This window comes from Pieris napi, chromosome 22, assembly GCF_905475465.1.
Source record: "Pieris napi chromosome 22, ilPieNapi1.2, whole genome shotgun sequence".
NCBI lineage: Eukaryota > Metazoa > Arthropoda > Insecta > Lepidoptera > Pieridae > Pieris > Pieris napi.
The window spans coordinates 9,593,126-9,715,021 of record NC_062255.1 but is presented as its reverse complement, the minus strand read 5'-3'; the positions used below and the strand labels follow the sequence as shown (position 1 = coordinate 9,715,021).

Below are 121,896 nucleotides of genomic sequence, written 5' to 3'. Positions count from 1 at the left end.
CCAGTACAATATAATAACACTTATTTAAGTTACATAAAAAACTTAATTCTAATACATGAATCAAACTTAATCTAATACGTCACTTGACCCGTTTTAGGTAGTCAGCGTGTCCTGTGACACATAGGCCTCCTCCAGCTGTTTCTATTATTTTCTGATATTAGCTCTTCTTGTCCAAGTTGTGCCTTCTATTCTCTTTATATCGTCTGCGCATCTCTTGCTCTGTCTTCCTCTTTTCCTTTTTCCATCGCGTGGTTGCCATTCAGTAATTATTTTTGTCCATTTCAACCTGCTATCTCTTGTCATGTGCCCGGTCTAGCATATCAATCGTAATCACATAGACCCAACTCGAACCAACGTCTCATCACCACAATGTTCCACTGCATACTCATCAGAACTACCCTGCGTTCCCTGAACGGACTGTCCAAAGTCAAGATGGCGTCTGGATGGCGGCTCTGATTGGTGGTTACAATATTCGTACTTTTATTCTTTTAATAATGATTCTTAATTATGAAACAATTAAATAATAACAAAACAAATTAAATTATGATTCTTAAAATAAATAAAAGGATCTCAATTATTAGCCAAAGCAACAATAAAAATGATCGGTCAATTATTTCGAACATTTCCTGATAATCGGAGCATTCCCTGACAAAATATATATTTTAAATATATACAAGTTTATCAATTACATTACATTAACTAGTTCTTTAATATACCTTTTGAATATAGACTACAGTTGACGCTAAAAGCGTGGTAATAGCGTTTACACAAGTAGCTGTTTAAATACATCAGAGTTGTTGTTTCTTCGCAAACAACCAACGCGAAACTTGTGCATAAATGTATGAGGATTTTCGAAATCTCTGAAATACGGATAATTTACGTAATATAACACGTTAGGTACTTGTGAATGAATAAAACAAATCGATATTTTGATTTCAGAACGCATTAATTTGGTAAATATTGTTTGTTTTATAAAATTAATAATAATTTTATTTTACATAAACGATTCGTAGAACATTTTTGAACGATGATAAAGGCGGGATATAAATTGGTATTTTTATAAAATTGCTTCTCAAAAGTGTAGGTACGAGCCAGATCCGTTATTTTGTCTGAGGAGTGTAATGGAATAAATTTACGAATAAAACAAATCAAAAAGTCAGGGTTTTTTATTTTAAGATAATTACCATTCTTGGGCAAACAATGGCTGAGGCTAGAAAATATACAAATATATAAAATACTAAATAAAGTACTAGAATTAAGTTGGGATAAATATATTGTGTGGAGTTGAAAACAATAGAATTTGTGTGTAAACAAAAAATTAAAAGGCCGGCAATGAACTAGCGAAACTTCTGGCACTGCGAGTGTCCATGGGCTATCACATGCGGTATCACTTAATATCAGGTGAGCCTCTTACCCGTTAGAATCCTGTTTTCTGACACAAGTGTATGGGTTCGCTATACAGGTTTTTCTATTTCTCTAGTTCAGTCATTCATCGTTCATATAGACAGAAGAACGTGACCGGAAGCTGAAGCAAGGTAGTTATTAAATTGTAAAACCTTATTTACCCATGCAAACAAATTGAGGTAAAACTAGTCGATAAATTGCAAATTCTTTCACAATTAAACTCAAAGTTCAAAACGGCAACGTAGCGCATTGGCGTGCTAGTTCGCGGTTCGGGGAGATTAAACGGATACCTACAACCTGGACATACAGTTTTCTCCCTTGTGGTACCTCCGAATTGAAGATCGGCAATCAGTCTCCAAAATTTCTCATTATTCATAACCTACCTAAACAGTTGTTCTATGAACTTGGCCCACCTCTCTCCAGTAAGGTTTTATCAATGCTGATGAATGCATCATGCAGCTCGTGTCCCCAGTCCCACCAGGGACAAGCAAGTGTTTGACTTTGGCAGATGATAGTACCACTCATCAGACATAAGACAGTTATTTTTATTGATTTTCTCAATTTGTGACAGTTGACACTTGACAGTTAGTTTAGTTGTTAAGCCCCATCCACACGCTTGACAAACAATGGCAAACAGCCAACAGCAAACAGCAAACACGGACGTGTGGATGGGTGTTTGTCGTTGTTTGCCTGTTTGTGTTTGTGTTGGGCAGTGTTCGGCATCGGTGTCGGTTTTAGTTGCCAGATCAAAGGATGTTTGGCAAACAGTTTGCTACGTATCCACACGTTTGGCAGCGATCAGTATGCGCGCGAGCTTGCGGGAGGCGGACGTATTTACTTGCTACACTTTTTCAATTAAAGCCCAAATAATAAAGTCTAAAGCAGTACCTTGTACGATTTCTATGTATTTTAATCATCCACCATCGTCTTTGCTTTCTTCTTTTTTTTCTTTCTCTTGCTTTAATTTATAATAAAAAGATGTCAACCCGAACGTAATAGCTGCCACAAGCTCGTCGTCCGCCATGTTTGCCGATTCGGAATGTTATGAACGTTCGCCAAGCATGTGGATGGCTGTTTGTGTTGGGTGATTGTGGTTGGTGTTTGGGACTTCGTTTGCTGTTTGCGGTGTTTGTGACAAACAGCCAGCGTGTGGATGCCCCATTACAAATTGAAATAAAAATAAAAATAACGAAAGGAGCGAAAATGTTTTATTAATTTAAAAGAAGTAGATAAGTCTGCGATAGCACAATGCGTTGGAGTGAAAAAACTACCCAGGACTTCGTAAGAATGTATTTAAAAAATGAGTGTTTGTGGAATACCAATCATGCCGATTATAAATTAAAACAACGTAGGGAAAAAGCCTACGCCTCTCTGTCTGAAGAATTCAATGCATACACAAAAATTTATTTATCGACAACAGAAATTAAGATAAAAATCAAGAATCTAAGATCTACATACATGCAGGAAGTAAATAAAGTCTTACAGAAATCGAGTCCAGAATACATTTATAAACCTTCGCTGGTCTGGTTTGATGAGATGGATCGATGTTTAAAACATACTTACGTGAAACGTAATTCAAGCGTGAGTAGCTTGAACAATTTTTTTCAATTTTCAAATCGTAGTAGGAATAACTTTTAAAATAAACTTTTTATTTTTAGATACAACAAGCTCAGGAAGTGGATTCTTCAAGTCAGATCTGGGTTAACCAAGTACAAGAAAATCTGAAAGAGGAAATAGACCCAGATCCTTTAATACCAGACACTGATAATTATTGTGACTCTCCTAGACCAGAGGATTCTAACAGAGAAGAATCAGAAACATCCAATCCGCCTAAGAAAACCAAAAAGAAAAAATACAAACATACTAAATCAATTTCAGAAAGTCAAACTGACTGCACAAAAGAGGATGAGTTTGATATTTTTGGTAAATATATTGCAACACAACTAAGAACTATTGACTTGCACAAAGCTCTAAGATTGCAGCTAGAAATACATAGTTTAGTTAATGAGGCAAGGGTATCTGATATAAATGACTAGTCAGATAATTTAGAATTAACTGGATTAATATTTAACAATGGTAAAATAAGCTATGGGATTATAGCCTTTTTACTGAAAATCTAGTTAGATCTGTAAAGAAGATATCTCTTGTAGGCTGAATGGTGAAAAGCACTCTGGAATTAAATTATCTTATTGCCATGTAGTGCAATTTTAAAAATGAATTTAAGAAAATTATTGTTTTCTGTTATAATTAAAATTCTATATTTAAGATAAATGATAATCAAAATCTCTTTAGTGTGAGGCATCCCACAGTGGGGTTTGTTATTTTAAGGACAATTTTTATAATTACACAAAATATAACTACTGGCTAGAATATTTTTTAATGTTACATTTTTAGTACATTTTATCTTTTCTTCCCTGATTTCTTAAATACTAGAAGACCATGCTTATACTGAAATGTTATTTATGATTAACAATATGTGCCAATTAGTACTTAAATTGAAATGTTCCGAATAACTTGGAAGAATGTAGCTTAATTTAACTATGAACTTATTTGGCAGCTGTTCTGTGCCTGATTTATGCTTACATTAGTAGCACATATTTTAATTTTCAATAAGTGCATGATTTAATTACAAATAATGATTATATTGACTAATTATATGTTTTCAATATGTTTCAACTTTGTTGTATAGATAAATTCTTTTTTGATTTGGTTGTTTGTACAAGAAATATTCTGGAAATGAAGATTTATAGATTTCAGTTTTTATTAAGCTAATTTAGTTTTTTCAGTTTTGTAAAATGTGTTGGCTCAGTAAATAAAACAAAATATGCAGGTCTGATTTTTTATTGCTGTTACATACAACAAACATACCGCTTACTTCACAGTGAAGATCTAATCACTATGTATTCCTTTTTCCGCGCTCAGGTCAATTCATGAAAAAATATAGTGTCTATGCTGGCTTCGATTCCGCTTTCGAAACAAACTTAAAAACTAATTTAAGTACTTAAAATAAAATCAAAATGATTGTTTTGGGAGGGCAGTGCACTGATGTAAAAAATATTTCTAAACTTATATTAAAGCCAATTTATGACACAATCTGTCGTTATATGTAATTGGCGAGAGTCAAGACTAGAGCAGAAGTCACAATTTCTCGGGGCTACTTTAGAGTATAGGGGGCATACAATAGTCTGTTTAACTTATTAAAGAACTTAACATAAGAAGTTAATCTTTGCCAATTTACTGCAGTCTACCAAACACCTTATTTATACATATTGTGGACAATTCATACAATACAAAAATAAATTCGGCCTTTTATAGAATTTTTATATTATACATTCAAAGTTAAGAATTCAGCGAACATGGCTTTATATAAATCCTGTTACTAGCTTAACCGACTAGTAACCGCATGAGTTATACATTAGTTAAAAACAACATCATTAAAATTTATGAACAAATACAATTTGGAAGATGCTAAACAAATACTAATTTCCTAAAACTCACAACACAGACACAAGTCTACTTTATAAATGCAAAACACAACTGGAAGATAATTTTGGAAGCTTAAACTATGACTTGGGGTTCAGGTAGACTTCTGGAGTATTTTACATATATATGGCCACAGTAAACCTTATTCATAAAGACTACTTTAACTCATCTATCTCTTTCTATCATTAGGTACAGACAATTTGACAGAAAGAGACAAAGATATGGTTAGGATTTTGTAACGCTATTCGATTTTGTGAATATGATGGATAGTATTATGGTGGATTTCTACTACAATCTCAATCTTCAATGAAGTTCTTGCGAAGTTTGTAAGTGCCATAGAAACACAAAGTTCCAAATACATACATTCACTGCAGTCAATAATAAATGAAACAAAAATGCAGAAAACCAATTTTTAGTCTTAAAACAGTATTCATTTATATTGGATGCAACTAAAAATAGTATTCAATGTTAGAACATTATAATCCTACATTTGAAGTAGTTCACAGTTTTACAAATATTATATTTGTTTATTTATTTAAATAATATAATTGTAAAATTGTGTGTTAAAATCCGACAAAAATGTAATTTACTTAAATTTGTGTTAAGAATTCACCAATACTTTTTTTTAAATTCACATACAATTAAAAGACACTGCTTTAAGACATTAGGCTTGACACATTTTGTCAAAAAACTAAAATTGTGTCGACATTAAAACTACGCAATTGGCAAAAATATAACTTAAACAACCAATCGAAACTTAAAAACTAAACGTTCGAGTCATGTGTAAAATTTTCAAGGCGTCATGAAATATCAGGTACTTTTAATTTTAAAAACGCCACTAGATGGCGCTATAACAATCCGTTACACACCAGAGTCCTGACAAATCAAAAATCAAATAATCCCCAAAAATATTTACCTTGATTAATAAAAAAAACTCTGTCATGCTGTGCTAATACTTAAATTTAGCGTAGCGTCCCATCAAGATAAATTTTTAAATTTAAAAGAAATATATATGTATTCTTAATTACTTTCAATTTAGTCTTTATTTCTTGATTTTAAGGTGCATTTTACAATGTAGACATATGTTGCAGTACCCGGCCATTATAAGTAGCATCGTGCGTGAAAGAGATACTCGGCTAGCTTCGGCTTCGTATAGCGCCGTCTCTGTCTCCTAATAGCTACCGGACTGTTAGTGTTCATGTGACAGAGATGACGCTCTACAAAGCGAGTATCTCTTTCTAAAGCACGATGCGACATATAAATGGCCTGGTACTGTATACAAGTAGACATTTCTGTAAAATGAACCTTAAGTTAAAGAAATAAAGGCCACTGAAGATTCAGGGCAATTACCATTTATCTATTACTATCGTTTAATGTATATAAATATAGAGCAATATTTGTTTTTCCAATGAACTCAATGGAACGAACAGGACAAATTTTAAGTCAGCTGGCAACACTGAGTAAATTTAATAATCAAGCCCATTAAACAACGTATGTAGATTTCTTCTAAGGATCTAGGTTTACAAAAATGCCTATCAAAAATTTATATTATCTTGAAGGAGAAGCTCGTTTTAACGATTCGGTTACGAACGCGTACGTACGTACGTGCTGACGGTTTAGCATCTCAAACCTAGATAAGTAAATGTACAACGAGAGATACAATTAAAATACAAATTTAAAACAATTGAAAATCGATTTGCAGACGAAAAACAATTTTTGAAGTTATACTTCTTTAGGCGCGTTATGAAAAATTGATGAGAGTGAAATTTTACGATGCGCGCGCACCGTGACACAAAACTATCAGCGTGCGCGAGCGAGATGGGAATAAGACAATCTTCAAGTAAAAAGAAATAGAATATGCGTGAAGTTAGCTATGCCAAGAATTTTGAATGAACATTTACCTTTTAAACAAGTAAAGGAGTTTTTATTATTTTTTCAAAGAAATTTAGCAATGCTTTTTCACAGAGACCTATTGTTACTTAGTTAAAAGGTTATGAGGTTATGAAACATACGTAGTTATTAAATTGAATGAATAATATAATAAAATAATTATTATTAGTAATTTTAATTAATAATTTAATAATATACTAAATATGAAATATTATTAAATTATTAACCTTAAATATTTGTTATTAATTATTTAATATTTAAAAAAAATAAAGAAAGCCAAAGAAGTATAACTTCTTACGCGCGATAAGTACACGCACCCTTTTTTAATCTAATGTAAAATCTCTTTTCTCTCGGGTTTTAAAGCAAATTTGTGCCGATCTAGTTTCCATTGCTAGGTTTTATCCGCTAAGCCGTCAGCTACCAGCTTCAGTTACGTCTATAAACGTCAACGAACACAAAACAATCTCAAATATGAAAATTTCATACTCTAAAGAGTTAAACAAATTTGTACTATACTATGACTTATACGAAACATTGCTCGCTGCCTTCTATTTGTGATGTTTATGTCGCAGCCAACTAGCTTAATCAGCCGTTCAATCAACAGCCTCTTAACTAAACATCGCCGTTTAACTAGCGGCCTGAAAGTTATACAGCCAGTTGATCTAACAGCTAGACAAATGACTTGGATCGATGACGTTTCATTACTTGCCTAGACTGTTAATTGAAATTTAGTGCCACTGTCATTATGGCGTCTGCAAACCACAACTTTGATGGTGTTTCCCAAAGTTTCATGAAAAACAGCTAGTACAATAATAATGTGAATTTGACTTAAGCAATTTAATTTTAAAAGAAATATTTTTTTATGTCATATGTTTCATCTTTTCTATGTCTGCCAAATAATGACTCTATCGTACGAATGCTACGGCTGTAAATCTTTCAGGCCGCTAGTTAAACGGCGCTATTTAGTTAAAAGGCTAGGCTATTAATTAACTAAAAGTCATCTATAAAGTACCAGTTAGCCAGATTTCGCGTTGACGTGATATGACCGTTCGACCAATCACAATCATACGCACGTGTTTATAAATGTACATTCTATCAATTTAGCGTTAAAAAATTGGCAGAAAAAGGAAAAACAGCATCAGTTAAAACAGTGTAAGAAGACTTGACGTAAGATTTAGTTTGAGGAAATGAAATAGAAATGGAAAGAGTTAAATGAAATATCGCTATGTTGAAATGATTGCTTTCAGGAAGAGAAAAAGCATGAAATAATGAAGAGTATCTAGTTGTTGAATGAACATTGGAGCGTTTCGTTTAATTGTGATTAGTCAAAAAATATGACGTCACCAAATGATACACCAACAATAATTGAATTACATTTAAACTGTAAAGAAACGAGATATTGGCGCATTCATCTTTTTTATAATTCAAATTGTCTCTCAAATCTCTAAATGTATATCTCAAAAACAACTAAACCGATTACGATACTTGGACAATTCCCAGTTGGAATATACTACATACATATAAATTATGTCGAATATAGATTCCGAGAATGTTAGACAAACACACATGAAACATAGCAAATAGAAGTCAACGAGTGCTTGACTGACGCTACGCCGCTTAACACACAAATCAGATCATTTTGTACTATCACATTCGAAGCGAATGAAAGGACTGAATAAAAAAAGGTGACTAGCGCACATTAATACGTACATGTACTTAAATTTAATGCCAGATATTCGGACCATATCTGAAACCAGCTCTGTTATTATGAATTAAAGTATTCGAATTAGCCCATAATCTCATAGGTGAAAATATGATGGATATAAATAAAACAGAAAACCTCAGCGATGTATGGAAGTGAAAAAAATTGAGATCAATGAACCCATACAAGTTTCTGAGGCGGTCGAAGCTCGAACGGGTCGCATCGAAGCCAAGGAACTTCAAATAAAAAGTATTTTTAAAATTAGAAAAGTGTTCGATATTCAAAATTATAAAATAAACACGTCATTCAGGTTCGATATTCAAATTTCATTAGGTGTTCAAAAATTTGAAATTCAATTTTCCGTAAAGTTTCAAATATAGAATGAGTAATTCGGGTTCCAAATTCAAATCTACGGATCCGACCTTGACATTGACACATTGATGTAATGTAACATTTATGACAGTTTTAGAAAGAATAATTGTCAACGGTTAATAGACAAAACAACTCTTTGAAAAGATTCTGTATTTATTTTTAACTTCCTTGTCCACAAATTTTTTAACGACTTAATTGCGAATAAATATGAGTTATTAAGACTTTTGAATTCTTTACCTAATTTATTCTCAAAATGGGAAATCTTAAAAAATACATTTTAAAAGAATTTCTTCTTGGCTTCGGTGTCTAACCCTTTAAACGTCAATTCTGAGCAACTTTCAATAGTTTTATCAATTTAAGAAGATCTATTATATGTAATTAAACTGATATAACTATATGATTAAAATTAATCATTGGAATCACATTCACAAAAATATGTTCAAGCCAATCCAATGACCAATTCCATATTAAAGGTCATTTAGCAAGATTTAATTTTACATGTCTGTCTGTTTTTACACGCAATAAAAATCTTATTTAAGACAAATTTTTAAAAAGACCTGTCAAAATATATGGCGACGCCTGCATCTAAAAATTACAAAAAAATATTGCTTTTTACGAAATTTCAATGAACTCACCAAAATTAATACACTTAGCAACAAATTTGTATGAATATTTTGAACTTCCATAGTCTTTGGAGCCAAACAAAAGCAGGAACGTAGTTAGACGAACGAAAAGAATTACTGAAGTAGACTATACAAGGGTGCGTTTGAGCTGTCAAAATCGTTTTGGCGTATAGGAATACCCGTATTGTACCTCGATATAAGAGTGTTTTCAGATACGAGCGATATTTTGCTTTGAGATGAGAGCAAGCTTTGAGGTACGAGGGACCGCACACTTCACAATAAACTAAGGACATTATCACAATTATTTTTATAACCATGGGTCCGAAGATGATGTCTATTGAATTAAAGCGTGAAATAATTTTCTTATTCAAAAACAAATGAGGTAGTGTTTTGGGTGCTGGAACAGATTAATGGCATTTCATTTCATTAATGGAATTGAGATACGATGTTACGGAACGAATTAAACTCGAGGTACCACCACCACCACTTGGACGAATCTAGTTTAAAGAGCTGTCAATCCCTTTTTTTCTATACGAAGTTTGACACTTGACACATGACATTGTGTCTTGAGATGCGACTTTTAGTACCTTAAAGATCGGTGCTAAGACATTTATGGATCAAAATTATCAACAGAAATGTATGAAAAGTTATTGCGCATAAAAACAAACACAGAAATATGTCTGACATTTAAGCATCGGAGCATAATTGTTTGGGCGTGTACACACAGGCGTTGGGGTCCAACGGTGACCCGTCCGAGAGCCGCAACTTCGAAACTGACCCGGCTGACACTGGTGTGACGAACTCCGTGGGCATCACTGCCAACATTTGGGCTTTCAGCTCCTCTATCTCTTTCTCTTGTCGCGATATGTGACCTGAAAGAGAATTTGGGGCGATGTAAATGTTTGATACTTGCCATATAGGAAATAGCTAGAAGGTCGCTAGAGTGCTAAATTACGTATTTTTTTTTGACAATTACGTCATTATAGTTCGTAGTAAACAGGATAGTTCCAATACGCTATATATATAACACTTAAAAAAAAGAAACTCGAGTAATTTTTTGAAACACAAGATTATAGCAGAAAAGCAAAATGAGCTACATGAAAAACCGACTAACAGAAATATCAAATATAATCTGTGTCTATATGAACGTCAATAAAGAAATACATATTAATTATGCTAAATTCTTCTAATTTTACATTTACTGCCAGTTCTCAAATCAAAGTCGTAGAACGGAAGAGAAGAACTGGCAATAAACTCTGCGCCACTCTTTTTTTTGCCCATGCCCACGCATGATGCCAATTATGGTTAACAACCAATTTTTATAATATTGTAATGAATGTCGACGCTTCGGTGGACGGAGAAATCAATCATCAAGAGTGATCAATTTGTGTTCCGTTACATTTGTAATTGTGTTTGTATTAAATTTATTTAAATAAATAAATTACCAGCAAAAAGAACGTAAATAAATCAGTAGGTTTTGAGTTGATCGCGATCAGACCCACTCACCTTCCTGTATGTGCATATGCCTCTTGGCGTCACCCAGGGCGGACAAGAGGTCCAACTTGACCCGGGTCTCGGCAGACAGAGACCTCTCCAGATGTGCCGCCCTCTCCTGTAAGGCCTGCCACGCACTAGCGGCGTTTGCGTTCGTTCGCGAGCACGCGCTCGCGTTCGCTTCGGCTTCCTCTTGACGCACTTCTAGTGTTCGGACCTTAGTAAAAAAATAATTTGTTTCTGAACATTATTAAAGTTTTACATTTACTGTCAGTACTGAAATCAAGAGACTTAAGCGGGCAAGAAGAAGGTCCGGCACTCTCTTTAATCTCCAAGTTTTATTTCATCTTCAAACGCTTAGCCATTTTAGGATGAAAAGTTCAAGGAATTCCAAAGTGTGATAGATTAGGTTAGGTTATAATAGAACACGATGTAATTTGTTTTATTACAATGGCAACACCACGCAATATCATAGACATCTTACAGGTTGTAAAATGTCAATGTGTCAATTGTCAGTAGTGCGTAGGTCGTGAAGTGCTTCAGTTGCTTTCAGATCGGCGCCTGCGCCGGACGTGCGCACTGACTGTGTTTAAATATTAAGTAATAATGTCGGACGACGGTAGTGACACCAATTTTGTAATTATTAATCGCGGAGAATCTGCGACATATATGTGTATATATGCGACGATATTTTCTACCAACCTGTTCAGTGGCGAGGGCCAAATCCCTCTGAAGTCGGTCGGCCCTCTCTCTCGCCCTCTGCAGCTCACGCCGTAGAGACGCAGTCTCCGCTTCTTGTGAGCTTAGTCGAGATTTACACCACTCGTCGTCGCATTCGCCACTGCAATATTTCATTCAAGTATTGGTCCTTCGAGCCGGAAATTTATTTTAAAACGCGTATAATTCGTTATTTCATACACACAAACATACAATTTATTCTTAACCTACATAGTAATAATAATAATAAAAAAAATCTGTGAACCTTAATATTAATTTTATTCATTACCTTACCTTACCTTTCACTCATTAACTACTTGGTTGGTAGTTAATGAGTCTATGGCATACACAAAGTATGTTTAAAAAAATATTTTTTGTGACACAATTATTGTACCTATTTGTGTTTGCCTGTAAGGGTGTATAATTATTTTTTATTGTTTAACGCTAAACGTAGAGTTTACCTCGAGTGTTTGCAATGAGTCTGTGCGCGTCGTTCTTCGCTGAGTCGTCGCTCCTGCGCCGCTCGTTCGTTGTTACGCCACGTTGACATTCTGAAATGTATTTTATCTAAATTAGAATTAGATTTTAATTTATGCCGGTAAAATTCTGACCTAAGTGTGTCAAGTATAATTTTGGATGTTTTATGAATTATAGTACCAGCCAAGGCTGCACATTTTGGTCACTCAGATTTTCTTAGTTTTACAAGCGTAGCCATTACCTAATCGTAAGAGTTACGCTCCGAGAGTAAAGCCAGATGCGGGCACTCTCTTTAGAATTATAAACATAGCGCAGGATTATTTTATATTTTTTCATATAGAAAATAAAATCCTCTATTATTTAAAGCACCCAGGTGAGGGAGCGTTCAAGTATTACGTCACGCAATTTTTAGAGATCATTGACTCTCCCCCTGTAACGCACCGTAACGTTTTTCAGTACTCAAGTATAGAAAAACGTTTCGTGACCACCTAGTGACTCTTGATGTAAAGTACTGGATAGTCTAAAATAATATTAACAATCCCCGCCTTGCATCGTAACGTTTTACAAAAGGACCCCCCCCCTCCAAAGTTCGTTACGTAATACTTGAAAGCTCCCAAAGGACTGACACAGTTCTTGGATATCTGCGGACCCTAGCCACAGATACCCAGGCCGAAGCTCATTAAGGATAAATAATTTGTATTAAAAAAGCTATATTTAACAAGACTAGCCATTATGATTGCTAAACTTCTAGCGGTATAAGATTTACGTTCATGCTGAAAAAGGACAAAGTTTAAACTAACTTGTGCTGCAGCGCCGCATGCGCATGTTTAAGCTGCGTGTGCTCAGTCCGTCTCTGCCGTTCGTTGGCTGCGGCCGCGGTTAACGCTCTCCGCGCTTCCGCTTCGCTGGAGCGCGCCGCTGACAGCTCCGCTTTCACGCGCTTCAACTCTTCTGTGTGTTCGCGGGTTAGTCGCTGGAAAAAAGAGATCAAAATGTTTTATGTTTAATCAAAATATCATTAATTCTTATTTAAAAGAACCAGAACTGGCAATACACTCTAGTGAAATCGTAAATTTTTGAATCTTTAGAAAATATAGATTAATTTGACTTAATCACATTATCTACATCTATGTGTGAGTGTTGAGTACACACAGCCAATCTGGATTTAAGAAAAATAAAATTAATTCTTGATCAAAAATATAACTTAACTTTAAAATGTTTTTTTTTTAGGTTCTATAATAGACATGTAGAATTTTACAAAAAAAAAATACTCACATCTTCTTTGTCCCGTCTCTCCTTTTCTTTTTCTCTTTCTCTGTGCTCCCTCTCCTTCTCCTTTTCCCTGATTTCTCTATTCTCCCTTTCTCGTTCCCGTTCTCTGTTCTCTCGTTCTTTATCTTTATTACTACTACTATCTCTAATAGTTTTCCCACATTCTTTTGTATTTATTTCTAATTCTTTATCTTTTACTATGTTATTTTGTTCTTTTGCTGAAAAAAATAAACACATAATAATTTATTAATTTCAACAATAATAGACAAAGAGGAATTGCAATTCATCGAAAGTTTTGGTATTTGAAACTATTAAATTCTTATAAATCATTAGTTCTAATAAACACAAAATTTGTATTTAATACAATATCATAATTACCAAGAGAAACAGTAAGTCTTGGAGAAAAAAGAAAATTTGGTTCTTATACATTAGATATAACATATAATATTATATTGATTAACTCTTAATGTTTTAAAAGTATATATCTTTATACATATACAGAAAACATTCATACATACAGCAAGTGTTGCCAGAAAAATGTCCAACCAAAAATTTTAAATATTTTTTTTAAAATGTTTTTGAGCAAGCCATTTTTAAAAAGCTATAAAAACTGTCGGAAATTAGTAAGTTATTAGCAGCATTAATTTTGTAAAGAAGCCTATTTTACTTATGAATAAAGAATTCTAGAGAATGAATGAAGAATTCTAAAGAATGAATTCGGCGCAATATTTTTGAGTTTATTATAGAAAAAATAAAAATCTTTCCCCTTAAGTATTAGCTATTGAATGATAATGTATACTTACAGTGTTCTGTACTCTTATGACTATCAATGCTATCCTTATCTCTATTTTTGTGTTTCTTCTTCTCTTCTCTGGAGTAAGCCTCTTTCTTTTCACTCTTTTTCGAATTTGTACCACCTGCGAAAATGTAACGGGAATATTAAAAATGGTTTACACAACATTATAATACGAACGAAATCATTAAAAAGTCTGGTTCTGGGTGGACTTTGAAAGGTCTGAAAAGGTCCTTGCAAAAAGGATTAAGAATGCCTTCGTCTGTCGAACCTTGTAGTTTAATTTCGTCGGAGAATGTTTATGATTCGAATATATGTGTAGTTTTAAATTGACAATTAACATGAAAAAATAACGTTTCTTTACATTTCACAGGCATGGTATAAGTATAGGTGCGACGCCATCTTGGATAGAGAATCTTGGCGGCATCATGAAATTATGGATCTAAATTTTTTAAAGCTTACTTACAGAATTAAACATAACAATTTATACGGGTTCTATACTCACTAAGAAATAATAATCCCAGAAATGTATTTTAATCTTGTCAAATAGCTCATTAGTTAGTACTGAACTTTATAATTACTATTGAATAGAAAACATGGCGATTAAGGGATAGAGCTAATATCCTCTAATCTATATACAAAATAAGATATAATAATAGCTAAAAATAATACTTGTATTTAACTATCACTATCAAAAATTATTTGAACGTCAATATTAAATTTACATTTACTACCAATTAACAAATTAAGAGATATATTTTGTTATATTTAGTAGCACAAAATTAGTACTATTCTAATTCATTATTTAAATACTGATAAATGTTAATTTAGAATTCTTTTTTACCTTTCGGCTCTTGCCTGTCGTCTGGGGGCGCACCGGGCCCCTTCGCGCATCCATTGGTGTGCGTGTGTACACCGTTGAGACCTTGCTTGTCTTTGTGCGCTGTTGGCTTCTCTATCTGTTAATAAAGTCATTGGTCAACAGCTTTAAATATTTAAAAAGTTTAATTTAACAATAAATACTGTGTTACAATAAATAATCGTCTGGTTGAAATGGACAAAAATAATTACAGAATGGCAACCACGCGATGGAAAAAGGAATAGAGGGAGACAGAGCAAGAGATGGCCAGACGATATAAAGAGAATAGGAGGCACGACTTGGACAACAAGAGCTAACATCGGAAAAGAGCCTATGTGTCACAAGACACGCTGATTACCAAAACGGGTGTTTATATACTTACTCAGCAATAAAGACTTAATAATAATAATAATAATAAATTTTCATAAATATAGGAAAAAATGGAAATGAATTTTTTTAAATATTCTATCTGCAGCAAAAAAATTTCTGTATTTGCAAATATTGGTTGTTTGTAAAGTAGGTTTACGATCGAGATGTTTACGTGATAACGTCTTATTGGTGATATAAGTTTTTGGGAAGTAAGGAATTAATGAAGATAACAATTTTTTCAAATTTTAAATTACATCTATCGTTTTATTCACACTTTTGATGATAAATTTCTGGTGTAAAATGACAAGTTTACTTATTCGACTATGATATACATTTTTCTTCATACATTCACGGAATGACTGGCAGCGCTCGAGATGAGAAGGGAGATCGGTCCGTCTCTCTCTCGTTATACCTGCGATCGCGCTCGTGAGGTTTTGGTGTGACACAAGTTTCTGAACATGTCACCCGACTAAAACGATTTTAAAGACGTTATCACGTCAAAAAAAATTCAAACTTACTGGATCGCTATGACAAACGCCGTTCTCTTTAAACCGCTTCTTGACCGACCCGTTCATGTGTCTCGTTTCTGGACTGGACACGAACTCTGGACCGTTCACATTACGGTCTTCTTTACTTCCCTGTTGATTCTAGATGAATGAAGGGTTGAATACTAAGTAATTGGAACTAGCCATTATTTTATAAGCATGTTGTAGTATAGGAAGGTTTCTTTTTCGCTGAAAAGGGGCCATCCATAAAGTACGTCACACGTTAATGGGGAGGGAGGGTATCACCGAAGTGTGACATCGTGTGACAAGGGGCATGGGGGGGTCAATACTTTTGTGACGTCACATGTTAAAATTTTAAATACTAAAACCATTGATATACAAAAAACCCAAGATGCAGTCTCGAATAAAAGTAACGCTCGAAAGTGTCCCGAAACACTATTTCTGTCTCTTTCTATAAGTTACAAGCATATATTATTGCAAAATCAACCTTATACGAATTGTTTAAAGTTGTTATTACAACGATTATTTTTAAATACATACATAAATTTTAAAAACGTGTGACGTCACATCAAGAGGGGGGGGGGGGGGGGGTTATAAAAATGTGAGGGGTTCAAAAGTCCTAAAATTCGTGTGACGTACTTTATGGATGGCCCCAAAGAGACAAGAAGGCAGAGCTTATTACCGACTATGACACCAGTGCCAAGTCGATACTACTCTTTGGCCCCGACTACAGGACGTGAGGACCTCCGGACACGACCCCAGGATCGAATTCGAGCATCACTTCTTGTCTACCACACGACCACGAATTCGACTGCGCACAGCGAGTAGAGACCATGTCATCTAACGCTGTAGCCCCCACGGCTGTTAGCTCGCCCCAGTATCGCCCTGTATCAGCAATGTGCTAAAAAATAAACCACCACCAGAGGGGTCACCACCACGGGACCAAGCACACACCTTGCATGGGAGTGTTCCAAGTCCATGAAACTCATTGGTGCAGGTGGTGGAGTCGCACGTTCAAGCCACTAGGAACTCTTTATAGAACATGGAGCAAACGGGCAGGAGGCCACCTGGTGTTAAGTGATGCAGCCCATGGACACTCTCTCTCTCTTCTGTGAGTGTGTATGTCACTGAACTTCTCTCAAACGACTGGACCGATTTTGATGAAATTTATTGTGTGTGTTCAAGGGGATCTGGGAATGGTTTAGATTCACAAATCAGCCCGCCAGATGGCGCTGCAGTCGGTACTTTCATACTTTGCTTTACTAATTGCTTGAAATATCATGCAGGACAACGTCTGTCGGGTCCACTAGTTAATATATAAAATAATAATGTTAATTAATATTATAGTCATAAAAAATCATTTTGATGTTAATTTATCGAGAAAGGCTTAACGGAACTAATTATACACTCACCTGTTCTAGCGCACTCTCCGGGAGTGCGTCCCTAAGTAATTGGAAGTAAAACTCGTTTGCAGCACGTACTTGCCGCTGCCGCCGTAGCCGGAATCTCTGATTGATATATGCCTGAAAGAAAGTATTCAGTCATACCGACTCGGAAATCGATACCAGGCAGAAAGAAACAGACAGCGAATAGAACTCCTTCACAAAATCTTGAATCAGACTATTAATTCATAAGTTTATATATTTGTGGCGAACAATAATACCACTCCACTTTTCCGCTATGTTACGACACGGGCGCAGTGGGTGGAGAAAGTGCGAAATTAACCATCAAACGTGGAAGCTGTACGCGCCAATACGATTTACCCATCTTTTAATCAATTCATTGTTTTCTTCTCTTATTTGCTTTCATCTCATTTCGTTTTTAACGTCGTTTCTTCTGTGCTAATTTCAATAGAAGTGTTTAAAAGCTTAAGAGGTTATTGAAGTTATACTACTTTTGGCGTTTTAGGGAAAAATTATGAGAGTATTTTTTTACGATGCGCGCGGACACAGTCACACAAAACCGACACTCGCACACCGTCACAAAAAACCGACACTCTCATCAAACGTCGGTAAAAAGTCTGGGCCGCTAGTTGGCGGTGGTTCTGTTTTATCGACAAGTTGCATTATCTCATGTCTGTCATGGCGTAGTTTTTCAGAGTCGCGTTTATTTAAACCAAAATAATGATTTCCATACGAGAAAACCCATTCCAATGTGATAAAAAACATAGTGTTTATTGTAAAATATCATGATAAGTACATATTATATCGTTTTGAATGGAAGTGACCATTAAAATGGACAAGAAAAATGCTCGAAGAAAATTATTCCGCCAAAGAAGTATAACTTCTAATGCGTGTACAGAAGTACACACACGTTTTTTTTCTTCCCTTATTTGCTTTCATATCATTTCGTTTTTAACTTTGTTTCTTCTGTGCTAATTTCAATGTTTTTTTACCTCCTAACCTAGCGTAGATTTTTTTTATAATATGGTCCTCGCCTCACGCACACCTATATATTTTTGGCAACCCTATCTAAATATTCAAACAAACCAGCCATTGACCAATAACGCCATACTAATAATTAGTGTTTAAAATGTAAATGAGAAAATCTTCTGCATCAATATGTTTCGCTTGGATTAATGTCTCCTATTTATTTATTGAAATAAATAAGTGTTATTAATCTATAAGATCTTTTAAACTTTTTAAATACAAATACAAAAAAAACACTACCAGATTTTGATAATTATACTATTATTAAACTCAAACTCAAAATATCTTTATTCATATAGGTAAACAAGTACACTTATGAACGTCAAAATAGAAGTTAAATTAATTGTAAATTTACATTTTCTACCAGTTCGCAAGTCAAAGCGTAGAGCAGGTAAGAACTGGCAAGAAACTTTCCGCTACTCTTATAATCATTAATATGATATATAAAAGTATGTTTTTCCAAATATCCGATACTATAATATTAATCAATCAGCATATTTAATTTCAGTTAAGACATTATTAGTTAAAAATACCTTAATTCCAAACCCGAAGGTCATAGCAGGATAACCAATACAATGTGCAGCGAGCGGCCGACACACTTCAGGAAGACTCGTTTTATTTTTTAAACTGCTTTCTGTGTATATCACGAGACAGCATAATGCTACAGTTTGTACACACAGCCCTCTTTCGCCGACTAAAAATAAAATAATAATTAGCAAGCAAAACCAGGCTCGACCCAATGAGTGCCCAAATTGTTTTGAAATATATAAATTTTGAAAAGAACATTGACAAAAGAGATCATTTTATTATGAATAAATGTTAAAGAAAGCTGCCTGCAATCACATTGAATCAGTAGACCGGCCAAGCATTGCTGTGGCTAAGGTTTTTGTTATATAACATAGTGGTAAACTATTTAAGGGAAACGGTAGGAGAACACCAGACATGGGGACCGCCATGCTTTATTGGTGGTGATGCCATATATAATATTCATTATATCTCTTAGGCGTATTTATTGTGGGTGGGTTCGTGGGTCGGTTTGTAGGTTGGGGGTTTGTGCTTATACCACTATTGGGAGAGCGTGACGTAGCAGGTTTTCTTGCACTTAGAGACGAACGCTGTGTTTTTCTGGCTAGAATTTCTTTATATACCTCGCAACATTTATAATTCGCAGGGTGAGGGCCGAGACATAGGGCACATTTTGGGGTACTGCAGTCCACTTTAAGCTGTCTACACACCGAAGCCGCCGCGCCGGCCCGCCGGCACGCACCCGGCGGGCACGGCCGGCGGCCTTGGTTTTAACGATGTTCCGGCGGCTTGCGCCCGCGCGATCTACCTCGAGGCACGCCCCTCTCCGCTCTTCACCACCGGTTGCCCACCGTTTTTTAAGAAATAGTGACGTGTCAGTGATTTTTATCGACTAAACATTATGGAATCCGTTAATGAAGTGGAGAGAAAAATAAAAAAAATTAACAAGTCACTAGCAAGCACTTGGCAATCACTAATTATTGTGTACACTGCATGTCGCGACTGTCGTGCCGCCGGGAAAATTGTCAGGCTCGCAACTTCTAAAGCCGCCGGGTTCACCTGGTGTGTAGACAGCTTTAGGACAATCTTTGGTTAAGTGTGATTCTGCGCATTTGAGGCATCGACCTGGTCTCAAGCAGTAGTTTTTGGTGTGACCATACTGCTGGCATCTTTGACACTGAACTATAGTGGTCCTCTTTTTCGGGTCTTCTATAGTAACAATTTGGTGGAAAATATGTCTGATTTCCTTGGCTGCTTTATATGCTGAGGTTGCAGGTTTAAAAAGAAAGTTGAGGTAGGTTTTTTGTCAGGCCCAAATCTGGCATTGATAATCTCTCCAACTACTATGTTTCCCGTTTTCTCAAATTCAGCTTTTATAACATGAAGTGGAGTAGTGTGGTGCAAGTTTCTTACTACCAGTCTGTAATTTCTGTCTTCTTTTCGGTTGAATGTATGACCAATGAGACCCTTCTCTCTTACAGCTGTAATAAGTTTTTTGTAAACATCTATGTCTTCACTAATAATTCCTATTTGTGTTTTGGTTACTATCTTAAACTTGAATGTGGTTCTTTCAGTTGCAGATTCAAGAAATTCTGTCAGTTTATTGACATCTTGGACTCCATATAGTATGATTGGAGGTGGATTGCTGGGCTTCTTTCCTTTAGTTTGAGTAGGTTCTTCAACGAGAGTTAGACCATCGAACATATTCGAAGTAGCTACACCTTCGGGGGACTGATTTGAGAGTTTCCTTTTTTTATTCGGCTTTCTATTTACTGGAGCCGTTTGCCATTCAGACAAGTTGGTATCGCAGGCTACTTCTTGAGAGCTTTGTGGTTCCTTCTCCTCATTTCTGGTAGGCAGTAAACTCCCAACCGATACGCTTCTCTGTCTTATAAACAGGCTTGGATGGAAGGCTTGTTGTACATATTTCTTACTTTGACCAGTAGCATTCACTGTCACGGGGCCTGGGTACCCACCCTCATGGAGTCTTCGGTAGCCAATTTCACACTTTCAGCTACCTCCATTCTGCATTTTGATGAGTTAAACACGAAAAACCACACACACAAACTGGTTAATATTCATTTTGATTTGCCAGCTATATAGTATGTAAATGATTATGTTATTTGATGAAAACTTTGTCTATATTAAAAACGTATATAGTTATAATATAAAACTGTCTAAACAACATTAAATATCTTAAATAATTGTAATCATACTAACCTGCGCTCCATACATATTGAATCCATACATAAGTACCAGCTACAAAATATAAATACTGCATTGGTATCACGAAAAAAAATATCATATCTGATATCAGAACCATGCATAGGAATATAATAGTGCATACCTGAAACAAAATGATTAATATATTATTATAAGATTGTGGTTTCGGTAATCTCAAGTTGAAAAAAAATTGCCCAATGTTAAGGCAGTAGAACTTACAAGTGTGTAGTTCGACTTTCTTTTTATATACTAATATCCATTTACTTAGAAAAGATCTGTCAATGATTAATTTTATATAAAATATTAATAAATATACTTTGAATGATACTACCAAAACACATTATTATTTTATTTGAAAAACATAAAGAGTTAAAATAAAACCTAGTACTTACAAGGCCCTGAAATTTAAATGAGTCGTACAAAGCCACGATCAATATCCAAAATAGATACAGAAACTCAAATCTAAATTCCACGATGTAGTCGACCACAACAATAAATGCCCATGCCATTATGAACTTTACATATGATACAGAACTGTAAAAAGAATAAATTATTTAAAAAGTTATATTTTATTATAAACAACATACCCATAAATAAGTATTTTTTAATTTATCTTAGATACTGAAAGGATACTCTTTCATTAAATTAAAAAACATCAACATTATCATATAAATCTATGGTTTGTACAGTATTTAAAAATTATTGTTATATATTCTACATATTCAATGCAAAATAAATAATCAAAATGTTGTTTTACTACAAATAAGACTAAAATACTTAGTACAGAAATAGAATAACATTGTAAAAGTCTCCAGTGAATTGAATAAGTAGAAAGGAAAGGTTCCCACGTTTTTGTTTGATCTTTTTTATTTTTTGTCATCATACAAGTAAGAACATGAGCGCCGCGACCACCAGATGGTTTCAACAACCCACACATTTTTAAACCTCCTGCATGATGCTATGGTTTACTTTATGAAATGACAATATTATTCAAGATACAAATATATATTTAAAAAGCTGTTACACTCCATAAACCTGAAAAAACCCAAACACTTACTTTCCATACATTCCTTCGGGTATTTTTGTGCGCTTTATTGGGCGCCGCATTTTGCCAGATTCGGCATTTCGTCTCTTCATATTTTTTCCTCCACTGTGTTAATCACAAATACTGGCTCCGGTTAAACAACACTTATTTAAAATTAAACATTTAAATTACAATGTTTTCTGTGGTTCTTTTTGTTGTCAATAAGCCTACGGTATTTACGAGGGAGTTGAAATAAAATTCGGCAAGCTCTTTTTTTGCGTTCACAAAATAATAATGTTGCTATTTAAGGACTCACAAAAACATTGTCAGCCGCCAAATGATAGCCTAGTACAGAGTAAATAATAAATGTAACCCATAGAGTTAACATAATGATTTTAGTATTTATGCTAAAATCTATTTTAATAGGTGGTTTGAAAATGATGAATCTTGCAGTAACTTAAACGGAGTATTTATTATATAAATTTCTAAATTTACGGAACTGCAAAAGGTTTATGTTTTAATCGTTGTCATTAATCATATAACATATTCGATAATAATTCTTACAGTAATAAGTAAATAATCAATTAGACTTTTGACAATTAACATGTAAACAATTGAATCGACAATCGACATTCGCCATGATTTATAAGATAAATAGAGGGAAAATAATAAAATATGAATTTTTATTTAAGATTAGATAATATATTTAAAACATATAATATTTTTTTTTAGAATTACTGTCACCCGAATAAAATGTCTTTAAACTGTACCATCAACATTGTTAGAGCGTTTTTAGCCTCTAATCATATGTTAGTTGATAATGAATGGCTATCAGGGTAAGCTATTTAGATGATCTAAATATTGTATTAAGTAAAAGTCTAAAACCTATATATAGCTTATATCTATCTTATTCGTTTCAGATGTGTTGAGTTTTTAATTGAAGACAACAGCCATACTGAGACAGAAATCAAGAACTTAGCAAAAGAGCAATGGCTCTTGAATGATTTGAAAGATATATGTCCTGGCTCACTTCCTGGAAATCTTAAAGATCAACACCAAACAACATTGAATGGCAGATTTATATTGCAAATTAATGCAGTTATTGATATAGGTATTATGATTAAAAATAACAAGATTCTATGGATATACCTAATAAACCCATTTAAGTTTTCACTCTATACCCTAAAAATTTCAGGTACACCTGCTTATCAACAATATTTAAAATTACAGAAAGTTAACACTGAAAACATTGATGCAACAACGAAATTTGAAGAAAAAGTTTCTAATCACAGGTAATATTTATGAAGTTGATGAATGTCATCATATACTTGCCAAGAATAATCCTAAAAATCTCTAACTCTATAGAATCTGTTGCAGAAATGTACTAACTTTGACCAAAGTGCTTAATGTAGTGGTGTTTTTTATCCGTTTTGGCAAGTTATTGTTAACAATTAATGCATTATCTCAGGATTTTACTAATTGATAAATAATATGTACTAGTTATCAATAATAATAATTTAAATCATCATTACTATCCATAAAACAACTACATCATAAAGATGATATTGTAATTTAGAAGAAAGAAAAGTGAATATTACATGCAATTCTTTGTTGTTGATATACCTAGGCACATATCAATTGAGGCTTCTATAGGCAATTTTATGCAATTCAAACATCAGCTCGTAATTTTGTATAAAATATTCTTTAAAACTATTTAATTGATTTTCAGAATGATAAAGCTTTACATGACAGATGGAGTTCAGGATGTTACAGGAATAGAGTATAGACCTATGAGAAATTTAAGCTGTGACATAACACCTGGCTGCAAGGTTCTTGTAAAAGGTATGTCCTGGCTAATCCAGCCAGCTTATTTCCTTTCAGAAGCTCGAAGTGAGTGGTCGTGTTTGATACTTTTAGAGTAACTATTTGTGACAACCCTGTGGCAATCATGACAGATAGCTGTCTTGTGCTTTTATAGAGAGGTTGGTTTAATTTGATCAGTTCAGCTCCTGCTTTTGTCCCTTTCACCCTTCCCTGACTCACCAGTCCTTCTATAGATTATTTTCCCAACCAAAGGAAGAGGATTTGACTGAACATTGGAACATGAACGCTGCTTAACTCATCAATATTGGTTGGGTCTAAATTGGGTCCATGATATCACAAGAATTCATATCAAGCTTTTCATTCAAAAGCGTCTATAGTCTTCTTCTCGATCTCTCTTTTAGTCTCAGCGGCGTGAAGAATGATAGGAAATACGATGGCTCAAATTTCGTAGTCGAAAGAAAGTCAAAAGGAAAAGACATTCGGACTATTGTAGTTCGTGTAATGTTCCTGTTGTTTTTATGCTTATCCATTGGCAACCACGCGACAGCCATACCTTGTCTGATCTCATCAATACACCAACGACATCACAGTTTGCAGCAGATGTGATTTCTGGAGTGTTGTTATTTAGGCGATCGACTTTGTTTTTTGTTTTTCCAAAGATGATCTTAAGACCATTCCATTCCGCCATGTTTAGCGCCGCCAATGGATACCATATCCAAGTGCGAAACCGGCCTTTAGGCTGCGGCCTCGAATTTCGCGGGCAGCGGGGCGGCAGCGGCTGCGGCGCGGGAGCGAGGCGGCCAACGCATACCTGTTCTCGAAACCAGCGGGCAGATCGCGCGGCACTATAGCGGTGTAGTGTTGTGTTCGTGGTTGTGTAGTCGAGATATTTGTTTTTATTCGCGAACGAAATGTCTAAAAAACGGCGACAACATCTTTTTGATTCAAATTTATTCCTAACGCTCGATTTATTGTGGGCAAAAATATGTTATATGTAAAAATATAGTTCCATATGGGTCTCCTTTCAAAGATTTCTGAAATAATTTGCTCTTGCACGTCCGAGGTCATTTTGATACGTCACAAAAAATATGTACAGCACTATACTACAATGCATACGCGCAACGCGGGCGGTCACCGCTTGACTGGATTGCGCCGCTCGTTACCCGCGCCCGCGCCGCTGCCGCGCCGCTGTTTTCGAGAACCGGTCCATTTGATTGTACGCATAATATCCTGCCGCTCCCGCGCCGCGGCCGCCGCCGCCCCGCTGCCCGCGAAATTCGAGGCAGCAGCCTTAAGGTAGTGGTGGTACACTACGCCTAAGGGCTTCTTCACACGTACCACGACCACAACCACACTACACTATATTTTGTATTGAAAATGAATAGGACTATTCATACGTACCACATTTTGCAGTCGGTATCGACCGCGTGTGTGGTACCGACCACATCGCAACCACAACGCGACCACCAGCGGCACTGCGAAATACTGGCCAGTGGCCGACCACATCGCAAACATGACGTTGCGTAGACGCAACGACATTGCGCACCCGCCACTTTCCCCTCCCCCGGTTCATTCATTCTGCGTTCCTCTTTAAATTCCATGAGTTTGGTCAGTCAACTCCGGCTTTCATTGCGGAAAGTGTTTCCGAGACATTTTGTCGGTATCATAACGCAACTACAAAAAGCTGCAGCGACACTATTCACACGTAACCACTGCTTGACAGCATTTTGTCGTTGCGAAGTCGTGTGGTTGTGGTAGGTACGTGTGAAAAAGCCCTAAGTCGTAACGGTTCGGAAATAGTTCGACTTGTCTTGCATACTGGTAGTATGTATCTAAATGTAAATTTAGAATCAATTTAACGTATATTCTGTTGAGGTTCATATGTAGTGTTGTGTAGTTACCTATTGTCGCTGTAGAATGATAACCTTGTATATCCAGAAAACCAAACATTACAGGAAACGAAAAAATGTTTCATTTCGTCAATGTTCGTAAATATATTTATGTGTCCATAGTTTTAGACGGTAAAAAGGACTTATTTTTGAAGTGAAACTTCTTTATCGGGGTTGGAAAAAATTTAGTGTAACATTTTTTCGTTACGCCGTACGCGTCACGTTTTTCGGTTACGCGCCATGTTCCTTTTTGAAGTCAAACTTCTTTATCGGCGTTGGAAAAAAATTTACCGTCACATTATTTATTATTTATTATTCATTATTCGACACTTAATATTTTAATGACAATTAAGTTCATTAAATTCCTAACATATCTTCCTTTTTCCGTCCCTCTAAGTATCGGAAATTTAAACTTTTAGATTTGTATAAATTTGAACAACACTTCAAGATTAGTTTGCCACTGAAGTTTCACTTCTGACATGTGTACTTTGTACACACACACTTTTTTTATTTATTAATATAAATAAGTCCTTACTTCATGATTATACCAGTTAAATGACATATAATTCTAAGAATAAAAAAAGCGACCGGTTGCACTCCGGGATTGCCGGCAGAAGTGAAAACTTGAATATTAACATTGAGCATTTTTGATATTTTGGAATGGTTATAGACCACAAGCCCATGAACAAAAAATACCTGTGAAATGACCCAACCTGAATTACGCTTAGAAGGCTGTTACTATATCTGAAAATAGCTCTGAGCACTACGCCGTCATTTCTGAGCGGTACATGTGAGTACGTGAGTGAATGGACTTTCTCAGGTACAATGGGGGAATTTCGACTAATTATTAATGTACGGCTTTGTTATAAGTGTATAGATGATTAAAAATAAATGTCGAAAAACCTAGTGCCGTACAAAAGTGATGGTGCCGGAAGTCGGTGCAAATTTTTAATTCGACGACAGTTGCAGAAGCAATATATCATTTATTACTGTACGGCATTTGTGTGATTCCTTTTGGACACATATACAGATACTTTACCCGTCAACGCCGTACATATTTCCAGCGGAGCGGTCGAAAGCCAAGGGTCGGAAACCTACCCCTACACCCATATACCCTAAGGTCATTGTAAAATGTACGGCAACATGTTCAAAATATTATTTAACACGGACAATAATGTTTTATAATTATGCCGTCCAAATATTATAGTTAATATTTGTGTAATTAAATATTTATCGAAATTTCAGGATTTACCAAGTTCTTACTGCTGTAAGATCAGAGAATAATGTACGGCAACTTGTTTTTTTACATAATGTTACTAAATATTACCTATGTACATTATAGCCGTTCATAATAAATGGTAACAAATAAAAATATTATGATAAAAAATATATGAAATTTCCGAAATTTAGATGACTTTTCAAATGCTCCTAGAGTAATATGGGGAGTAATATTTTCAAAGATTATTGTTATTTTATATGTAACAAATATAAATAAACAAAAAAAACCAGATGCCGTACATTTTACTCCAGATTATTCTTTACAGCTGATAAAAACTTCGACGACGTTTGAGGTGTCCCTTAAGGTCATTAATAACTGTACATATCTGAGTATACTACCATAAGGCTGTAAAGTATATTTACAGCCTTATCGTACCAGCAGAGAGAGGTAAAGGAAAAATATTTTTAACAAAAATAAAAATATAATACAGGGCGTCCCAAAGTTATGAGACATGAAGGGAAAGTACCTTAAATATCGCAGATAGGGTATTTTACTAAAATAAGACTTTATGTTATTTTTAAAAGTTAGTAATTCTGCATTCAAAGATTTTTTAAAAACTACTTGCCTCGTCTGGAAATCGAACCGGCTTAAATTAAAAAAAAAAACTTCCCTACTTTTATGATCCCAATCGAAAGAATGGCCAAAACCTAATAACTTTTCTAAAGTAACAGACTCGTAGGGGATTTTTTTAGGCCGAATACGATAGATAATGTTTTTAATTTGATTAAAAAATATTCACGCTGTTCCTTTCTTTTAAAATACTATGTTACTTAAGAAGAGTTATTAGGTTTTGGCCATTCTTTCGATTGGCATCATAAAAGTAGAGGTGTTTTTTTTTACATTTAAGTCGGTTCGATTCCCAGACGAGGCAAGTAATTTTTAAAAAATCTATGAATGCAGAATTAATAACTTTTAAAAATTACATAAAGTCTTCTATTAGTAAAATACCCTATCTACGATATTTAAGGTACTTTCCCTTCATTTCCCATAACTTTGGGACGCCCTGTATTGGTAGGCGGTGGTAGCGGACTATCGAAAGTGTACGGCATTTATCTTTTATTGAAGATTGTCTAAAGTATTAATAACCTGTGTTATTGCCGTACAGATAAAAGTCACCGGAAAATGACTCTTTTCTGAGGCAAGTAATTTACCCCATACACCTATGTGTTCCACAAAAAATGTACGGCATGCTGGAAAATGTTATCTATTTGTGAAGTACTCTCAAGATCATTTAATTTTATGTTGTTTCATATCATCATCACCTATATGCTAATCAGACATATGTTGCGACCCTTGGCTTTCGACCGCTCCGCTAGGAATATGTACGGCGTTTACGGGTAAAGTATCTGTATATGTGTCCAAAAGGAATCACACAAATGCCGTACAGTAATAAATGACCTATATTGCTTCTGCAACTGTCGTCGAATTAAAAATTTGCACCGACTTCCGGCACCATCACTTTTGTACGGCACTAGGTTTTTCGACATTTATTTTTAATCATCTATACACTTATAACAAAGCCGTACATTAATAATTAGTCGAAATTCCCCCATTGTACCTGAGAAAGTCCATTCACTCACGTACTCACATGTACCGCTCAGAAATGACGGCGTAGTGCTCAGAGCTATTTTCAGATATAGTAACAGCCTTCTAAGCGTAATTCAGGTTGGGTCATTTCACAGGTATTTTTTGTTCATGGGCTTGTGGTCTATTAGGGAATAATTTTGCACGAATTGCTTTAATTATCAGTATAAAAGTACTATCATTTATATGGTAGAATACAATATTTATTTATTGCGGACAATTGTACACAAACATAACAATTTATATTACATTAAATACGCCGCGCCAGCTGTCTACTCTCCATCCGTCTTACGAATTTTCGATCAGGTCACGTGTCCTGACGTGAGTTTAACATTTTTTACCCATTCCAAAAAAAAGTGTACAACGCCGCTAAAGAAGTTTTCACTTCAAAAAAAACCTACACAAAATAATTAAAATTATTATTAAATAATTCAATTCGGAAATTCACTATTTTTAAATTGCCATTTTTTATTCGCGTCAGTCTGACCAAATCGTTAATAATAAAGCTTTAGACGTTTCGCAAAATTAAACCTTGATGTATTGACTTAAGGTCCAATTCCACATGCGTTAATGTTTCTGAGGAAAGAGACAAATGAATTAAAACCGTAACTATATATCACGAAGGTTCATAATCCTTTAAAAAGACATCCGTCTTACGAATTTGTCCTGACGCGAGTTTAAAATTTTTACCCATTCCAAAAAAGTGTACAACGCCGCTAAAGAAATTTTCACTTCAAAAATAAATGTATTTTGATATACGAGGTTATCATTCTACAGTGACGCTATATGAATAAAGTTAGTTTGAGTTTGGATATAAAAATCTTACAGGTCCAATAGAATGTCGGCGTGGTATGATGTTACTAACCGAGAGCTCTGTAGAACTACTTGGTGGTGAGGTGCAGGAAATAGTAGTCTCTAATTCGTTGGCTGGACTACTTTCAACCAAACTTGGTCTTCCCATCACTCAAGGTATGGCCTGAGAAGTATCCTGAAAACGGATTTATATAAAATTGCTTATTTTTTACTGAATATAGTTTACGAGGCAAGTAGTTACAATATGAAGAAATATTAAAAAAATTGTTCATTAAAATATATATAACTAAAACAATAATAATACGATTGGCTACCTCTCAGTTATCTTTTAAAACTCTTCTGCATAAACATTTCTTAACCTCCTACTATCCTATCCTGCTCAATCGTGACTTTTGTAATTCTTGTATTTCCTTTTCTTTTGTATTGCATCGCCATTCATGAATCAGTGAGATTAGCTTTTGAGTTTTTTTTAAATATTTCTTTGTATTACTTTAGATTACGGTTTTATAAATTTTTTTATATAACATTTTGTTATGCACTTCTTGCACTTTACTTATCAGATTTATTTAGTTTTTCCCTTACTAGGGTTGCCTAGATGAGATCGCTTGTTAGCGTTAAGGCCGTCCGTTGCATCCCTTATAATTTTTATTTATTGTGTTATTTGCTTTTTTAATGCAACGAAGTGTGAATAAATAAATAACAAACATTGAATATCTATTTCAGAATCAAATTTAAACGCAACAATAAGTAGACGTATTACTGACATACCTTCCCCACATAGGCAAGTTCCACCACCAAATGAGCCAAAATTTGATCAAACCACTCGACCCATTGCGAGAGTCAAAAGTATCCAAGTACATGATGATGATGATGATTTCGACTTAGATCAACTAGCAGCTATAGAAGCAGAATTTAGTGAAAGTCCAAATACTAACACTCAACATAGTAATGAAATGTTTAAAGCACCATATACTGGTCACAGTGACCTAATGTCTGGTGAAGTAAACAGTGATAAACCATACAAAAGACTTAGCGATAACACTGATTCTCAACCAGAAAAAAAGTTGAAACTGAACACGGCAGATGACTATCCAGAAGAGGATGATCTGTTTGAAGATGAAGACTATTTGAAAGAATTAGAATTGAAGTTGGATGAACGGGAGATGCAGAAGCTTCCCATTGAAGTGTCGCCGGAGCCATTCGTTTATATAAGACAAATTAATGACTTGAGTGTTTATGACAAAGTGGGGAAAGCGTTTCAAATAAAAGGGCAAATAATGAAATTGCTGTCAAAGTTGTCTGTGGGTAAAGAGGGGTGGAGTCTGAAATGCACTTTGGTCGATGGCACCGGGGCGATAGATGTAGAGTTTACTAGTGATGTGCTGTCAAAGCTTGTGGGGATAACACCGCAGGAAATGGCGGATATTAAGAAGGAGATAGCGAAGAAGCCAGAGTTGAAAGAGAAGGCTATGTCGGTAAGTAAATTTTATGAGGGTAGATGTTGTCTATATAAAAATCTGGACTTGGGATTTGTTTTGATTATAACCGTAATGTGTATTTGTCTTAAATAAAATCACTTTGTGTATATATTATTCCTTTTCTCATAAGGTCTTGCCTAATGATCGGACTCTGGTTAGTATTATTCCTTTTATAACTGATAATCAAAAGTCAAAACCAAATTATTATTTAATTATTATTTTGGGAACCCGAGATCTGGCATTTTTTCCATAGTGTGGGCATTATTTAGATTATAGAAAATTAATGTTGCCATTATTAAGCCCACTCTAAATTTAAGATTTTATGGACTTTGAATTTTTTTTTTCAGGCCCTAGAAAAAGCGAAACAGTCCCTTCAAGCATTATACTGTATCATAGAGATAACTTTCTTTGATGTACCAAAAATTACTCAGCTCATTCCATTTGACAGCCGACATGTTCATTTACTGAAGGAAAGACAACAAGCCATAGTTTAGGAATAATTTTTGTTGTTATCTGTATATAATAAAATTTAATTTTTATTTATTGATCTAAATTAATTTTTACCTTTTTTTTTTTAGTTACATTAGCAAACCGCTGTGGTATATATTCATGTAACCATAACAATCTTGTTTAGGAGCGCGACAAATGCATATAAAAGTAGTTTTTTAGTTTGCTGTTTATATTGGTTGGCGTTAGGCAATCTAATATGTGATTTGGTAGACCATTTATTAGCCGCGGTAGCAAATACCTCAACGTTCTCTCGCCGTATACGTTGTTTGCTCTTGTTGTACAGAGCCGGACTTGCGTTACCGCTCGGGTCTGTACTTCATGCTCTACTCGTTTTTTTAAGTCATCTCGAAAAAAGTGCTCGACTAGAAGACATTTATTAACTTTTTCTGATACGGGCAATATTTTACAGTGTTTGAAAACTCCTTTTTCTTCATTTTTATATGAGTCGAGCACATTTCTCGAGACAACGTGTTTGAGGATTCGCATTTGGAGGTTATGTATTCGGCTGAGATACGTTGGATAAGTTCTCCCGTAGCTACTTAGACCGTAATTGATGACTGATTCGCAAAGCGCGTTGTAAAGTGAAAGTTTGGTTTTAAATGGGATACGCTTTTTGAGTATTGTTATTTGTGCCAAAAACTGTCGAAGCTTATCGCAGACGTATTCTATGTGTTGATTCCAATGCATATTTTTGTCTATAATTAATCCGAGATATTTTTGTTTATCGACTATTTGTATAGAAGGGCACTTGCACACTGTTGATTTGTGGAGACAAGCGTGATCGTGAGCCACCAATGCTATACCAGTAGCTTCTTTTATGGAATTGGATTGTATGATAAGTAGTTTTGTCTTTTCAATATTAAGTACTAGTTTAGCATCATGGCACCACTTTAGTATGTTGTTAAAATCTGATTGTAACCTTTCAATAGCTATATGAGGGTCCCTATCTCCAACTAACAAACACGTATCATCTGCGAACTGGTAGCAAGTGGAGTGTTCTACTTGATTATACCAATACTCACATAAGTTTTGTAATAATACATGAGTTTCAACCGATCTTATGCTAACCTGTTTTCAAATCAAAACAGATTTGTTAACTAAATGTGGTTAACTTACATTGTTTTGAATTGGAATATGCAAATTTTACAATTTAAAAAACGACTGCATCGAGTTCTTACGAAACTTATTGAAAATATATCAAAATACTACAAAAAAACCAGTAGTGCTACAACCTTTTTAGGTCTGGGTCTTAGATTTCATGATCAATTGTCAATCTAATAGGCAAGTATATGCCTGACTCACGCCGTCGACATTTTAGGTCTAAGGCAAGCCGGTTCCCTCACGATGTTTTACTTCACCGTTCGAGCGAATGTTAAATGCGCACATCGTAATTCCATTGGTGAACAGCCGATCCTACCTACGACCTCAGGGTTGAGATGGCACATTGAAGCCACTAGGTCAACACTGCTTCACTAAAAAATACCACTAGATACGGCAATGGTTTAATTACATGGCGGCAACTACCCTCCTATTTTTTATCAAGAATCTATTTCGTGGGAAAATGTTGACTTTATATCAATAAAAAGGGTGCGTGTACTTATGTACGCGTGTAAGAAGTTATACTTCTTTGGCATTATTAAAAATTGTTTTTGATTGCATGCAAATAATTAATTACAATTAAATAATCAAAGACTGGAAAAGGAGTCATTATAGTCAATAAAGTTCAGTTTACATTTAAAAAATTAAATAAATAAATATTTATTATCATTCTCTTACATTAAGTGTAACATAAATTCTATTATTATTCGAATGTTGTTTTTAAATTATGTCCAATGCCGTAGCATCTTCCGTGGGCAACTTCATTCTGTTAATTTTGTGTCACGGTGCGTGCGCATCGTAAAATTTCACTCTCATCAATTTTTCATAACGCGCCTAAAGAAGTATAACTTCAAAAAATATTATTCAAGTAACCTTGACAAAGAACAGGGCATTGATAGATTGATTGAGGTAAAACTATTTTATTAGAGTAATGAAGCATAAAAAATTAATACAGTATAGGATTCAACGTAATAGCATTAAATAAAAACGCATTTAAATTATAAATACAATAAAACGGTATGAAAGACTTTGACAACCAATGGAAGACTATCCCTTTACGAGTCCCAAACGTTTAAAATCTACTTTTTTGCCGACAAGCAAAATTATTGACATACACAATTACTACGAGCGAATCTTTGATAACATATTACTTTGACTACGAGACGGTAATATAAGATCCCTTATAAAAATAAAGGTGTACCTACAATGATAAAGTGATACAGTTCATAGTATGTAGGAGCACCTTTAGAGAAAATGATAATATGATACAGCATATATTTTACTATGTTTAAATATGAGACAAGACCGAAGCTACAAAGAAAAATGTAGGAACCGTCTGGAAACCGTTCAAATCATATCGAGCAGTTGAATTTTAACTGCAAATGTACAAATAATTACTATTGTACAAAGAAAAATCAATGAAACTCCTAATTAATATACAAATTAGAGAAAGTGACAAGCCTTTAAAAACTATATACAGAACATTAAACTTAACAAATCTTACTCATTCCGACCCTACAAAGCGTCAGTCTTCCACTTAAATGCCATCCGTAGAAATCTTAGGCCGGGCTCGATTTATAAAATCCTTTCGTAAAACAGAAGATACGCTTGGGCCCGTAATACTTTGTCTTCGGTCACCTCGGACACCATGCTGTCGGAGACGTAGAACCATCTTCCCGCGGGAGCCTCCGCGCTCGGAGTCGCCCCTTCGCCGGATTCGTAACCCGAAAGATCGGATTCCGAATCGCCGTCACCGTCGCCGCTCCCCGAAGCGGGTATGTTAGCACTCTTGGGCAAAAACCACCATTTCGGATCGTCCCGTTTGACCGCCTGACGCACTTTAACGTACGCCACGTAGTGCCCCCCGTGCATGCCCCCGGAGTGCTCCACGATCCCGTATAGGGAGTACAGCAATTCGTTCTGACCGCGATTGACGTTCGGGAGCTTCTTCAGCTTATCCATGGCGCAGAACGGGGCCAAATCGAGAATCGTCGGAAAGTCCACGTGTTTGGACATCTTCCGGAACATGCACCGGGGGCCGATCTGGAACCTCTTCAAATGAAGGATGAGAATAGCCGGCGGGCTGGACACGAGGAAACGCTTCGAAGCGTTGGTGTACACCGACTTCCCGTTTTTCCCGTTGATCCTCTCCGTGCAGGTTTCACAGCTGACTTTGTTGTTGTCCGTCAACAGCTCGAGCGCAGTGAAATTGCTGAGACAGGACTGGATACTGCATTCGTCTTCGTCGCAAACGTATCTCGGTAAGAGGGGACTCGGCCTGGAGAAGGACATGAAATCGCGACTCGCTCCTCCGAAATTCCTCTCCGGTTCGAGATTGGCTCGAGGCAAAGCCGGCGGCGCGTCGTCGACGGGCGACGGGAGAGTCGGTTTGGGTTTAATGTCGTCCATATCCAACTTCAGCTTTTCCAATTTGCTGCTGACTTCCTGATTGTTTATGTCATTCTGCGGGCCGACGGCGTTGAACTCCCAATTGTTCTCCAAGAGGTCCTTCGATCCTTGGGTGCTGATGCCGCGGGAGACGACCTCGTTCGTGTACTCGGGAGCGAACGATATTCTCGACACCGGTCTTTCGTAGTCGTTCTTGATCGGGGACAACTTATGCAGGGGGCTGGAGAGATCCAGGTTGATTTCGCTGGATAGGGAGCTGTGACTTCCCAATTCCTTTCCGTTGATAGGCGAGTCGACGTTGTCGACCGTCTCTGTGGAGTTATGTTTGGTGGCATCGGGGCTGGCCACTCCCGAATCCGGGTTCGAGAGGTTCTCCAGGCGGCTCAGGGGTTTGTAATCGAGGGCTACGGTCGACGAGGCCGCTTCGGCGAAGTCCTTGTCTTTATCGGTTGATTCTGGAGTGTTATCGGTTTTCTCCTTGTCTAAATCGACCGGGCTAGTTCTGATCGAGTCGGAGCTGATGACTTTTTCTGAATTGTAGCCAGACTCCATGTGGTAGGCTGCAAAGTTAGCTGCAGTGTGGGCGACGGATGGGGTGTTAGAAGTCTGGTTCTGGGCTATCTTGGGCATTTCGTCCAAGTTGTCCTCGACGTCAGCGTCAGACTGCTCCGATGATGATTTACCGTCTTCCTTGCCGTTCACCTCTGTAGATTTGTCTCTAGTGCCTGTAAATAAATATTAAGATTAAATTGAGTTCAGCTCTAGTCATACTAATACTATATCCTAATTGATATTAAATGGTCAAAACCGAATAAAAATACTCAAGACTTGGCCTAAAGGTCTAGATACCAGGCCATAAACTCCAAAAAAAAAAAAAAAAAAATGGTCAAATACGGAATAATAATAATTTATTTGCATATGGTACAAAAATGTTATGGTGGTACATTATTAAAATATATTAAACAAATTAATATTAATTATAATATTTTACGAAAATTAAGAGAATAGTCGATTTTAAAAAACTCTAGTCGGAAAAGATCTTTAAATGTTTTTGGTACATTATTATAAAACTTGGTTGAACCTATACAATTCTAGATCAATTTTTGGCTTAGCCAATTTCTCCCCATGTCTACTTTGACAGTTGTCCATTCCCGTTGATATAAAAATATGTATGTTTTTTTGAACGAATAAGGACATTTCTTAAATACACATACAGTGAAGAGATAAAATTTTGAGAATCTTAAACAAAGGTACGCAACTATCAAGATAGAACATTTTCGTTCCTTATACAGTCAAAATCAGCAGAATTTTCCAAACTTTAAGGTCTTCTCTTTAAATACTAGTTTGATATAATCAGTAGTGATCAATGAAAAAAAAAGCATTGTTAAGCAAGAAATTAGTAGTGAAAACTTAAATTGGAAGCGTAATATTATAATTGTATTTTTTAAATTATGTTCAGCATAATTGTCATGTATTTTAGAATAGAGAGCTTGCAATATATACTGTAGAAAATTCATTATATATTCTTTGGTGTATCTTAATAAATAAATATTAATGAATCTTTATAGAAAATTGCCCAATCGCTATCAATATAGGAAAGAGTAACCAACCTTTGTTCCTTCTAGAAGCTTTCTTGGCAGCGAGTCTCTCTTTCTTGAGCTGATGTTTAGAAGGTTTGTTCTCGTCTTGAACATTGAATGTGGATTCGTCTGAAAAGGTTCATGCAGTGTACAGTGGTTAAAGGGACGTAACACATTTTAGTCACTAACAAAAGGGAAGTGGTTTGAAAGCATCAGGAACAAAGATTAATAAAAGGAGGAGCGAAGTCAAAACGTAATATATTCTTATGTATTGCCGTCGTAAAAAATAGTTTGACAGCTCTTCTGACAATATTTGCATTTGACAACTGTTGTATTGACAGATGACACACAGAAAACGCTATATATACCTAGATTTGTCATATAAGATTTTGTTCTCCATCTTGCATACCAAACAAACACTATACATTATTATTACGTACTCTACACAAAAGAGACACAGCCCATATACAGAGTGTCCCAAAAAAGGAGTGTCAAGCGGTGGTCCAGAGAGCATCCTTAGCGGAACCCGAATAACCCCTCTATGTTCTACGATTTTTTGTACTTAAGAGCTATGTAACCAAACTTTAGTTAAGTAACATATTTATGGTAATAATTAGAAACGTAAACTAAATGTAAACAATCATCGCACACTCGAAACCAATGAGTCCTTGTGTCATTTAGCCTAAATGACAAAAGTCAAGCAAAGTTTATTTTTGTTCGCCTTCCAACCCCACTAACCCTAATTTTGTGTTACTTATAAGCACATATTTTAAAACATTAAAACTAGTCGTTACAAACAAAGATTTTTATTTAAACATCTCCATACAACAACCACCAAACTTAACTGGAGTTATAATTTTTTTCAGTTTCTGGTGAATTTCCGCTTTTTAGGTAATTTTTTGGTGTATCTTTGAAAATAATGACGATAAACAATTGTTCCTCTTTTATTACTTAGCTGAAACACTTTTTGACATTACAACATAAAACCTACAGGTGCAAAAGTTTTTTTATTTAATTTTTTTTTAATATTATTAAAGAAATAGAAAGCAAAAATATCCTTAGTTAACAAGCTTTTCCTCTTGTAAATTTCATTTAGCTATCACTCTTGTAACATACGTAAATTATTATTTGATGGTCTTCCTAAAACTGGCCTCTGTGAACTTGTCTTTATAATTGTGGTCGGGGGGCGTGGCTGGGTCGGCAGGTAACAATCACTATTTCCTTAACGCGAAATTTAGCGACAATTCTAGGGGCGATGCATTTATAACAAAAAAAAACTAGTCTATATAAAACCTACCATTCGCTCTTCTCCTGGTAAGGGCAGGTGGTTGTGGTCGTGAAGCTGCTACAGGCAAAGACAAGTCAAGGAAGTACTCGGCTCTGTCTGATTGCTGGTAACATTCCTGACATTCCAGTGTTGAGACTAGAAATCCACGGAATACCTGCAATGTATATTAAAACATATTTTTAATTGTTTTTGTTTCGCGTAATGGTATGTTTGTTCTAGTCATATTTTTTAAAATAATTCCGGTTCTCCCAAAGAATTTCAAATATTTTTATGATTCATGACAAGTTACAATAATAATATATAATTATTTCTGTTACATACAAATATTTTATAGTTATTGTATAGTTGCAAAGCTTAGAAGGCTGATCATCAACTTTTCTATATTCCTTTGACCCAACACCAATTTGTTAACAATAAAAAAAATAACCTGCTCAGGTCTAAGCATAGTATCCGATGCCTGCTGACCATAAAACTTGACTTTCTGTTTCAGATCACCATCAACTTTGGACGGATCAACCTTGGAGTTCATTCCAAGGCTGCTTAAAATCACCGATTGGTAACGACGAAGGTCCTCTGATCTGAAATTAAATATTACAAATTATTTAACATAATTACAGTAAAAGCTTGGACCGTTTTGATCTCCAGAAAAACAATTATTGTTTGGTATTGGTAATTGGGAATTATAAATTAATCATTACACAGAATTGTTTACCCCAAGCCCAATTTGTGTAGGTACACACATACCAAATTTTAATTAGCTAACTAAGGTTAATTAACGAACTAGAGATATTTTCATTATTTTTTTGTATTTGTTGAATAATTCTAAATCTATTTTGCAGTAGTTACTATATATTATACTATGTTACTATATATATACATTAGATAAGTTGAATAACAACATATTCAAATTTTCTTTAAAATAAAAAGCTACAGACAAATTGCCTTAATCAGTTTCAGAAAAAATAGCACACACTCAAATCTTAAAATGTTTCTAGAATTTATTAAAAAAACAAATCTATAAAGGCACCTATAGCTCTGTGGTACACATAATAAGCAGTTTAAATATAGAAACCCTCTTTTTAAAGATATCCAAGAAATCTTTCAATTGTAAACATATGTTTATAAGGAAAACATCTTACATAATTTGTTTCGTCAATGTTATATTATCAAATTTGGTTGTATAATTAGTTTATCATAATTATAATTGGTTTATCATAATTTTAATTATGATAATTGCGTCATTGTAAACTTAATTGGGGGCTAACCAGATTTCTTTTTAACCATCAATATTTAAGATATTTTTCTATTTTTAGTAAAATTACATAATGCATGATACGGATGTAATATTATATGAACAAAACGCTACCAACAAATGCTGATGCCAGTGTGAGAATATCTAGTAGTTTTCATTGATGGACATTAATATAAATTTAAATGAAAATTAAAACTAATGAAAATTGTTCCCTTTTTTCTCACAAAAATTTTTGTTTGTTACGTGCATAATTGGCCAGGACAACAAATACTAACTAACCTGACAGCTTCAAGTAAGTGTCGTAAGAGTTCATGTGAGTCATGCTGATCTCCACCACCAAATTGTGGTAACTTGTTGACTAGAGCCGAGAGCAGCTTACGTGGAGTGTACACACCACCCTCACCTGAAAAAATAATTCAAAATTTATTCAAAATCAAGTAATTTTCTATATGATTTAAGAATATTAGTAATAAATTCATTAATTAAGCAAAACAGTAGTTATTTTGGGGTATTAACATAAATTATGCAGATACATGTGCCTCCATTGATCAGAGAATATGAATTTAAATGTTATATTATGGTTAATTATAATGTGGCATGACATGACATTTTAATTGGTTGATTGTGTAGTGCTTTTAAAATTTTGTAAGTCTTTAACATTTTTTAACACACCTATATTAAGAACACCTAACCAAACATAGGATTATAGAAAAATCTAGCAATTTCTATTCAATGTTAAATTAAGCAAGCTTAAATAAAATGGCTTCATTTTATGTAATCAGTTTAAAACACTTTTATTATGGTCACAACATAGTTAATATGTATTTACATAATATTTAAATTAATAATGTCTTAGGATAATTTAGTTACAGTCGACTCTCGATAATTTGACACTCGTTAATTTGAATCTCTCGCTAATTTGAATTTATTTTCCGGTCCCTTGAAAAATACTCGATAAATTGAATAAAATCAATGATAATTGGTCCCTTCGGTAATTTGAAGTTGAAAAAGTATTATCTTGCTCGCCAACATGCGATAATTTGAAATCCGGTCTTCCCTACTCTCTATAATTTAAAGCGTTTATCATGCACATACCTGTCGTTTGTTTACATACATGCACAGACTTGTCAATTGTTTACATAAATGAGTCACTCACTCAAAAAAAGATTACAGACTTCTTTTCAAAATAAAAATTTGTGAATAATTGTTATTACATAATAAGAATATAGCAATAATAAGTAATAAGTTTTGATCAAATTCTTATTTCCTTCAGAAGTGGTTATTCAAACACTTGTTATTTTGAACTCTTGATAATTTGAAATTAATCTCTGGTCCCTTAAGTTTCAAATTATCGAGAGTCGACTGTATCTCTTAATTTATGCATTTAAAGATTTTATTATTATGCCAGCCCCAGGGAGTACTTGGTAATGCACAGTAGATATCACCCAGAAGCTCCAGGTTTTTGCTTCATCTACTGGCATCAATATTTAATCAAACCTAATTACAAAAAAAAAATATTTATATTACAATTGAATTAACTCAATATTTGCTTTAATAAATACTTTTGTTGCTTAGTGCACAAAATTTCATGAGACTAATTTAGAAAATGACTATCACCCATTTGTGAAGCATTATTCTAAATATATCTGTGAATGTGGTATCTATAAATATTTAACATATCTCTTTAGTGAAATGGCATGAGATATATAGGTCAGTAAAAATACTTAGTAAAACTTATATTGCATTTTAAATTACATGAAAAATACAGTACATAAATTAATTAATTATAAAAGTAATAATTATATTAATTCATCTCAATTAGCTGTTTTGTCAAAATGGCACTATGTAATATCAATACAAACAACAGGTTAAAATACATAACAGCAATTTTATATCTTTGAATGTTTAAGAATATATATTCCACATTATTTATTTATTAACATGAAATATTCTAGAATGGATTCCCTTTAATGTAAATTTCTTATGATGATGCTACTTTATTTAAAAATAACTATAAACTTACAATTAACCTGTAAAATTACAATTCTAATAAGGAAGTAATTATTTTGTTTTCCTTAATAATTATTCAAGAGATTGAAATGAAGACATTTATTTGTTTTAAATTATTTTATATAAAATGGTTTTAAATGATTTTATATCACCTGTGTACTGTAAAAGAACATACCTGTCTGTAATTCAGCCAATGTTTCCGCCAGTGTCCTAGTTAAAGGTCCCCACTCTGCAAGTTGTCCTGTAATTGGAGGAAGGTCAACTTCCTTTCCATCATCCCCATTTTCACCTTTAAGCTTTAACTTTCCACCTGGTAATGTAAATCTCTCCCCTGGTGCAGCCATCTCTTGCAACACATCCAACAAATATGGAGTCTGCACTAGGCACTGCATTACCGAGTTAAAGAAGCAAGTATTACCTAGGTTTGACAGGCCTCTAACCCTAGGTAAATTTAATGCCATAGCTTTATCTTTAAGCTTATCGGTTTTAATTATATTTTCTACAGTTAATGGGACTTCTATATTCTTGTTTTGAGGGTCAAGAAACAGTTCTATAGGTGGTAGTCTAGGGTTTCCAGTAGCCTGTTTTTTAAGATATTCAATACATTCATGCAGTTTTTTAGAACTAGTAGCTGTGACTTCATTGTTGCAGTTATAACAATACACTTCCCAAGAGGTTGTATTAGCAGTGAGGGCATGACAGTCAGAGTGTGGCGTGTTAAAGTGGTTAAGGGCGTGCTTATTTCGGGCTCGTCCACATAATTGGCCCCCACAACGAAGACACATCCATAAAGACAAATCTATCTCAAAATTCGGGTCGTCGTCCTCGGTTTTCGGATTTTTCTTGCATTCGGCACATTCCTTTTCAAATCCACTAGTTTTAAGAGCTCTTTTCAACTTTGCTAGGTCCACGGCCTTCGCAACGTGAGGGCATGTGGATTTAATAGTTTCATCGCAAGATTCAGTCGATTCATCACCGTTTTCCGATGGATCGCTCTGTCTCTTTTTCTTCACCATTCTGAGAACTTAATTTGGGCTACGCACCGCCTGCAACGTAATCAGATACAGTTTTTAAGAATAACCCTACGATCACAAAAAGAGCAAAATTGACAAAACGTTGATAGACATTGCACGCATGACGACGCACATTCACTGCGAATTCGACGGAAAACGTAACGTTTTAATAATTATTATGTATTTTATTCATGAACTTACAGTTACTTAGTGAGATCTAGTAGATATTTTACAAGGAACAACGTCACTCTCTCTAAATTATTATAAGAAAAATTTCCTTTTGTCAAAAAAGTAAACCACAATCGTCCGACATCTTGAACTCTGACAATTATATTATGACAATTGGCCTTATTAGAAATTGACTATTGTAAATATTGAGATTTGATCGACTTAAATGCACCGCGGCCTAAATGCATTAAACTGAATTACCTAACGATATTAAATAAATTACAATATATAAGTGGTTGCCTGGAAGAGATCGCTCGAAAGCGATAAGCCCGCCAATAAACAATTTAATTTAATTATGTCAATTGTATTTCGTTTCTGCAACAAAGTTTTAATAAATAAATATAATACAAACAATGAGCATATTAATTTGATCTCGAATTTTAAGTTTGTTTTATATAGTTTCCAAATAAATTTACGTTAATACAAATTGAGAATGCTGCTATCTAGCGGAGTCAAGCTATACTAAACATTTAAGACGTCAGTCGTCAACACGTAGGTCATTGTTTTTATTTGTCAGATGTCAGTGACGATATCGAATTCGAACATTCTTGGTTTAATGAATTCGGACTGTTTTTATAGATTGTATATTAATTTATCCAGCCTATTCTCTAAAGATGAGTGTAGTGTCGTTTTAAGTGCCCTAAAATATGTAACTGTTGAGTCTAGTCCCAGAACCAATGACCAATAATTTGTTAATAGATTTTGGATAAAAGTGTTTAAAAATGTCTTTACCCGGGAATGGAATCTTTGTGGTCCAGGGCGAGATGGCTATGCTGGTCACCGCCATGCGAAGGAGTGCACGGTGGGGATCTCACTCTTTCCCAAACGAAGAATACGATATGCTCATGCGAACCTTTCAAGACCTGAAAATAATTTTGAATCAAGTTGATGATCTTCGTCTATTAGATCCTGCGACTTATTTAAGCCCTTTCTTAGAAGTGATACGAAGCAAGGAAACAACTGGACCCGTCACAAGCTTAGCACTATCATCTATACATAAGTTTTTATCATATGGGCTGATAGGTAAATAATTTATAAATATCAACTTTAAGTTGTGCTAAATTCAGTTTTAAACAGAGTAGGGAAATATGTAAATAGAATACTCTTTGGATCTGAGATCCAAAATGAATGAGACAAATATAAGTACAATTAAAACTTATTCGATTTTCTAATAGTATTAATTGTAAATGTTTTTATAAGTATTAAATTATATGGATTATATTTAAATTATAGACCCCACACACCCAAGTGTTCCTGCCACAGTGGAGGATATAGCAGATGCTGTAACACATGCTCGGTTTGTTGGCACAGACCACTCATCGGATGGTGTTGTTTTAATGAAAATATTACAAGTTAGTACAGGTCCTGTTAACATAAGAGCCTCTTGATACCATTGTTATAATTTTAGCTTTGTAGAGTTTCAAGTTTTTGTACTTTTTTCATAAAACTTTCTTTTACTAGTACTCGTTGCACTAAACAAGATTGTTATAATGTGTTTAAGGTATGACCACAGATTAAGCGCTGATAATATTTTGGGTTTTGTACTTTTTTAGTATGTCTATAAATAAATAAATACAATGTAATCAAATATTTATTTAGGTATTACGAACACTGATGCTAAGCCCTGAGGGTGCCATGTTGACAGATGACAGTGTTTGTGAGATTATGCTCAGCTGTTTCCGAATTTGCTTTGAAACTAGGCTTACAGGTAAGATTATGATGAAATCAAGAATGCCTTGGTTTATACTTTAGATACTTTTTAATCCAAAATATTCTGTAAATGAAAATGGTTAAGTAAGAATTTTTTTTTTATCAGAGCTTCTTCGTCGTAATGCTGAACAGTGCCTCCGTGACATGACACAACTTATATTTATGAGACTACCTCAGTTCTCTCCTGAAGATAACAATACTTTTACCACTATTGGCCTGTCTCTAAAGCGAAGAGATAAGGTTAACAAAAAGAAATCCCTTACTAATGCTCACAGTAAGTATTTGTTCAGATTTTATAGCTGTAATTAAGATTTTTGTAAAGTTTTGTAATTTCCTTATATAAATTATTTGTATTGTTTTGGTTAGAAAAATGTAGTTTTTGTAACAGTGATTTTATTGCACTTTCATCTTTAGACTGTTGAAGGAATGTTAATGGATTTTAAACAAGTACATATGTCTCCACTTTGTTAAAAACAAACATTCATATCAATTCTTAATTAATTCTTATATCAAATTTGTCCTCAAGACTTTTTATAATATACATATATATTATAGATAAAGTCTTGGCTAAGTTTAAGTTATTTCAATATTTGATATCCTCCATAATGTGTTTACATTACTCGCCACTAGATGGCATTTTAGCGACTTAAATCGCGCTATCGCTGTATATGAGAAATATTATGTATGGTTTACCTTGGTATGAATTGCTAAAAGGGTGTTTACCGCTTAAATGGTACGTGTGCCGGTTTCCGGTGCGCGGGGTATGGTAATCAAGACATACTCAACACATAATTTTTGTTTCCGAGAGGCAGTTGGCTACCACCTATGTACCGGCGCCTCCTTTTATTAAAGAAATGTCTTATTAACTATTGATTAATTACTCAATAGTCAATACTCAGTAGTAGGGATGTGACATTCTGCATAAAAAATCGATTATTTTTATTTATCGACTTTTTCCTAATTTTTGAATTCTTTTCAAAATAAACACCTTAAATATTTTCTTTTTCTTGGTTTTTGTATTTAAAAATAAACAATAGAAATTATAAACACAAATTAACGTTTAAGAATAATCAAAATCGAAATTAACCTAATCTCGTTTTGATAGATTTTAGGTGAAATTTGATGCTGAGTGTATGCCTTTTCAGTAGCACATTGCAGTATTTTTGTTGTCTTTTTTATTGTATGAACCTTGTGCTGCTGGATAAATTTATTTTACTTTTAGCGATTTGCTACAAGACACATTGTCTTTACAAATTTTTTGTACGATGAATAGTTTAGGAGATATAGCCCACAAACGCCTATATAAAAGGATCTGAGCAGGGCACAAAGCAATAATATACCAAAGCCTCTTTTTACATTTAGTTCTGTATCGCTCTGTCTATACTGGAATATTTCAAAACACTCAAGAAAGGAAAATTTTCAATTTAACACCATTCGATAGTACTACTTAATGTTGGGAATATTAAAGAAAATACGTTAAATATTAAAATACATTCACAATTTTTTGTTTGATTTATATTAAATTTTTTCCAACGACCTTCGCACCGCCTAATAGTCAGTCGTGTTACAGATTATTTGAAAGTAAAATGAATTCAAAATTAATATTAAGTTTACAACGTTACTAAGATATATATATATAACCAATACTTATTTATTTAAATCCCTTTTCATTACTTAGTATTTAATTTTTAGTTAATTTTTATTTGTTGTTGATGTTGTTATAGTCTTCAAGTTGTACTAAATAAAATGGGTCTATGTTGTCTAATTGGATTAAATTATTATTATTAATGAAGAAATCTAAAATCGATATATCTTGTTGATTCGGAACCTTTATTTAAAATACCTTCGTTAATTTGAGGGAAAAGTTTATCGTATTAGAACATTAATGGTTAACAGTTACCCATGATAATTTTGTATTAGATTTTTTTCATCTATTCAGCTATTAAGTACAGATACAAATAAAAATCATAACAATTCAGTCCAGCCGTTCTCGTGTTCGAAGGAACCCGATTTTGTTTTATACTATGCTTCTAATCAATAGGTACAAACTCCTTGGACAGAAAATCGCCAGTTACTGACGCTTTAGCAAATGATACCCAACCCGATACCGAACCGAGTAAGGTCCCAGTTCTCAAACAAAGGTAAGGTATATTGGAGAAGTCTGTTGACTGACTGGCTTTAATGTCAATAATTTTTACTATATATGTTAAATTTATTTTGAATTGAAAGTAAATGTCCTTATTCAGAAACGAGATTCTAGCGCTTAGTGTGTCTTCTATATGTCAACAACATATTGGATTTTGACATGTTATAAATTGAGCCTTAGTGAAACGCGGCCTTTCTAGCACGTTATTTCAGGCAGTCTATTGAATTACTACACTACTGTATATTTACAGTGATCTACAATAAAGATAATGAAATGTGTTTTTAGAGATCGCAAGATATTTTCATAGGTTAACTTCAATATTGTTGCGTTCAATCAATAGATTATCTTTGTGTCTTGCAATACTTCTGGAAAAAAACAACTGGGTAACTAGAAAACAATAATTATTACGTGGTACATGATTAAAACAGTTTAAAAAAATTTAGTGTTACAAATTAAGAATGACTGAATGAGTGAGTGTGTGAATAAGTGTGTATGTAAAATGTAAACCTCAAAGTCATACCAAGATATGTAGTAATGCCTCTTGTCGAAATCCAATATGGCTAGTGTCATTTCTATGTGACTTGCGAGTTTACATATATATATTAACAATCTCAGAATCCATAGATTTGGAAATTTTATTATAAACGAAGGGGCCCCTAAATGCATAGGACCGTAAATAACTAAACGTTTTCATATATGTATATTTATAAGTATATTGATAAATTAATTTAACAATACTATCGCTTTTTAGTCAAGACAAAGATGTAATAAATGAAGAGGAGATAACGATAGAACCAGACGAAATTAAACCAACGACCAAGCATGGACGTCATTCTTCCATGGACTTAGCTAATGGAAACACACCTATCAGTCAACTGCTGGAGAAATGTGTCAATTCGCATGAAAAGGATGAAGTGACTACAGGTGATGCAAAAGAGGAGAATGAAGGTGAGTAGGAAGATCGTATTTTTCATATCTTGTGATTGATTTATAATAAGTAATAGATAACTTAAATTACGTTTATATGTCGGACGTAATTATTTTTTTATTCACATTTTGTTGCATTAAAAAAAACACAATAACACAAGCAAAACTAAAAAACGAAATATGATGGGTAAAGTGCAAGAAGTGCATAACTAAATGATATTAAAAAAATTATAGAACCTTAATCTAAAGTAATACAAAAAAAAGTACGTGCGTCATCTTTGTACATTAATTCTTACAAAGGTAAAAGCCCCAATAGATGATCATCTACCGGTATATTATCACTTCATGTATTTGTATATCTATATTCACATTGTTTACACACTGTATATGTGCTAATGATAATATAAATAAAAACTCTACGTTTACTGCACAAGACGACAGAATTGCCATCTAAAGATTTAATATGTAACTACTAAACGAATACATCAACCAATATCGTGAATTTTTTCTTGATCTCCCTTACTCTTTCTCTCAATCTTTCTCACTATAGCTCTCTCCCACCTCTCGCTCCATGGCACTGTGCGTTATGCAACGTTCGCTCTATCTCACTCTCTCTCTCGATCTTTCTCACTTGCTTGCTCCCTACTCTCGCTCCATGGCTATTTGCTTCATGCTACGTTTGCCCTTTCTCACTCTCTCCTTATAGCTCTCTCCCTTTTCTTCGACAAAAACGCTGCACATATTCGTGACGCTAATATTATTATTATTGCGTTTCATTCGTAAAAAAATTACCCTCATGCGCCTAAAGAAGTTTCACTTCAAAAATTTTAATAAAACAAACTAAACTAAAGAAAAGGAAATACAAGAATTACGTGAAGAAACAAGAAGAAGAAAAGAAGAAAGTCACGATTGATCAGGATAGGATAAGGTTAAGAAATGTTTATGCAGAAGAGTTGTAAAAGATGAAAGAGTTAAAAAATATAGAGAATCCGCAAAATATTGCTTAAGAACGGAGTTGTTGTATAAAATTAACCAAATAACTTGACAATAGTTAAGTTCGATGGCGGTTGTATGCATACAAATAAATCACTTTGTTTGAAGCTGGATAACAACTGGCTTGAATTATTTAAAACATGAGCTTATAACTAACTAACATTAGGGGTAGTGGAGTTGCGACGCTGGATTAACAAAAAAACTAACTTGACTTATTAAAGAGTTCTTAAATCTATGTAACACTTATGTTATTGGACATTATCGGAAACGTTTTTTTAGTGTCAGCCGAATCACTCGAAGCTCCCGAAAGTGCAGAAAAAGATGTAAACCTAGAAGCAAAAGAAGAAAAAGTAGAGGAATATGTCAACCATCGCGGCATTAGATTTATGGCCCAGGATGATACTAACTTGCAACCGTATGGCCTTAGCTGTATTAGGGAGATATTTAGGTAAGTTTCAGTTTAGTAGAATGTAAATAAAGTGAGATGAGTTGAGTAAATAATTAATTATTAATTCCACCCGTATCACCTGGTCGTTCCACGACTGAGCGTTTTTGAAGGTAGTTTTTGCCGCGCACTTCTATGTGGAACCAACTGCCAACTGACGTATTTCCGAACCAATTCGACTTAGAGTCCTTCAAGAGCCTTTCAATTCTTAAAAGGACGGCAACGCACTCGCGCGCCTCTGGATTGAGAGTGTCCATGAGCGGGTGTTATCACTTAACATCAGGTTTTATAAAAAAAAAAGTTTAAATTTACTTTATTTTAAATATATGTTTTATAAAATTAATAGTAATCAATGCCATGTTAACTCAAGTTTCGTTTAGTATTACGTAACGAAAGCGTTCAAGTATTACGTAATGAATTTTGGAGGGGGGGTCCTTTTGTAAAACGTTACGATGCGGGCCGGGGATTGAATTACGCGTTATTGTTAATATTAGGTCCTTACATATGAAATTGGCGTTTTACGTTTTGTCCACTTTGACCTCAAATATCTCCTCTTTGGTTAAGAATTCCAAATCAAAATTTGTACAGCTATTTACTCATGTATTTGTGATTCGATGACCGTCATTCATTTGATTTTTTTCTTCTGTTTTTTTCTGTTTGCGTCACTCATTTTACAAAATGGAAAACTTAAAGTATCGCATTATTTACGAGTACGAGTTCCGCCGTGGCACTAGTGCTGCGGAAACGACTCGAAGGGTGAATGATGTGTATGGCGGTCATGTTGCAAAAGAAAACACAGTTCGTTTTTGGTTCCAACGTTTTCGTTCTGGAAATTTCGACCTGCAGAACAAGCCCCGTGGACGGCCTGAGACCCAAGTTGATAATGAAGTATTGAAGGCTATTGTGGAAGCGGATCCATCGCAAACCACGTCCGAGTTAACTGCAGACTGCGGTGTTAGTCATAAAACTGTTTTAATTCACTTGAAGCAAATTGGGAAGATTAAAAAGCTTGAAAGATGGGTACCTCACGAATTGACTGAAGCAAACCGGCAAAAGCGCGTCGACTGCTGCGTTACATTACTGAACCGGCACAATAATGAAGGTATTTTAAACCGAATCATTACCTGTGATGAAAAATGGATTCTTTACGATAATCGGAAGCGCTCAGCACAATGGTTGGATCCTGGCCAGCCAGCCAAATCCTGCCCCAAGCGAAAATTAACCCCAAAAAAGTTACTTGTAAGCGTTTGGTGGACTAGTGCCGGTATTGTTCATTGCAGTTTTCTCAAATCTGGCCAGACTATTACGGCTGATGTCTATTGTCAGCAATTGCAAACCATGATGGAAAAGCTAGCGGCTAAACAACCTAAGCTGGTCAATCGCTCCACGCCACTGCTACTTCACGACAACGCTAGACCACACACTGCACAACAGACGGCTACCAAATTAGAAGAGCTTCAATTGGAATGCCTAAGACATCCTCCGTACTCCCCGGACCTTGCTCCAACAGATTACCATTTTTTTTCGAAATTTGGACAACTTCTTGCAAGTGAAAAAATTTAACTCCGATGGGGCAGTCCAAATCGCCTTCACAGATTTTATTGATTCCCGTCCGACTGGTTTTTTTAGTAAAGGGATCAATGAACTACCTATGAGATGGCAAAAGGGCATAGAAAACAATGGTTCATACTTTGATTAATTAAATATATTATATTTAAAAATATTCGACTTTTTGTTCCTCCCATACAAAACGCCAATTTCATATGTAAGGACCTAATATTATTTTCGATTTGCCAGTACTTTACACCACATAATGGTAACTTTTAGGTATAAAGAGTCACTGGGTGGTCACGAAACGTTTTACTATACTTGGTTACATGGGGGAGGGTGTCAATAATCTTCAAAAATTGCGTGACGCAATACTTGAACGCTCACACGAACCTTTATGGGCTTTTTGTTATTACTAATCCAGTAATTTCACGTATGATAAATACTCCTTAGTAACAGTCAATAGAGATGTAATTGCAAGTGATCCCGTTATTTCAGGTTCCTAATATCTCTATGTAACCCACTGGATACCCAAAACACGTCAGCGATGGTACACCTGGGACTGCAGCTGGTCGGAACTGCTTTGGAAGTGTCGGCCGATAGACTGGCACAATATCCGTCACTGCTATATCTAGTCAAGGATCCACTTTGCAGGAATTTGTTGAGTGTGAGTATTATATCTGTTATCGTATATATAATATTCGTCCATGGGGATGAAGGAGAATAGGGCGCCCCAAAAATGGTGGATAAATAGAAGTGGTAGAGATAGCAGGAAGTAAATGGAGAAAGAAAACCATAGATAAAATCAGTTGGATAAAGCTGGAGGATGAAAGGGTTCGGATCAACGTTACTGAAGGTAGCTAGGAAATATAGGTGACCAGAAAAAAAAGTATAAAATCTTTATAACAAATCTAAGCTCTATATTTGTAATGGAAATTAAAACGGGTTTTATTATTAAGGTTTATCCCGATTTGGTTTGAATGAATTAATGTAAATTTAAGGTCAAAGTCAAATAATTTATTTCAATTAGGCCTATTAAAAGGCACTTTTGAAAGTCAAAAGTACAAGTTTAAAATATTAAAAAAATGACTCTAGTTGCATGAAACTCCATACTTACTCTTTTAAAAAAGTTTTTACAATATTTTGTACACGTTGATTTGATAATAATATGTGAAGAACATGTACCTAGAACAAAAAGAACTACGATACTGAAATAAAATAGGCGCATTGTCAAAAATAATTTATTCATATAGTAACATAATGTACACTTATGAATGTCAAAAAAGAAATATACATTAAATGCTTCTAATTTTGCATTTACTGCCAGTTCTCAATTCAAGGACGTAGAACGGACGAGAAGAACTGGCAATAAGCTCTCCGCCACTCTTTTTAATCGCCAAGTTTTTTGTTTTAGACAACGTTTGTAAGGAGCTGCAACCATTACACCATGTTCCACATGACATCTTAAGTAATAAATAATAATAAAATGAATTTCTTTGTTTGTACCGTTTATTAAATTCAATTATATTATTTGTTTAACATAACATAGTTATCTCTAATTATATTCTTAAGGGGTTTTTGAATAATTTATTTATTTATAGAACAGCTGCTTATTGACTCACAATGCACTAGTAAATGCATTACCAGCACTTATCCTTGGTCAAACTCAAACTCAAACTCAAAATATCTTTATTCAAGTGGGTAACCAAGTACACTTTTGAATCGTCAAGTTAAATTAATCATAAATTTACATTTACCATTGGTCCAAGAATGGGTGTTCGTATTATTCCATTCTGGTTTTCTATATCTTCTGTTCTGTATTCGTTACAGCTTCTTGACACCGAAAGAATATCAATCTACGCTCTGGATTTACAAATCTGGTTCCTCCTCTTCGAAGCTCTACGCGTCCACCTGAAATTTCAAATGGAAGCGTTCTTCAAGAAGATTATAGACATAATATCCACGGATACAACCAAAGCCATCTACGAGCTAAAGGAGATCCACCACATCACGTTGGAGAATTTGTCCCAGATATTCAGAATTCCCGGCCTCTGTACTGAGATGTACTTGAACTTCGACTGCGATGTTTACTGTATGAATGTCTTTGAGGAGATGACGAAATTGTTGTCAAAGAACGTTGTCTCTTCCACGGCGTATAACATCCATTCGTTGTCATTGGAGGTGCTGATGACGATCATTGAAGCGATCGAAATGGGGACGAGCCAGAAGGAAAGGAGTTTCGAGGAGAAGATAATTGTGGAGGAGAGGGGGGAGTTTGATCGTGGGGGACATGTTACGTTGGAATTGGGGGGACTGGATGATGTGTCGGTCGTCAGTGATCACGTGACTCATGATATAAGTCACTATTTTGGGGGGAGAATGGGGAGACATAAGCCGACGATGGAACTGCCGACGGAGGCCGAGTTGGATAATATCAAGAATTTGAAGAAGGTTAGGTTTTTTATTTAAGCAAGTATTAAACACTTGAATATCCCTCCTTTCCGGTGAACGCGTTTTGGCCGAAATTCACCGATGTCCAGATTGAGCATTCTGTTAAACGAGCTGAATCTGGACATCCATAGTTGCTCACATCAGACTTTGAGAGCGATTTTCGTTTAGTGTTTGTTTAAATTTTATTATTGTTTTGATTAATAAATTTTATTACTTCTTGTATGCTATGTTTGCCTGTAAGTGCTTGACACATTGAAAACTGTATTTTATTTTCTTCTGTCAATGTATTAATGTGCCAAGCGTTGGCAAGCTTTTATAAATAAATAAATAAATGAAAATTAGACCGGATTCTCGTTTAACATTTTCATCCACTTACAAAAAAAGAAAATACATTTGTGGTAAAATTCTTAGGTTTGTGTGGTTTAAGACAATCCTTGGTACTGTCAAATATCCCAATCGAGGAAACTGTCAAATTTGATCAAAATCGGTTCTGGACCTAGGTATATCTAAGTATATGACTTACTCCGCTGACTCTGCTACCCTTGGCCTCCAGCTGCAGCAGTCCCTCCTTCACCGTGTCAATCCAGCTGTACCTAGGCCGACCCACTGGTCTCGGACCACTACACCGGCTCGGGTACACCTCTTTCACCGCCCGATCTTGGCCCATACGCTCATGATGCCCCAGCTAACGCAGTCGATGGGCCTTGTATTCGCCTATTATGTTGGGGAGGGCTGCGCTCTATTTTCTCTATCTCTCTAACTCTTCTATTTCAGCATTTTTTCGAACTCTCCATGACCCGTCCTAGTTTCTGCACATCAATCAGTGCTAGCCTCACAGTCGTACATTAAGACAATTAGTACACTAGTATATTATATATTGCACATTTTTTTCAGTGGGTTACCCAAGGCACAGAGCTTTTCAATCAAAAACCAGAACGCGGTATAGAATACTTGCAAGAACACGGCGTACTGGCAACACCACTTGATCCAAAGGACGTTGCCACTTTCCTCAGAGAAAATCCTGATTTAGACAAGAAAATGATAGGTGAGATTAAAATATTTAAAGGTGCCAGTTAAAGTTTGAAAAATCTCTAAAAAATGTGATAATATATGTACAGTGTCGAGTTTTTATGTGCCTTAACGCTATCATATAAAGATATATATAGAAGTATCAAGTAAAAATGGAGCTAATGGTCTCTAAAACGTATATCTTGCTAATTATTTTCTTCATTTGATTTAAAAACTGGTGATTTTAAATTAACGTAAATTTAGTTTTTTTTTTGAACTGAGATTCATAAGCTTTTTAATAAATTGTCTCTTGACTGAGGCATTCCATTGCAATCTAGCCTATTTTACGACAACAAAGCCTATTTTAATAATAATAATTGACATAAGAAAGTGTCTAACAGTCTCTATTAAGAGGAAGAAGCTGTCCTTGTGTTTTCTTTGTTCCCATATTTTTTTCACCAAATTTCGATTGCTTTATCACTTGACATATAATTTGTTTTAATTGGACCACACAATTTTAACAAACACATGATATAACAAACAAATTGACATACAAAAATATGAAAAAACGGTGATAATAAAAAAACAATAAAAAATACAAACTTGAATCAAGAAGTGTATTTTCGGTACTTTGTCCTTGTTCTCCGCTTAGCCGAGGCCAGAGAACCACTTATACAAATGTTGTTTATATTATGACAGACAACAACTTACCTGGCCCAGTTGACGGCTTGTGTCAGGCACAGAAGGCTGATCTCCTCTTGCCTATCAGTCACAAATGTTTACGAAACAATAAATCAGAAATCTTCTCTTAATATTTTAAAAATATAATTGTTTTAGGTGAATATATATGCAAACGTTCGTCTAGAGGCGAAGATGACGATGGACCGAGCGTATTAACAGCATTTGCGGACAGTTTTGATTATTCTCAGCTGCGAATTGAGCAAGCTTTGCGGTTGTACCTAGAGACGTTTAGACTGCCGGGGGAGGCCCCGCTCATATTCCTCGTTATGGAAAAGTTCGCTGAACGATGGCATGTAAGTTGTGTTATTGGTTCTTGTCGTTAGTAGAAAAAAAAAACCTTTATAATTTTTTTTATTCTTCAACTTTTTAAATTTCACTAAAATTCCCGACTACCCTCAAATTTATCGAAACTTGTGGAGATTTGCGCCCGAACTCAATAATTAATCCACAATCTCAGATTGTAAACAATGTGAGATCAGACCGTGACAGTCGATCGATCCTATCTGCATCCCAATAACCAAACTATGCGAAGACAATCCAATTTTGGCGACGGATAAAATGTTCTTTGTCGTTCCATTTTACCGACTTTTCACTCATATTTGATAATCAATGTAAACCAAATAAAGTAAATAAAACCGTACAAATAACATTAAAATATACATGTAAAAATAAAATATATATCGATGGCCCCAACGAATAAACGTGCAATCGAAAAACAACAACTTTTCAGGAAACAACAAAATAGTTTGGAATCACTTTACTTTAATTACATAATAAATAGATATATATAATGAATGATCAAATTAAAGGTAAAAAAAATATCTTTTAGCTCATATATTTTTTATAAAAAAAATATTAACAGTTTTCTCAATATTCAAGAAAAAACATGTTATTTTATTATTGTAGTGAATAATATGTGACTTTTTAACAGTATTGTATCACTGCACGTTTATTCGTGTAATAAATGAAGCATAATCAAGTATAGTGAAATGTTACACGGTTATTCTACGTCAATATTTTTTTTTCTGAGCCGTGCTCTGGCTGTCTACAGGCTTATTCTTGTATATTTTGTTGCTTTTTCATGTTTGTAAAGATAGAGGCCCGTTTATTAGCGTAATTAAGATCAATTCATTATTTATGTAATACATCATTATTAGTGCATGGTATAATAATGTAAATTAGCTTATGATTTTTGATAAAGGTTAAATAAAAAATAATGTTAATAAGAATAATTATTTTTTATTTATCCAATAAGGAACAAATTAAGTACCTATCAGGTATATTATTAAAAAAAAAACATGAAAAATTAAACAGAGAACAAGAAATAAGTAAGTACGAACAAATCTCCTCGTCACTATCGTTGGTATTACCGAGGTGGATCCTAATGGCACCAAATTTCTGTAAAAACACTGGTAAGAATGGTTGAGTATGGCTCCTGAGTCGCAGTCTTATTAAATCCCTATATAAAGGGAGTGGTATAAATAGAATTCCAGTGTTTTAGGTTTTCAGCATTTTCTATGGGTTCTCCTCGTCGCCTTCTTGAATTAGTCCTCGTGATAGTTTGCATCTCTTGTAATTCGTCTTCAAAACTGTATCTAAAGTATATTGTACCAGGATGATTATAATAAAAAACTACTTCTTTTATTTGCTCCAATAAATTATATCCCCATTTTTATCTTTCAACCAATTCTTCCCCTTTATTAACTCTTTCAAATCTATGCAATCAGCTTGTGTCATTTGTCTTACCTGGTACTTGTGTCCGGTAACTTTGGCATTCTCTATCAAGGAATACATTAGGTTAGGTGTGTAAATAGTATGCTTTTTCTTGGAACGCTCAATAGCAGCGTGCATAGAATCACCCCTCGATTGGCCACCTTTCTCCAAAAACCTATGAGTAATTTTTATGTTAAATTTCTTCGCCTGAAGAAAACATGGCGAATACGAAACGATTACGATTTTGACCTGCACATGAATCAGATAAAAATATATATTTTTTATTCCTAATTCGACGTGATCAATGACCAAAGACAACTTGCTATTTCTATCGCACCCCTTTTCGCAATCTGACAGTGCCAGACATAGCAGTAACCTTTCTTCTCGATGATATTATAGATCGTGAAATTGTATACAGGATTCTTCCGTTTATAATGAAATGTGCCTACTTCACTTTGAGGGATATTCAACACTTTTTCCAGATCAAAACATGCTACAACACTGTCATCTGAAGAAAAAGTTTCTTTTTCTTGTTCCTTTAATTGCCTGACTAATTGCTTTTCTTTCAAGTGCTTTTCATAATCAGCTTATAATTGTTCGATCCTAACATCATCAGAAGTTTGGTAAATTGAACATATCTCACATAAATCTTTTTTAGGTTTGTGGAAGGATAGGTTAAACTTTGTATTAAAGATTATTTCATATTGGCGTTTAGTTGCTTTGCATGTTTAATTGTACTGGTTGTTTGTATCTATCCATTCCAAATATAGTCGGTGCATTTTAGAGATATTCAAAGTTTCACACAGATATTGCTTTTGGCTATCTTTCGAGAATAGTGTGATTCAACTCTTTCAAATAAATTTATATGGTCGAATATACTTTTTCAGTCTCTTCTACCATTCTTCTTGGCCTGTTCTTATGAGTTCCTCTGTAGTCTTTTAAATAGTTGTCATCTCCCAATTTATCAATAGCTGTGTATACTACTTGCTCTGTAATGGATAATGTATTTAAAAACATAATTTTAGAAACTTTAATCATGTATATCATTAGTATCATCGAGTAGTTGATATGTTAATGTTTGAGTACGATTATTTTTACGTTCAACAATCAACTGTAATCTTTTTGACGTTATCTTTCTTTACATGTCGGTTAATAAAATCTCACTGTCTCTCATGGTCCCCGAGAGCCCAAAAACTCAGAAAAATTTTACTCCTAATATTTTGATGTATCTTTTCGTAACATTTCAATTTGCAGTTGCATGGAGGTCCAATAGATTTTTCTGCGTTTTGTTTGTTAGTTCTAGCACCCTCATAACTTTTACCAGAATTTTTAAGAATTTAGTTTTTCTTATCTTTCCATAAATTAGGATCAATTTTCCTCTTTTTCGTAAGCTGTTCAATGGGAGTTACGAGTCTTTCCTCCGATGCTGTAGTTGCAACATCCTGTGATATATTTTGTGTTTCAATACTATGTAAAACACCATCTAAATTGGAAATACTTCTTAGATCGTAAGCCTTATTAATATATAAAACAGTCGGCGTGGCTCGCCCCCGCTTCATCCCTTGTCTATACTAACGCGCTATTGCAATAGACACGATCGGAAAAGTATCCGTATATTAAGCGGTTACTAACAATAACTTGAAATTCATGAGCGAAGAATATAAGTGCTTGAACCTTTACGTAAAAGTAGAAGAAAGGAGAGAAATTAGTAAAAGATAATGGAATAACTGTAATTATTATATTCAGTGTGCAATGATGCATTACTAGTAAAAGTTGCTTCCATTTTTACACGAATAATCGTGTAAGAGTAATTGCCGAAAGGATAGGATAGGCACGAGCGGCAGATTGATTTAACACGTTTATTCTGGTGTACTCTAAGAAACAAATAATATGTAATAGGCGCATGTTTTGTTATTCATGATGATATGAAGATATATTTTTTCCCTACAATAAACGAATATTGTGCTATAAAAGCTTTATTTGAAGTCTAAAATATGTAAAAAAAATTATATAGGTGTATGATAGGCCATTAAAACGAAGAAAACGAAAAAAAATTTTTTGGGTAAGAGCTCTTGCACGTTTATTCGTTGGGGCCATCGATATGTATGTTATGTAAAACATAACAAACAGCTTTTTTTATTATTCAAAAAACTGGTAATAGTTAAAATCTGTTAAAATAATTAACTTTTGGAATCGAGCTTTGTATCGACAGATGGCTATTACAATCCGTCGATGGCACACTGTTACAACATTTGGATTAAGATTTATCTCAGATGGTCAAAATGGATTGAGATAGGTTTTTGGGGCTCTTACGTTGTAATAAGAGTTTGTATTGTAATTTTTAAAACATTTTATTCCTAAGTACGTTCGTACCTACCGTATAAAGAAAACTTTTGTTTCTTGGATTTATTTTGCCAAGGACAATATAATATTAAAGATGGTGTAGCTAGCTTAAACGAATTTAATTATAAATATGTAATCAAAGGGTTGTAATCAATTTGTTGGAAATTCCATAACAGGGTTTCGGCATCTTTATCATTGATCATATATTAGGTTCTGTGTTTTCCTCAATAAATTTTCGCCTGTTAAAATTAAAAAAAATATTAATTTACAGACAACGAACGGATGTCCGTTCGCGAACACGGACGCGGCTTTCCGACTCGCGTACGCAGTCATAATGCTCAACATGGACCAACACAATCACAACGCGAAGAAACTCAACGTTCCAATGACCCAAGAGGACTTTGTCAGAAATCTTCGTGGGTGTAATGGTTCGGGAGATTTTCCTACCGACATGTTGAAAGAGGTGTTCCACTCTATCAAGTAAGAAATGGCTTTACTTAATTGGTAAGGTGATATTTAAATCCAGATTGGGGTGGGACAGAGATAAACGTATACTCTGATTTTCATTCTGTAGAATTCTGAAATTTTACAAGTGTTGCTACAAAAGTTTTCCACCGAAAAAGGTACTAATTTGACTTATTCGAGAGCAATAATAAAAAATGCTATGTATTTTTTATGCTATGTAAATCTAAATATTTACTTATTCAAGTGACCTAATACAAAAATAACAAATATATCAATATCACGGACAATATATCGAATTAACTTTTATCACTTTATTTTATTCTTTAGCTGGCATCACTGCCTCGAATTCCAGGTTTAGTAAACTTTAAAAATTATGATATCTTTACTTGTGCGTTTTTTACTGTTTGTGATTGTGATGAAAAGGGACGTAATTTTCGCTCGCCGTTAAACCACTTTTATGCATATGTATATGCAATGCATACATTAACTAACAATAAAATGTATGTATAGACTCAGATGTTCAGACTCGTATTGAAATTGAAAAATGTGTCTGGCCTAAGGTTTGCCATATCTGACATGTCAAAAAATGATAGCTGTCAGAATTTTACGGAATTAAAAATCAGAGTATAGGTCTGGATATCCATAATTGCACCTCTCATACTTTGTAATCGATTTTCATTTAGTTTTTATTTTTAAAAAAAATATTGGTTGTTTGTAAAGTAGGTTTACGATCGAGATGTTTACGTGATAACGTCTTATTGGTGATATAAGTTTTTGGGAAGTAAGGAATTAATGAAGATAACAATTTTTTCAAATTTTAAATTACATCTATCGTTTTATTCACACTTTTGATGATAAATTTCGGGTGTAAAATGACAAGTTTACTTATTCGACTATGATATACATTTTTCTTCATACATTCACGGAATGGCTAGCAGCGCTCGAGATGAGACGGGAGATCGGTCCGTCTCTCTCTCGTTATACCTGCGATCGCGCTCGTGAGGTTTTGGTGTGACACAAGTTTCTGAACATGTCACCCGACTAAAACGATTTTAAAGACGTTATCACGTCAAAAAAATTTTATCCCTTCGTGTATGTTATGTTTGCTTATTAGTGCTTGTTACATTAAATATTGTGTTTTTTTGTACCTATCAGTGTGCCGATATTAGTATCCATGACGTAATTCCCTGAACCGCGCTAAATAGTTATTTCGACCTCTGAATATTTTAAATTATTCATAGGGCAATTGTTGGGTCTCATATCTCCTCATGTTTTTTTATTCCGTACGAGCAATCATTATGGAAATCGTGAGGAAACTCAAAAATCAACATGATCAGGCTTTTGTGACTGATCACCTATTAAGGAATTGGTATAGGTGAGACACATGAGACCAAGAACAAGGGTTGTAAATTTCATACAATGTAGAACAAAACGAGACTGTCAGCGCACATAGAAAGTAATACGCACGCGTTTGTACGCACGACTAAGTACCGATTTTGTATTTCAGAAATGAAGAGATGGTAATGCCAGCAGAACGAGTAGGTCCAGTACGTGACGCGTATTTATGGAGGGTTCTTCAGAGAAGAGGAAAGACTCCCGCTGCAATATTTCGTCTGATTCCACCTTTTCATCCGCATCATGCGAGGTTGCTGCCCATTGTGTGTCCACCTGCTGTAAGATATTTTGTGTTTCATAGGAGATTTATAATGGAAACTTTTTGATTTATTGAAGTGATTCTTTATCGACGTATGGGAGAAATTTTGTAGCAAATCGTCACGTTTTTTGGTTACGCGCCATGTTTCTTTTTGAAGTCAAACTTCTTTATCGGCGTTGGAAAAAAAAATTACCATCACATTTTTTGTTATTTATTATTGGACACTTAATATTTTAATGACAATTGAATTCATTAAATTCCTAACATATCTTCCTTTTTCCGTCCCTCTAAGTATCGGAAATCTAAAGTTTTAGATTTGTATAAATATGAACAACACTTCAAGATTAGTTTGCCACTGAAGTTTCTCTTCTGACATGTGTACTTTGTACACACACACACTTTTTTTGTTACTAGCGACCCGCCCTGGCTTCGCACGGGTGCAATGCTGATACTAAATTCAAAGTGCTATAGGGAGAACCGCTTCCTCCGAAAATATTCATTTAAATCATATGCTGTAAAGGGCCATATAGATCTATATTATCAACAATATATTTAAGGTATTTAATTGGATAAGGATTAATGCTGTATTGTTTAAAATCTATATATATCTCTAAAAAATAGAGCCTCCTGTGCCTTAGACACGCCGTCGACTTTTTTGAGTATAAGGCAAGCCGGTTTCCTTACGATGTTTTTCTTCACCGTTCGAGCGATTGATAAGTTGATATTATTTAAAAAATTATATAAAGTTCTGATCAAAAATATAAAAGCATAACGCTCAATTTCAGGTAACAGCCTTATCAGCAGCGTTCGAACGCTCAACACCACCGACAGTGGAAGAGATAGAGTCGAATGCCCGCGATTGTAGTGCGCTGATATCTCTGAACGGTTTAGAGAGATGTGCGGCGTTGGTAGCAAGACTGCCGGCAGAGACTTTGACCCTGGATACCTTGCTGCTGACTCTTTGCAAGTTCACGGGACTTTTGAGTCCTCAGCACGCTTCATATATTGCTGTTGGTAAGTTTCAAGAGGTTATTTAGTGGTTGTTGGTAGTTGACATAATGACGTCACGGAATTTTTGGATATTCTTGACCCCCTCCCATGTAACGTGCCGTAACGTTTTTTTGTACCCAATAATAAAACGTTTCGTGACCACCCAGTGACACTTTATACCTAAAAGTTACCATTATGTGGTCTAAAGTACTGGAAAGTCAAAAATAATAGTAACAATAACGCGTAATTCAATCCCCGCCCCGCATCGTAACGTTTTACAAAAGGACTCCCCCCCAAATTCATTACGTAATACTTGAACGCTCCCTAACACAATGGACACTTATGACGGTCAAGAAAAATATGTATGAAATGGTTCTTATTTTACATTTACTGCCAGTTCTCAAATCAAGGGTGTAGAACGGAAGAGAAGAACTGGCAATAAACTCTCCGCTACTCTTCAGAATACAGTAAAACCTGATTAATAAGGATTTCAAGGAACCAAGGATTTGATACCATTTGAAGAGGTTTTCACTTATCCAGTTTTCCAATTTGACAGGTTTATAATTGAATTGCTCCCAATTTTTCAGATGTTGATAATGTGTTATATTTACGTTTGTACATTTTGCACAATTTCATTACCTTACATAAAAACCTGAGATACCGACAAGAAGTTCTAATGTTTTTACACTTCGTAATCTGTAAAAATCTGATAAATTGTCTCACTTATACAGAGAATTTATATCCTCTGTAAACATCGTAAAGATCTTACAGTCAAATCTAATTTAACCAGGTTTTGAAAGTCCCATTCATAGAGGTAATTCGATAAATAAAGATAGAAATTAAAAATTACTATTTATTTTATATAAAACTTAACAGGAGTATCTCTCGGCCAATCAAGTAAAGCGCAGTTGGCGTTGCGTCGCGCGTGCGCAGTTTGGGCCCAACACGCCGAGTGCGTGCGCACGAGTTGGCGACATCTGTTGGAGATCACTAATACGTTGTATATAGGACGTTTATTGCCTAAGGTAATTTTAACGGTCTCTTCACAAATAACCATATTTTTTTTACTCATACTTTATGTGCCTGACACGTTGTTTTAAGTCTTGTCATCCTAATGCTCAAACGCACGCAATTTCATAAACCAATGTACTGATTTCAGTATCTACATCTGTCACTTTTCTACACAGCGTTAACACAATTCGAAAGAAAGAGACAACTGAGTTGAAAGACTGATTTAGAATTTATGAATATTATTCTATATGTATGACTAGTATACGGATCAAAAACTTGACGTTGAAAATTCTCGTGTCACAATGTTCGTTCCTCGCAACGGCTCGACCGATTCTTATGATATTTTTTATGCATATTCAGTAAGTCTGAGAATCGGCTACTATCTATTTTTCAAACCCTTAAGTGATAAGGGGTGTCAATGTGGGGAGTGGGGTGTATTTTTTTAATTTTTTAGATTTTTTTTTGTTTTTATTTTTTTATGATACAGTACACAAAAATGCATACAACCCCTAATTTTCTCTCCTCTACGATCAACCCCTATTTTATTTTTGTAGATGCTTATTTTTATTAAACTAAAAAAATGTTTCCTAGAAATAATATGCATGAAAACTGATGTGTACTCGACAAGATTATTGAATTTTGTTCTAAAATTGTTTGTTTTCTTAGTGTTTAGTAGAAGCAGAGGACTACTTGTCGTCTACTGGAACTGTATCTTTAGTACGGGAAGCGGCTCGTGGATCAGAAAGCGGTCTACTCTCTAGTATCTACTCGTACATAGCGCTCGGGGAATCTGGTAAGGTTTTATAAAGAAATTACTAGAACTTAAAATTTCTTTAAAAAAAAATCTCCGAAGTCTGAGTCTCACTCTGAACTCTATAAATGTGTCAAATGTCATGTCAATTTACACGTGTATGACTTATAGACTATACTTAGTGTTGCTATAATCGTAGTTAATTTAACGCCCCTTTTACTTGCCATTACCTAAAAAAAAATAACTTACAATAAATTTTTATGTCAAAATTACGTCTTGCCATTACCAAAAAAGATACTTACAATAATTTTTTATGGTAAAATTACTTGCCATTACCAAAAAATTACTTAGAATAGTTTTTTATGGAAAAATTACTTGCCATTACAAAAAAATTATTACCAATAAATTTTTACGTCAAAATTACTTGCCAATACCAAAAAAAATTACTTACAATAAATTAAAATTAAAACTCGACAAGGACATTCAAATGTCGGTTTGTCTCTAAAGTCAAAATAACTATTCATTGTGGTAATCAAGTACACTTATGAACGTCAATAGAAAAAATGCTAAATGGATTCGGGATTTAGATTGAGGGCAAGAACTCTCCGACACTCTTTTTAATCGCTATCTTAATTAATTAAATACACATTTAAAGAATTATTTTTATAGGTATTCGTGCTCCAACACCCCACGAGAAAGTCTTGATAGATGCAGCAATGGAATGTGTGGGGTCCTGCAACTTTCCGGGCCTTCTAGTATCGGAGACGAAGTTTTTGCCTGTCGAGAGTTTACAGGTATTTTTAAACTTGCAATTATCGCAACTGGCTTATACAAACTCTTTTGAATTTGACTCCAGAACTTTACAGAGAAATTAAAAAATCGCCTTTTGCAACGCTGTACATTTTTCTTTTATAGTTTTATAAGAGCGGCGATTTTCTAAATCGTTTAGTTACGCCGCAAGAGTATTGCCAGACGCACAGCAATTCCATTTAATTTATAAGCATTTCTTCGTGATGTTAAATACAGAGTGAAAATAACATCCTCTATTAGTTAAAGCATTCCCGTTGATCCAGGATAAAAATATTAAGAATTTAAAAATACATGGTAACATATTTTTAAATAGTATACGCCGATATTTTGATAGATGTGGGGTCACTCTGCATCTTCTACCGCATTTACCATGGAGAGTGTTCAGAGGAGTTGTTCGGATTAATACCTGCAGCTGAATTTCATCATCGGACGTCGAGACAGAATACGAAATTCCACCCGTATCACCTCGACGTCCGCCGTTCCACAACTGAGCGTTTTTCAAGGCAGTTTTTGCCGCGCACAACCACTATGTAGAACCAGCTGCCCACTGAAGTATTTCCGAACCAATTCGACTTAGGGTCCTTCAAGAAAAGAGCGTACCAATTCTTAAAAGGCCGGCAACGCACTCGCGAGCCCTCTGGCATTGAGTGTCCATGGGCGGCGGTACCACTTAACATCAGGTGAGCCTCCTGCCCGTTTGCCCTCCGTTCTATAAAAAAAATTAAAAGCATGGGAAGGGCCGTCAGCTTAATACTATTTGTAATTCTAGTTTTGTAACAATTAAAACAATTGGTTAGTTATTGAGAATTTCAAATGATAATAAAATGTCTAACATTGTCTATGATATTATTAAAGCTGTGTGTTTTCCAAAAAATATCTAAGGTACCTACTGTCTGTCTGTGTGTGCGTGTACATTATTTATATATAATTTCCAGGAGCTAATTCACGCAATGATAACGGTGGGAACTCCAGCTGATTCCGACAGTTTACAGCTGAATCCGCAGTTGGAAGATATCACGATATTCTTCTTCGAGCTGCTGGGTCAGACGCTCATCCAGAATCGGTGAGTGTTGGGAACAATCTATCTTAATATATATAAATTACGTGTCACGTTGTTTGTCCGCTATGGACTCCTAAACTACTGAACCGACTTCAATCAAATTTGCACACCGTGTGTAGTTTGATCTAACTTAAAAGATACGATAGCTTACATCTCAATTTCTACCCGCAATGTAATTTTATTGCAAAAAATTTGTTTATTATTTGATAGTCACAATTCTAACAGATGGCGCTGTGTTGAAAGTATCAACGTTTCACATAAGCTACAATTTAATGGCATAACCACCAAAAAAGCATGGTGTTCTCCTACCGTTTCCCTTGAATAGTTTACTACTATGTAATATAACTAAAACCTTAGCCACAGCAACGCTTGGCCGGTCTGCTAGTATACATATATAAATTACGCGTCACTTTTTTGTCCGCTATGGACTCCTAACTCCTACCTTACATCTTAATGTATACCTTACTTTTTCCATCTCTTATATTTTTACCAAACAGATACATTTAAAAGGCCTGGCTAATCCCATAAAATTGTCTCTTCCAGCGACCGTCTCCTGGCCGTATGGGAGGAGTCCGGTCCCCATTTAGAACGAGTGGTATTCTGGGCAGCCAGTCGCGGTAACTACGCGTTGACCCGCGTATTAACAGCACTTCTACGAACAGCTGCGAGGTTGATGCGATGCGAATTATGCGCGCCCACAGTTCTGCTACACCTGCAACTGCTGTTCCGTTTGCCATATAAACTCTTCTACCAGCAGGCTGATGTGGTTAGTTTTAGGCTCTCAAATCCCAATATCTGAAAGATTTTATTACTCCTAGTACGCGGCATTACACACACACATACATCTACATCCTACGCATTTAGTCTTTCGCAATTAATTTAATTAATTAAAATCTTTCTTCTAAAATCTAAAAGTTTTCAATACTACGAAGTATTAACTTATTTCTTAATAAAGATTTAAGGCAATTAAAGAGTCTAAGAACACGCCTTTACCTTTAGTCCGTGAAGAAACACAACTTTTTATATACATTTGTTTATAAAAATAATGTATTTGTATTCTTTGATGTGTGTAATGAATTAAAAACTACTGGACATATTTAAAACATGCTCTCATTATTTTTTTATTTTATTGATAAAATTTGCACATCACAATATGTTTTTCAATTTATGCGACAAGCACATAGGCAAAGAACATATGCACGAACAGATAAAAGAAATTAAATTATAAAAACTGAAGAAAACTTGTTATATAAGTATCAGGGGGAACTATTGATATCCAGACCTAGCTCGTTTATCAGAATGGTCAATGGATATCGGTAAGAATGCTATATAATCCCTGTGTAACATAGTCTATATTTATTGAGAAGACCAGGATATTATTCTAAAATAATTTAATTTATATAATATCTTCAGACTAATGAATCGACACAAAATGTATATAATTATATTACTTATACGATATATGTGTTGTAGATATCGTGTGGCGTATACGAAATAGTAAAGACGTCAGCACAGAACATTCACAGTGGAGCTGAATGGTCGGCCTTACTTTCCATACTCAGTGCTGCTGGAGCTGGTGCCTGGCCTCGAGATGCGTCTATGCCTTCTGGTGAGTCAAATCTTTTCTATGACGAACTATTTCTTTTAGCACGCGAGCAGAGAAGCCCAGAACATGCCAAAAAAAAATCATTTAATCATATAGGTAACACATTGTACACTAATGACTTGTCAGTAAAGAAATACATATCAATTCTTCTAATTTTACATTTAGTGCCAGTTCTTAAATCAAGGGCGTAGAACGGAAGAGAAGAACTGACAATAAACTCTCCGCCACTCTTTTTAATCGCCATGTGTTAAAAGTTCTTCCTACGTTTTTAAAAAAAGACTTAATCTACTACTTTTGAAAAAGAAATATTACTAAATATACTATTAATAATTATTTGGGTGAAACACGTAGTTAATATTAATTTGTTAATGTAAGAATATATTTTAATAATGTTATGTTGTAGTGATAAAATAATATAAGAATTGATTATAATGATATCACTTAGAATGTAATTGTAAACTGAACTGGAAACTTCTATTCAACCTTTTAAGACAAATTTGCTCGTCATTATGTGTGGCTGAATATGCGAACTTTAAATTGTACCACCACAACCTTTTTGTACCTTATTCTTGCAATTTAATTATTATTTGGTCAAGCTTTTTAAAATACGATAAAAAATACAATTTTCGTTCATGTTTTTCAATGAATTTCCACAACTATAGCCTTCTACCCGCCAAGTTACCCGGTTATCCGGTTATACTTTTTTATCCCTAGCAGACTTCCACGATAGCATGATGCTCTAAAAAAACAAAGAATATGTACTAAAGCAGTATGACGTTGCTAATTATGATTTAAAAATACAACCTTAAAACCGGATGTGGTCCAACAAGGCATTTTAAAGACCGCAAAAATCCTCCTTTGCACCTGATATAATAAGACACGATGTCATTTAGATCGATACTAGCTGGTAGCATATAGTAGTTATATGTAAATAAATAAACTTCGTTTTGTTAAGAAATATATTGTTTGTTTGTTAATCAGTCCATTTTACATGCGTGCTTGAATCCATGATGCGAAGGAGGTGACCCGAGCAAATCCAGCCGGGAAGCCCCATTGACATCCTCGTGATGAACCGAATGATACGATACCAATCTGAAATTAAAAAAAAGTAGGTAAAAAAGTTGTTGTCTGTAAAGTCGGTTTACGGACGATAGTTTAACGTGACAACGACATAACAAAACATTGATAAAATGATTGCATACATTTGATACAAAGGAGTGAATCCTAGGATGCAGAGGCCAAACGAGTGGAAGAGATATGGATGCGGCGCAAGCGTACAATGAGCGTAACGGGACAATGAGTCATGCTTTTTCGTGTGTGCAACCGGTGTTCATCGATTAATAACTATATATAATATATATATCAATCAATGAAATCAATTACGGCAAATATTTTTATATAGTAAAAAATTAATAGACAGAAGAAAATACAAATTTGGTGTGGAAAAACTACATTATACAAACCACTATTTAAGATTGAAAGAGAAATAAATCGTACATTCTAGAGTTTTTCATAGGTTATTGTGCCCTATTTTAGCAGAATGCAACATTTATTTTCATTTAAAAAGTACCACTGTGTTTTTGCTTTTGAAAGAATGTGTTTTCATTATATACAAAGCAAGTTTAAAGTTTCAAATTGATTTAAATTTTAACATAACGAATATGAAAACATTAATACTAAATCTTACCAGTTCTCGGTCATCTCCGCTACCAATGACTAGTGGTCCACCAGAATCACCACCGCAGGTACTTCTACCACCGGATCCACTAATACAAATTGTCGAAGACACGACAACACTGCTCCCATACGTAGAGGCGCAGGCCTGGTTCGTTATGACTTGGAGACTGACTTGGTTCTGTGTTTGACTCACGGAACTCCCTGTTGGATTGTTAAAGATTTTATATATGTAAAGATATACTATATAACGCCACGGTATATATAATATTATATTAATAAAGATGTATTTATGTTCATAAACATCACACATGATAAATCGAAGAAAATCAATCACTTACGAAATATGTAAAACATAAGATATACACGTGTGAATTCTGTAATCACATATTAAAGTGATCTCATTAATATTTCTTTCATCCGAATGTATATTATATGCAGTTATAGAATCCTTATTTCTGTTAAAAGTAAAAAAAAATACACAGAAGCTTTTATATATACACAACAACAATGTATAAATATAAATAATTTAACAAATAACACACAAATCTATAATTTATTATCAGTCATAAAGCATACCACACGGCTCTTATTTATATTATTAAAAACTTAATATCAAAGATTTCTTTTCTAGTTTATCAGAACTTACAGTCACTAGTCTTTCCGAAGCCAGCGGCGGTGGCAAAGACACCCACGTATAAGTCGGATCCAGTTGCCAACTTTATCGGGCTTATTGAGTCTGTAAATAGATATATTTTGCTGTCACGGAGAGCTTAAACTATGGCACCATTTTTACTGGTGATATACGCATAAAAACGTTATTAGAAATTAATTCTTCAGGTTAAAAGAAGAAATGTATTTTGAAGACATTTTAAATTACAATAAAACCCCTTTCCTTTTCTAAATTATTAAGTTAATCAGCATTTTTAAATACACACTATTTAAGTACTAAAGCACTTTTTAAAGACTCGGCTAAGTATTTGATGAATTACAATGAATATTGTCATTACTCCTTTCTCAATTATTATGTATCTATATTTTTATTTAAAGATTTTGAAATTATAAATCATATTTTTGGTCTAACTTACTGCTGAATTGAACAGGCTCCACGCTGATGATTGCAACATCGTTGTTAAGGTTCTGCGTGTTGTACCCTGAGTGAGATTCAACATCTTTGGTATCGATTCGAGTACCGCCAGAAAACAAACGAATAGAACCCAGGATCACTGTGATGAATGATGCCTGGACACGGCCGTCTGTCCAGCAATGAGCGGCTGTCACAAGTCGTGTGCTACTTATGAGGGACGAGCCACAGACAGATTGTCGGCCATCTATCAGGGTTATTAGGAGGCCGGCCTAAAAGTATAATTTATAAATTGACTTTATTTGTGTGAATTATTGCTGTTTGTAGACAATCGAGTTCTAAACCCCTGGAACCAATTCGATTTGACTATTTTTTTTTACTGTTGACGTTTTTTGTTGTAAAATCGGTAATAAGAGAGGTGTTGTTCAGAAATCGGTGAACAGATAGTCTGCTGCAGATGCCTCCTTGCTGACCACGACGCACAGATACGCTCCCAAGTCAAAAGTCTATGTAGAAGATCGTAAATTTCAAAATTAGACTTTTTGTCTTATTTATGCCAAACATTCATGTAGATTGATGCAATGACAAACAGAGGTAAAGAGTATTTAGTACTGAATCCAAAAGAAATCCTTTTCTTTAAATAATAGGGGAAAATTAAGAATTTTTATACGCTTTATGGGTTCTTGTGTGTAAAAAAACTTTTTAAAGAAAGAGATACATAAATAAAATAATTCAATAGAATCTTACCAAATGAGGATGTTCTCCTAGCCGAGCAGGTGTACCACCAACGATCCTGCTACCGTCGAAGTCAATTCCCTCTTCAGCCAGTCTTATAAGATTTGCCTTTGGTATACCAATGGTCTCATGGTAGTCCAAAGTTATTGGGAATGGCTCCTCTGCGTAGCACAGAGCTAAACTGATGGCGACTAGTAGAATCTTCATGGTGGTTCTCTGAAAAGTCAACAAAAATCTACTAATTATATACTATTTAGTTAATCTTATCATTTAACTATTTAACCTTAACTATTAGGTTTCAGATTAATTGATTAGAGTCAAAATAGGTTAAGGTTAACCTTGGTTGGCTTGGTTAGGATTGATAAGCCACTTTTTGGAGTTAAGTTAAAATATGCCTGAAAATGTTGGGTTATGAAAATAATTTAATAAATTCATGATTATATTCGTTAGAATTTTTTTTGAGAAAGGTGTGCATGTCTTCAAAGTTTAATACATGGGATGTGGTGGCCTATGGGAAAGGCAGATTTTTGCATGTTTTAGTAACATTTATATATTTGCGAGAATATGGTACAAAAATGTTATGGTGGTACAATATGGCTGGCCATGCGTCATACTCGTGAACGGGTGCTACTTGACTGGTCGCAAATTTGTCTTTAAATGAGTTTAACATAAATTTTATATCACACACATTTAAAAGCAGTGTCTTAGGTTCGAACTCCGGCTGTGTACCTATGGCCCTTTTTTCTATTTTAGCATGCGCTTAACACTCTGTCGTATGGGAAAGGACGTGTTTCCCGCGCAGAAGTTTAACCAACCAAGGGTTATATCGCCACTGCTTTTGTGTGTTTATTAATATTTAGAATTAAGATAGCATGTCCTGTAAGTTTAGCCGAGATTTTTTTAAACATAAAAATAAATTTAAGTAACATAACATTTACCTACCTATAATATAAGTAAGATACCGATAATCAATTAATGATTTTTTTATATCTATGTGTCCGTGAGCTATCAATTATAAATTTGGTAATATATAATCAGTATCATTAATTGATATGTCAGGTCATGGTCAATTACTTTATGGAATTGCAGCGGCAATCGTTTTGAGAGTTAATGTAACTGTATCTTAACTTAGGAAAGGTTCATTTAGGTTCGTAGTTAGTAATTTATTAGGTAGAAAAAAGAGTTCTTTCACTCATATGCCTCATTTAAGTCACGTCAGCGAGGATTTTTGTTCTCTTCGCCTCAGGACGCGTCTAAGAACGGACCTGTCTAATTTCTGGTTGCGCGTAGACTGCGATGACCATGCGATTCTACGCGTGCCTGTACAAGTCCCATAGCGGAAGCGTAGAAACTGACCGACTCATCGAGCATATCCAGATACAGATTCCCTGCTCGAAAGGATAACAGTCTATTTTAGTGTAACCCTAAAATAAGCCATCTTTACCTATTAAATTTTATTATTATTATGCACCTAAGTAAATGTTTTAAATGTGTATTCAATAATTAATCTATAAGTATGTATGTTCATTTACAGTATCTAGTCGTTCGGATGGATCGGAAGATGAGATCGAGCGACGTCCAACGAGTGGATCTTCTGACAGCGAGCTGTCGCATTCACCGCAAACTCAAGGCTGGATACTCGTAAGTAAATGAAATATGTAGTCCTTAATAGTGATGCAACGAATACCAAACCGAACCAACAAGACAATCAATTTTTTTTATATAACGGGGGGCAAATGGGCAGTAAGCTCACCTGATGTTAAGTGATACCACCGCCCATATACAGTCGCATTGCCAGAGAGATCGCAAGTGCGTTGCCTTAGGAATTGTAGGCTTTTTTCTTGAAGGACCCTAAGTCGAATTGGTTCGGAAATACATCAGTGCAAATGTACATTTACTGCTACTGATAACAAAGCACCTGCAACAATTACATCATGCTCCTCATCACATGTTAAATCAGTTAATTATTGTTAGTAAATAAAAAAAAAATTATGAAGAAAAACACTCTTTACCGGATTGAAGTTATATATTTTTTTATATAAATGTACAATTATTTTACATAATTTTAAATTGAACCGACGTTTCGCGTGCTTTACCGCGTCACGATGACGAAGAACGTGAACACGTGAAAGTGTTTTTCTATGTATAAAAGTTATGTCAATAAAAGACAATACAATATTAATAAAAAATTTATATATAATAAACGGTGAAATAAGAGCATGCTCTTACAATACTGGGAACTATACGCAAACACGTAGTATAATGTCGCTTTCATTTTAGGTTAAAAACGAAGCAGGTAAAACCACAGAGGCGGTAGAAGTGGAGTTGGAACAAGTGACACTCAGAGCTCACCGTAGCTCGGCGCTTGCGCGTTGTGCTGAAGCTTTAGCATTGGTGATAAGAGACGTGGCTCACGTCACACCTCACAATTGTCGGGCTGCTGTGAAGGCTGTACGGCTCTTGGCCAGAGCTACTTTACACTCAGGTAAGTGATTGGAGAACAAGAACTTATATAAGCGTACTACTGATTTTATTCAATAAAAATAGTACAATTAAACTTACACACTTTGCTAATAATAATAATTATTTATATATTTATTTCGAAATTTTACAGCTTACATAAATTATGACCTCGATGCGACTTTTAATTTCCAAGGAATTTGTGGACAAACAAATTTACGAATTGCGGCTTTATTTTATCTAGATCAATATGTTTTTATGACAAGATTAAAACATAGTTCTGTTTGCCGCATCACCAAGTAAAATACTTTTTCAGGGAAGTCGAGCAAATCGCGTTCAGGACGTAAAGCGGGTCGCGGTCGCGATTCCAGTGATGAAGAGGATTCCCTGGACAGCTACCACATGGTCAGCATTCAGGTGAGCGAGACTCACTTGTTGATTTCTATGTGCTTTGAATATTTGGAAATGTTATCACCGATTGGTGTTGTAAAGCGATTTGAAGTGACACGATAGATTAAAATTTGCTTATTATTTTCACGTGATGTTGTCATTAGAATTCAACTGTGTAAGAACGGGTTAAGAATTTTTCATTTTATCTTAAGAAAATGCGTTTTTGTTCTTGAAACAATATTGATTACATTCAATACATATGGTGAATTAAACTAAATTATAGATTTATTATAGTTCTTAAACAAAAAAATTAAAACTAATAATAAACCAAAAACTAACTATATCTTACCATAATAGTCATAAAAGTACCTTCAAAACAATTATTTTAAGTTACCCCAAAATTAAATTCGAAATATTTTAAATAAAATCATGTGACGAGCCAAAACTCACATCTTTTTTACAGACTAACAAACAACAATTATATTTAAAGTCAGTTTTGACACGTGTCAGATAATGAACAATCTAAAAAAAAAATTTTTTTCTTTACACACATACAATATGTAGTTACTAGTTATCGTTACCCGAAGGCAGCTCATCTCGGAATGGTTTGGCGAGCTTGCTATAGCACTTTCAGAAGCATAGTACTGCCGGAAAAGTAGCTATACAGGATTGCCATAACCGACATCACATTATGCGATTGCGGTGTACGTGCGTACGCGTGAATAGACGTACAAACGCGAGTCTGTCGCGTTACAATGCGGAATATTTTTTAAATAAATTCAAATAAAGAAAGTCTTCATTTCATTAAAATGATATCTGAATGCTTTGCAATATAGCTTTTTGCAGTTACTTACATTAGTTACTAGTAGTTAAAATATTTCAGCTACTCGATCTAATGCACACATTGCACAGTCGGACGGCGCAAATATTCAAATGGTGGAGGGACGAAGCTGACCATGGACAAGGTATGTTCATCTATTTGTATTCGATGATTTTTCTTTAAATTTTCGAGTATTAAAAAACAAAGCTGAATATCAGAGAGAGAAATATCCAGGGTAATCTTCAGTCCAGACTAATAAATAACATACTCTTTTGTTTCATTTTGTTGAGTTTATAAAGAGAGAGATAGAACATAACTTGTAAAATAGACTCGCAACAAAGTTCTTCCGGAAAAGGTTGTGAGATCCATGTAATACCAAATCGGTTAATTCAGTCCCCACTGAAGGGATCTTCTGTCTATTACGTAATTAGCTATCCTAACAACATCTTTTACTGACTTATACCAATTTAAAAAATACTTTTTGTTTGACGTGACGTGGCGGTTAAGGCACTCAGACAAAGAACTTTAAACTCTCTAAGCACGACTTAGCTTGTCGACTTAAGTTTACCTTACTCTGTTGTCTTTGCCAAACATTGCGCTATGTCTTGCTTCTATAGAATTTTTAGTTAAACTAAATCTAGTATATTTATAACGTTAACTGCTAGGAATATTAATTAAGAGTTGGTTCGAGAAAATGTTTTTTTATATGGGCAGGAGCGCTCACCTGATGTCAAGTGATACGGCCGCCCATGGACACTTAGGCCAGAGGACTCGCAAGCGTCGGCCTTTTAAAAATTGTTACGCTCTTTTCTTGGAGGACCCTAGGATAGGTCGAAATCATTATTTATACCAATAATGATACAATATATTAATAAATATAATAATAAAAAATAAATTACCACGTCTTTATATGATTATTTCAGGTGCTGAAGAATACGACCTTTGGGAGGTCGCATGGAAGCCCCTTTTACAAGGAATTGCTGAGTTTTGTACTGATAAAAGGAAACAGGTATGTTTTGTAGGCAGTGTTGGCGTCTCTCTCAGGTCCGTCTGATATCGTAGGTTCGAACACCGGCTGTACACCAATGGAATTACAATATGCGTACTAACTACTCGTATGGTGAAAGGAAACCGGCATACATAAATAGTCATTTGATTTATGTAATGAAAAAAAGATCACAATTTTTTTTTAAATATTTTGTTAGTTGTGATTCATGGTGTTCCAATATCCAATTGTTCAGAAATAATGTGGGTTATCTCTGATGTGTGCCTTTATTAATTTTCTTTAATGTTGGTGATCAGCCTTCTGTATATACGATTTTATTGCTTAAAATGTTTTCTCTTCCCCAGCAAGCATATTATTTATTAATTTACAAAATTCTAAGATATTTTTGTTTTCCATTGTATTCCCGGAAAATTATTACAAACAAATATTATATTATATTTTTTTTTAAATTAGGTTATTTAATTTAACCGTATAAAAATCCGTGATTTCCAGGTGTCAAACAGTGCGATAGCGTACCTCCAGCGAGCATTGCTGGCTCCTGCTCTGTCGTCCTTGGGCGGCGTTGGGTGGGAAGCCTGTTTCTCTTACGTGTTGCTTCCTTTGCTCACTCAGCCGCCGCCCAGATACGAGACTGCTGCCAGGGCGGACACGCTCATGTGCAAGGTAAAGGAGAGAATAGTACAAATTTTTATTTTTTGAAGTGAAACTTGTTTAGGCGCATGAGGGTATCATTTTTAACGCAATAATAATAATATTAGCGTCACGAGGATGTGCAGCGTTTTTGTCGAAGAAAATGGAGAGAGAGATTGAGAGTGAGTGAGAAGGGCGAATTACCTTATAGAAATTATATTTTTAAAATCAAAATTTCGAAAAGAGAATTTATGAAATATTAGTATTCTATATTTTATGCAAAATAATTTATTGAAATCTCAAATGACGAATTGTAAATTAAATTGCCACCTGTTTTTATTATCGAAGAAATAAATTTAAAAAAAAAATTATATGTATTAATTTTCGACACATTTAATAACAATTAAATTCATTAAATTCCAACATATCTTTAGAGTTCAAGAGAGAACAAGAGTTAAAAATTAGTTTGCCAAAGGAGTTTCACTTCTGACATGTGTACTTTGTATGCATGCACTTTTTTTTACTAAAATAACTACATTTTTATTCATTATTTTAATATCGTCTCTATTGCATAGTGTTAAGATACATTTTACTTCGGCTCCAGGTCTTCCTCCAACACTTACAAGCGCTCAGTGGTCGCGCGACTTTCGCATCGCTTTGGACGAAGATAGTCCGGGTCCAGCAATCCCTCCTTCAGGCTTCGGCGGAACCTCTCAGGGAAGGCGCCCTGGAGTCACTCAAGAACATGCTCCTCGTCATGCATTCTGTCAAGGTAAGTTACTTTTGTCTCTTTCTTACAAATTGTGTTTATGCTGTGATGAAAAGAGACATACTACTTTAGTTAGGTGCTTATACTGATTTTTTTATGGTAAGAAATTCTTTATTCTTTTAAGATTTTAGACCTCTAATTATTTGAAAAAATTATATTATATAAAAAAAATAACGATAGCATATCGGCCAACTACGCCTCTACTGACCTCTTATTTTCCATTTGTCGTGTAGTGTCTGAGTAACCGACTACGATCCACGCATGCGCTGTCGCTCGCCGCTTGATTTGTGCCCTCGTGTTGTAGCCCTCTAGCGAAAGCTAGTCGTATCAAGGTGACCCATCCAGGGTTCAGATTAAAGATCTTATTCATTTAGATAACAGCAAAACACTGTATTCCCGGATTGACATGTATTTCTATGTAAAATAAAAACATCTGAGTATGTACGTGTGAACGTATACGTGTGCGTTCGAGTTCGTGTGTTGCGACTAAATTCTAGGCCTCGTAATTTAAAAGCCAAATAAAAGTGGATTTTAAAGTGACGTGATATTTCTTTGCAATATTTAGTTTCGTGATTTAATTTGTTATTTGTTATCGCTGTAAAGGTTAGATTCCCTGTCAAATAAGTTATTTTTCTTTTTATAGATTTTTAGCAACGGCGAAGGCTACAACGACCTCTGGTACCTGACATGGGACATGATTGGCGAGTTCCTGCCCAACTTGAAGCAAGAGCTGTTTCCCGATGGTTGGTATTTATAAGTCGATTAACCTAAAAATAAACGTTTATATATTCAAGAATTTTCATCTAACATTAGAAAAGAAGTGTTGGTCTACTTCGACGTGTGACTATCATCCATGAGGTCTTGGGTTCGATGCCAAGGGCCTTTCTGTCTATGTGCACATTTGACACTCGCTCGTACGATGAAGAATAGCATCGTGAGGAAACTGGCTTTAGACCCAAAAGTCTATGGCGTGTGTCAGACACGGAAGGCTGATCTTACTTGCTGAAACAGAACAGAAAATCTGAGGGTTACACCAATCAAGCTACTATGTTTTTGAAGTTATACTTCTTTTGGCGCGTTAGGGAAAACTGTTGAGAGTAAGTTTTTACGATACGCGCGTATGCCGTCACAAAAAACCGACACCCTGAAGTTAGCTATAGTCTAAATTTTAGTTTTTTCTATTGTTAGTGTCGTTTTTCTACAAACGTAGGATAAAATTTTTGAAAACATTTTTATCTTACGCCAAAGAAGTATAACTTCTAACGCGTGTACATAATAAATGCGTGCAATAAAAACACACTTTTTTTTTTTTAATTTCAGTCAACGACAACACGAAACCAACACAGAACCTGCCGAGCCACATGCAACCTTCCATTCCCCATTCGCTTCCAACCCTCATCCCGGTCGGATCCAACAGTATGTCCAATATTCAATCCAGTCCAACTCACATCCAGCGCCAGACTCCCAATATTCTAGTGGGACCAAATTCGCCAATCAATTTGCCCCTGACCCCACCAGTCGGGCCGACGTTGGTGACGCCAGTCCCAGTAGCTGGCGCGGTGCCGGTACCCATTGATAACGAGAGGGTGATTACTCCAAGTGGCCCCGTCGGTGGTATGGTGGCCATACGGAACCCGTTGTATGATCAGTCTGCGCTGACGTCATCAGTTTTATTACAGCCTTTGAATGAGGTAGGTTTCTGGAAGACCTGGAAAGTGTATTTATGAATTTTTTATATTGTCAGAAATTTCAAGAATGGTGGTGGAGTGAAAGTCCACAGTGAGTATCCATCGCATTCAGTCTTGAGCCTCGTACTTCACCTCGCTCCAAGTTTTTCTGGCTCTCTTTGCCTCATCGCAACTGAACGACTCCAAGTTCTCGGAAATATAACATACGTCAATACGTTTATATACGTAAAAATAATTTTATTCATTGTATTATGGCTAATCTTTCGATAAAAAACGCGAGAACTACACTTCTTTAATAAAATTATAATTTAAAATAAATATGTCAAGTTTAGAGTCACGAGAAAGAAAAGTAATATATTTTTATCATTGAACAATTAAACTTCTTACCGTCATCTCTGACTGAGTGATTCACGACAAATGCTTAAATTATTTGTATCTTATTAATTGTTTGTGCAAAATCATGTAAGTATATTAAACTGTCCAAGCATAAAAGTGGAAATACCTCTCACGTCCAGTTGCGTTTTCTTGAAAAATACTGACAATTTTTTTACAATGTTTCATCATCCTCACTAGATAAAAAATAGAATGTCCCAGCACTTTTTAGGATGCTCATTTATCTTTCAAGTCCGCCATATACGCAATTATCTCCGTACGTCCACAACTCCAAAAATTCTAGAAGTCTAGAAGTTCTACACGTTCCGTCTAACGACCTCATATGACTGGTGGACAGTGAACTTGTTGAAAACATTAAAAGCATCATTTCTTTCAGATGGTGTCAACACCCATCGGGATATCGCTACAATCACAAAATCAAATCCAACCACAACCGGCCACAAATCCCACCAATGCCCCGACTAACCCAATCCCAGACTCCACACCAAATCCCCAAACCGATACCCCCGAAGTACAACATAGTGAAATATTTGCCGAGTATCTCACCAACCCCTACCACGATATCGCAGTAGGAGCGAAGGAGGCGACACTCTACGAACCCGAGTTAGGCCAGAAGTCCTTCAGTGCAAATGTCACTCCAATGCACAGCAATAAAGCTCAATTTGGCTCGACGGACAACGTCAGGGAGTCGGGGATGTTCAATTTCTCTAGTTATTTCAGCTCCGGGATTAACTCCGAGTTCGATGCGCTGATGTCCACACAAGAGGGATAGCGAGACGTGGATATTGGTACGTGGCTGTAGTGTGGTTTGAGGTTTTAGTTCAATGGATTTTTGTTAAAATATGAAATAGTTTTTTTTAATAATTGTATATATCATCAAGTTTTAGACGGAATTCGTCACTGTGCAATATTTAAACGTGGCTATACAAACTTTTTTTTATCGCAAATCAAGGCGAGATTCTGTCATAAGTGCGAAAAACTGTCTAATAACTAGAAAGTGGTTGCTACACTTGTTGGACTATTATCAATAAAAGGTATAATTTCTTCGCCTTTATTTCTTCGTGATAAGGTGGAATTACCAACGAAAATGTCAATCAAATGATGGTATTAAAACCTCCATGAATTGTAAGCATGGGCGGATCGTAAATTTGTGGGGCTCTGGGGTATTACGGGGAAGTCCTCCGTAATAGACGCACCCGCGAAGAACTACACCGACCCAAAACAAGCGACGGGGAATTCCCCGTTCCGTTCGATAGCCGCATTGTACATGAGTTGATCTCAGGGATACCAACCAATAATTGGATTTTTTTAAATTGTAGATATTTGTTTCTATTGAAAATATCCATCATTTTGCCAGTGAGGACTGGGGCCCTTTGTATCTATGGGGCCCTGGTCTGCAGCCCAAAAAGCATAAGTAGATCCGCCCCTGATTGTAACTGGTGTTTATAAAAAAAATATATTGAGCCTAATATAGTCATGTGTCAAATGTCTTTCTGAGTTGGCCTATATGTCAAATAGTTTTCGTAATAGTATTACTAACTAATATAACATTTGTTTTTTCCATGTTCTTGTGTATTTTAAATAGTTATTGTCACATTCGTAAAAGGATACTAAATTAGTCTTACAACTAAGCATCTCTCTTTCTATCGTAGCATTAATACAATTGAAGAGAAAGAAATGTGTGAATTATAGATAAAACAGTGTAATGAAACTTTTCGAATGTTTTGTCACATTTCAATTCAAAGACAGAAGACATAGACAAATCATTCAAGAGCCCCTTGAAGCATAGAGTATGTTTATACTTTGACTATAGTCTGTGAACTTTTCACTCGTTTTATTTCACAATGTTTACATTCCAATGTTTTATGAAATGTTGTTTTTTTATCAAAATTTGTTTTATATTTATCAAATAACCAGGGTTAATATAGTGTAAATTGTGTAATTATATAAATGTTTAGTCTTTGTATAGAGAGTTATATATTACCTATCGATTTAATGTTAGATATTTATTAATAAAATGTGTTTCATTCACAATTGTTTTATTACTGATGCCAGGAATTTGACTTATTCAAAAACAAAAAATCACGATAACTTAAAAACGGATTACGTTTGCATAATGCATAAATTACAGAATTCGTCGAAGTAACAATAGCCAGTGGCGTAACATTACCATTTGGGGCCCGTGGCAATTCTTTTGATGGGGCCCTATCAGTAAAATACGTCCCTACTCAGTTTAATTTTAATAAACTGAGATTTTCAGCGTACTTAATTACACGTTGTATATGTCCCACTAAGGGCCATAGGCCTCCTCTCTTAGGCGAGACGAAATGGTCTGTAGTCCCAATGCGTATTGGAGACTTAACATTCACCCATAGAACATAATACGTCTTGGTCCCGTCTTGGTTTGGGGGCCCGTGGCATTTTGCCAGCTTTGCCACCCTATTGTTACGCCACTGCCAATAGCCTTAAAATTATATGTCAATTTCAGATAACGACTCATTGGTCTAATGGTTAGTACCCCTGACCATCCATGGGTCCCGGGTTCGATCCCCGGCTGAGACGAACATCGATGTGATGAGCATTTGGTGTTGTACTTAGGTCTTGGGTGTTTAAATATGTATTTATATGTCTATCTATCTATACTATGTATGTATATCCGTTACCTAGGAACCATAACACAAGCTTCACCAGCTTAGCACGGGACTAGGTCAATTGGTGTGAAAAAACTACTTCAATCGCGACGCCAATGTTTGCATAATACCTTAATGTTCATAACGGACATTCAATACTAGATATAGTTAAAAATATATTTAGAAACTATATATTAAATTATTTAAATTACTCAAAACTAGACCTTTTACATAATACATACGGTTAAAATCGTGACAAATAGTCTCCTCTATCACCTAAGGAAAATGTCAAATTACCAATAACCCTGAATTGCCTGTTATGATTTTGCTCTTGTGGGAAATCTGATAAAACTATATGGAAATAGTACATGTTTTCAGGATAAAAAGTAAATGCTATACAAGACGACTTTGGTTTTTTCTCTTTGGAGTAGAGACTCTTGGGTCGTGGGGCTCAAATGTAGAGAAGCTATTTTATAATTTAAGTTGGCGCCTGGTACATACCGGTGAACAAAGACCGTACGAAAGTATCGCAATACATCGAGAAAGTTGCCAACATTAAAGGTACACTACCACAGGGATCAAACTTTTTAATTGTCTATTTATCAATTTATAATTAGGCTGTGTTATCTAGTTTTAAAATATCAGTACAAGAGAATAAATAAAACATCGGACTATGGTAAAAAATCAACAGTATATTATATAAAAATATCTTACATTATTTACACATTTGTACAATATCGAGAACGCCTTCACAGAAGGCAATTAGAGGCACTTTAATTACTACTTAAAACTAGGTTTGACTACATCCATGATGTGAATCAAAGGTATAATTGTCAAGGCACATATCAGAAAATTCAGTTACACTCTAGACACATGAAGGGGTCGTTTATAGTACGGATGATGAGTTCTTAGTAAGGGGGGGCTGCAGCAAGGTGCCTTACGTGGGGGGCATAGCGCTTTTTTCCATACCACGGCCGACTTCTTCGACCAAGCCCACGCTCCAGCTGCAATGCCACACGACAGCCATAAACAAACAGAGACTCCACTCGATCCAGCCGTTTCCTCTATATTGTCTGCTTCTAAAGCAGCAAAAAGCGCTAGCTTACTCTGTATTTCTCTATTTCGAGATTCAATGACTTTGACTCCGGTAGCAAAACCAGATAGTAATAAATAAAATAACCCTCCAGCTGCAGCGCGTATTGCTAACCTTCCAACACGCTTGGCCCCTCTTGAATCTAATGCTCTTCGTACTCTCATGATACCTGGACAGGCCCCAACGGCTAAGGCAACAGACGTCACTAATAAAGCACCCCTTGGCACCCCAATTAGCGCTGCAGCTGCGGCATCAGAAATCCCACACGTTCCAGTCAATTCATCAGCTGTAACCCTTCGCAGAGCTAAGGCCGCTGCCGTCCATGCACCAGCCCAACCCCACGCAACTGCATGTAAGTACGCTGCTGCGCGTTCCAATGCTTCTGTGGACCACTCACTGGCTGCTGTCAAGTACCAGGCAACACAGGCATTTGCAAACCAGGCATCAGCGGCTAGCGTGAAGTAGTACGTCAGTGAGAAGAATGCGACACACGTTGGTGACGCTAACCCGTCTACAGCTAGCGTAGATCCAGAACAAGAGACTAGCTTGGCTCCCAACCAGCTTCTGGCAACGTGAGCCAATGCAACGATAGCATGGCAAGCCGCCATCCACACAACAGGTCTCTCTGGGTAACGGAAACGTGATGGTTCAGCGCAGAAGGTTAATAAGGCAAATGCCGTGGAGAGCAGAGATAACCAAGCTAGTGTGCTCATCGATATTTCTGCGGTGCGTTTATCAATTTCTGTGTATTGCGCGTGTTGACCGCATGCGGGCCAACATTCTCCTGTGGGGGCTCTGGTATGGGCTGGAGGGCAGCCGTGTTCTCGGACCTCGTGTTCGTGAAATGGCCATCGTGGAGGTGGTGGAGGTTCTTGTTCCAATTCACTGGCATTTGGTGGTCTCATACACAACCGTCTATCAGGTCTAAGAGGAAACGCAGAGCAATCCAGCACGATGTTTGCAGGAAGGGTCTTTATTTGTTCCTTGCAGTCTTCGACGACTTTTTCGCAGACAGATCGACAGGCGCTGATTGAGCCCGACACGTCCTCAGAGCAAAGTGGGGCAAACGCTGAGCAGAGAAGAAATCTCGCGTGGACTGAACATTCGCTGGATAGGATTCCGGTGAACAAGGCCATCTGCAAGAAGAGAAAATATCCTTAAGAATATTGTTACATTTTAACCCAAGATTATAAAACACACTAAACTACTTTTAAAATTGTATTTTTTTACAAAGAAGTCCTTTAGCCATTATCATACTATAGTGACAATTAAAATGATAGGTATAAAAAATACTATATTATAACTACTGCAACATGACTACTTAATATAGCTGACGCTATCGCGCTAAGAATTCCTTTGAGGCTATGTGAAAAAGTAAACCTTTTAAGAAACCGTCACCGTTCAAATATCAAATGTTTATCCAAGCAAATAAATAATACAACTAAGTACCGGGAATCGGACAACTCAATGGATTACTTAAAGTAAACAAATGCCGCAATATTTGTTGTTACGTGCATGAGAAAATACACCTTATGAATATTAAATAAGACTCATTTCTGTCCAACAAAAATTGCGCTTTTACAAACGCTTTTGTAATGTCGATGAAAAACTAGCGTGTGACCATTAAGCGGAATTAATTATGAATTTTATATTGAGTATTATCTACTGTTTATGGCGAATACGAAAGCTAATAAATGTTTCAAACAAAACAAACTTCAGGGTAAAAAATTCATGAAATAATTAACGATTGAGATCTTATCGTGGAAATCGGTGTAATAAGACACTTAGGTATTTTATTAAGGCGTGTCGCTAGTTAAAGTAAGAACGCCATATTAGAATAAAAAATGCAAAAATTCAAGTTTTATCTAAATCAAACTTCCTCTTCATCTAAAGTGCCGACCATCGTAAACCTTTTCCGAGAGCAAACAGCCGCTGTTTGTTCACAATTGTCGACTTAAAAGTTTTACAAAAAAACGTTAAGAATGCTTCAATTGGAGTGCAGCCTACCGTTCTGTAATGGGATTTCTGAGTTTGTTATTTTGCTTAATCCGGAACGAAAATCAAGCTTTGAAACTTATACAATTTTTTTGTTCAGCGGATGACAATTATATTTTTTGGTAGTGTATTTTTTCTTTGGTGTTTTATAAAATGGTATACCGTTTCAATATCCATTAAACGAAGAGTTTTCTTAGAAATAGTGGCCCTGACCTATGCAAGACTTAATTCATATCACAAAAATAGTAGTTATAGTATGTACTTGTTTTTTAGTTTGGCAATAAATATATTATTATAATAATTTTATTATATAAGAGGTCCTTGGAAAATAATAAAATTATTTTTGTTTAAAATTTAGTGTCTCTCTCAACGAATTGAAAAAAATAAAGAACTAAATGAGGTTTCTATGGGGAGAATTTTAAAACCAATTATAAATTTATATCCAAAAAGTATTACATAAACAATTTCCTAGTTATTTGTCAGTCACAAAAACCGGCCATTACAGCGCAACTAATTACCTCAAGACTCTCCGAAACGTTTCCGAAAAACAAAGGACAACGAGTCCATTACTGTTTTTGTTTATCAGAAAAACGACGTGAAAATCTAATGGAAATAATTCATATGTGGCCTCCGTTTGGTAAATATGGCCCTTGATTCTGAGGAAAAGATCATTGGTTCGAGTAGCATCATACTTAAAGAACAAAAAGACCTCCGCCGTGGAACAGTCTGCTCCTAAGCATAATGCTGAAGGCCATTTTTTAAACTCATAATTTATTGACCAAAAAACATAAATTGGTTTCAATATAGTTTTATAATAGTTTCAATCATAGTTTTATAAAATACTCAAAAACATTATCAGACTACAAGTAAAGGAAATAATTATTAGTATAATTTAAAACCATATATATACACAGATTAATAAAAAAAATTACATTACACGAAAGCTTGTTTATAATGAAAAAAAAATTGTTACTTTTCATTCTTTTTTTATTATTGTTTTTTGTGTGTTATATTAGTAATAAATGTTATGTCTATGTCTAAAGAAACAGGGGGCAAAGGGACAGTAGCTCCCTCCCTCGGCGGACCTGATGTTAAGTGATACAGCCGTCCTCATACACACACATTGCCTCAGTAATCGCAAGTTTAAGTAATTTTAAGGATTGGTACGCACTGTTCTTAAAAGACCCTAAGTCGAATTGGTTCGGAAACACTTTTGTGGGCAGCTCCACATAGTGGTGCGCGGCAAAAACGCTCAGTTGTTGAACGAACGTCGAGCTGATATGGGTGGAATTTCGTATTCTGCCTTGTCATTGACGAAACTGCATGTATTACTACTCGAAAATATAATTTCACTGGGAATCAACCCTGAGATCTTTGAGTTATGTAAAGCTTGTTTTCTACAAAACAATGTCGTCTGCATAACTTATCAGCTTTGAAATCGGTTTAAACTGTTTAACTGAAACTCAAAAAACATCCGACCTTGCCTTTGTTCAAACCAACTGGTTTTTTGAAGGCACGTCGCACTTAAGAATTCGCCAAATAAAGCCTGAGAATTACAATTAATTAAGGAGCTTTTTGTAGGGTTTGTTTTAACTGCGTAGTATGTAGGAAATTAAAAACAAAACACACATTAACAAAGCATTTAGTACAGTTTACAGAAAGTGTCGAATGCTGTTCCTCACAGGCAAATTTGATTGTTGAGGCAATTCGAAAATTTATTAAAATTATTTGGAATTTGAATTTCAGTTTTTGATTGTTTTGTTTCAAAAATTCCTAGTGATTTCTTCCTAAAACATATATAAGTATTTTAAGTGAACTAAAAAGTAATGTATGTTACATATAGGGGGGGGGGGGGGCATAAGTATTTTAAAAAGGGTAATATGGGGTCTGTAAACATGGGACAAAAAACGTTGGGAAACTATACAGCAACCATAATGTATGGTAGATTTTGGTTTTAAGTAGAAAATGTATAAACTTAGTAGAACCCATGGTCCATTACATTTATATTATTTTTTTTTAAACTCATAATTTATTATCCAATAAAAATAAATTGTTTTCAATACATCAGTTTTATAAAATACAAAAACATTACAAGTAAAGGAAAGAATTATTAGTATAATTTAAAACCATATACACAGATTAATAAAAAAATTGACAACAAGCTTGTTTATAATGACAGTTATGCTTATGGCCGCCGAGCACAACAAAGGCGAGGGAACAACAAAAAATTAATTACTTTGATCTGAAAATAACTTCGGCTTCAGTTTGATGTTGTCACGGGACAGCGCACAGAATACTTGTTTCATATGTTCCGTTTAGATTTAACTTTGATACTGATAATTAATTAAGCCTCTACTAATGAAGTCTTTATACGTAATGTGTTTTATAACTAACTATATTAACTAAGGTTTTTCGAGTTACTTAAAAAAATATATTTACAGTATATGAACGTTGTCACGACATAACATGAAAACGGCTTGACCGATTAATCTGATTTTTTTTTATAATATTCCTTGAAGTACGAGGATGGTTCTTACGTAGAGAAAAATTTAAAAAAATTGAGTGAAAAAGTCTAAAAACAACACTTTTCTATATTGCCATACAAAATATTCGTAATAATACTTAAAAGTCAATTTGAACTTTAATACCATATCATAAAGTTCAAATGTTAGTGGAGGGGTTCCGGGAAGGTAAATTTTTATTTTTTGACATAATATATTTGTTTTCTTATTAACTTTCTTTTTTTTATTAAGCAGAATAAGTATTTAAAAAAAATAAAGAAGCGACTGTTAGGCGGTACGATGGTCGCCAGGCCAGCTAGTTATATATATATATATTACCTGACTGTACGAGCCAATATATTTTGCTCACACTGGCTTTCTTACTTTTATAAGCGTGGCAAATACCTAAATGGCGTATCTCATGGTGTTAGCCAGACTCAGGCACTCTCAAGCATTAACAGTATTTCATTAGCATTTAATTATTCTCTTACACGAGTTTTTATAGAGTACAAATAAAATCCTCTAATATTTAAAGCACCCCAATGTCCCAGGAACCGTACAGCATGCATTGCACTGTTAAACAATAAATTAAACTAATGTTCTATAATAAGACACGTGTTCACAGCAAGCGTGTCGCGATATCAAAATAATAATACAGATTTAAATAAGTCAATTTTTGGACTTCCTTTTTGCCGTAGTCTGCTTATTTCAAAACTTTTCCTACAGACCGCGCCTCTAACCATGATCAAAGTCAACTCAACGAATCTTAGAAATTATATAATAATAATAAAAGCTTTTATTGCTGCAATTACTTCTACATGTACGTAAAAATGTGAAGTACTAAAAAATTTACACTAAAAATAAATACTAATAAGTGCGAAGAGTAGCCCTATGTGGCTATTTAAAGCTAGAAGCAGAGAAGAGTGGAAGCCCTTAGAGGAGGCCTATGTCCAAGGACAAGCTGTATAGAAATTATATATTGTACTTTTAATACCGGAAGTGAGAAAAACTAAAACTTTATCAGTGGCGTTAACCCATGTTAATTAAAAACACGATTCCCAACTCGTAACATGCAATTGAACTTATCTCTGTTTTCGCGTCAATTACAGCTCTTTGATCGCGCCGGCGCAGCGACTTTGAAGTCGCGTCTATCTTATCAATCTATTGAAAGGCCACCAACCCATTATCTATTTATATCTTATCAATTCAACGTTTTATTGATTCCTTAGAATATTTATGTCAAAGATACCTTAATGTAATATCCGTGTAACATAGTATTTGCAATTTAAGAACGATAGTGTAAGTATATTTCTAATAAGGTTTATTCATGTTATGTAAAAACGTAGGAATCTATGGGAATTTACAAAGGAATGGCACTGGTAACATAACTAAATAATAATATAAATAAATAAATCAGTGGCGATACAACCTTTTTAGGTCTGGGCCTCAGATTTCTGTATCTGTTTCATAATTAATTGTCAATCTAATGGGCAAGTGATCAGCCCTGCCTGACAACGCCGTCGACTTTTTTGGGTCTAAGGCAAGCCGGTTTCCACACGATGTTTTCAACGTTCAAGCGAATGTTAAATGCACACATAGAAGGAAAACCCATTTGTGCACAGCAGCGAACCTACGACCTCAGGGATGAGAGTCGCATGCTGAAACCACTAGGCCAACACTGATCTGGTAACACAACTGCCGCTACAAATTCGAACCTTGGTTCTTGTATAAAAATTAAATTGAGAACTCGTTCTCTCTCACCATAGATTCGTTACGGCTAAAACAATAATCAAAGGCGAGCCAAACTGATTTATGTTGTAAACACGTTTGCAGCCAGATTGTATACAATGATCTTAATTCGCAACTGGCCAGGAAATAAGCTATTTTCGGCTTTATAATCGCTGGACGCTTTGATGTGGCGACTTTAATCCTACATTATTCAAACTAATTACGATCTACAATTTTGTAAATATCGTGTTCATACACATGTGTATGCTTAATATAAAGGATATAATTGCTAGGCCCGCGAAATATCGGGACTATTGAGATTTGAACACAAAGTTCTGCAATAGAAACATTTAAAAAAATGACAACAGAATTGTTAGAGCTTTTCATTTTTTTTAAGTAGCAGGGAAACGACAGGAGGCTCATCTGATGTTAATTGATACCACCGCCTATAGACACTCACATTGCCAGAGGGCTCGCAAGTGCGTTGTCGGCTTTTTAAGAATTGGTTCGGAAATACATCGGTGGCAAACTGTGCCTCATAGTAGTGTAGCGGCAAAAATTGCTTATCATTTTTGGATGGGTCTTTTGATGAGTATCCCATCGAACAGTTTCCTAAAGAAAGCTTGAAAGATTTATAATAACCCAAAAACCGCAAAACGCAAGCAAGCAAAACTATGTATCCTTTAAAAAAGGTTTGTATTACGACTGAAAAAAACGTATAACACTTTTGAAGTATCTAATACATAATTATAATGTTTTGATAGCCCTACGTTGATGGAGTTAAAATAAAGTTACAACGCAGCTGTTCATTACGCGTTTGATTTACGCCGAGATACGAAGGATCAAGAACACTTGCTCCATAAACTTTTTCGATTGAAAGCTTCCACGAGTTAATCAATTTGACGTCGGCGTTTATCTAAACAAAAGCTGCTTTGAATTTAGAAAATACGGAAAGAGGTTAAAGAATTGCAACAAGTGTTTCTTATAAAATTGTTAATTTTTACCTATTCCACTATGTTTAGGTCTAAGCTCTCAAAAATCATAATAATTAAGTTTATTTGCCTTTTCACAACATTGCATTTCACGGGTTTACATGCAGCAGGTAATGCCAACTTCATGACATGCTGGTGCCTATAATACGGCTATAGAAGTCATGTACGCACTCTTTAGAGAAATCATAATCTATAAACGTTTTAGTCTATGGTTTTGTCGGCCAGTCTATCCTCTATAAAGGTCTATTCATAAGAATTTACTTACCTACCTACGCGTATACTTGATTATACATTTATAAACGTTGTAAAGATGTATTCTCGTGAATGTAAAGCATGTTCCTGTTAATTAGACTTTTATGAGCATCGCGCAGAGCGATTTATTGCGTCGGTTTTATGGTAGGGCTTGGATACAAAGATATGAGGCCAGTACGACGTACCTTTTATCTAACGGAATGAAGCACTCCTGAAGATTGGCAAGGTTAATCAAGGGATGCTACTCTAGCTAAAATAACTGCACTGGGTAAAAGGTGGTTCCAAAAGCTGTTCAGAACACAAATAGAACGGAAAAAATGAAGAGCTTTCAAAGTTTTAGCCAACCTAATGTTTTAGCCACCCTTGATTGAAAAAATTACTACATCGACGACATTTTTCCACCTTTATATATAGATCAATATAGCCTGGCCATATGGCAAGGTGTACAGATCAGATAGACCGCCGAAGCTGGACGGGACCTCCAAGAAAAAGAAACGTCCACAAAAGCGATGGGCTGACGGATTCTGGGGAGCAATGGATGGAGGAAACTAAGATGACCCAAATGGAAAGTTTAGGAGGAGGCCTTTACTCAAAAGGGGTCCATACTGCAGAACACAAAGAAACGGAAATAACAATAACTAACGTTAAGAGTATAATAACAAAACTAAAACCCAGTTGATATATATAATTTATAACAGGCTTAATTATTATTATTGAAGTTATACTTCTTTTGGCGCGTTAGGGATAAATGATGACAGTAATTTTTTTCTATTGTTAGTGTCGTTGCTACAAGCGTATAATAAGGCGAACGATAAAATTTTGAAAAGATTTTTATCTTGTCACGCCAAAGAAGTATAACTTCTAACACGTGTACATAAGTACACACACGTTTTTTTTATTATTAATAATAATTTATTTCAAGAATATGGTACAAAAATGTGTAGGTAGGTACATATATAGTAATGAAAGATCATCAATCTTTGAAGATGTGCAATTAGAAGCATTATAATAATCACAGAGCTGTAATCAAGGTATATTAAACGCATAATCACAGCCGTATCGTATCCAATCGCTTCCTACAATCTTGACCTAAGAAAAGCCTATACAACGACCGATGACTATCATATATGGGACTCGGATGTACAGAACTTTAAACCTTATTACAAGGGACCAAAGTTGATATTAACAGTGTAAGGGTTGTTGATCAGATTGGTCACGAGTCGGCTTGTGATTATCAATTGGTTGCGGTCTGTCGAACCTGGTTGCTTTGTACTGCCGAAGCTTGGGCTATTTCGCTTTACCGTTGCTCTTTGCGTCTTAAAATGGTTAAATTCAAACACTTAATGTTAGATATGCATGATAGGCCTATGTCCAACGGTGGACAAACCAAAACCTGACAAGCAAATGATTATTCCTAAATGTTAAAGTCTATTTTACGTAATGTTAAAAGTTAATTTTTCAATTCAAAATCAATGAAAGATCTAATCTATTATAGTTGAGTTTTGGAAATAAAGGCTATTATTATTATTTAATATTAGATGTCGGCGCTGTAGAATGATAACTTCGTATGTCCAGAGAACCAAACATTACAGGAAATGAAAAAAAATTCATTTCCTCAATGTTTGTTAAAATGTTATTTTGTGTTTTTGTGCATAGTTTTAGATGGTAGAAAGGACTTAATAATTAATAACATAAATAAGAATGAAAATAAATGGTTTTATGACATGACGAGGTTATCATTTTACAGTGACGATGTGTCAAAAGAAATTTATAACGATTTTAGACTCGAGAATTTTTTTGGGAACATGCTCTTTGTTGCCACCGGCAGAAGGTTCAACTGATGTATAATGCTAGAGCACGATTGCGTTGTCGGCTTTTTTTAAAGTTTTTATTTAGTTCTAATTTACATTAATGTATAACTCAGGCCTACTTACAGCATATGCGACTTCTATCAACAATACTGAATACTTTATTATACTAGCTGACCCGGCAAACGTAGTATTGCTGCCATGTAGCAAACATTTTTTGAGTTCTATAAATGTTTGCTACAGGGCAATACATACTACGTTTGTATGCTATATCATAAAAAAATAAAAACAAAAAGTTTTGTCAAAAAATAAAAAAATTAGGGGTAAATAACCCTTAACAATTAAGGGGATGAAAAATAGATGATTTTCAGACTTACTAAATATGTATATAAAATTTCATAAGAATCGGTCAAGCCGTTTCGGAGGACTATGGGAACGAGCATTGTGACACGAGAATTTTATATTTACAATGTAAGGAATATAGGTTATCTCGCTATGCCTCCGATATGTAGGATCTCATGACATTCCAATGACTTTACGAGTAATAAAAAGTAATTCGGTAGTAAAACTATGGGATGTCAACACGCCCGTTATCAGTTGATAACATGGCGCCATCCGCTCCTGTTTAATTGTCTCTGTTTAGTTTTAATGTTCTCATGTCGTAAACATGGTTAAGAAAGTTTGAGTGATGAACTCAAAAATGAGAGCTTGAGTAATAGACGAAAATTCAATATTTTTTTAGTAGATGTAAAGTTTTTCATCCCACGAATAATAGCGAACAGCTTTTGTTCTGAAGCACTTTGACTCCCGAACTAAGTTTATTAAGATTTAACAGGTTAACTGAAGTTAACAGCTGTTATATAACACAAATATATAGTATTTACAATATTATTATCCTACATAGTAATAATAAATAAAAGTTATACTTCTTTGGCGTAACAAGATAAAAATATTTTCTAACATTTTATTCTACGTTTGTAGAAAAAACTACACTAACAATAGAAAAAAATAAAATGTTTACTATAGCTAACTTCAGGGTGTCGGTTTTTTGTGACAGTGTACGGGTGTCGGTGATTTGTGGCGGTTTGCGCGTACGTAAAAATTTACTCTCATCATTTTACACTACGCGTCAAAAGAACTTAACTCAAAAAACTTCAAAAACTTTAAACAAATTTAAAAAGTTTCCTCCCTGTGACAGTTAAATACCTTTAACCCTTTTTCTTCTCTATCGATCGGATTGGAAGCTAAACATGTCTACCCTTCGCAGAAAGTAAGTGTTTTAAACTAGTCAAAATCTGTTATAACGACATCGAAGGGACTACTCATATTCGGTCGTAAAAACCGATAGTCGTAACAGCCGATGACGTTGTTATTAAGAAACTAATACAATAGAATTCAGCGGGACCTTTGATTTTGGTCAATATAACCGGTATGTTGTTCTAAATTATGTTGTCGTAAACGGTTTTGACTGTTTAAATAAATGCATACGTTTCTCAATCACTCCAATTATTAAGGTTAAAATTCCTATTGCATACATATGTCGGAAGATGTATGTAGATTATAGTATATGAATAAGAGATTCATGTTAGCGCAATGAGGCGGTAAGAGCATGCTTCGTCAATTCCTTCACCCGTGAGCGATTTGCTCGTTCAAGCATATCTACTGAAGCTGATATGTCTAAGCTATCATCGATACAGGTTATATGCTATTTATATTAGCATAATTCAAATTAACTGACTGAATTGAAAATGTACAGGACACATTATGAGAGGAGACAAAGATAAATGGACGAAAAAGCGATGGAATGGCTACCTCACTATGACAAATAAAAAGATGGGAAGATGATATAAGTAGCTGGCCCTATGTGGCTACGCAAAGCTAGACAGCGAGAGGAGTGGAAGCTCTTAGAGGAGGTATATGTCCAATGACAAGCTGTATAACAGAAATTAACCGGCTTGCCGATTAGTTTTTAGTTTTTACAGTACTTTACATTTTTATATACCTACTATGATTTTGAGAAAAGGCTATTATTATTATTATTCAAATTAACAAACGAATGACCCACAGTTTAAAATGACAGATGTCACAAGAGTATTATTTATTTAGGTTAGAAGTTAGAAGTTAATTTGCTGTATAACACATAATATTTTTCATTTTATAATATGCATAGTCTTAATTATGAAAACAACTATGTATCACGTTTATTTGATTGACAACACGACGATGGCCGATATGTCCGTCATTTCCCAATGTATAAGGTTTTGACGCGCACTATGTGGAACCAGCTGCCCACTGAAGTATTTCCGAACCAATTCGCACCCAAAGCCCTCTGGCATTGGCACTTAACATCAGGTAAGCCAATCTAAAGAGGTAGCTTTGCCATCGGTAAAGTTATACTGCTACAGGGACCAAACTTTTTAAATTTGTTTTAATTTTCTTTTAATTATTTTTATGATTACTTAGTTGGTTAAGAAAATTGTAAATACTGTATATTTGATTGTAATGATTACTAATAAAAGTTCGTTAATAACACAAATTTAACTTTGTGTGTCAGTTATTGTAACTTGGCTCCGAGATTTTATTGAGTTTATCTAGATTTATGTAAAGTTTACGATTATATAAGTTCAGCGGTAATTACACAACATGTGTGAAATTTCGTCAAGTGTTAAAATCTTAGGAATGCTAACTAGCTAAATACAAGTCTATGTTTACTTATACAATAATATTCTAACGGTACAAAACTCTAAAAACTAAAGCTTTTATGTTTAACTGCTTGAGAAAATCGCTGTTATATTAGTTTCGTTGTCGAACGATTATTTATATTTAATTTAATTATGTCGGAGATCCTCTGACCTCTGAGCTGAAACAAAAGCTAATTCAATTTGGATTCTTGGGCCGTGAGGTTCGAATGCACAGGCGCTAATTAAAGATTTATGTTGGCGCCTGGTAACTGGCGACCCCAGAGCTGGTGCGTTCCTCGCTCAACGAATAAGTATCGCAATACAGCGAGGAAAAGTCAGCATTAAAGGTACACTGCCACAAGGACGAAAATTTATAAATTTGTTTTATTTTCTATTTATCAATGTTTAATTATTATTACTATGTATATTCAATTTGAATATATATATTTAACGTGAACCTTGAGCAAGTCATAATGTATCAATGTTTTGTCTTTTATTTGTTTATTTATATACACTTCGTTACCTTACAAAAACATACATACAAAAACCAGGTTACGTAAGTTATTAGGCAACGGGCGGCCTTATCGCTAATAATCGATTTCTTCCAGGTAACCCTAATATGGAACAATAAAAAAAATACCTACAGAGGGTAAAGTACAAGAACTGTATAAATAATTACCAAAAATTAAACTCAAAATAACTTATAACTAAATAAAGCTAATTTAATGGTTAATTGAGTCACAATTAATATATATAAGTAGCTGATTACGAAGCAGAAGAAAAATTATAAAAAGAAGATTCTTAAACAAATCTCTAAGTATTTTATTCATTTTCATAATGCGATTAGTGTGGACAAAACACAAGTTGTATAATATATGTAATAGTGAATTCATGTAATATGTTTAAGTGGTTCATAAATCAGTGATTTCTAACGAGGTCTTGTTACTTTCACTTTAATAATTAAACTTAATCAAGATTGGAAGAAATGAAAGTTCAGTTGTAAATGTCAAGTCACGAATTTTTTGGTCTACGCCATAATCATTGAAGAACCTCTTAATTTGACCTGAAATTGGAATACTATTACTCTTTATATCCAAATTTATAGATTACCATTTGATTCACTGTGTGCTTTTTATGTTTTTATTAATGACATATTACCTTACAAATTATTGTAAACTTTTTGGGGTATATTTAAAAATATGTGTATGAGAAATGGTTTTTATTTATTTTTTATAAATAAATTAAAAAAAACTTTCAACTTTATGCAGACTAACTAGAATTTGCTTCGTCACACTGAATAAGAAATGGCGAAACATCGTAACATTATTACAATTTAAACGTCTGTGATTGTAAATAGAGCAATGTTGTCCTAGTGGCATCAGCGATTCTCATCCCTGAGGTCGTAGGTTCGATACCCGGCTATGCACCAATGGATATTCTATGCTCAAACGGTGAAGGAAAACATCGTGAGGAAACCGGCTTGCCGTAGACCCAAAAATCGACGGCGTGTGTCAGGCACAGAAGGCTGTAGAATAATCTATTAGATTGACAAATGATTATGAAATAGATACAAAAATCTGATGCCCAGACCTAAATAGGTTGTAGCGCCACTGATTTATTTATTTATTTAATAGTAAAGGATAGTTCGGTTGACGGTTAAATTTTGATAGTGGATTTACATGTTATTGAACCGATCGTAGAACGTAACTATATCTAACTATATATAACCACGCTTATAATTATAGTATTAAAGCTATTACCATATAAAATCCCATTAAAACGTCCGCGCTGTCAAATCGTAAGCCCGCTATGGCAATTGCTTTTGCGGACAATTCGACCATTCATGCGTATTCCTTGCCGACCGTTTGCGGTATAATTGACAAGGTAAGTCGGTGAAATATTCCTTAAAGAAAAATCTTTAAACACTTTGTGAAGTACGGAGTTGGTACGTATTTATAGGCAAAATGTAATAAAAATGTTTAATAAAAATAGTTAAGGGAGCGTTCAAAATTACGCAATTTTTGGAGATTATTGAAATGAAGATTATGAAACAATTCGACTTAGGGTCCTTCAAGAAATTCGTTTGCCTCCTATTATATAAAAAACACTATTACGATATAACTCCAATCCTTTAAACATCTGCAAGCAGCGGTTAAGTCTAGCACCTGCTGGAAAAACATGATATTGGCGACAGTGACAAGGAATATAAATACTAACTCGTACAGACAACTATCATTATATATTTTTTTATACAGAACTGAACAGAAGTTTAGCCCCAAAACCACTTGATAAGTGAGATGTGGCTTGGCTTGGCCTGTCCAGATCTATTTAACCGCCGCTAAAATGAACCTATATTATAGTGTCTAGGAGTTCCAATACTTTGCTGTTACAAGATACGACGAAGCAAATCGTGCAGTGCCTGGCACCTGGGGATGTCAACAATGGCCTGAAACACCAGAGTGTTTTTAGTAGAACGTTGTGTGAAAGGAGATGACGGTATCTGTGATTGTGTATATCATATGTTGTAAGTGTTTATATATTTAAATAAAACGCGATTCACATAACTCAATACTGTCAAGTGCTTTCATTGTAGTCAACGAGACTGTCATAATTCTCGTTTAATTGTAAAGAAGTTTTATATAAAACAAAACATTTATTTTAAATTCATCAAATACCTGCGCCTCTTTAGCGTAGCGTAACGAACGCAAGAGATTTGTAAAGTAAAATATATCTTTTATCGTGCGAATTTATATCATAACTGTCAAATGGGATTTTATTCGTTTCGCTTCTATTTCAAAAGAAATTCCCTGAATAGATTTGTAACGGACCTCATTGCAAGGACAGAGTATAGATAGAATGTCTATGGACATAATGTCTATGGAAATAACGTTCTATGGATTATTGTCGAGATCGAAGCGTGTCGGATTGGGATGCATCGAGCTGTATCTTTTTAATTGGGCTGCATTCCGATGCCTCCCACCGAGAAAAGTTGTGGTTGCACATGGCTTAGTATTTATTATTGTTCCTTTGTAATCTCTGGTAATAATAATATAAAATAACGTAACGTTCAGTTTTGAGGTACAAAATTATATACATATTAATAACAAAATTTAAAATTTGTTTGTTATTACTGTTGCCCCTTCTATAACACATTAGATTGGTTCCGCGTTATAGGAAACGCGTTGTAGGAGTATTCTCGCATAACGCGCTTATGTGACACCATATAACGCATTATGATTTATGTAGGTACAATTGATTCAGGTTAATTAACGTTACAAATCATTATAAATGTCACAGTACAGAAATATAACGTGTAAATCCGCACGTAATATAGGGGAATACCTGTGTTATACGAGGGACTTAAATCGCGTAATATGAAAATGCGTTATAAGAGTACAGTGTTATAAGGGGGCTTACTGTATTTTTATATTCATTAAACAATTGAAGCGACAGATACAAGACTAGGTCTCATGTTTTTAAACTAAAATATGCATTTTTAATAAGCGGATTTTTGTAAATGATACTTTATTATACGCTTAAAATAGTACCAGGTGTGTCGGCAGCTTATTTATTTATAGCTTACGTATAAGCCTTATGTAATGAGCATAGATGAATTTATTTATAATGACTGGTGTTTAATATATTGCGATCGGTCTTTAGAAAGTTCATTGGCAAAATTATTTGTGGTAGCGGAGTCACAGTGTATATTCAAAATGGAGTTACTCTTTCGGCACAGGCTATATATGACGACGAAATCACTTGCAAGAAACCTTTTTGTAATGTGAATTGATAATAGATTTTGTGAGAGATTCAGATCAAAACATAAGATTCAAACTCTATAAAATTTTGACAAACGGAAGCGCTAAGTGTACTTAGTAATTAATCTTGTGGTAGCTTCGCTCGATTCCTGAACGATTGTTTCGGTTTGGAACGCGCGGATTTAATAGAAAACACTTTGCAAGACAACTTCCTTTACCTGACGTTTATATAATAAATTCGTTATCATCGAAGTTCCGGTTCCCAAATTAAACCGTCAGATTAAAATCACGATCCGTAATTAATTTCAATCAACAATGATTTATCCTTGAGGGCTGCGCAAAAAAATCTTTACCTTAAGTTGAGGTCGACGCACGCGCTCGCTTTGATCGCGCCGCGCCATTTATAACCTATCGGCTTTAATCAAGTATTTTACGTTTATCATTCTTAGGCAGGTGGTAAGGTTTGAGGGATTAATACAATTATTTATTAAACTGATTATTGCTAAAGGTATAGCTTAAAAAAAAGGTATAGCCTTTTTGTAAAAAATACAAATTTTCCGCTGCAGTGTTGGTCTAGTGGCTTCAGCGTGCGACTCTCATACCCGAGGTCGGAGGTTCGGTCCCCGGCTTTCTATGTGCGCATTTAACATTCGCTCGAATAGTGAAGTAAAACATCGTGAGGAAACCGGCGGAATTTAGACACAAAAAGTCGGCGTGTGTCAGGCACAGGAGGCTGATCACTTGCCTGTTACATTGACAAATACTAAATGAAAAACAGATGTAAAATCTGAGGCCGAAACCTATCCTAATATATATCTAATTTATTAAGCATTAATTTGTACCTTAGTACCACAACCATTTTACTGTCAATATGCATAAGCGTATTAACCATGAATTACAAACTATAAAATGTTTTATGGTAATAATTAATCCAATTCACGGTACAAAACCGGTTCAAGAAAACTTAGCACTTTTTTCAAAGGTTTGTGCGGCCTCCTACCTGCCGCAATTAGGGAGGGCAATTTGTTCCCGTCCCCGTTTTTGTGGCGCCGCCGTTGCCTTGAAGCCCGCGGTGTCGATTTGGACTTGATGGTAGATATTAGATTTTGATTTATAACAAGACAAAATTCGGAATCATTCTTAGAAAACTTTCTTTTATAAATGAAGTTCAAAAATTTAGGTATATAATCAAAAGCTTTGGTTTTGGATGATATATATATATGTTAACGTAAAATTGTAAAAACCGTTAGATTGTAATCTATCGGTTATCGGTTATCGGTATTCGGTAGATTGTACTACACTAACTTAGTTATCATTCAAACTTCTTTGGTCAATTACAGATTAATTTTACTTCCCAACAATTTCATATAACTACCGAATAATAATACGTTAAATTGCAAGCAGTATGTTGAGTTGACAATCTTTCGACAGTTTACAATCTCGCGAGATAGATTACAATCTAACGGTTTTTACAATTTTACGGTGACACATATACCACGTAGATCAGAGAAATAATAATGTCTTTAAAAAAATCAATGGAACAATGGAAAATTTTCTTTTTTAATGGAAGTTTCAATGTTTAGGTATTTCATAAAAAGCTCTGGTTTTGAAAGCTTGGATAATATTATATACCTGATCTGCCACTGTGGTTTTGTGGTCTTGGGACACAGTGTAAAAATCTGGAGTCCATGAGTTCGATCTGAGAAATAATAATGTATTAAGACTTTTCAATGGAACACAGGCGGCTGCCCCATGCCCCATTGGCGTTTGACTTTGGTTGGTTTTTTTTATTATCATAGACAAAATTTGTTAATAACTTTCTTTTGTGATGGTAACACTGGGCTTTGTGAAATTATCCTCGCATACCTGCGCTAATGATAGGGTGCTTTTACACCGAAATAACACCTCGTACAAAAAATGAGTAATTTAGGCCAAAGAAGCCGCTTCAGGAAACAAGTTATCAAATATATTATGTTATCTGTATATTGTTTTATTACGCAACGATTTGTTTATTTTTTTATTTAAATTATCGTCTGTGGCGATTGTTGATTGCCGATATTTTTAAAAACTTGATTAATTATTTCTAAATGAGTTGGTATAAATAATTAGAGATTGTACTGTCTATGGTATCGTGAGGCAACCGGCATAGACTACAAAATTTATGATGTGTTCATAAAAGGTTGATACAGAAATCTGTGGCCGAGTCCAAAAGAGGTTTTAGCGCTACATAATATTGATTATTTCTAAAGTTTTCTAAGTAGTTCTTCTGTTATATTTGTATATTAAATTATATTAAATACTCATAACAAAATTCTAAAATCTTATAGGTGAATGAACTAACATGGGATGAGATTCGTGAATGGGACGGCCCCATAAAGCAAGATAGAGGTCAGATAATGTTCTTAAAACTGAATTCGACCCAACCCGGAAATCTTAAGGCTTGTTATTTCCTTAACAATAGATGTTTCTTGTTTGTGAGATAAAAATAGGATTATGGAAAAAACGTGTCGATGCCAGATAAGCGTTTTTGCAAAACATGTTAAAATTCGACATAGCTGCATTTCGACAACTTTATTTTAACCTGAGAAAATTAATCAGTGTCAATTGTCAAACGTTCATTGACCTCAGCTTTGATAAATTTCAAAACAATACTTTTCAGTTGAGCACAGAGCAAGTAACATCATAATGTTATGACAGATGTAATGTTGTATAAAAAATTTTGTCTCTGTGTTGTAACGTTTTCGTTTCGTTTTTAATGGTATTTTTTTAACTCTTTAGTTTATTAGGAATTTTAATTTGTACTGTGGTACTCTTCAGGCAAGGTTAAACCCTTTGACACTAAAAATTAACATAACGTCTTGGCTCCGTGTACTTGTTTATAAAAACGTCCCTTTGAAGCCGCCGATAACGATAAATATCGCCACTTACGAGCCGATAACACTTATAAATAAAAATAAATTGCTGATCTTTAGGTAAAGAGACCGCTATCGTACTGATACGGCGCGTAAAATATTAAACTACACGTTACCGAAGAATCAGATACGCTTTAAAAAAATATGTTTGTATCGCGTAATGTAATAGATAAATTCGCGGGAAAATTCGTGCGATTATAAAGATTACTATTATTTTGTATTACTTTCCCTTTCACTGTTGACATGTTTTATGTGCTTTGCTTTGTTCCATAATCTATTTATTTTGTCACAGGTTGCCTGGAAGAGATCGCTCGAAAGCGTGAGGCCAGTTGCCCTCATTTTTATTGTATTGTATGTCTGTATTACATAAACGAAGTGATAATGAATTAAGAAAGTTAGTAACTATCACATTATTAATGGAAAAAAAATGTTTTTTAACTGTCAACACTGATTAGGTTATGACGAATTGTGTATTATTGAGTCTTGAACGAGTTTATTGTAACGTAAACACGCTACTTTTATAACGCATTTTCTTATTACGCGATTTCAAGAGTTTTCCCCATATAACGCGTGGATTTTACACGTTATATTACTGTACTGTGAAATTTACAATGATTTGTACGTACATATTTACGCTTACGCGTACGCTTTTAACTATTACATCCATTTTAAGGAGAAAAGTTAAATGTGAATCATTTGTACATAACGCGTTATATAAGGTCATACAAGGGCGTTATGCGAGAATCGTACAATGTGTTTCCTATAACGCGGATGTGTGTGTGTGTGTGTATATAGTGACTATTGACCTTTGAGAAAAACCTTCACACTAAGCCCTTTCACGTCGTAATAGTTCCTATAATCCTTATTAGGTTCGGCCGTTAGAATACACGACGCCACAAGTACGTACACAATTATTCATGTTTTTTAATAACTTTTAATTGTAGGAATGCATAACAACCCCTTTATTTATTATTGCTTAACATATATACAGTAAATACGTAATAAAGAGTTGAAAAGAAATACAATTCTTAAAACAAATCAAAAACGTTTATAGCAAACACAGATCAAAAATTCAACTAATACGTGTATATATTACATGTATCTAGCTAAAAATACCTTTTAAAATTGATGAAAGATCAAACACGAACTCTGGGTCGGATTTTCTACTACCTCTTTAAATAAACTGTTTTGTAAATAGAGTAACTAATAGACTCTTGCCGGCAGAACCTAAATAAATAAAATAAATCAGTGGCGCTATAACCATAGCTGGGACTCAAATTTCTGTATCATCACCATTTGTCTAAAAGGCAAGTAGGTGATCTGCCTCCTGTGCGTGACACGATTCACCGTTCGCCAATGTTAAATGCGCACATTAAAAGAAAGTCCATTATTGCACTTTGAACCTACGACCTCAGAGATGAATCGCATGCTGAAGCCACTAGGCCAACACTGCCGGTCACTAGACGGTTCAAAAAACGCTTTCAAAGTTCTTTGTAATTCGTACGTACATTTCTGCAAACCAGTCTTGATTCTTACGAACGCTTTGATCTGCCGCGAGATAAACGATAAATCTTTATATCGTTACAGGTTTTAATTGAACCGCTTTAAGCTTTTGATGTTTTAATGTTATTAAAATACGCATTCAATTTTTTTTGGAATTACTTCTTAGTTAAGATCAAGAATGGAAACTGATTGACTTTTGAGGTCCAGTAAATGTTTAATCTTTACTGAATCAAAGTTCAAAACCTCATTGTTTTACGTAATTTATTGTTTGAATATGAATTTAATCCAAGGGGTGGTAATAAAACTACTAGAGTACAAAAGTTGCGAGAATTTATGTAACCTATTGTAGAGAGAATTGGAAGTCCTGACAGCCCTAAATCGTGTTAACGTTCACGATATCAGTTTTACAAGCAATAAAATGCATTTATCTTTGTTCATCTCTCACCCCTTGAAAGCTATAAACAAAATTTACTAACCCTAATTTATTATAAAAATACTACTTTACGAACTATTGTAGCCTGTTCTCCCTTATATTATATAATAATGGTATTTGAAAGATGTATAAGGACGTTGTTATGTAAAAAATTAATAGTTTATTAGTAGTTATTTAAAAATATTTATATTTTCTAATTGCTATTCACTGATAACAAGATAAACAGTGTGTAAGACGTTAAAAGTCCTTACCGCTTCCTCTGCCTCCTTTTGATCCCTGTGTCCCATAAGGTTAGGCATAGCTGTCCAGTTGTACCGCAGATCCTGGCATTGTGACAGCTTGATTCTCTCACATTTCCCACCATCGGCATCCTCCTGATCAGCAGCAACCAACCAGGATAGGAGTAAAACACAAAAAATCCGGGCCATCATAACACAAAAATGAAACTTAATAAAATGTTGTTTTGATTCATATTCATTCAACTCAGTCACAAAAACACTTATCACACGTAAAAGTTAGTAACAATCGAAAACGCGTCCTATCTCGACAAGTGTTCGAAGTGGACTGATTCAAATTTCGAACGCGGCTTCGTCAAAGGAAAACCGAAACCGGTTGGCTGGGCAATTCAGCCGCTCCACAAGCTCTCAACATGCATAAGTTTCGATAAAAAAACTACCCGTAATCTAAACAGGGCATTATTGCCCAAAAAAGCGTCGGTTAATTTATTCGATTCGACACCATCAGGAATAACTAATTTGATAATTCATCAAAATATTTAAATTAAATTATAAAAAATAAATCAGTGGCGCTACAAACTTTTTAGGTCTGGGCCTCAGACTGAATCTGTTTCATGATATTCAATCTAATAGGCAAGTAACACCCTCCTGTACACACGCTTTTTTTTGGGTCTAAGGCAAGCCGGTTTCCTCAAGTTTTCCTTTACCGTTCGAGCGAATGTTAAATGCGCATATAGTCCATTGGTGCATAGCCGGGGATCGAACGACCTCATGAATGCGACTCGCACGCTGAAGCCACTAGGCCAACACTACATGGCCAATTTATTGTTTACGTACATAACTTTTATCATATATATTTATAGCATTATGCCTCCCATTTATGCAAGAATCATTCAGTCCATCAGACTGCTATTTTATCTTTATGCCATATGAAGTAGAATACACAATTAGGCCCCTTCATTACATCACTTCAATAACACCTTTACAATACAAAAGACGTTGTCAAAAACGTTTTTATTCCCCATAGAATAAGGTCGATAGTGGTTTCAGAAAATTGTATATCTTTCTCCCATATAACCATTGTAAGTGGACCCCTGAAGGGAACTGGAGTTGTTTAATGTTGAAAGGTATAGGGGGGCCACTGTATAGTGAACGAGCGACTGAATAGTTGCATTGTCAGAGCGGGATGGCAGTCAAAGGCGCCGCCAGCGCGTACGCAGCCCGGACGAGAGCGGAATGCCTAATTAAGAACGCATGCGTGGACTGTGGGTTGTGGTGCAAGAATTTTTTTTTAATTATTGGTGGTTTTATAGCAATTTGTTAAAAATAATTATATTTTTTACAAACTATTATTAAACGATTATGACCATTTATAATCCTATAAGAATTAAATATTCGTTAGTCTAGAAAATTAATTATTTAAAAAAAGAAAATTAAAGTCCTTGTATAATTGTATCGCCACCAGCACCACCGCAGCTAGCCATTGAGCCAAATTACGTCGAGTTAGATTACGAGCGAGCCAATTGTCAAACGGCCGGTAAAGCTCCGGCGAATCTGGTAATATGTCAAATGAGGGGGATGTCATTGTTTATGAAAAACATTGTTATGTCTGTTTTAAACAATGCATGAAACATCTTACAGAGCTTGCGCATACGCATATCGGATATTCATACAGGTATTTATATTTTAAAAGGAAAGGACCAAGGGAAGAAGGAAAAGAGGACGTCCTAAAAAAAGGAAGATAAAAAAAAACGTTAGCAGGAAGCGAAAGCAAGAAGAAAGCCATAGGTGGAGAAATTTGGAAAAAAGCTGGAGGAGTATTTTACCCGTGAAGGGATTCCGATCAATGGTTCTGAAGATAGTTCAACATTTCTAAAGATTGGAAATAAAGTGGTTTGTTGGTGGATTTGTGGGGTTTCAGTGGGTTCGTGTACAGCAGCGAGTCCCACATAAATGATAACAAGAACACACGCATCTTAGACTAATAAATTTGTATATATTTATTTTTGTATCTTATAACTATATATAAATAACATGTGGATAAATAAAGGCTTATCATTATAAGGTTCCAAATGTTTTGACTTAGACCACAATACAAGTACACAGGGTAGAGAATCCTAATTAAAACGTCAGATATGGGCTGGTCGGCGGCGCGCGATTGATTGCCATGCAAATGTTGGCAGGAAGTGCCTACTGAATTACAATACGCTAATGTAACCAAAACGATAACACACAACATCGATCACTGCGCCAGCGTTTTATCGAGCACATTATAAATACAACAGCGGTCACGCAATTTATGATGACGCGTTTTCTATTTCGAACTCTGCTTTCTTCCCTAGACCGTATAATATTTAAGGCCCTATCCCAGCACGAATTGCTGTGTCAGTGTCTCGGGGTGGACTGCGGGGCGCAGTGGAGGGCTGGAGCACTGAGGCGCGCCGGCCCGTAATAACAATTAGTTATGCAAAGCATTCAATTAATGTAATTTTATAAAAAAAAAACTGAAATGGATTACTTGGCTTGCGATAAAATATATCGTGTAAATTTCCAAATCATATTCCATATACATTTTCGTCATAAAATGAATTCAAAGTGTCAAAAATTGGCTATGTTTGGATTTTTTTTCTATCAAGCAAAGTTATTTAAATCGTGTATCGATCTTTCAAAATGGAAACATAAACTACTCAACTCCACAATATATTTTTTCCATTCTCCCTACTTCAAGAAATGTTGACGAAAAATGGAAAGAAACAATGTCCTTATTTGGAGTTAGGCGACCATATATATCCAGTTCTGTATAATATTTATCAGAAGGAGGCAAGTCCTTCTTTCTGAGTCAAGCTCCTCCGCCAGCAGTCACCGATTCCACTTATGATTAACAGGTTTGGGAAGGCAGAGATGTACATAGTTTATTGTGGAATGTAAGTTATATAAATATGTATGTAAGGAATAATTATAATAAAGTCACAACCGTTTGTGACGACATCGTTTAGAACAACATACCTATATTGACCAAAATCTAGGTACTTAATAACAACGTCATCGGCAACGTTTTAACGACAATGAGTCCCTTCGATGTTAGAATAGATTTTGACTGTATGTATAATTATTCCTTAATACATAGCGTTTCTATTTATGCTATTCTTTTTTACTATCCTATCCTCGTAGTGGTGTATTTCTATAGATCCATAACCTTCCAATAGACCAGATTTCTGTTTACTTTTCCAAGCGAAACGTCTATATAGTGTCTGCCTCTATGATGACTCAAACAAAATCTTTAAAAATACTAATATTCGCCTCTCCTCGAATATATCCTGTGTTAGCAATAAAACTATTAAACCCATCGCTTCGAAATGACTCTAACAAAAAGCGTAATGACCTTGGAGATGAGTTGTCATCATCATACCGCCGCTTTATTAGCGGTTCTATAGTGGCCAAAAAGTTGCCAGTTGGGAAGGACACAATTATTGTTGCGGGCCTGGCGAGATCGAGGGTCGTAGACACAATTAAATGAATTCGCCGTTGAATGACAAAAACAGGCCTGATTTGCGGGACTTTTGAGCGCATATGATTTTGTATTTTTATGAGATATTGCAAAAATACTTTATAAAATACTTAAATATATATTAAATTTGAAAGTTTGTTTAAAACCTGCACAGCGTACAGCCGGTGTATCAGTGCCCTAGTTCTTTTTAACCAAACATGCTTTTTTATTATATGTAATATGGTTTTATCTTTTCCTTTATATGTAGGTACTACCAATCTACAATTTTTTTATAGAACAGAGGGCAAACGCCCATGGATACTCTCAATGCCAGAGGGCTCGCGAGTGCTTTGCCGGCCTTTTAACAATTGGTACGCTCTTTTATTGAAGGACCCTAAGTCAAATTGGTTCGGAAATACTTCAATGGGCAGCTGGTTCCACAAAGTGGTGGTGCGTGGCAAAAACTGCCTTGAAAAACGCTCAGTTGTGGACCCGCGGACGTTGAGGTGATACGGGTGGAATTTCGTTTTCTGCCTTAACGTCCGATGATGAAACTCAGCTGCAGGTATTCTTCCGCAAAGCAAAGCTTTTTAGAACTATAGGCAGAAGTGTGACCGCGATCATGCCAGGCTTTACATGTACTGCAGAAGCAGTAATTATTAGACTTTAACCTTACCTTATATAGAGTAATCACGCCGAGTTGTAAGTTGTAAACTCCGCTACAATAAACCTGTTCTGTTTGAAAGCGTTTACAATCTTCTATTAATCCAGAATTTCTATTAAAAGTACTAAGTGAGAGAAGAATTAATTCATCCATGTGTTAAATCAATGTTCTTTAATATATAGGTGTAATTCGAATCTAAAATACCCTTGATAAATAAAAGGTGAAAAGGGAAAATAAAGAGATATCGCCCTCTTGCTGGGCTGACGTGCTTAAAGAATTTGGTGGGGAAGAGTGGGAGATGTTCAAGATAGAGAGAGATAGAGCCAGTTGGAGGAGGTCTATACTGTATTCTTTATGTGCGCATTTAAAATTCGCTCGAACGGTGAAGGAAAACATCGCGAGGAAACCGGCTTGACTTAGAAACAAGAGGCTGAACCTACTTGCCTATTAGATCATGAAACAGATACAGAAATCTGAGGCCCAGACCTAAAAAGATTGTAGCGCCACTGATTTTTTTGTATCTTTAATACAAATGAATGAATAAATGAGCTTTAATTATTATTATATACAAACATTATAATAAAATACTTCCTTCTTCGGCCAGTACTTCCGTGCTTTCAGAGCACTTAATATTATATTTCGATATTATATCCTTTGTTATTCAACAACAGAATGGTCACCGCATATAATTTAAGCGGAATGCTGTCGGGAACAAAACTCCGTCACGCAAAAACTATGACGAGGTTTTTGCTTTCAAATTCGGTGAAGATCTTATAGTTAGCTAACTTTAAAATGATCCCATACGAATTCTCTTAAAATTACACCTATTATCGCCCAACGCCATATCCCATATCATGTTTTTTCTGCCAAATGACAGTAATTAAGGACCATTTCGTATACCAGGAAATAGTATAAAGTATTTAATTTCTTAGACAAAGATTTGGTTTGCTTCAAAGCTATCGACTTGCGTTCAAGGCCCGGCTTTGCACTAACAGATTTACCTTTTTCAATCGAAAATGCAAAAGGCAGAAGAAACTATCAATGTCAGTTATATAAACATGAGATATACAGATATATGTCGTTGAACAAATTGACAAAAATCATAGACATAGACATAACATTTATTACAAACGAAAACTCACATACATAAACACACAAAATACAATACTTAAAACCTTACCTTACCTACAACTTTGCCATTTAACTTTCTTCGATAGGACTTTTAGTTTTGCCGGAAATCGAGATAAACCGTTTTTTACCCTTAAAACTCCCCTGCCCTTCCCGACCTCAGATTGCCCGTAAATTATTTTTCCTTTAATTTTTATAATATTCTCCTCCTGTTCCAATAGGTTTCATCCTACTATTATTTTTTTCACCTTTTATTTATTTTAAAGGCTATCTGCACTGGTCTAACAACGAAATGCATTTTCGAGGATTCCTACAAAAATTTAATACGTTTATGTACTATTATGTTTGAGAGCTTTGCTTACTTTTGCTGGGAAGAAGATGGAGGGGGAGGGGGAATAATTGCAGTAAATCTACTTACGTATTTGAACGGCCCCGAGGACCCGATTACCTTTTAATTAATATTTAATAGTCCTATGTTACAGTCTTGTACGGCCCGCTTACACGCGAACTAGCAAACTGTGGAATCGACTGCCGATGGGGTTCTTCCCTCCTCCAATTGTTTAAGAGTATACTCCTCCCTCAAAGGCCGGGTACACCCAGTAATATGGGTGTCCGTGAACTTCAACGACGGCCTATAAAATCTGTCCTATAAAAAATAAAAATGCTCACGATGTCAACATAAATTCTTTTTTTTTATATAGAACAGGGGGCAAACGGGCAGGAGGCTCATCTGATGTTAAGTGATACCGCCGCCCATGTACTCTCAATGCCAGAGGGCTCGCGAGTGCGTTGCCGGCCTTTCAAGAATTGGTACGTTCTTTTCTTAGTGTGGTCGAGTGAAATAATTTCGTTCTTTGAACTAAAATCTTGTCACTTTGTTACCAGTACGAATGCATTTGTACTAATGTATTTGTTGACATGTTCGGTGTTGTCCAATTGTTAAAAAAAGCACCTCATGTGGAGCGAGTAGGTGTTAACTTGGACTCCCGCGGTGAAGGGTACACGCGCGGGCATTTGATTTAGAACCTTTAAAGTCTTTAATCTGAAAAGATTATTTCAAAAAACCGGTATGAAATAAGCTCCCTTTAGAATGACATCAAAACCGATTTTTTTGTTTGTTTACTGCATTTTGTTAAAAGAAAATTTATTCTTGTCCATTTATCGATAAAGGTGTATTAGCTTAGTATTGATATAGTGTATAAAAATGGGTTCTTAAATGCAAGTTTAAAACATTTGTTTTTATAATAAATGCGTGGTGTGACGAAAAACTTGGACAAGTAACAACTCACTCAAGCTTGACTCCCGAACGTCTATGTGGATGTTGACATATGCAGGGATTTAGAGGTCTGGAGGCTTCGGGGCAACAAAGGAATGGAGGCCCCGGCCCCGGCCCCAAATGATTATTCAAATAAATTAATGTAAAAAAAAAATTCTGTCCAGTTTTTCAATCAATAATTTAATGTGAAACCAAGTACATTATTTAACAAACATATAAAAATATATTAAAAAAAGTTCTTTACTAGTCGGAATTAAAAACATTTTTTTTCAAAGTCTATTGTATTGAGGCTGTAGCCCCAGTTGGCCTCCCCTAAATCTGGCTCTGGACTTACGGGAGTCAGGGTCTAAATCTCTGGATCTCCCCTTATTCATTTAAGAAAATAAATATACCAATTTTATCCTTAATGACACACAAATATTGAGTATACAATATTCTAAACCTACCTCAATTATAAATAAATTTAAAAAGCTTGTTCCCTGAGGCAGTGTACCTTTAAATTGTTTTAAAAATTGTCGAGTAGTGTACGCGTCTACACGGATATACAAAACAAAGTGAACCATGGTTAAAGATAATTAAGATTGGTCTATAATCTGCCGAAAGGAGCATGTTAGGCTTGAATCTGAGAAACAGGATTAAATGTACAGCAAAACGAAACAAAACAAAAATTATAAACGCTGAAATGGCGTTGGAAGCATACAGCAAGAACGTGCGACAACCGATGGAGCAAGAGAGTTCTGCGCCAGCGCTGGGCGGACGATATCACCGCCGTCACTGGGTCACCTGGCCGTGACTGGCCCACGGCAGACACGAGTGGAACCAGATAGACGAGGCCTATGACCAACGGTGGACAAATTAAGCATAATAGATTCCTATATGATTCCTAGATTCTAGAATTGTATTTTACGAAATGTTAAAAATTATATTTTTTAGGATCCATATAAATGAAACTTCGATGCTTATAAGTTTTGGAAACAAAGGCTATAGTTATTGTTATTTGTTTATTTAACGCAATATATGGAATGTAAATTATGAAGCCCTCAACTATTGCACTTTTTCTACTAAAAAGTCCTGTCTCTTTTCATGACAGCGAAAACGCAATTTGACATAAGAAACAAAAGTACTTTAGTTAAAAGAGTGGAACAACTGTTTTGGGTTGGAATACTATAATTTTTCCGTGTTTTTGTAGTAATTTTTCTAATTAATGAAATAGTTCTTTATCGACAAAACAGTTATAACTTAGCTTACGGCTGAAGTTTTATACATCTTAGACACCAGCGCCTACACACATTCAGACATTAACATACGAAGTTCATATTGTCAGTAGCAAACATGAATAATGCAACATTAATGCGCTGACAGCTGACTATTAATTCATGACATAATGATGCCGTAATGACAGCCATTATGTAAATTTGGTAATAATCTTTTGACAATGGTTTAGCGGGATCTTTAGAAGCCTTTATAGACAACAGTGACTAAATAATCCTTAGTAATAATTATAATAATTTATTTTTAAGAATATGGTACAAAAATGTGTAAGGTGGTACAATATAAAGTTCGTAAATAGAACTTAGAAGATACAATTACATTATACGGTATACATTATAGTCAATGCTTTTTTTTTATCATTCTGATTATTAAAATATATTATAACGTTATCAAATTAATATTAACTATAATGTTTTACGCAAATAATCATTAATAGAATAATATTTTTTTACCAAAAGTAGAACATTAAATCGATTTGTTAGTCGAATGTTTTTGGTAAATTATTACAAACCTTGATCGCCATACAAAAGGTGTTTTTCTATACAATTTCAGAGTAATTATTGGCACAGCCAGTTCCTGCCTATATCTACTTCCGCAGATGTCTATTCCTGTTGACTTAAAAATATTTATATTTTTGTGATATGTATATATATGTGTATATATAATGTTTATGTGTTACATTCGCGAAGAATTGGAATGAGAGGTGTCTGCCTAGGTTGGTTTTTACATACGGAATTTGGAAGATTTTGCTTTAAACCTCTTTACCAAATATTTTTTTTTTGACGTGATAACGTCTTTAAAATCGTTTTAGTCGGGTGACATGTTTAGAAACTTGTGTCACACCAAAACCTCACGAGCGCGATCGCAGGTATAACGAGAGAGAGACGGACCGATCTCCCGTCTCAGCTCGAGCGCTGCCAGTCATTCCGTGAATTTATGAAGAAAAATGTATATCATAGTCGAATAAGTAAACTTGTCATTTTACACCCGAAATTTATCATCAAAAGTGTGAATAAAACGATAGATGTAATTTAAAATTTGAAAAAATTGTTATCTTCATTAATTCCTTACTTCCCAAAAACTTATATCACCAATAAGACGTTATCACGTAAACATCTCGATCGTAAACCTACTTTACAAACAACCAATATTTTTTATTTAGATATATATTTAATATTTTTAAGTTACTAAATAGGCTTTTTATATAATCTAAAAGACTGTTTATGACGTCGAGGTGATACGTCGATGCTATTATGGCTTGACGTCCGATGTTGAAACTGTCAATTAATATGACATTTGCATTCCTATTTTTGTCTGATCGTGAGCTTTTTACAATTAATCAATCTGAATGTACCACTTTCTTTTCAAATAAGCAATTTATTATTTATTATCATTCAAATTCACTGGGCACATGACGAGAGATAGCAGGTTGAAATGGACAAAAATAATTACAGAATGGCAACCACGTGATGGAAAAAGGAAAAGAGGAAGACCGAGCAAGAGATGGGCAGACGATATAAAGATAATAGGAGGCACAACTTGGACAAGAAGAGCTAATATCAAAAAAGAATGGAAACAGCTGGAAGAGGCCTACGTGTCACAGAACACGCTGACTACCTAAAGCGGGTCAAGTGACGTATCAGATTTAGTTTTATTTATGTATTAGAATTAAGTGTTTTTTATGTAACTTAAATAATTGTTATTACATTGTACTGGGTGTCAGCAATAAAGGCTAATCAATCAATCATTCAAATTGATTGATATATTGTTGTACTAGCTGCCCCCGCGAACTTCGTTTCTCCTGAATGTAATTTAACTTAGCCTACCTTTTTAGTACCTACTAACATGGAACATTTTGCTATGGTTCCCCGAAGACTGTTCGATTTTCCGGAATGAAAACTTTTTTAGGTTTTTCTGTGAATTTTTCTCTTTATAAACCTCTGAGTTCAGTCATAAGTTTTAAATTAACAAATAAAAATCTGAGTTGATCGTAGAGGGGTGAAATTTAAGGGTTGTATGTATTTTTGTATGCTGTATCATAAAAAAAAGAGGTGTACACCCCTTATCACTTTGGGGTTTGAAAGATATATAGTAGCCGAATCAGACTTTCTGAAATATGCAAAAAAAATTCAAAAGAATCGGTCGAGCCGTTTCGTAAGAGTATGGGAACGAACGTTGTGACACGAGAATTTTATATATTAGATTACCCTTAGGCATTATCTACATACATTAGAATTAACATTTAAAAATCATCAAATACCCTAAAGAGGCGGCAGACAAAGAACTTCAAACAATTATTTTCGGTTAAACTTTTTTACACTCTCATAAAAGGTGCAAATTATTCTTTATAAGCCTTTAGATTTTGACTGTTACAGCTTTGTTACATTTCACAGCTTTACGATAGTTTCAATCACAGAAGAGAACAATGAAGAACGTTAGGTTGCGCAACGTTTATGAGTCCATAAAGTGTAGAAGGGGTTTACTAGGAGAGATTTGTCTTCTGAGAATTGTAAAAGTATTGTGTCGATCTGTTTGTAGTTTCGGGTTAGAAATTTTATTTATAAATATTGTAATGGTGTATATAGTTAAATACTATATAAAGTTTAGTAGATATTACGCTAGCGTGTACAGCATTTGTTATCAGTTATTTCCCCCTAAATTTAGGGGTAGGTACTTAAGGTACATTTGTTTAGGCAGTGTTGGCCAAGTGGCTTCAGCGTGCGACTCTCATCCCTTAGGTCTAAGGTTCGATCTAGGCTGTGCACCTATGGACTTTCTTTCTATGTGCACATTTGACATTCGCTCGAACAGTAAAGGATAAGGATAACATCGTGAGGAAACCGGCTTGCCTTAGAAAAGGTCGCGTGTGTCAGGCACAAATGCTGATAATCTACTTGCCTATTATTTGACAAATGATCATGAAACATATACAGAAATCTGAGGCCCAGACCTAAAAAGGTTGTAGCGCCACTGATTAATTTCCATTAATAACTAGTTATCGGATAGTAATTGTCTATTGTCATTTCTTAAAAGCAAAACAACAGATATTGATAAACTATTCGCTCGCCACGAGATTTAACAAAGATAACAAAAATATAAAACCTTTTTCTGTGGACTTAAGTACACCCGTATCAAGTTTAATTGACACTCATGTTGTTCTTTTGATCTTCAAAACGCTACCACACTTAAAAAATAGATCAAAGAGTTGACATTCGGGATTTAGTCGCCTTTCAATGGCCCATACACATCCGCCATTAAAACTATTTACAGATATTGGGGTTCCTTAACCGCGATTATGTCATACATATAGTAAATTAATATATCAAGCAGTTAGAGTATTAACATAATATTTTATTTTAATAGTAAAAGTCAAAGTCAAATCATTTATTTCAATTAGACCATCTAAAATGGCACTTTTGAACGTCAAAATATATAAAGATTCTACTTGCCCCTTCCAAAAGGTAGTTTCGTGTGGAGAAGAATGGGCAAGAAACTCCACACTTACTCTTTTAAAATAGGTTTACAATATTTTGTTACATTTGTTAAATAATTATATGTGAAGACAATGTACTCTTAGAATAAACTACTATACTAAAAAAGTTAGTATACATGTTCCTCACATATTTACAAATATCGAAACCGTAGTACATTAATACATTCCTAAGAGTTCAAAAGAGTGCCAAGATTGTTGATTGACACTGTTAAAATGCAATAACATCTAATATACAAACTACTAGTATTTGAGTCTATTCTTTACAAACATACAAAAATAATCTTTCCTCTTAATAATATAAGTATAGATGTAAAATACCTAAATTGAAAATGTAATGATAAGTTCTTTAGTTCTCTAGAAAGGACGATCCTACGACATTTATACTGGTGACAATATTTAGTATATATTTTTTTAGTATTGGAACAACGAAACATTGTTCCTATACTAAAAATTGTACCTACATGTAAAAATTATTATTGCATATTTATATTTTACTAGCTGACCCGGCAAACGTTTGTTTTGTAAATTATTTCTAGGAAACATTTTTTAGTTCAATAAAAATAACAATCTACGATTATGAAATATAAAAAAAAAATTTTAGACTCTCAAATTTCATAAGAATCGGTCGAGCCGTTGTGGAGGAGTATGGGAACGAACATTGTGACACGAGAATTTTATATATTAGATTAATTTACAATTTTTTTTAAGGGATAAGGTACATTTTAAGTGTGTGTTGTGGTTGTAACTGGCCCTGGCTCAGCATTATGATGTGGAGCGCCTTAGACGCAAAAAAAGAAAAAGAATGTAATAATAATAATAATACTCGTAGTAGAAATTAACAGTGTAAGTAAAAAAGTCTTGGAAGATTTGTGTCTGAAAGTATATAGTAAATAAAAAAATAAGCATAATTGTGTATACGTAAAATAAACATTAAATTAACGAATTTATTTTAATGCACATAACCTAAAAAAATTGTCTGATGCACATTTTGTGAAATAAAAACGTTATCAAAGGATCAAGCTAATAATAGTATATAATTTCTTTCACGCCCTGATGAGTGCGCACGAAAAGAATCAATTGAACACACAATTATGACCTCAAAATACATTTTGTAATTGCTCGATAATAAACATTTCATGGTTGTCACACAAATTATATATGGAATCATTTTTGTATTTCGCACACACTTTCACACAGTGACGGAAAATCATGAAACCAGCACGTCTTAGATCCAGAAACCAATGGCATATGTGGTCCAAAAGGTAAATCAAACTCAGAAAATGATAATGTTTATGATATTACCCTATTAATTGGAAGCTCTCTCGCATTCGATAATAATAAATTGATTATTTGCAAAGAAAGTAGATTGATTAATTATATAAAAAATCCTTACAATCAGCCCATCAAAATAGGCATGCAAATGTCATATTAATTATCATAATGTTATCATAATAACAGTTAAGATATTTATAATTGTTGTGAAAACATATGGTCTAAATACCACTAATGGCACCTTGCCTTTAAAAATTTAATCACCTTCCCTTGAAAGCATTACACGGCAGTGATCTATAACTTCTAGGAAGGTGATTAAATAGTTTGTTAGCCATGGCGTAACAGCCGTGTTGGATCCCTCGGTAGATACATGCAAGTTTCTTTCAATATTTTGGATAATTTTGGATACTTTTACATGACGTAATTCGCCGTTGCCTTCACTATCAACGTCCCCTATATAGGAGGCCATTAGGTACATAAGTACTGTGTAAAAACCGGCAGATGGCAGCCCTGAGGTAAACAGAAATTAAAACATGTGTGAGACAATGGCGGCTAGCTCAAAGGGTTGAGGGCTGCGGCGCCTTTGATCTACAGTCAGTTAATTTTACACCGGCCCGAATGCCCACACCCGATGAATTACACGCTCAAATAATACCGGTGCGATTGTGATTTTATGGTTGAAAGAGTCAAAAAAAATATTGGAAACCTGGAATAATGTAAATATTAGGGAAGAATATTTTTTTAAAATATATAATAATAACCTTACATTGATAGAAGGCTCGCAAGTGCGGTTATATTTTATTTATTAACACTTCGTTGCATTAAATGAAAAGAAGGGCCTTACCGCTTTCGAACGATCTCTTCCAGGTAAGCAAGAAGTGCAAAAATACATAATACAAATAGTCATTAAGACAAAACTAAACAGGAACAAATGAAACAAAACTAAAAAAAAGGATACGTGATATGTAACACGCTTTTTATCTTAAATTTATGACCATTTTGGTAAACATAATGTTACAAAAATTAAAAATACTAGCAATTTATCTTCAGAGAAATATTAGCAGTACAGCGGATTATTTTCTTAATTAGGTTCGAGATAGGCAATTAACAATGCTTTCTTTAAAATTAATCATCCCACTACCGAATATATCCAGCTCCATACGTACTGTGTAATCCGTTGGCGTTCCGACAATGCGTGGCGTTTTTTGTTTTTGCGTTGCATATTCACAATCGGTGACGGACTTTAAAACAATGAAACTTATTCTTGTGTAATGGCTATTTCTCTCCCCCCTGGACCGCGGAAGCGTTTAGACGTGTGCATTCTATTTGTTTTATAACTTAAAAATCAAATTAAAAATAAATTCCGTGCGAATAAATTAAGGTGTGTACCAGGAGCGCATGAGTTGCGTTGCAGTAAGTGCATCTGTGCGAACGGGACAACACTTGTGAGACAGCTTAAGTTGTACGCTCCGTCTGCGCGCATCATCGATACGCAAGCTTTGTAAGTTGCCGTAATTCATAAGCGATAGCGGGTAGCGGAAATTTATAGGGGGCTGGTCCAAGTTTATTTTTTCGTGTACTCTGGTGTCATCTTTTGTCAGAAATATGCCTCTTAAGCGCACACCTCCCAGCACCCCCACTCCCGAAGACTTAAAGGAAGCTAGGTTGAACGCGCCGAAAGCTTCTTTTTCGGGCTCCGCGCCAGATTTATCTAATGAGGAGCGAAGCAATGTAACTATGAGGCGCAAGCAGGATGAGTCCTATATTAAAAAATTCATAACCGAAATTAAGGATATGCTTGCTAAAGCAAACTCTCAAAATGAAAGTAAATTCACCTCCTTGCAATCCTCCATGAGAGAAATCTTGACACAAAATACAGAAATAAAAGACTCCATTGCTTTTGTCTCTAAGCAGTACGAAGATATGAAAGCTAAATACGAGAAGTTGGAAAAACAGAGGAATGAAGATCGTCTGTATATTGATCAGCTTGAAAAGAAAATCGAGTCGCTGGAACGAACGTCTGCCTCAACTAAACTTGAACTAAGAAATATTCCTAAGATTACCGGTGAAAATAAGGATAGTTTATGTAAAATTGCTTCAAAAGCTGCAGATGTTATTGATTTTCCCATACAGAAACAGGATATTAAGGATATTTATCGTACAAAAAGTAAAACTGGACATGGAGCAATTATTGTGGAATTGGGCAGCGTTATATTGAAAGATGGTATTATTGAAAAGGCACGCAAATTTAACAAAATGAATTCTGCTAACAAATTGAACACGGCACACTTAAGTTTGGAAGGACCAGCAAAGCCATTTTTTATTTCAGAATGTCTATCACCCTGCGGAAAACGATTAAATTATCTGGCTCGTGCATTTGCTCAGGAAAATGGATATAAATTCTGCTGGACCTCATTTGGAAGAACCTACCTGAGACAAGATGAAGGTAAACGGCATATTAGAATTGATAGTGAGGGTGATTTAAATAAACTTCGTCTAAAACAATGACTTTTTGAGGCCCCCAGGAAACTCCGCCGGCCTACGATAACTTTCCTGTTTGTGAAAATCCGGCACTTAATTATTGTTTTTATGGATATTATTTTATTTTTTTATATATTATATTATTGTTTTACTTTATATACATACTTATACTCTGTTCATTGTATTGTATTTTACATAACTAAAAAATTATACATTCTTAGTCTAGTGATCATATTGAAATCGAGATCTTATCTTTGTAAAAATGTCAGCATTTCTCAGACACGAGTAGCTGCGACAAAAAGCTTAATATTTTACAAATGGCTAGATTTATTGATAATATAAATAATGATATTGATAATATAACAGTGGCAACTGCCTACAGTTGTGATATAAATAATTGTAATGATTTAGTTAAAAAATCAGGAAACTCCCTAAAAATTATAACACAAAATATCCGTAGCGTTTACAAAAATATTGATGCATTCTTGGCCCATATAGCTCGTCTGTACTTTGATCCAGATATAATAATTTTAACTGAATGCTGGTTAAACGATAATAAACCCATACCCAGTCTCAAGGATTATAATTCTTATTTCACAAAAAAATGCTTAAATCAAAATGACGGTATTATAATTTATGCTAAACAAAATATAAATTGCGAAATTGAAGAACCTAATCCTAAAGATGCTAACTTTCTGCTAGCTAAAATAGTACCAGATATTGTACTTTTAGCTATTTATAGATCACCATCCTTTTACTACACTGAGCGCTTTTTGAATGCTTTGAATGATATTGTTAAATCTATAAAATCTAAGAATATATTTTTAATAGGTGATATAAATATCGATATAAAACCTGGAAACGGTGACAGAAACAGTAACTCTTACTTAAATTTAACCAGCGAATTGGGTTTTCTGCCAGGCCACACATATCCAACACGATTAAGCAATTGTCTCGATCATGTAATGGTTAAAACTGTTTTACAAACTAGTGTTATAGTTATAAATTCCACCGTAACTGATCACGACTCTATTCTAATAAATCTATCCCTTAACAGTAAACGGACTAATACTCAGTGCCCTTCCATTGTTGAAAGAGTAAATTTTAGTGAAGCTATAAAATATGTTGAATTGGCTGATTTTACTTTTATGACTAACAAGCAAGACGCCGAGTCTGCTGCGACTCGATTTGTTGAAATTCTGTCATCTGCTATTAAAGCTAACACTGAAAAAGTCCGTGTACCCAGGCGCAAAAAATCTCTTAAGCCCTGGATGACTCCGGGCCTACTTCGCTGTATCCGTCACCGGGATAAACTGCATCTTAATTTAAAAAGGGACCCCCAAAATGAAATTCTTAAAATAACCTATAAAAGGTACAGGAATTTTTGTTGCTCATTACTTAGAAAATTGAAGCGCGAACACGATAAATTCTTATTAAAAAGTGCAAAATCAAATAAAGAAACCTGGGCTGCAATAAAATATGTCACCGATAGTTCAAGTAAAAAATCTTCTGCCGATGAGTTAATTAGGAATTGTAACGCATTGGATGCGGTTGAGGACATAAATAGTTATTTTTCTAATGTTGGTAGAGAGCTAGCTGAAAAACTTACAGGGTGTAAGTATAACTACATATGTACAAGATCTAATTGCTTGACTAACTCCTTCGTACTAATGCCACCAGATGAGGTTGAGGTGGAATCTCTCATCTTAAGCTTAAAAAATGATTGTGCCACTGGTTGGGACTCTATACCAGCTCGATTTCTAAAAATGGTAAGACATGTCATTGTATCGCCGCTTACTATCTTGTTTCAGACATGTTTTAGGGAAGGCTGCTTTCCAAAAGTCTTTAAAAGGTCTCTCATTACTCCTGTTCACAAGGGTGGGGCACGGGATTGTGTTGCAAACTACAGACCGATTTCTGTGCTTACAGCACTATCAAAAATCCTAGAAAAGATGCTTAACGTGAGGTTAATACAGTTTTTAAATCGGTACAATATTCTGTCCAGCTCACAATTTGGTTTCAGAATGGGTATGTCAACAGAAGACGCTGTGGGTAGCTTGATTGAGTTTGTCACAGAAAAACTTGACAGGAAACAAAAGTGCCTTGGTGTCTTCCTCGATCTTGCCAAGGCATTTGATACCGTCTCAATACCTATACTTGTGGACAAATTGGAGCGAATTGGAATAAGAGACTCAGCCCTGCTTATTTTTAAAGATTTCCTTAGTGGTCGGGTGCAAAGGGTTAAGATTAATAATTATATTAGTTCCGACGCAAATGTAACTTTTGGAGTTCCGCAAGGCAGTATTCTTGGTCCAAGTCTTTTTCTTATTTACATAAACGACCTATGTAATATGTCCCTAACTAGTTGCAGGTTGTTTACCTATGCCGATGATACGGCTATAGTTTTTTATGGGGACACCTGGACCGAGATACAAAATATTGCCGAAAGCGGACTGCAGAAGGTGGCTAGATGGCTCAGGGAAAATTTACTTACTTTAAATATTTCTAAAACTTCGTATATTCAGTTCCAAACTATTAATTCCCATATGACTGATATTAATCTTAAAATACACATATGTGTCTCTGAGCGCAATTGTACTTGCATTAATATAACAAAATCCAATACCATTAAATACCTCGGTATCGAATTAGATAATAAATTGAGTTGGCTTCCTCACATTGAGATTATAACGGCACGCACGCGAAAACTAATCTGGACATTCAAAAAATTACGTTATGCCGCGGAATTTGAACTACTCCGCACTGTTTACTTTGCCTTAGTAAAATCGGTTATTGGATACTGCGTGAGCGTGTGGGGTGGAGCGTGCAAGTCACATCTAATTCAGCTTGAAAGAGCCCACAGATCTTTACTAAAAGTAATGACTTTCAAACCCTACAGATTTTCAACCACACTTTTATATAAACAGTGTGAGCTCCTCAGTGTTAGACAGTTATTCGTCTTTAATATAATAGCCAAACAACATGTCCATACCCCTTATAACCCAGAGGTTTGCAGTAACAAACGCTGTATACCAAATGTACTCCCCACAGCAAAATTCCGTACTACCTTCGCAAGGCGACAACGAGCATATCTCTCAGTCTTTCTATATAATAAAATAAACAAAAAATTAAATTTCTACCCTCTTTCACTACATGACTGCAAATCAATTGTTAAGACTTGGCTTTTGTCCTTAAATTATGAGGAAACAGAAGATCTATTTAACTAACATGCTACAATAATATTTTAGTTATTTTGATTCATTAATTATGTGTATAATTTATATATTTATACTAGTGTTACATATACCCATATGTAAAATGTATAATTATGTATATTTATGTATTATGTATATTTATGTATTTTAGTATTTTATGTGTATGTACCTATTTTATTACCTATTATATTCATTGTAATTTATACTGAAACATTTTTTTTAATATATGTTATTTTTGTTTGAGTATATTATGTGTAAGAAGATAATTAGATGTAATATCTGGAATTTACAAATGTCTATAAAAAGTATTGTCTTGTAAAATTTTGAATAAGCTCTCTTGACACTTGTTACGAATTATATTGGGAGAAGCCACTGACTCCTGAGATACAGGCACTAAAGCCTAGTTTAGGTGTCAGAGTCTTCATAGGATTTCTGTAATTACAAATATGTCAATAAAGATTATTATTATTATTATTATTATTATTATTTAGACTAACATTTTTAGTGATTTTATCACCATTATAATAAACAAACAGAGGGGTAAACCAATAAATAGCTATGTATCTGTCACCGTAAAATTGTAAACACCGTTAGATTGTAATCTATCTCGCGAGATTGTAAACTGTCGAAAGATTGTGAACCTCAACG

At 34.8% G+C, this 121,896-nt stretch overlaps 7 protein-coding genes and 1 non-coding gene across 10 annotated transcripts; 4 read left to right on the top strand and 4 right to left on the bottom strand.

The window, feature by feature from the left end:
- Positions 1-1,950: 1,950 nt before the first annotated feature.
- LOC125060928 lies at positions 1,951-4,233 on the top strand. The gene is made up of 3 exons (XM_047666043.1): positions 1,951-2,001; positions 2,566-2,985; positions 3,063-4,233. The coding sequence occupies exons 2-3, from the start codon at positions 2,653-2,655 to the stop codon at positions 3,438-3,440; spliced, it is 711 nt and encodes a 236-aa protein (XP_047521999.1). The 5' UTR covers positions 1,951-2,001; positions 2,566-2,652; the 3' UTR covers positions 3,441-4,233.
- Positions 4,234-9,908: 5,675 nt separating this feature from the next.
- On the bottom strand, positions 9,909-22,488 carry LOC125060822 (macoilin-1-like). The gene is made up of 14 exons (XM_047665922.1): positions 22,196-22,488; positions 21,531-21,672; positions 21,136-21,262; positions 18,924-19,084; positions 17,374-17,484; positions 15,974-16,102; positions 15,072-15,186; positions 14,238-14,351; positions 13,438-13,652; positions 12,963-13,135; positions 12,147-12,236; positions 11,671-11,809; positions 10,981-11,185; positions 9,909-10,346 (listed from the first exon to the last, which is right to left on the bottom strand). The coding sequence occupies exons 1-14, from the start codon at positions 22,273-22,275 to the stop codon at positions 10,162-10,164; spliced, it is 1,986 nt and encodes a 661-aa protein (XP_047521878.1). The 5' UTR covers positions 22,276-22,488; the 3' UTR covers positions 9,909-10,161.
- Positions 22,489-22,769: 281 nt separating this feature from the next.
- LOC125060823 (recQ-mediated genome instability protein 1-like) lies at positions 22,770-31,572 on the top strand. Of its 2 annotated transcripts, XM_047665925.1 has the most exons (8): positions 22,770-22,998; positions 23,083-23,273; positions 23,358-23,454; positions 23,892-24,004; positions 29,567-29,707; positions 30,275-31,026; positions 31,160-31,183; positions 31,377-31,572. In XM_047665925.1, exons 1-8 carry the CDS (start codon positions 22,916-22,918, stop codon positions 31,521-31,523), a joined length of 1,548 nt encoding a protein of 515 aa, XP_047521881.1. In that variant the 5' UTR covers positions 22,770-22,915; the 3' UTR covers positions 31,524-31,572. The 2 variants fall into 2 exon arrangements, with proteins under 2 accessions (XP_047521881.1, XP_047521882.1); XM_047665926.1 differs by lacking the exon at positions 31,160-31,183 and having other exon boundaries at positions 22,772-22,998.
- Positions 31,573-33,541: 1,969 nt separating this feature from the next.
- LOC125060790 (ubiquitin carboxyl-terminal hydrolase 16) lies at positions 33,542-42,542 on the bottom strand. Its single transcript, XM_047665858.1, has 7 exons — positions 42,391-42,542; positions 41,352-42,222; positions 39,446-39,569; positions 38,342-38,492; positions 37,924-38,068; positions 36,657-36,755; positions 33,542-35,771 (listed from the first exon to the last, which is right to left on the bottom strand). Exons 2-7 carry the CDS (start codon positions 42,190-42,192, stop codon positions 34,213-34,215), a joined length of 2,919 nt encoding a protein of 972 aa, XP_047521814.1. The 5' UTR covers positions 42,193-42,222; positions 42,391-42,542; the 3' UTR covers positions 33,542-34,212.
- Positions 42,543-42,926: 384 nt separating this feature from the next.
- On the top strand, positions 42,927-80,469 carry LOC125060789 (Golgi-specific brefeldin A-resistance guanine nucleotide exchange factor 1). Of its 2 annotated transcripts, none has more exons than XM_047665857.1 (30): positions 42,927-43,440; positions 43,651-43,769; positions 44,017-44,125; positions 44,234-44,401; positions 46,169-46,268; positions 47,025-47,221; positions 48,473-48,641; positions 50,685-50,853; positions 52,017-52,637; positions 53,532-53,682; positions 54,483-54,679; positions 58,714-58,922; positions 60,415-60,580; positions 61,347-61,575; positions 62,428-62,576; positions 63,229-63,355; positions 63,983-64,107; positions 65,059-65,186; positions 65,727-65,949; positions 66,657-66,792; positions 71,817-71,923; positions 72,563-72,767; positions 73,059-73,147; positions 74,016-74,097; positions 74,876-74,961; positions 75,451-75,621; positions 76,193-76,360; positions 77,001-77,100; positions 77,678-78,048; positions 78,815-80,469. In XM_047665857.1, the coding sequence occupies exons 1-30, from the start codon at positions 43,140-43,142 to the stop codon at positions 79,208-79,210; spliced, it is 5,568 nt and encodes a 1,855-aa protein (XP_047521813.1). In that variant the 5' UTR covers positions 42,927-43,139; the 3' UTR covers positions 79,211-80,469. The 2 variants fall into 2 exon arrangements, with proteins under 2 accessions (XP_047521813.1, XP_047521812.1); XM_047665856.1 differs by having other exon boundaries at positions 73,059-73,159.
- On the top strand, positions 44,836-44,968 carry LOC125061062. The gene has a single exon (XR_007118968.1). It is a non-coding gene; the product is annotated as a U11 spliceosomal RNA (small nuclear RNA).
- On the bottom strand, positions 67,759-70,493 carry LOC125060805 (collagenase-like). Its single transcript, XM_047665884.1, has 5 exons — positions 70,295-70,493; positions 69,552-69,819; positions 69,113-69,202; positions 68,477-68,667; positions 67,759-67,881 (listed from the first exon to the last, which is right to left on the bottom strand). Exons 1-5 carry the CDS (start codon positions 70,487-70,489, stop codon positions 67,777-67,779), a joined length of 849 nt encoding a protein of 282 aa, XP_047521840.1. The 5' UTR covers positions 70,490-70,493; the 3' UTR covers positions 67,759-67,776.
- A 1,271-nt stretch (positions 80,470-81,740) lies between the features above and the next one.
- LOC125060800 (frizzled-10) lies at positions 81,741-103,301 on the bottom strand. Its single transcript, XM_047665878.1, has 2 exons — positions 102,976-103,301; positions 81,741-83,297 (listed from the first exon to the last, which is right to left on the bottom strand). The coding sequence occupies exons 1-2, from the start codon at positions 103,153-103,155 to the stop codon at positions 81,927-81,929; spliced, it is 1,551 nt and encodes a 516-aa protein (XP_047521834.1). The 5' UTR covers positions 103,156-103,301; the 3' UTR covers positions 81,741-81,926.
- Positions 103,302-121,896: the final 18,595 nt, after the last annotated feature.

What these genes read in the sequence shown, in the direction of transcription:
- LOC125060928 (XM_047666043.1), top strand. Translation starts at nt 2,653, where the DNA reads ATGCGTTGGAGTGAAAAAACTACCCAGGACTTCGTAAGAATGTATTTA. An exon ending in ACGTGAAACGTAATTCAAGC is followed by an intron (nt 2,986 to 3,062) that starts GTGAGTAGCTTG and finishes TTTTATTTTTAG; the next exon opens with ATACAACAAGCTCAGGAAGT.
- LOC125060822 (XM_047665922.1), bottom strand. Translation starts at nt 22,275, where the DNA reads ATGAAGAGACGAAATGCCGAATCTGGCAAAATGCGGCGCCCAATAAAG. An exon ending in CCCGAAGGAATGTATGGAAA is followed by an intron (nt 21,673 to 22,195) that starts GTAAGTGTTTGG and finishes TTCTTTTTACAG; the next exon opens with TTCTGTATCATATGTAAAGT. An exon ending in TCATAAGAGTACAGAACACT is followed by an intron (nt 13,653 to 14,237) that starts GTAAGTATACAT and finishes TATTTTTTTCAG; the next exon opens with CAAAAGAACAAAATAACATA.
- LOC125060823 (XM_047665925.1), top strand. Translation starts at nt 22,916, where the DNA reads ATGTCTTTAAACTGTACCATCAACATTGTTAGAGCGTTTTTAGCCTCT. An exon ending in TGGTCTTCCCATCACTCAAG is followed by an intron (nt 29,708 to 30,274) that starts GTATGGCCTGAG and finishes TATCTATTTCAG; the next exon opens with AATCAAATTTAAACGCAACA. An exon ending in TGCCTAATGATCGGACTCTG is followed by an intron (nt 31,184 to 31,376) that starts GTTAGTATTATT and finishes TTTTTTTTTCAG; the next exon opens with GCCCTAGAAAAAGCGAAACA.
- LOC125060790 (XM_047665858.1), bottom strand. Translation starts at nt 42,192, where the DNA reads ATGGTGAAGAAAAAGAGACAGAGCGATCCATCGGAAAACGGTGATGAA. An exon ending in ATTGGCTGAATTACAGACAG is followed by an intron (nt 39,570 to 41,351) that starts GTATGTTCTTTT and finishes TTATTTTTTCAG; the next exon opens with GTGAGGGTGGTGTGTACACT. An exon ending in CACTTACTTGAAGCTGTCAG is followed by an intron (nt 38,493 to 39,445) that starts GTTAGTTAGTAT and finishes ATTTAATTTCAG; the next exon opens with ATCAGAGGACCTTCGTCGTT.
- LOC125060789 (XM_047665856.1), top strand. Translation starts at nt 43,140, where the DNA reads ATGTCTTTACCCGGGAATGGAATCTTTGTGGTCCAGGGCGAGATGGCT. An exon ending in ACCACATGGTCAGCATTCAG is followed by an intron (nt 73,160 to 74,015) that starts GTGAGCGAGACT and finishes AAAATATTTCAG; the next exon opens with CTACTCGATCTAATGCACAC. An exon ending in CGAAGCTGACCATGGACAAG is followed by an intron (nt 74,098 to 74,875) that starts GTATGTTCATCT and finishes TGATTATTTCAG; the next exon opens with GTGCTGAAGAATACGACCTT.
- LOC125060805 (XM_047665884.1), bottom strand. Translation starts at nt 70,489, where the DNA reads ATGAAGATTCTACTAGTCGCCATCAGTTTAGCTCTGTGCTACGCAGAG. An exon ending in TAGGAGAACATCCTCATTTG is followed by an intron (nt 69,820 to 70,294) that starts GTAAGATTCTAT and finishes TTATACTTTTAG; the next exon opens with GCCGGCCTCCTAATAACCCT. An exon ending in GGAGCCTGTTCAATTCAGCA is followed by an intron (nt 69,203 to 69,551) that starts GTAAGTTAGACC and finishes ATCTATTTACAG; the next exon opens with ACTCAATAAGCCCGATAAAG.
- LOC125060800 (XM_047665878.1), bottom strand. Translation starts at nt 103,155, where the DNA reads ATGATGGCCCGGATTTTTTGTGTTTTACTCCTATCCTGGTTGGTTGCT. An exon ending in AAAAGGAGGCAGAGGAAGCG is followed by an intron (nt 83,298 to 102,975) that starts GTAAGGACTTTT and finishes CTCTTCTTGCAG; the next exon opens with ATGGCCTTGTTCACCGGAAT.